Consider the following 144,179-nt stretch of genomic DNA (forward strand, 5'->3'; position numbering starts at 1 on the left):
GTACAGGAGCGTAAAGGGAGGTAAAGTTTAGTACAGAGGAGAAGATTCGAGTGGAGTGATGTAACCTAGTGTGGAGTAAATTATAATAGTGTGTGTTGGTGTGTCACAGAGCAGAGTTGTGTGGGGTGGAGTGGCATAGGGTAGGTAGTAAACTCTTATAAATGTAGTGGGGTCTTGTACAGTAAAGAGAAGGGCTGTGTCATAGAGTATAGACAAGTGTTGTATATCGGACTAGAGTGTTGCACAATGGAGTATACGTTCATAGAGTGGAGTATAGCGTTGGACAAATGTCTGTATGGGGAAAGAGTAGAAGGTCGTAGAGTGCCATGAAGTTCATATTACTCTGCCACAGCATAATGTTCACTGCGCTATTTCTCCAGAAGTAAGTCTTCAGTTGGTTCACATGGAACACCCTTTGAGGTTACAGTGTGTTACCCGTGTCCAGCAAACAGTTCACATCAGACACTTTCCGCTTCCCCTTGTATGGTCCATACCACTTATCCTCCAAAGCTTTCAGATATATGAGCTTTCACACCAACACCCCCAGGCCCTTCTAATACCCAATCAGCATTGCTTTCTTGAAATATCACTCCTTTTATTAGCTCCTGACTAGCCTGAAGGTTTTTCATCGCCTGATCCATGTATTGCCCCATCAAACATCCGAGGCCAATCACAGAGTTGACCACATAATTTTGTGCGAACTTGAAAGTTCCTTCCACCCTTTGCTGTTCAACTTGAGTGGGCCCCAGACTGGGTGCTCACACAGAAGTCAAAGTGACTGAAATCCATGCCCGTGTAGGGAATCTCCTCGTTAGTGAATAAGAGACATGGCAAGAGAAGATCCCTCTTCCTCCTGAAGTTTTCTGATAAAGCTCTCATTATACTTTTAAGGGTTTTGTTAAGCTTCTCGACTAATCCCTTGGTTTGTGGATGGTTTGCAGTAGAGAAAGGTGACACACCAGCTTGCTATCACATCCCTGTATGTTCAAAAGGATTTGGAATGGGTTCCCCCGGTGAAAATCACAGTCTTTGGAAATACAGTCCAGAAAAGATGCCCAGGGGAGCCCTAACTCTCCGCTATGCAATTGTGTGTTCTTGACACCTGGTGCCATGATCCAAAGGCAACCAAAATGTACCGATGCTGAGGGGAGGTGTATGGAACCTCTACCCTGGGCTGCTGGGTAGTTCATCAAAGGGAAGAGAGCTAAACGGGAAAGACCTGTGCCATCAGCTCTACTTGAGTGGGGTGCAGGGGGGAGTCATCTAGACAGTGACTTTGAGGTTTGCTTTAAGCTTCCTAGAGTGATCATAGATCTTTACTCTTTCTGGTCCCTACACCCCGGGAAAGAACACACATGTGAGTAATCCACAAGATCAAAATCAGCTTCCTGTCTGGTCATTGTACTGCCAGCCACGCGCATTGCTCGCATTCTGGTTGTCTCTTTGTACCATATGTTATCTTAACAGCATCTGTCTAGCATTTTCTAGCTTTACTATTGCACCAAAATGCTTTCTTATTAATGTCATTCTTTTTTGAAAGGCTCTTGGATTTCTATCCATGGGCTGTGTTTGGATGCGTTTTATTGGAAGAGATTTCTAAAGTGTCAGGTTTCAAATTGGTTATGCCACTGATGGCCGAACGAACCACATATTCCTAAACATAATGGGGTATTTTGATGAGCCAGTGTGCGTCGCTCTTGCACCACGCAATGAGGTGCAAAAGCGACGCAAATCTTAAATGCAACTCATGAAGCCATGCAAGGCCACTTTGCGTGGCCCGAGTGGCTCCATAAATCTGGAGAAAAGCAAGCAACACAAATCGCTGCGTTGCTAACTCTGCCCGGGGTGGCGTTCCATGGGCGTTGGTTGGAACCTTTTTTTGACACATTCTCAGATTTACACAAACTAGTAAAACTGGGAAAGTGCCAAAAAATATGCCTTCCCAAGAGAGGGGTAATGTGGAGAAATATCTTTATTTCTCCTCGGTGCTTCCTCTTTCAGAATGCAGCACACATTGAAAGAGGAATGTGCCTCTCAGGATTGTTTTCTTGTAGGAAGGTGCCCTTTTCTGCATAAAAGAAATCCTGCATGCAACTGCATTGGTGCTAGGCTGCGAAAAGGGAAAAGAACAATTGATGGACAGAATGCAGAACAATGTCATGCATTCACCCCAGTACAGAGATCTGGGCCTAAATCCATAGTTTTTTTGCTCACCATGCCATTCCAGTTTGGACCCAGCCATATGCAAATCAGCCCTGACCCTGTGCCCAATGAGAACAGCCCAGCCTAAACTGCCATGCCAGGTCCTCCCTGGAATGGAAACTGGCATCCTAGGACCGGTTTCGGGCTCAACCCTCATCAGCCAAGATAGCTTGACTCCAGTGGCATGGAGAGCACAGGACCCATGTCTAGGCATACCTGTCCCATTCAGGTGACAAATGGAAAAAGAACAATTGATGGACAGAATACAGAACAATGTCATGTATTCACCCTAGTACACAGTTTTGAGCAGAATAAACTGTAACCCGTGTGCCAATTATTTACACCAATGACAACACAGATTCTCAAAATAATTCAGTGACTTCTTCTCAGAATCTCAGCAGAGTTTTTCACTAGTGTGTCAAGTAAAAAAGACCAACCTCATTACAGACTACTTACTTACCCATATCTTGGACCGGTTCACGAGGGCTTTTAGCTTCATTATAGCCAATTAAACATTGAGAGTTAAGCTTTCACAGGACTATGTTATGTTATGTTATGTTATGTTAGCTGCATTGGTATAGCGCACAGCTGCCCCAGCAAAGGGGCGTCCCGGCGCTAGAAGGAAGCAAACAAACACAGCAGAACACAGCGGCCAGTGCGAGACCAAGAGAAGCTAAAGACTACAGAAATTAAAACGTCTTGATGGCCCGCCTAAACTCCAGCAGGTCGTTAAGGGCACGGATATGGGAAGGGAGGGAATTCCAAAGTGCTGCCGCCAACACCCGGAAAGAACGGCCCCCCGCCCTACAAAGTCTGAAACGTGGGACAACAACCAAGTTTTGGCCTGAGGAGCGCAGAGAGCGCTTGGGCTCACAGGGTACCAACAGATTGCCAACAATCTGCGGGGAGGAATGATGGAGAATCTTAAATGCCAGGCACAAGGCCTTGAAATTGATCCTTTGCCTCACAGGTAGCCAATGAAGGGATCGAATGGTGTTGGCTGCCGAGCTGTACCTAGGGAGGCCCACCTCCGCTCTTGCGGCGGCATTTTGAACACGCTGGAGGCGTACAATTTCAGCCTGATTCGCCCCTAATAAGAGCGAGCTCGCATAGTCTAGCCGAGAAAGCACCAAAGCTTGGAGGACCAACTGTCTAGTAGAAGAGTCAAAAAATCTCAGAATCGGCCTGAGACCGCGTAAGATGCCAAAGCAGGTTGCGCCCACCCTTTTAGTGTGGCACCCAAGACTGAGGGCAGGATGGAATTATTCCCCAGAGGAACTCACAGAATTTTTTAACAATATACATATGACAGCAGCTCAAGCAGGTCCTACTTAGTACGCCAGTGGAGTGGCTACATAGATTGCCTTTGCTAGAATTTTAGCACTGTATGTTCTTACCGGGGGCTCTGAAGAGCAGCCTTCCATATTAAGAATAAAGCTTGAAACTCTCAGTTAGTCAGGGACGTAGGTAAACCAATATTCTAGATATGATCGTTCCATGAACATTTCAACAAAAAGCAAACCCTTAAATAACCGTCGCTTCATCACTGTTCACTCTTCCAAGGTGCTCACAGCTTTCAGAGAAACTCTTTGTACTCGGCGCCTTCAGTCTACATCCATCACAGACACCGTTGCTCTAGATGTAACACAAGTGTTCACTCAGCAGATGAGGTAGCCCTAAATAAGAACCGTTTGAATATGAAATGTACATTTAAATCCCTCTTGTAGAAGAATATATACAAGTACTGAACATTTTGTGGCATTTATATTGTTTATTAACAAGGGGAGTGCCAGGACACAAATATTTTTAGTTTTCCTCAATAAATGAGGTATTGATTTGATAAAAAGGACTGAATTAGTAGGAGTGAAGCCCAGATGTCTGTATTATAAGAAGCACTTCTCCCTTCATCAACACAGGAGAGCTAGTGCCATCTCAAGAAAAAAACCATCGCCAGCCCTGGGAACACTGAAAGCAGAGCCATTCTGGGAGCAGTCACACTTTCGAACAATCTAATTTCTTTACAATCAGCAGTAAAATAACATAAATCCAAATCATTTTTTTTGTTTTATTACGTATCCAAAACATACATTTCTTTTTATCATGTAAAATCGAGTAATTATTGTGTACGTTTTATAGCGTCATGATTGGTTCTAGGAATATAACAGCTTGGTGCAATCAATCTCTTTTTTTTCATTACTTTTGTGGATCAATCATTTCATAATTTGGCTCCATCTGCCATCTACAATTGTTGTTCAATAATGGAAAATTGTGATTTTGTTCACTTTGTGCTCGGTCTGGCTATCACACGGTGTGAGGCTCTGTGACATATGTTAATGATCCCTCACTCTTTTAAAGAGATGCATTGTGGTCGGCCTGGCTATCACACCGCTGCAGCTCTGCGACCTTCATTATTGATCCTGTACTCTTCTGAAGTGTGCTCGGCCTGGCTATCACACAGCTGCAGCTCCGTGACCTTCATTATTGATCCTGCACTCTTCTGAAGTGTGCTCGGCCTGGCTATCACACAGCTGCAGCTCCGTGACCTTCATTATTGATCCTGCATTCCTCTGAAGTGTTCTCGGCTGGCCTATCACACTGCTGCAGCTCCGCGACCTTCATTATTGATCCTGCACTCTTCTGAAGTGAAGTATTTGTCCTGGCTATCTCACAGTTGCAAGCCCGATACCTTCTTTATTGATCCTGCAGTCTTTGAAGTGTGCTTGGCCTGGCTATCACACAGCTGCAGCTCTGTGACCTTCATTATTGATCCTGCACTCTTCTGAAGTGTGCTCGGCCTGGCTATCACACAGCTGAAGCTCTGTGACCTTTGTTACTGATCCTGCACTCTTCTGAAGTGTTCTCAGCCTGGCTGTCACACAGCTGCAGCTCTGAGACCTTCATTATTGATCCTGCTTTCTTCTGAAGTCAAGTTATGTGATCAGCCAGGCTATCACATAGCTGCAGCTCTGCGATCTTCATTACTGATCCTGCATTTTTCTGAAGTGTGGTCGGCCTGGCTGTCACACAGCTGCAGCTCCGTGATCTTCATTATTGATCCTGCACTCTTCGAAAGTGAAGTACTCAGCCTGGCTATCACACAGCTGCAGCTCGGTGACCTTCATTATTGATCCTGCACTCTTCTGAAGTGTGCTCGGCCTGGCTATCACACAGCTGCAGCTCTGTGAGTTTCATTATTGATCCTGCACTCTTCTGAAGTGTGCTCAGCCTGGCTATCACACAGCTGAAGCTCTGCGACCTTCATTATTGATCCTGCTCTCTTCTGAAGTGTGCCCGGCCTGGCTATCACACAGCTGCAGCCCTGTGACCTTCATTATTGATCCTGCACTCTTCTGAAGTGTGCTCGGCCTAGCTATCACACAGCTGAAGCTCTGTGATCTTCAGTGTTGATCCTGCACTCTTCTGAAGTGTGCTCGGCCTGGCTATCCCACAGCTGCAGCTCTGTGACCTTCATTATTGATCCTGCACTCTTCTGAAGTGTGCTCGGCCTGGAAATCACACAGCTGCAGCTTTGTGACCTTCATTATTGATCCCGCACTCTTCTGAAGTGAAGTACTCAGCCTGGCTGTCACAGCTGCAGCTTATATAAAACGAGGGATCCTTTTTGCTTGTAAACACAAAGTCAGAAAGTAATTTCAGTGAATAATGAATTTCATTCATGTTTCTTCTCTTCTAAACACAGATTTATTTTTTCAGGCCAAGGGTCTAGAACTGTAAAGCAGAGTTCTGAATTCTATTTTTTAAGCGCTGGAATAATTTGCTGTTCAAGATTCAATTTTTACTTGAACGTCAAGCTTTCAGAAACCTGTGAATAACCAAGGGCCTCATTTAGATCTCGGCGGACAGGTTACTCCATCACAACGTTGATGAATATCCTGTCTGCTGAAATATTAATCCCACTGTTTATAATGGAATTCATATTTCGGCGGATGTTATATCTGTCACCATTGTGATGGAGTAACCGGTCCGCCGAGTTCTAAACCAGGCCTTAAATGTTTCAACTTCTCTGTCTCCTCGGATTTCATTGAATGATGATGGAAATGATCATCATTTGTTCTACATCAGATCTTCAGAGGTAAATGTCAGCACTGAAAGGGTTAACTCAGAGAGCTGCAGCTCACATTCTCCTGCTACAGAGGTAAATGTCATGCACTGCGAGGGTTAACCCAGAGAGCTGCAGCTCACATTCTCCTGCTTCAGAGGTAAATGTCATGCACTGAAAGGGTTAACTCAGAGAGCTGCAGCTCACATTCTCCTGCTACAGAGGTAAATGTCATGCACTGAAAGGGTTAACTCAGAGAGCTGCAGCTCACATTCTCCTGCTACAGAGGTAAATGTCATGCACTGAAAGGGTTAACTCAGAGAGCTGCAGCTCACATTCTCCTGCTACAGAGGTAAATGTCATGCACAGCAAGGGTTAACCCAGAGAGCTGCAGCTCACATTCTCCTGCTTCAGAGGTAAATGTCATGCACTGCAAGGGTTAACCCAGAGAGCTGCTGCTCACATTCTCCTGCTTCAGAGGTAAATGTCATGCACTGCTGCACTGCAAGGGTTAACCCAGAGAGCTGCAGCTCACATTCTCCTGCTACAGAGGTAAATGTCATGAACTGAAAGGGTTAACTCAGAGAGCTGCAGCTCACATTCTCCTGCTATAGAGGTAAATGTCATGCACTGCAAGGGTTAACCCAGAGAGCTGCAGCTCACATTCTCCTGCTACAGAGGTAAATGTCATGAACTGAAAGGGTTAACTCAGAGAGCTGCAGCTCACATTCTCCTGCTACAGAGGTAAATGTCATGCACTGCAAGGGTTAACCCAGAGAGCTGCTGCTCACATTCTCCTGCTTCAGAGGTAAATGTCATGAAATGCGAGGGTTAACCCAGAGAGCTGCAGCTCACATTCTCCTGCTTCAGAGGTAAATGTCACGCACTGCGAGGGTCAACCCAGAGAGCTGCAGCTCACATTATCCTGCTTCAGAGCTAAATGTCATGAACTGCGAGGGTTAACCCAGAGAGCTGCAGCTCACATTCTCCTGCTTCAGTGGTAAATGTCATGCACTGCAAGGGTTAACCCAGAGAGCTGCTGCTCACATTCTCCTGCTTCAGAGGTAAATGTCATGAAATGCGAGGGTTAACCCAGAGAGCTGCAGCTCACATTCTCCTGCTTCAGAGGTAAATGTCAGCACTGAAAGGGTTAACTCATAGAGCTGCAGCTCACATTCTCCTGCTTCAGAGGTAAATGTCATTCACTGCAAGGGTTAACCCAGAGAGCTGCAGCTCACATTCACCTGCTTTCACTTCTGCTCTTCTAAACTGTTCTCTGGCCGCTGTCAGAGAACCATTAATGATGCACTAAATGAGCAAAACCACAGCCAGCTCTGAAGAATATTTATTGTGTGCTTGTTAAATTGTTTTGAGTGTGTTGGGTTTAAATGTTTTATTACTAATCACTAAAATTAGCTGAAAATACCCTTGTTAGTCCAAGCATTGTTCATGGAGTTGATTTTACAGGTAGCATGGCCAGGTGTGCTTGGATTTCATTTGTTATAAGTCTCTCACAGAATAAAAACCAACAATGTTTCTTTACTTTTAGTCCACTTTGTGCTAGTCTCCCAAAGGGTTTACTGATATTTCAAGTTTTTCCTAGATTTAGGGAAATAAACAAAAGCAGAGAATAGACAATTTTATATTTTTTAAAATATATATGTTTTTCTTCTTTACTACTAGTTCAGTCTTCTATCCTCTGCTTTTTAGCAGCTGGTATTTGAATATCTTGCATTATTGTAATTTTATAATTTTGTATAATTTCTTCATCTCGCAATAACTGTACTTTTGTCCTTCAGTGTATGCCCACAGATAGGTCAGTAGTATTGTTGATGTTCTTAAATTATTACCAAATTCACTCAGCTCTATGTTTATTTCTATGTGTGTTCTTATAAACAACTAAAGAGAATCCCTAAACATCTAAAAAGTTACTGATGAGATGAGAATACCACCAATAGTTCATGCATTCCCTATATCACCAAATACCATATACCACATATTATAAAGTTGTGTCAACAGGTAAGTGATAGTATGCCCTGTGAGGAAAAAGAGAACCCTCAGGCATCCACACAAGGCAGGTAGCCAGTTGCTGTCATTGGGTTCTGGTTGTTAGTAAATGTGATAATTTACAAAACACTTTAAAGGTGAGGTTAAAATGAGTATCAACCACTCCTAACAAGACCTTTATTAGAAGGGTGGTTCTGACTCAATTAAAAACAGTGTGAAAAGTAAGCGGACAAATAGGGTTGTGTGATCTGAACCCCAATATCCTAAAAAGAGGTCGACATATTTCGGCTATTTGGTCAGGTTCTGACCTAGCATTCCTCAGGACCTATCAAAAAAATGTATATTTTCACCTGGATGGAGGCGCACTCCAAGGGACCTACTCACCCCAGGTGGATACAATCAAACAGTGATTTGGAAGAGTTTACCAGTCAGTAGTCGCCGCACTGGAAGGTGCAATTGTATCCCTGCTATTTGCAAGTTTAGAATTTATTATATGACTACTTCCAGTGTAAAGAAAAGTAGAATCTCTCTCTTCAGGACTTCTTATTGTCCCAAGGCGTACTTCCTGGATATGCGGCGGAGTTTACGGACTGCGGCGGAGTTCGGATTAGGTGGGACAGCGGAGAGCCGACAGCATGTCGATGCTGGCGTGAAGATTTTCCACAGCCGCATATCCAGGAAGTACGCCATGGGGCAATAAGAAGTCCTGAAGAGAGAGATTCTCCTTTTCTTTACACTGGAAGTAGTCATATAATAAATTCTAAACTTGCAAATAGCAGGGATACAATTGCACCTTCCAGTGCGGTGACTACTGACTGGTAAACTCTTCCAAATCACTGTTTGATTGTATCCACCTGGGGTGAGTAGGTCCCTTAGAGTGCGCCTCCATCCAGGTGCGAATATACATTTTTTTGATAGGTCCTGAGGAATGCTAGGTCGGAACCTGACCAAATAGCTGAAACATGTCGACCTCTTTTGAGGATATTGGGGTTCAGATCACACAACCCTATTTGTCCGCTTATTTTTCACACTGTTTTTAATTGAGTCAGAACCATCCTTCTAATAAAGGTCTTGTTAGGAGTGGTTGATACTCATTTTAACCTCACCTTTAAAGTGTTTTGTAAATTATCACATTTACTAACAACCAGAACCCAATGACGACAACTGGCTACCTGCCTTGTGTGGGTGCCTGAGGGTTCTCTTTTTCCTCACGGGGCATACTATCACTTACCTGTTGACACATCTTTATAATATGTGGTATATGGTATTTGGTGATATAGGGAATGCATGAACTATTGGTGGTATTCTCATCTCATCAGTAACTTTTTAGATGTTTAGGGATTCTCTTTAGTTGTTTATAAGAATTATTTGATATAGGGGTGTAAGAGATATCTCGATTTACCCTTCCTCTCCTGTTGTTTAAATATATTTCTATGTGTGTTCAGTGATGGTGGTGTGTTCGCTGATGTCTTTGTAGGTTTTAAGATTGACTGAAGCTTTTCACATAGTCATTACACTGGAATGACTTTTCCCCTGTGTGTGTTTCCTGATGTCTATGTAGGTTTAAAAAGTAACCAAATCTCTTCCCACATTTACTTCACTGGAATGATTTTTCCCCCTGTTTGTGTTAGCTGATGCAGTTTTAGGCTTGATAAATATATATAGCTCTTCCCACATTCATTGCAATTGAATGGTTTTTACCCTGTGTGTTTTCTCTCATGGTGTTTTAGGCTTGATAATCGACAAAAGCTCTTCACACATTCACTGCAATGATATGGTCTTTCACCGTGTGTATTCTCTGATGGAGTTTTAGATGTGATAAATATATAAAGCTTTTCCCACAATCGCTGCACTTGAATGGTTTTTCCCCTGTGTGTTTTCGTTGATGACACATTAATGATGAAGAGTAACTAAAACTACTTCCACATTCAGTGCACTTGAAGGGTTTTTCTCCAGTGTGTCTTCGCTGATGAGTTCTCAATGATGAAGATTGACTAAAACTACTTCCACATTCACTGCAATGGTATGGTTTTTCTCCAGTGTGTGTTCGCCGATGAATCCTTAATGTTGAGGATTCACTAAAACTACTTCCACATTCACTGCAATGGTATGGTTTTTCCCCAGTGTGTGTTTTCTGATGCCGTTCGAGGCGCGTTAATCGACAAAAGCTCTTCATACATTCCCTGCACTTGTATGGTTTTTCCCCTGTGTGATTTCTCTGATGGTATTTCAAGTCTGTTAATCGACTAAAGCTCTTCACACATTCACTGCAATGGTATGGTTTCTCACCAGTGTGTGTTCGCTGATGATTCCTTAATGTTGACAAATTCCTAAAACTACTTCCACATTCACTGCAATTATATGGTTTTTCCCCTGTGTGTGTACGCTGATGCTTTTCTGGGCCCGATAATTTACTAAAGCTTTTCAGACATTCACTGCAATCATATGGTTTTTCGCCCATGTGTGTTGTCTCATGGAGTTTTAGGGCTGATACATTTATAAAGCCCTTCCCACAATCGCTGCACTTGAATGGTTTTTCCCCTGTGTGTGTTTGTTGATGATACATTAATCCTGAAGAGGAACTAAAACTTTTTCCACATTCACTGCAGTGGTATGGTTTTTCTCCAGTGTGTTGTCGTTGATGTACCTTTAATTTTGATGAGACACTAAAACTACTGCCACATTCACTGCAATGATATGGTTTTTCCCCTGTGTGTGTTTTTTGATGCATTTTTAGGTGTGATAATTGACTAAAGCTCTTCAGACATTCACTGCAATGGAATGGTTTTTCTCCAGTGTGTGTTCTCTGATGGATTTTTAGTTCTGATAAACATATAAAGCTCTTCCCACATTCACTGCACTTGAATGGCTTTTCCCCTGTGTGTGTTCCCTTATGCCGTTTTAGGTGTGCAGATTGACGAAAGCTCTTCACACATTCATTGCATTTGAATGGCTTTTCCCCAGTGTGTGTTCTCTGATGCAGTTTAAGGCTTGGTAAATTTATAAAGCTCTTCCCACATTCACTGCACTTGAATGGCTTTTCCCCCGTGTGTGTTCGCTGATGCAGTTTAAGGCTTGATAAATTTATAAAGCTCTTCCCACATTCACTGCACTTGAATGGCATTTCCACGGTGTGTGTTCGCTGATGATTCCTGAGTTTAGATGATTCCGTAAAACTACTTCCACATTCACTGCAAGTGTATGTTTTTTCTTTCATAGTTAGTGTCTCTGAGTCGGGTATGTATTTTCCTACATCTCTTGACTGTGCTTTCTGAAGGGCCAACATGACCGATAAAGCACTTGTGTTATTCTCACACAACCTGTATGTGTGTGATATTTTGCTTATTTTCTTTCCAACTAAACACTAAAGTGCAAAGGTCACCAAATACTTGCCACATTCATTTCTTTTATTTTCCAGTTGTCTGGCTTCACTCCATTGTGATTTTTGCTGGTTGCTGTGGAAAGGCCTGAAAGAGTTCACAAAACACCTCTAGCACTGAAAGGTGGTCTGATATCACTTTAGGAAGCTGAGCACTGCTGTAACCAATTTATGATCAAAGCTGGTATTGGACATATTTACACAAGGAGTGTTTTTTTCTTCTTGAGACACAGAGGTGCACAGCTGAGACCCGTAGAACCACAAATTGCCCATGACGGTACTTTGAAGATCTGTCAGTTTATGTTCAGGTTCGGCTGTCTCTGATGGCAGTTATGTTTTCCTGAATACTGGAATGCAATGTTTCTGACTTTGCTCTTGCAGATTTACAGTATTAGCTTCATTATTCTCAAATATTTTGTACAATCAAGGATTGTTTTCTGTTGGATAAAAAGAGATTTAAATTACTTAAATGGAAAATACTGGAATGTGCCTATACAATTTTTAATTGATTGTAAAAGGATCTCATTTATTATTATTGTTGAAACTTATGAAGACATATTTAACCATACAGAGATATTTTCATAAAAGTTCCTTTGAATATGCCACATCTTATTTATTTCAGCAAAGGTGTTCATAGAGCAACTTAGCAAAAAAAAGGGTGCTCGCATAGCACTCATATCCTAGTTACAGGTTTAGGTAGATGCATATGGTCAAGGTTTTTTATAAAATAAGAACAACTCTTGGAGTAAGAGATGGATCTGGAAGACTCAAGACAGCAAAGTGGACATCAAAATGCTTTGTTATACATCAAATCTTATTGTCCACGGAGGTGCCTGGTTTCATTCACTGCTAACTATTTTTTCAAGAGTATTACCTTCGCTGTTGTCTCAAAGCCTGATTAAGTGGGCCTTTTGTGCGCTGATTGTGTTTGGGACCCTTGGGGCTCTATCTGGGCATTGTAGGCCCTGCATCATATATCGACCCTCTCCCCATATAAAGCGGCGCCTCTAAGACTCTAGAAATCTAGATATTGACCTAAGATTTAGCATGTCCCTCTTATGGACATGAAAGAAAGACTATCATGTTCTATAGCTTCAAAGTATTTCCACGCTGGCGGCCATCTTACAATGATGCTTTTTACTAATTCTGCGTAGATTTCCAAACTGGTTCGGTCTATCGAATTTCCAAGTGTATCTAGGCCACTGTTCATCCGATCTCTCCTATCCCTCTAATTCGGATTCTATCTTCTTAATTGCATAATCTAGTTTGACCTAATGTATTTCAACTTCCCTTTTTTTGTAATCGCACCTGGTCCTTCCCTTCAGGATTTGCTGATATCCACCTAGTAATCACATGCATATAACGCTGGGAAGCCCAGAACAGAAAAAGTACCTTCTTCTCTCTGGACATCTTCTGTCATGATGCTGTTGTTTAATGGGCTGCCTTTGTAGAATGGAGTCATGGAACTTTCCTCCAGTTACCCCATGATTTGCCCCATCCATTCCTTACTTCATATGACCATACCCCTTTCCCCTCTCTTCCCCTCAGCTTCCCCCCACGTGAGCATTCTGTAACCCGGTCCCTCCCCTCTTTCCACTCTGGAAATTTGGAGCCCTTAGCCATGGATTCCCTTTCTCATAGATCTCTAGACTCCAACTAGCTCCAGACGGTTGTAATTCTTACACTATCATATACCCTCCTAAACTATGTAAACGCGTTTTCACAAACTTCAAACACAGGCTTCTCAAATTTCAACTAGAAACCCTTATTTCCAGCCCCTATGTTTGCACGACTAAAGGAGCTAGCATAAGTTACGAGGGCCAGATGCATCAACAAACCGTTTAGCGATTTCCTAATTGCGAATCCTTGCGATTCGCAATTCGAAAATCGCAAATCAGATTGCATGAAAGTGCAACACTTTCTGAGATACCTAGGGGATTGCAAATGACCTACCTCATGAATATTAATGAGGTAGGTCGCAATTTGCGACCTCCTATGAATCGCAAAAATCACAGGAATGGTGGCCTGCTGGGGTCAACAAACCACCATGTCCGTGATTGCTTTTAAATAAAGCAATCTTTTTTTGAAAAGCAGCCCCGTTTCATTAAAGGGAAACGGGATGCTTTACAAAAGAGAAAATGAAAACGTGTCCTTTCATTTTCTAAGAGCAGGCAGTGGTCCATGGGATCACTGCCTGTTCTTAGAAAATGCATTTACAGACATTCACAAAGGGGAAGGGGTCCCTTGGGGACCCCTTCCTATTTGCAAATTGATTACCACCTACTTGAAGTAGGTGGTAGAATGCAAATGTTTTGTGAATGTTTTCCGACCGCATTTCGGTCGCAAAACATTCATGCATACGCATGCTGTTTGGTATTAAGAAGGGATGTCCTAAACATGCCCTTCCGCCTTTCTCTACCCCAATTCCAACACAGTTGCGGGTTGCTACTCCTGTATTTTTGTTCAAAACTTCCTAATAGGGAATCATAAACCCGTTTTGCGAGTCGGTAACAGGTTACCCAAAATAGGGTTTGCTGCATCAGAAGAGCATTTTTTTGCGTTCGCAAACGGCTGATTCTGTGAATCGGCCGTTTGCGAAGGTAAAACATGCTTGATGCATCTGGCCCATTATCTTTTACACTACAAGATCAGCACAATGAAGGAAAGCCCTTTGCTCTCTGCTCCGGATCACTGCATCCACTAAAGCCCCCCACGGTCTCAGTCTCTCTGTAACTCCCTCTATTAGTTGCAAAGCAGAGGCAAACATTGCTCTTCATAGTAATGGGATTATCCTAATTCAAGTATCTGAACGCAGCCTAGAATTACTTGATGACATTTTCCTCACTCATCAAACTCTCCCAGACCCAAGCTCTTTCTAGCCCTTTAGGCATCCCACGGGTACCTTGTTCTGTATCCCCCCTCTCCCCAATACTTGTATTGCTCCATTCCTTTCCCCTCCTCCACATCCATCTTCATCAGATTACCCAACAGCATTCATTTACCATTACCCTTTCCATATGATTCAATGACAGTTGTCGTCATAATAGTCTGAGCTGTCTTCACACCCCTTAAGCAGAGACCACTGAAATACATGACTCGATACTAACACCTTCATCTTATCTCTGCCCCTTACCCTGAACATTCCCTTGCAGTCACCACTGATGCGTTTGTGACACCTCCTTTGGACCCGCTAACTTGACCAATAAGAGCTGATCTCTGACCTTCTCTGTCAACAAAAGAGCCCTACCTAGTCCTGAAACATCACTATACTGACCCTGTGGGTAAGGATCCAATATAATTGTTGGTACCCTCGGTGTGTCGCTCACCTCAGTTCCCCAGGTCAAGATGCTACATTTACAAAAAGCAACATGTAAGCACAGGTCACCCCACACAGGGTACAGAAAAAGTGTGAGAGAGCAGAGAGAGTGCCTCACAGACGTATCACCCAGGGGGGTTCCTGGCTAGCAATTGCCGGTATACCCTCTTCTCATCATTGGTCACTCTCTCTGTGTGAAGAACAGAACAAACACAACAAATTATAACTGTGCATATGTGAGAATAGACAGAAATAGACAGACAGTGTACACATACAAATACTACTGTAAACCAAGGTGTGTGAAAATACACCTAAGACCCCAACAAAAGAAAAGGAGAGGTAAAACCGGTGAAGTTTTGCTGGCTGTCTGTTTTATTCCGGTGCTGCAAAACTTCCCATTAAAAATGGTTAATTATGTACCACCATTATCTGCTTAGAAAGGACCGACATGTTTCATTGCTCCTGTGTCAGCAATTTCATCAGGGTGAAAAATGGGGTCTCTATTCTCAGTCTTCACTTCAATAATCAAGGACCTTGTGCTTGCCAAGTCTTCACATACCGGCAAGTATCCAGGACTCCGTGTCACATGATCACGTGTCCGTCACTGGCTCTACCAATTTCGAGCCACTGCAGCCGCTTTCCTCTGGCGCTTCCGACGATCCTCTGTCCTTCTCTGCCTGCCTGCGCCAAGGGGACTCCATCCCCTAACGTGCCCTGCGGCAGATTCGTTTAGCGCCAGGAGGCGCTCAAATTCATCACAGGGCTCCAGCAGTGCAGGGCACAGGCCGTCGTGCCCAGGCGATGCCCAGGCCAAGGGCGGGCCCATCTGCACCCTTCAGAACCAGGAAGAGGCAGGGCCACATCCCATGGTTCTGTCGCGAGTGGTCGACGTGGACTGCCTGATTGACTGGCTGCCATGCTATTGAACTCTGCATTTTAAATGTACTGTTGTATTTACGGGGGACTCACTGTGGAAATGTTGTTCCTCACACTAGTACTGTTCCTATACCATTGCTTTTTGGACAGACTGGATCAATTGTATCTAGTGGATTCACAAGGGAATTGGGAGAGGAGGGGTTTGTCCATTTTGGTTGGATACAGTGATTTGTTGTCAGTAACTGGGTAGGGTGGGAGTTCAGAAGAAGCATCTGTCCCATCTATTACCCCCCCTTAAGGGCATATAGAATCATGGGGAAAAGTAAAGGGCAAGATAAAGCTCATGGAGCTCTCCGTTCAAAAAAGAGGGGCACTTGTGGTATCTGCCATGAATCAATAGATAGGATTGAGACCTTGTTTTCGGAATGCTATGAGATAGCAACCTCAGAATCTACTATGCCCACTGCCCACGTGGAAAACTATCCCAGCATTGACCGCAATCCTAGTTTAGTATCAAATTTCCCACCCATGCACCAGGAAGTAAAAAAAAAGTGTACCTGTAAATTCCACCTATGTTAAAAAATTTCAATACTGGTAAGAAGCCTAGAAGCTGCCCCTCAGTTTAACGCCAAACACAAATATAGTGACACAATCTAGCGATACCCAGGACACCAGTGAGGAGATATATGTACCTTAAAAAGAGTGCAAAAATAGATTCAAAGCCCTCATGGAAAGGGCTAATAGGGAAGTGGTAGGTGGGGCGGCTGACCAAGGCAGTGGGAACTCCGAGCTAGCTGGTGTGGTTCAGGCTCTAAAAACCACCACTGAGTCTTTGCGAGAAGAGGTGGCTGTCCTAAGGAAGGAGATCACAGATCTAGCAGGAAAGAGCAAGAGCGATAACCCAAATATGAGGGAAGTTGATATTGGTTATCCACCTATTCTCTATAAGAACCCTTCACTCCTAGACTCTGGGCCCTTTGAGGGGGAAAGAGGAAGGCCTTTCCCTCTTAGTTCAAACAAGATTCATCATGTCCCATGGCCTAGGCCCATCTTGAATCAATTCGTCCACGAGAAAAATTACTTGGCTAGTAATGCATATGTATATAGGTTGAGGTCCGTACCTGCCCTCCACAGGGTAAGGAGGAGGATAGGGGGTTTCAAAGAAAGTAACCCCACCATCAGATAAATGTTCTCGTATGTTTGGTTCTGGGGGTCAGTAGGAATGGGCAAAATAGTAAATGGAATCTATATGGGACCTCAGCAAGACAAAAATCACGAAATATATCTAAGAAAAGTCCCTAGATTGCTAAAGGCTGGTCGGAAGATCGCGAATTACTGCAAAAATAAGGTCATTCATTGCTTTAGGGAAATTAGGCACTCCTCAATTATAAGAGAAGATATAATAAATGTTAAATGAGTAGCAGCCCCAGGCTCAGCAAAGGATGTAGTTATCTCATTTTCCTCTTTGGCCATTGTCGATGGTCTTATGTCAATCGACTCAAGTACTATACCCACAGCTATCACATCTATTATGATGAGATACAGCCTTCCGGCAGAAATAGATCCAATGATTACCGGGTCTGTACTGAGATTGTTATACCCAGATGAATTTATGTGTCAGGAATTGCTCCTTCCCCTTCGTCTTTTGCAGCATAAGACGGAAATCGGAGCTTGAACGGACTACAAGAACCAGAAGGCTAAGTGCAGAGCAAGCGTGATAGCATCTGCCCATGGAAGAAGCCCGTGATGGAGAATGAGCGTCGGATATATTGAATCCTGCCTGCGCACGTCTTGTTTGGAGTTTCCAAGTCACGGACAGCAGAGGTTGCTGTGTTCATAGACTGTGTATTGTCCCAGTGGAAAGGTAAGATAGAGTGGCTGCTCTCTTACGCTTTGATCAGATTCCTCGCGGTTGAGTGTCAGGCTTGGCGCTCCCGTGGAGGCTCGCAGAGACGCACGCCAGGAGGTGTTTTCCTGCGCCTATGTAATTCTCCTTGAACTATTGGCATCTCAAGGTTGAGCGGAGGCTCCCTTGGGGTTTCCTTGCGTAGAGACGTGGTAGAGTGCCAGGCTTGGCATTCCCGCGGTTTCCGCAAGCTAACGCTCACTGAGGAAGGTGTTCCGTGTTTCCGAGCGCACCCACTGCTATCGTTACTCCCCCAAGATAGAGTGGCTGCTCTCTTGGAACAACGTGCCACTCCCGCAGTTGAGTGCCAGGCTTGGTATTCCCGCGGTGGATGTGAGGTGTAAGGAACTACATCACGTATTGAATAATGAGTTCCCTTGGCTACTGGATAAACAGGGAAGGCACACGAGCATCATTGTCGGCCGTTACTTTGCACAGTGCCCTCCGTTGGCGAGCACCAGGACTGGTATTCATGCAGAGGACGGTTGGTTCTGATTTAAGTTACTCATTTGTGCAGACTGAGACAGAGGGGATGAGAGACTACACAACCAGTGGTATCGTACCTATGATTAACTATAGATCCCTAATTTCGAGACTATCTGCTTTCATTTTGCCATAGGCGATCATAATCAGTGTGTACCTTTCTTCACCATTAAAACACCCCTTTTACCTACGATTGGTGTTATTCTGTATCTGTTCCTCACAGTGTCGCTAAATCGCTCCTGAGGAATACCGGGTGATTACATAATATCCGACATACGTACTTTATCTTCCTCCTGATCGGCTTGGCGACACAAAGCCAACATGGATGAAGTCTTGGCTGCGCTGGCGGCCATTCAGAGCGAATTGGCTACCTCACGTCAAGAAACAGCTGACTTGTGGACCAGAATAGAAACTTTGCAAAGGAACCCTTTCAGTGCTGGTACTCCTTCACAGGTCTCTCCATCTGCTGTGGTGGTGGAAATACCCGTATCCATTCCTCTTGCCACACCAGAGAGATACAGCGGGGATCCCAGCATGGTACAAGTGTTCTTATCGCAAGTGGCCTTACATCTCTCCTGTAAACTGAAGTCGTTTCCCACTAACCAAGCAAGGGTGGCATACCTTATCTCATACCTGGTAGGAAACGCCGCCCAATGGGCTGTTCCGCTGGTGAGTCGTGACGACCCCCTCCTATATGACTGGGCCGGCTTTCAGGAAGAATTTACGAAGGTGTTCGACCGAAGGGCTAATTCATATACAGCTGACAGAGAACTGCTGGAACTTCGCCAGGGCAGTGGCGATCTTTTGCAGTATTTGAACAACTTCAGGCGGTTGGTGGCAGAGACCAAGTGGCCCTCATCTAAACAAACTGCGCTCTTTCACCAGGTTTTGAACAATGAATTGAAAGACGTTATTGCGCAAATCGACCCACAGCCCAAGACCTATGAGGATCTCATTAGTCTGGTACTACGCCTGGATCATCGATTGGGCGAGCGGAGAGGCGATCACAAGAGAAAGGGGAAGTCATCGCCCCCATTAGGGTTGCAAGGACCTACCGACGCTCAATCGTCTCCCCGGGCTGAACCGATGGATATTGGGGCTATCAGGGCTAGTCTTATTTCTGCTGAAAAAGAATCGCGCCGCAAACAAGGTCTCTGCCTGTATTGTGGAAAGAAAGGACATTTTGTGAGGGAATGCCCAGCGAAACCGAAGTTCAGTAGATATCGGACTAACAGATCGGTGACAGCTGTGGTGGATGCTCCGGCGGAAAACTAACGGACTCCCTGAATAGCGAAGGGGCATCCTGGAGTCACATTAGCATCCCTTCTTTGTCCCGCATGGTTCGCAGGCGTCTCCAGCATCTATTCATTGACATTCAGGTGGGGGTACAAGCGGACTGCGTTCCTGTGGTGGCCATGGTCGATTCTGGGGCCACCGGTCAGTTCATGGATGAAGCAGAGGCGCAACTTCTGGGTATTGACCTTCTTGCCAAGGAGTTCCCTGAGGACGTATACGCTGTGGATGGGCGTAAGCTGGTCTCAGGTCCGATCTGTCAAGGCACTGGAGGTGTTCATGTACGGTTTGGAGACTGGCATGAGGAGGTGATCGACTTTAGCATCATAAGAGCTCCTCAGTACGGAATAATTTTGGGGTTGCCATGGCTCAGGAAACACAACCCATCCATCAACTAGGACAACGGTGAGATACGCATGGACTCTCCGTATTGTCTCCTACGCTGCAGTATGGCTCCTGAACACCCTGTCCAGGATACTACCTCAACACAGATGGTAGCCACGGCAGCGGAAAAGGCTGTGGTCCTTCCCGTTGAACTATCTGGGTTATACGGACGTGTTCGATGATATTCAAGCGGAGGTGCTCCCCCCGCATCGGGTGTGCGACTGCCAGATCGACTTGGTTCCTGGGGCAAGTGTGCCCAGCAGGAGGTTCTACACCTTGATCGAACCCGAAAACCTCCATCTACGCTCCTACCTGGATAAACTGCTTAGTCTTGGATTCATCAGGCCGTCTAAATCCCCAGCAGCCTCGCCCTTTTTCTTCATCCCTAAAGCGCATGGGGAATTGAGGGCCTGTGTAGACTTTAGGGCGCTGACCACCAACACGGTCAAGAACAGATACCCCTTGCCTCTCATAAACGTCCTGTTGGAACAGGTAAAAAAGGCCAAGATCTATACCAAGCTCGACCTCAAGGGGGCCTACCATCTCGTGCGCATGAGGAGCGGCGACGAATGGAAAACTGCATTCAAAACCAGATTCGGACTCTTCGAATACCTTGTGATGCCGTTTGGGCTCTGCAATGCCCCTGCGGCCTTTCAATACTTCCTAAACGATGTGTTACGCGATATCCTGGATATATATGTCGTCGTTTACATCAACGACATTCTCATCTATTCTGACACAGTGGAGGATCACGTAAAACACGTATCTACAGTATTAAGAATACTTCGGGAGAAAATGCTGTTCTGCAAATGTGATTTCCATGTCACATCTGTGGAATTCCTGGGAGTAATGTTGAGTCCTTCTGGACAGGAGATGGCACAACGCAAAGTCAAGGCGGTGGAAGACTGGCCTACCCCTCAGTGTGTTAAGGATGTGCAGTGTTTCATCGGGTTCGCCAACTTTTATAGGAGGTTCATCGATGGCTTCTCTGGGCTTGTGGCTCCTATCACGGACTTACTGAGGAAATCCCAGACGTTCAGGTGGACCCTCGAAGCACAGGAAGCTTTTGTGGCCCTGAGAGGGCGTTTGTTACGGCTACCGTTCTAGCCCATCCTGACCCAGAGCTGCCTTATACGGTGGAGGCGGATGCATCGGAAGTTGCTTTGGGGGTCATTCTTTCGCAACGACACGCTCCCTCTGGTATACTCCACCCGGTGGCCTTCATGTCCCGAAAGCTGAACGACGCTGAAAGAAATTACCACATCGCAGAAAAGGAGCTGTTGGCTATAAAGGATGCCTTCACTGAGTGGAGGCATTTATTGATGGTAGCCAGACACGTGGTAACTGTATTTACGGACCATCGGAACCTACAGTTCATGACGGCGGCGAGACACCTTTCCCCCCGTCAGATGAGATGGATGCTGTTCATCCCCGGTTCTAATTTCCACATTACATACAGACCTGGTAAGGACAACAGGAAAGCCAACGCTCTTTCCAGGCAATCAACCATCGCTGCGCCGCTTCCTGCCCCCGTCCATACCATACTCAGTCCGGAGGTGGTGTTGGGAGCTATACAGTCTGTGGCTTTTCTTAAAGGGGTTCGCTCTTCCACTTGGAGAACATGGCTTAAGTGCCATAAGGAGTGGCAGGTCAGAGATGGCATACCTATGAACGGTTGCCGCCTGGTGTTACCGACGCCACAGCTTCGTAAGCAATCATTCTGCTGGTGTCACGATTCCCCTTGCGCAGGGCATCTTGGAATCGAAAAGACAACTTATAGCCTGGGCAGACAGTTCGGGTGGCCTTCCATGAGAGCGGACGTAAAGAATTGGGTCGCTGCCTGCGAGATCTGCGCAACCATGAAAACGGACCATGGGCGCCCGCAAGGGCTGTTGCAGCCTCTGTCAGAAGTTGGACTGATATATGATGTTCACTAGTTCTAGTGATCACCTTGTATCAGTCCAAACAACCCTTATGGTGATTTGTTGTAAATCAACCTTATAGACCAGCTATCCTAGAGGTAGCATGGACAGAGCAATCTTAGGCTAAACTCATTTGGCATGTGAAGCCGGCTGTATTACCATATGTAACCCCTTGAACACCAAGTGAAAGGACACCACACAGGACATATATTCATGTTGGACAGGCCCCAGAAGGGGGCTCGCTCCCTCCCCGCATGACAGAGCCAGGACACCGACTCTCCAGAAGCCACCCCCTGAAGTAACCCGTAACCCGTCCCACACGGGACGCCTGCCCCCGAACATCTCCGTAACACCGGCCTGGGCCTACACCAGCACCATCGCCCGGGCCCAGCCGCCATCTTGGACACTGCACCACGAGGCCGCGTGGCCTCAGCTCGACCCTAACCCTGGGCCTGGCCAGGCCCCGACAGCCCGGCACCACCATCTACCCGGGAGGTGAACGGACCACTTGGCAGGTCAATGGGAGAAAGGAGTTCCGATGGCTCTCCCCCTCCAGGTGCCGATCGCCCCCGGCCTCCCCGGGCGCTGGCTCCACCCCCCTGCTGGGTGTCTGGACTCCCTCATCCCGGACCTTCCGACCTCCAAGTGCGAGGGTCCAGACATCAAAGGGCGCCAGCCCTAAAACTGGGGCAGCTCCAGAGCAGGAAGGCAGTTGTATCCTGGAGTCGAGAGACACCGTGAAGAACTCATCCTTGACGGACTGCTGGCGCTGCCGCAGCCCTGCCTTGTGAACTGTCGTCCTGCCTGCTGGCGCTGCCCCAGCCCTCTGCAACCTTCATCCTCGTCGGGACCTGCTGGCGCTGCCGCGGCCCGTTGCAACCACCATCTTCGTCGGGACCTGCTGGCGCGCGGCCCGTTGCCGCCTACGATCTCCTCGGGACCTGCTGGCGCTGCCACGGCCCGTCCTCCTAGAACGCCGAGCTCGAGGATTGTGAGCTAACCATCGTTTCATCGCAACTACCAGATTGGTAACAAGACTGTCCCGCTACCCCCTTTTCCCATCCAAGAGACTAGAATCAAGGGGACCCCTGAGTCCTGACCTCCTTGTACCATTCTACCGTACTTCAAGATTGCTTATAAAGAACGTTAAACCTTATCTTTGTGTGGTGTCCATCTGTGGGGGGGAAGTTACTTGTCTGTACGATCGCTGGAGACGGCTCTCCCCGGAGACCTCTCCCCTTGTCCTCGGCCGACCCTCCAGGTCCCGTCTAACATTGGTGGCCAGCGGCGCGATCTGAATCAACGCGTACGTACAGAGAGTAACTCACCCCACGACTAAACCACAATGACAACCAAAGAGAGCGGATCCACAGAAAAATTCCAGATGGAAAAATCGGAAGAGTACAGCCATCGTGAGTTAAAACATTTTTGCATCGAACTAGGCATTGCTACCACCGGTCTGAGCACGAAAGACGATTTCAAGCACGCCATCGAATCTTGGGCGGAAACCGGGGCCGTCAGACCCCCGGACCAAAATGTCGCAGCATCGGAAATCAACACCACTTCCCCCGAAGAACGGAGAGCGGGTCTCTCACAGGAAGAGATCCAAGAAAGAGAAAAAACCAGACTACACGAATTAGAGTTGGCACGGCTCAAGTTGGACGGTGAGCTAAAACTAGCGGAACAAAAACTGAACTTAGAACACTTACGGCTCCGAGAAGAGCGGGAAGAAAAGCAAAGACAAAGAGAACTCGAAGAAAAGAGACTGGCATACGAACACGAGCGCAAGCTAGCTGAAATAGAACTACGAAAACAAAACAAAGAACTAGGGGTGCCCGAGCAACCGCGCACCCCGGGCGCTACGGAACAAAAAGTCCACATCCCCAAGGACGTCGTCCGAGAATACTATCGGAACGACGACATACAACAGTGGTTCAAGGCCTATGAGATCGCCATGACCTTCCACCGGATCGATCGAAGTGACTGGGGAGCCGGTCTGTGGGTTAGGTTCGTCAATGAAGGCGGCGATGCCCTGCTACAGCTCCCGGACCATCAGATGACGTCCTATGATCACATGAAGGCCGCCCTCCTCACTCGATATGGACTCACGCCCGAAATGTACCGCCAGAGGTTCCGCGACTGCACCCGGATCCCGGGTACAACTTGGGTGGAATATGTGAACTATTTTAGCAGAGCCTTCGAAGGATGGATCAAAGGTAGCCGAGTCACCACCTACGAGCAACTCTTCAACCTCATTGTATGGGAGCACCTCTCCAACAACTGCTTCGTCGACCTCAGGCAGCACCTCCTCGACAGTAAATTGACTGACCCTCGGCAGCTCGCTGCTGAGGCTGACCATTGGGAGAGCACCCGAGTGGCCCGGAGTGGGCCAAACGAGCAGAACCGAAACAACCAAGGTCCTCATCGTCCCCGAGGAGGAGGAGGAGGCCAGGGCCGGGGCAGAGATGCCGCCCCGGCAGCTCCCGTCAACAACACCCCACCCTCGGTTGGGCGGGGGAACCCTCCGATGCGCCCAGGGTTCCGAGCCAATGTCACGTGCCATCGGTGCCAGCGGGTCGGACACAATGCCAACGACCCGAACTGCCCCAAGAACCAGTCTCCCGGGCCTCGCCAGGTCGCGGCCGCCGCCCTAGGAGAGGAACAAACTTCCGAAGAGCATGAAGAATATGAACAAGAACAGCCTGAGTGGGAACCTGCCGCCATGGTCCTGGCTTGCCTAGGGGGAAGAGACATGGTCCCGCGGGTCCCCCTACCCGCAAACACCCGAAAATACAGCCAGTGGGTGAACATCAACGGACGCAAGGCCGAAGCCCTGCGTGACACCGGAGCCAGTGTGATGGCCGTCCGCTGTCACCTGGTGACCCCAGAACAAATCCTGCCAAACGTCCTTTGCCCTGTCCGATCAGCGGACAATTCTGAGAGCCTATGTCGGATGGCCTGTGTCCCCTTTGAATGGGGAGGAGTGTCCGGCATGTTGAAGGTGACTGTCCGCGATGATGCCCCCGTGGACTGCCTCCTGGGAAACGATTTCAAGAGTTCCCTGTGGGCAGCCGTTGAGAGAAGAGAACACCTGGGGATGCTGGGCCTCCCAGACTGGGCGTGCGTAATAACCCGGTCCATGGCCGCCCGTGCCATCCCCAGACCCGAAGAGCCCGAATGGCCAGCACCTCCTCCCCCAATCACTCCAGAGGAAGACGCCGGCCACCCTGACCCCCCAGAACAAGCCCCGGAAGAGCCCGCTCAGCCTCAGGACCTTCCAGACCTGGCTCAGTGGCGTCAAAAGGGGGGGCCCACCCAAGAACAATTTCGGCAGGAGCAAAAGACCTGTCCCTCCCTCGAGGGACTTCGACAGCAAGCCCTCGCCCAGAGCACGGGAGACACCACAGGGGCGCACTGGATCTACTGGGACAACGACTTACTGTACAGCGAGCAAAGAATTACAGAATTGGGGGCCAGTCGGGTGCTGGTGGTACCCCTCCGTTTCAGAAACTTCCTTTTAAACTTGGCCCACGATGTCCCCCTGGCTGGGCACTTGGGGCAAGATAAAACCTACAACCGCCTGGTGACACACTTTTACTGGCCCAAGATGCGAAATGACGTTTCCAACCACTGCCGGGCCTGCCCCACCTGCCAAGCCAGCGGCAAGAGCGGCCGAAAACTCAAGGCACCCCTGCAACCATTCCCTGTTGTCACCACCCCGTTCGAACGAGTGGGAATAGACATTGTGGGGCCCCTGGACCCCCGAACAGCACAAGGGCACCGATTCATCCTGGTCCTGGTGGACCACGCCACCCGTTATCCCGAGGCCATCCCCCTTCGAACAGTGACAGCACCAGTGGTAGGCCGAGCCTTGATGGGGATCTTCTCGCAAGTGGGCTTCCCCCGGGAGGTCATCAGTGACCGGGGCACAAGCTTTATTTCGAAGTATATGAAATCCCTCTGGCAGCAGTGCGGGGTCACCTACCGCTTCACAACACCCTATCACCCGCAAGGAAACGGACTGGTCGAGCGGTTCAACCGCACCCTCAAGGGAATGATTATGGGGCTGGAGGAGCCCCTACGCCGCCAGTGGGACGTGCTACTACCGTGCCTCCTCTTCGCCTACCGAGAAGTCCCCCAGAAGTCCCTCGGTTTCAGCCCTTTCGAGCTCCTGTACGGGCACCCTGTCCGAGGGCCCCTCAGCCTAGTGAAAGAAGAATGGGAGATGGCCCCCCTGAAAACCCCTCCGGATGTCTACAAGTACCTCCTGACCCTCCGCAACCAGACCAGGCGATTCAGGGAGATCGCTAAAGCCAACCTAGAGGCCAGTCAGGAGGACATGAAGAAATGGTACGACCAACATGCCTCCTCCATTGAGTTCGAACCTGGTCAGCAGGTGTGGGTGATGTCCCCCACCGAACCTTGTGCCTTGCAAGACAAATGGACAGGACCCTTCAAGGTGGTCGAACGCAAAGGCCCTGTTACCTATCTCATCGACATGGAGTCCCCCCGAAACCCCCTCCGGGTCCTCCACGCCAACAGACTCAAACCACACTTTGTGCGCTCAGAGCTCAGCCCCCTGATGGCTACAGACAGTGGGGCAGAAGAAGACTCCGAGCCACTCCCTGACCTGCTGAGGACCCGTGAGAGAGATGGTTCAGTGGATGGGGTCCGACTCTCCGAGGCCCTGACCCCGGAGCAGCGCCACGGCTGTCGAACCCTCCTGTTGCAATTTGCGGACCTGTTCTCCCTCACCCCCGGGGTCACCCCCTGGTGCCTTCACGACGTGGATACTGGGGACAGTCCCCCTATTAGACCGAGCCTTCTTGGGGCTCACCGGATACTATCGGAGGTTCGTGAAGGACTATGGCAGCATTGTGGGGCCCCTCACGGAACTCACATCCAAAAAGCATCCCAAAACGGTCAACTGGACTCCAGACTGTCAAGCGGCCTTCGAGAAACTGAAGGCCGCCATGTGCACCGCCCCGGTGCTCCAGGCCCCCGACTACAGCCGCGAGTTCATAGTCCAGACCGATGCCTGGGACCATGGCATTGGGGCCGTCCTCTCGCAACTTAACTCCGAGGGGGTCGATCAGCCAGTGGCCTTCATCAGCCGGCGCCTACTGGCCCGAGAACAACGCTGGAGTACCATCGAGCGGGAGGCCTTCGCAGTGGTGTGGGCCCTCAGGAAACTCCGGCCCTACCTCTTTGGTACCCACTTCCGGGTACAAACAGACCATCGCCCCCTGCAATGGTTAATGCAGATGCGGGGGGAGAATCCCAAACTGCTGCGATCGTCCATCTCCCTGCAAGGGATGGACTTCACTGTGGAGCATCGCCCTGGTCAAGATCACGCCAATGCGGAGGGCCTGTCCCGCATTTTCCGCCTCGACGGAGAGAGTCCCCAAGAGGATGGGTGACTCTCCCCGCCTTCAGCTGGGGGGGACGCATGTTGGACAGGCCCCAGAAGGGGGCACGCTCCCTCCCCGCATGACAGAGCCAGGACACCGACTCTCCAGAAGCCACCCCCTGAATTAACCCGTAACCCGTCCCACACGGGATGCCTGCCCCCGAACATCTCCGTAACACCGGCCTGGGCCTACACCAGCACCATCGCCCGGGCCCAGCCGCCATCTTGGACACTGCACCACGAGGCCGCGTGACCTCAGCTCGACCCTAACCCTGGGCCTGGCCAGGCCCCGACAGCCCGGCACCACCATCCACCCGGGAGGTGAAGGGACCTCTTGGCAGGTCAATGGGAGAAAGGAGTTCCGATGGCTCTCCCCCTCCAGGTGCCGATCGCCCCCGGCCTCCCCGGGCGCTGGCTCCACCCCCCTGCTGGGTGTCTGGACTCCCTCATCCCGGACCTTCCGACCTCCAAGTGCGAGGGTCCGGACATCAAAGGGCGCCAGCCCTATAACTGGGGCAGCTCCAGAGCAGGAAGGCAGTTGTATCCTGGAGTCGAGAGACACCGTGAAGAACTCATCCTTGACGGACTGCTGGCGCTGCCGCAGCCCTGCCTTGTGAACTGTCGTCCTGCCTGCTGGCGCTGCCGCAGCCCTCTGCAACCTTCATCCTCGTCGGGACCTGCTGGCGCTGCCGCGGCCCGTTGCAACCACCATCTTCGTCGGGACCTGCTGGCGCTGCCGCGGCCCGTTGCCGCCTACGATCTCCTCGGGACCTGCTGGCGCTGCCGCGGCCCGTCCTCCTAGAACGCTGAGCTCGAGGATTGTGAGCTAACCATCATTTCATCGCAACTACCAGATTGGTAACAAGACTGTCCCGCTACCCCCTTTTCCCATCCAAGAGACTAGAATCGAGGGGACCCCTGAGTCCTGACCTCCTTGTACCATTCTACCGTACTTCAAGATTGCTTATAAAGAACGTTAAACCTTATCTTTGTGTGGTGTCCATCTGTGGGGTGGAAGTTACTTGTCTGTACGATCGCTGGAGACGGCTCTCCCCGGAGACCTCTCCCCTTGTCCTCGGCCGACCCTCCAGGTCCCGTCTAACAATTCAAAATATATATGTATTTATTACTACAAATAGTCCCCTGAACTCTTTATGAGCACAGAAGCAAACATGTTAAAACAATTCAATTGATAAGCATACAAAGTTAAACAAAATATGGATAGGCCCTGGTGGCCCCTAAAACCATATACTAAAGAAGTGGTATAAGTACCACGAGTCGAAAGGAAATAAGGCCTAGGGCCTTGGGAATTGCTGGGGCTACGAGGATCGAACTACAGTTAGGAACTAGGAGGCCCACGAGATCTGGTTTGCAGTGCGCAAAGTTAGAAGCAGATCACATTGAAGTCAATGGACGCGGAAAAGTTTTAAAGTTAAAGGCAGGAAGTCTTCTGGTCAGTCTAGAACTTAACCCTTTGGAATCTGGACACTAGGAGAGCTAAACTACTCGGGAGCACCGGAGTGCCAGCGTTACCTCACCCACAGGAAGCGGGTGCAGTGGTGCCAATGTGTGTCGGGATTCAGCAGGAGTTCAGATGGAGCCTTGGAGTGTTGAAGCTGCAGGTGACCTGATGTGAAGAGTTCCGGTGGATCCAAGGGAGGATATGAAGAGTTGAAGACCTGAAAGCAGAGGGGACAATGTTCAAAGTCACTAGCCAGTGACCGGCATGGAACCAGGAAGGAACCAGGCGTTGTCGGGTGCAAACAGGTGATGTCGTGAAGCTTGTCTCTTCAGCCACGTGGACCAGGCGATGATGACGACGTCCAGGAGTCACTCATGAGCTGTCCTACAAAGGCTCTAGCTGTTGGCGGCGTCGGGGTCTTGATCGGAGCAAACAGGCCTTGGCTAATGCAAGCCACGCAGGAAACAAAGAAGGGTTCTCACTCTAACCAGCAAGGTAAGAGGGGGTGCTGCTTTTAGGAGCAGCAAGGGCCAGTCTGGAGAAAACAGACCAGTGGTAGAAAGTTGTCGCTTGGCCGCCAAAATGGCCACTAGCCAGCGGGCCAGCCAACGGGCCAGCAACCGGGAAGGCGCGTCGAGTGGAACAAAGCAAAAGGGCCCCACGCAGATCTCGTCAGAGCTGGAGGGCTGGTCCTTGGTGCAAATGTAGCTCGGTGGTGGGGCTTCTCAAGACCCCAAGCACAGCAGTGAGGGTGCCTCAGGTGCTGCGCAGTCAGCTTCTCTTGGACTTTCCAAGAGGTCCGGTCCCACGTCGCAGGTCGCCTCCACTCGTCTCAGCTTTGCAGAGACTGTGGATCGGGCTGTTAGATGTCTGGGAGTCTTGTTCTTGTCAGGCACTGTGCTCGGGCTCCGGCAGGAGGCGGCGGCAAAGCAGTCGTTGATCGCTGGATGGTGCCTGTATTCACAGGGTGGTCACTCCTTGGCCACAAAGGAGATTCTTCAGTCTTCTGAGCAGCAGAACGTCGAAGGTCCAGGGTGTCTTCTTATGTAGTCGAATTTCAGGGTAATCTGCAGTCTTGGGACTCAGCTCCTACTTTTAAACCAATTCTAGGGGCTGGACTACTTACTAGGTCCCTCCTATGGGTGGGACCAGGAAGGGGGGTGGTTACACCCCCTTTCCTTTGTCCAGTTTCACGCCAGAGCAGGGGCTGGAGTGCCCCGGCACCGGTTTGAACTGCCCTATGCACGTGGACACCTTGTGTGCCCCGGGCATGTCTGTTTCTATTCAGTCCTACCTAACCAGATACACAAAATCATGTCTGGGGTGGTGCTAGCACCTCCCAAGGCAGGAAACCCTTTGTCCAAGCCTCCCTCGCTGGAAGGACTCCAAGCAGCAGGAGGTCAGACTTGTGTATGTGGTGGCAGCATCCATTTTGTGATGCTGAGGCTCTATTTAACTTTAACCGGGGTTCAGTTTCTGTACATGTCGTGTCCCTCTAGAAGGGTGGAATGCTACCCCCGTCGCCAGAATTGGCGTGGGGGTAGTATTCCAATTCGTATGACACCTTACTCGACATGTTTTGATAATGTCAAACCAGAGTTAGCATTTAACCGCGAGGTTCATAATGCACTTAAGAGTATATGGTATGACGCTATCAGGAAACAGCTAAAGGACATGGTTCCGAAAGCTGCAGACGGGCTCAGCTAATGCTAGAGCACCATCTCACACATAACCAAGCACTCTGCCTCCAGGATTGATAAGGCCTGCCATAGTAGTGACTTATAGGTTACTGTGTGTCCTTGTATATGTTAGATATAGAGATACTATACCTAAAGCAAAGGGTGATTACACCACCTTGCCCCAGCTGAGTGATCAGCCAGTTGTGTCAAATTGTAAGGCCAGGCCAGGGGTGGCATAATACATGCTGTAGCCCCTGGTAGGCCTTGGATGCACCTATGCCCTTGGTACCTAGGGTACACTGTACAGGGGCTCACAAGGTGATCCATGTTCCAATTGGTAATGCACCTAAAGTGCTTTGGCATAAATTTAGAGAGAGAACAGCAGGCTGTGGGTCTGATTGGCAGGCCCACAGCCACATTAAGTAAAAAACCAGTGAAGCAAAAAGCAAAAGTTGGGGTGACTATAGGATAGCAGACTCTACTCTCCTACACAACCCCCCCAAACGCAGGGACAATAGACTAACCTTGACCAGTTGTGTCTTCTTGTTCTAAGTGGAAGTACCTGGAGAGACCATCTGCATTACCATGGTCAGTCCCTGGGCGGTGCTCCACTGTAAAGTCCATCCCCTGTAGGGAAATGGACCACCTGAGCAGTTTGAGGTTTTCACCCTTCATCTGATTTAGCCACAAGAGGGGCTTACGGTCGGTCTGAATCTTGAAGTGAGTTCCAAATAAGTATGGTCTCAACCGCTTCAGGGCCCACACCACAGCAAAGGCCTCCCTCTCAATGGCTGACCAACGTTTCTCTCTAGGGGTCAGCGTTCTGCTAATAAAAGCAATGGGCTGGTCTTGACCATCTACATTAAATTGTGAAAGCACAGCTCCCACCCCCAACTCAGATGCATCTGTTTGGACAATGAACATTATGGAGTAGTCAGGACTCTTTAAGATAGGTGCAGAGCACATGGCCTGCTTCAGGTCATCAAATGCCTTTTGACAGTTTCCTGTCCACTGAACCTTTTTGGGCATCTTCTTGGATGTCAAGTCATTAAGAGGAGACCAAATGGACCGATAGTTCTTAACAAACTTCCTGTAGTACCCAGTCAGGCCCAAGAAAGCTCTGACCTGAGTCTGGGTGGTTGGAGGAGCCCAGTCCTTGATGGTCTGGATCTTACTCTCCAGTGGTTGAACCCGACCTCCACCTACAAGGTGGGCCAGGTATACAACTTTACTCTGCCCTATCTGGCACTTAGTAGCCTTGATAGTGAGGCCTGCCTTTTGCAGAGACTCTAGTACTTTCTTCAGGTGGATCAGGTGATCCTCCCAGGTGGAGCTAAAGACAGCAATATCGTCTAGATATGCTGCACAAAAGTCATCCAACCCAGTAAGGACTTGGTTCACCAACCTTTGGAAAGTGGCATGTGCATTCTTCAGACCAAAGGGCATCCCCACAAATTGGTAATGACCTCCTGGGGTTGAGAATGCTGTTTTGGCCTTAGACTCCTCAGCTAATCTGTTTTGCCAATAGCCAGCTGTCAGATCAAACGTGCTCAAAAACATGGCAGAAGCCAGTCTATCAATGAGCTCATCTGCCCTTGGAATAGGGTGTGCATCTGTCCTGGTGACAGCATGGAGTCCTCTGTAACCCACACAGAACCTCATCTCTCTCTTGCCATCTTTGGTGTGAGGTTTGGGGACCAGAACCACTGGGCTAGCCCAGGGGCTCTCTGAAGGCTCAATGACACCTAACTCCACCATTTTCTGCACCTCAGCGTTTATACAGTCCCTGACATGGTCAGGTTGCCTGTAAATCTTGCTTTTCACAGGACGACTGTCACCAGTGTCCTCCATATGGGTACACCAGTTAGTCTGACTGGGTGTCAATAAGAACATATGTCGGAATGACTGTAAGGCTTGTCTGCAGTCATTTTGCTGATGGTCAGTGAGGCTGCCACCTAAGGCCACACCATCAACTGAGAAATATAACAAGGACCCCCTGGTTCGGATACAATTCCTGGGTCAGGGAAATTAATTTAATGCAAAGGTAACAACCCAGGCAAAATCACAAAACAAGAGCTGGCTTGACAGATACATATAAAGAGAGAACCACAATGAAATACAATGATGTATAAAAATGTAATTATATTGATATAAAAGATTCATATAAACATTTTTTTTGGATACAATAACAAGCATTTGCAATGGAATAGGTCTCGCAGTAGGAAAGTTTGAGCTATTGGTCTTGTAAATGACAATTTGTTTTATTTATGTGTTGGTTTTGAAAATAGCTAAATTAATAGCTTTGTCATTTACAATGCCAATAGTTATAACTTTCGCAAATGTGACACCTATAGCATTTGTAATGCAACATGTTTTGTATTTACGTGACTTAGATGTATTGATATTACAAATTACAATGGCTTTTAATTTTTTTAAATAATTAATACTTAAATAAAAGTGATTTTAATTTATAATGGCAATAGCTTAAACTTTAAGCCCGAAACCAGTCCTGGGATGCTTGTTTCAAGTCCAGGGAGGACCTGGCCTGGCAGTTCAGGCTGGACTGTTCCCATTGGGCACAGGGTCAAGACTGATTTGCATATGGCTGGGTCCAAACTGGAATGGCATGGTAAGCAAAAAAACAATTGATTTAGGCCCAGATCTCTGTGCTGGGGTGAATGTATGACATTGTTCTGCATTCTGTCCATCATTTGTTCTTTTTGCATCTGTCGCCGTACAGTCAAAGTGCTAGCTGACCCGCAGGATGTGCAGTGAGCCTGTGGGGGCAGGAAATGCTGAGGAGCTTTGTCAGTCATGTTGTGAAATAAAAGAGGGGGCGTAACCAGCGGCGGAAGGGCTCGCTGCAGCATCCGCATATGGTGAGCCCTGAACGACAAGAGCAGTGAGTGACGCAGTTAAGTGAAGAATAAGAGTTGCGATGAAAGGAAGTAGATCGGAGCATCGGTCTACTTCCTGCTCTACCCCGTGAAGAGAAACCCGGCCCCGGAGGTAAATACAGGGTCCAGGGGAAACGACTGCCACTGTAAGCGGAGTCAGCCTAACATGGGGACAGCAATTGGCACCAAAGGTCAGGCACCGGAGTCTTTGTGGGTAGCTCCATTCTCCATGTGGCACATGAGGTGTGAGAGTGCCTGCCGTGGAGTGGTGAAAGCAACTAAAGAAATAGTGAGCGGTTGTTGACCCCACAGACCACTCATTACGGGCAGGGAGGTGGCAGCACTACATTACCTGAGATGCTGCTGAAGCCCGTATAATCAACCCTACCCACAGTGAAAACAAAGCCTACCTGGAAGGAGATGAGGTGCTGCTGGGCGGTGGGAGGATCTCCCGTAGCTTGGATAAGGTTTGCAGCCTTCGGAAATTATGCCCCACCCACGGGAGGTGAGAGCACGGGCCATCAGGATTCCAGGGCAGACCTGAATGAGCGCGATGCTTGGTCTGTAACGCAGATGTGGCAGGCGAAGAGGAAGTATAGATGGGCTGGTGCTGCAAAGCGTAGTAGCAGCGGGTCAGACTCTTGGCCCAAAAGAGAAATGACCCGCAAGAGAGGGAAGCTGCTGGGCCTCAGGACAAGCGCTGTGCTAGTGGCCGTGTTTCAGAACAGCACTAAAGAAAAACTAGACGATCCCTATAAAAAACGAGTTTGCAGTTTTAACAAATAAAACGAAGGTAATTTTACCTCGTATGCTCAGAACACAAGACACTTATCACTAGAACAGACTCAGAGACAGTGCGAAACCAAGCTTGCTCCCCGAATAGATACTAATCACTCAGACATGCTCAGCCTGGCGTGCACAATCCTGGGCGGAAGTCAGGCAGGCCGGGGGCGGGACGTCAAGACACACCGGAAGCCCAGGCGGGAGCCTACCCAGCACTGGGACGTGTGAGCAGGAGGAGAAGTGTGGCTGGCGCTAGCGGGGCTCCCGTGAGGTGAGAGAGCCCCGCACCGAAGGAAGAGACCGCCGCCGCCTGCAACAAGCCCTCGCCTGGAGAGCTGGAGACGAGTACCGGTGAGTGGGGGCCTTTGCTGAGCTGCGGGGGGCATGTGTGTGTGCGCGTGGGGCGGCGGGGAGCTCTGTATGTGTGTGAGAGTGCGTGTGTGTATGTGTCTTGGAGTCTATGTGTATGCGTGTGTGTATGCGTGTGTGTATGCGTGTGTGTGTTTAAAAGAGCCCGATGACTGTGGGGGAGGAGGGTGTGTGTGTGTGTGTGTGAGCGAGCGAGTGTCTGTCTGTGTGTGTATGCGCACGCATGTGTGCATGTGTGGGAATGTGCACGGCGTGGGAATTGCTGAGAATGTGGACGGAGCCGACGTGCGCGTTCACGCAGCCATATCCAGCAGCAGAAGCGCGTGGCACCCTCTTGTCCCTAATTCCCCTGTAACGGGCAGCTATAGGTCTCCTAGCTGGACGCATCCTTCGGATGCTAATCCAGCGAGACCTAAAGAACATATATTGGTTAAAAAGACATTTGTTTCAACTGATAGCACTTAGAGAATGATACAATATATGATGATCTCTGTGAGACCTGTCTGCTTCTGAGGGTCCTCTCACAACTATGATTTATTTTGTCCCCTTTGGCCTCTGAGTGTTATTATTCTTTTTTTTTATGTCCACCCAGATTTTTGGTTGTCAGCATTGATTGTGGGGCTAGGTGTTCCTTGAGTAGGACGTTGTGCCTTACCCTTGAGGCCTAGTCATCCACATGAAAATTTAGTGAGATCCCAGAAACCTAAAATGGAGTCCACCAACTGACATAACGGTCATCACAACCAAGCTGACTCATTGAGTTGCCTGAGGAAGGTTGTGGAACCAATTGGCAAGTTCCAACGGACTAGGGTCAGCCTATAAAAGGCCAGTACTCAGGTGGGCATTTTGTGTAGAGCTTTGCACCAGTAGGGGCGCAGTTGTCCTGTGACCGACTGTGTCCTACTTGGATGTGACCCCCTTGGATCTGACCAAACCCCACTGAGACTGAGTATCAACTTCGCACCTGGACTTTCACCTCAAAAGGCACCGGAAATCCCCTTGGTGTACTTTGATCTTAGCGGGGGTTCATACACCCCTGGGTCGCTCCTGTCAACATTCAACTTAATTACCCCTTTTGAAACGGCATTAACGTGAAGAAGGAAGAGGAGCTGAAATTACAACCACTGTGTCTGACTTCACAACAGGCGAGGCACACTTACCGTGCAAAAGGAAGAGTAGCCTGTGGCAGCGGTCGAGGAAGAGATCATCCGTCCCACTCGGAATCACCTGAAGCGGCATTGGTGTATCTGAGAGCCGGCACTTCCGCGGTTCTGTAGTGGTGGAAGACAGACCAACGCCAGCGAAGGCGGGGCCGAGGAAGAGCTTCTGAAGGAGAGCCGAGCGTCATCGGTGAAGGCGGTCCTACGCAGAGGAAGGTACAGCGCTCGCACTGGTGAGGAGATCGGGGAGGAGTTGTGACACGCTCTGTCAACACCGCCGGTGGACGTCCCGCCCTTGACCCGGTCGCTGTGGAGAAGTGTCGCATGCCGACCCCCTGACCCCTGAGGTGAGGCGGTTCCCGAGACTGTTTCGCCCAAGCCGACGAACTCCGGCAGTGTCAAAAGTAAGCTGGGGCATTGCTGGGGAGAAGGGTGGAATCGGTTCTTGGAGGAGCGGTGCTTGAAAGGGTGACGGGCGATTCTCGTATGAACTAGAAACCGGCCAGAGTATTTCCCTGAACTTGACTTTCACAATACGAGTAAGCCAGTAAAGGACCAAGTCTTATAAACACGAGGAGAGTGAGAGGATAGAGTGGAACTCGTGGGGGGCTGTGGGTTATAAAACAAGGAGTTGTGGGGAGATAGGCACAATCTCTATCATAGGGGAGAGTGTAGATACCGTCCTACAATCTGAGGTGACAGTGTAAGCAGAACCTACTAAGCTGCCTGTATGTCAGCAGGGGTGATGTTACTGGGGCCAAAGTGAAATGTGATGTTAATTTGCCTATTCTTTCCTAGTGAATCAGCCGTGCCAACCCTTGTGAAGTATTGTGTACAGTGAATGTTTAAAGTGATCTGAACCTGAAGCAGCGGGGGTGAAGTATACTCTGGTTCCTTCTTAGGAATCGTCTAACTCAATAATCTTTCTGTAAGCAACTGAATTTTATTGATTTCTCTAAGAAGAAAAAGGAGGGTCATGTAAACTGATACTGAAACGTGTAATGTAATGAAATGTAAGAAGTGATAAGAACTGCATTCATCTGAAAGGTGATGTACTAATGTAATAAGAGAGCTATCAAACCAAAGAGAACAGAGTCTATTTTTATAAAGTACGAACCTTATTTTCCTAACAAGGTGTAGTGTCATTTTTGGAATGGATGGGCGCTGAGTTCCTGAGGGGTTTTACGCAAGCTTACACATTTAGCCTTTGGAATTAGTCTTCCCCTCTGTGCCATACTACCCACGTGTTGGCTAGGAAATCCCTAGGTCTAACAATCTTAGATTACAAGAATAGAGCTGTAGTATGTCAACGCGTTTCGACACTTGTACTGTGCCTTCATCAGGACAGAGCTTTCAGCTGAATTCTAGAAAAATTAATAAACAGTTTTAAGATTCTAGACTTTAATACAGTATGTCATATAGCATTCATTGTGGCGCATTATACATTCTTTTCGTACAAGTTAGCCAGACTTGTGGTTGCAAAAACTGATATGTTGCTAAAGGGAGACAGATTCTTGACATTGGTCCAAGATTTTACGCATTAACATTCTATACAGAAGTATTTACATACATTTATGGCTGTATCTGCAGTATTTTTAAAAGATCCTGCATATAGCAAAAATATACATACATAAACAAGCAGAATATGGGCTTTGGTTAGAGTAGAAAAAAGATGGTAAAGACAAGATGTGTAGCTATTTTGTAAGGTACCTGGTGTAACTATTTGGGTTCCTAATTCATCAATTTACTTATATTTCACAACTGGGCATATTTATGAGTGTGTAATACCCATATGCTTGATTTAGTTATATCATTACGCCGTCTTAGTAGCTGGTACACCAAATTTCATTTCTTATCTGGTTCATAGACGTCGCTTACCTTAAGTTGAAAATTTGGATTAATTCTTTATTATTCCATGGTTGATTGATAAAAAATAACCTTGTTGCGCTAAAATGATAATAGAGGCAATTATTGGGCATTTAATGACAGGCAATTATTTAAGGTTACATGTTAAATTTCCTTCAGTCGCAGCTATTACTTGATGTATTCGGAAAGTTTGCAACACATTTGTTATAGTCTTTTTTGCCCTATTGTCGTTTTGCTCCATTAATGTTTTTGCCCTAGATTGAATTTTGACCTGGATTAGTATATTCCTAAAGTCTTTCTGTTTTGGACATGGTTTCTATGTTAGGCATACTTTACACATTTCTGTTCAAATTTACCTGCAATGTTTGGGTTGTGCTCCGTTGGGTCGCGCTAGTTGGGAGGCATAGAATGACTTGTTTACGTAGAAGGTTCACGATGAGTCCTGTTATTAATAAGAGTAAATGACGTTCAGTTTTCCTAGAGTTACGGGCGATGTTATAGCTTCATGCCTATGCGATTATTACTTAAATATGTTCATGTGCCTAGCTGTCTTAGCGTGTCAATTCAGATATTTGGGGTGGGGCTCCTTAGTCCTACGGGCTGATAGCGGTATATGAATCTATCAAGGAGCAAACAAAATTATCGCGAGTACAAGCTTTAGTGCTTGATAGCATTAGTATCTCAATTTGCATAGTCTCGCGGTATAGTACCTCTATAGTAAGATTACACTGCCCGCATCCCACTAAAGAGCCTGATGTACCTATTAAGCGATTTTCAAAGTTAAAAACAGGTTTCCGGCGTTCTACACAGGAGACAAATGGGTAAGTTTAAATAAATATGTTGTCACAAAATAACGTCCCTTAGAGTATTCATCATAAGTTGTGGTATTCTTTTACAAGAACGGCTACCTGATCATGCCGCAGACTTGGTTCCTTGCTGTTAGAAGTCGCTATTTGATGGCGATTCATCCCTGTTTTTTTAAATTGGCAGATAATCATAAATATATTGTAAATTAGCGTCCTTAGGAGCCATGAATCGTTACATACGCCCGAAAAGGATTAGCATTTACCTGATAGTATTGCCGTGTCTAGGCGGGTATAAAGCCTGCCCGATGCCGCGTTTTATAAGAACGGGCTTAGTTTGCTGATGGTGCTGTAGGGTAAAGGCGAAGTTATATCTAGGGGTAGGAAAAGAAAATATCAGAAGCGCGTAGGTAGTTCATGGTTTAAAGCACTTTCGCGGTTTTTAATCTTAATGCGGCTATCGCTTTTTCTTCTCTTTCGCGCTTACCGTCTCAAACTCCTGAGAGCTGGCGTTTCCTGGCGGGTAGCTTGTTTGAATCAGAAAAGAGTTTGTAAGCTCGTATCTGATTCGTTTTTATATCCGCTCACCTCAGTGCAATACCAATGAGGTGACACCCTCTTTTAAAGGGGAATGCCTATGTGGATGTTACATTGCATTCGTGGACATATATTTATATTCCTTGTTAGTATATATGAGAAAGCGATGCGACAGGTGTATATCAGCACAAGGGTGATTTGGGTTAGCAAGGTGTAAGATGAAAGGTGAAATCTGTGTACTGGGTTGAATGTAAGACATTGTTCTGCATTCTGCCCATCAACTGTGTTTTTTGCAATTTTCACCCTGAGTGGGCTGGGTATGCTCAGACATGAGTCCCAGGCTCTCCACATCACTGGAGTGTTGTGTGGGTTCGGGCCACCTTATAAATGTCTGTCATTTAGTATGGCCGTTCTGAGAAGGACGCCATCTTATTCTTTAGCTTGCCATTCTGCGCACGGCACTGTGATAAATATGTTTACGCAAGGCTTGCTGAGTGTCTGGTAGTATGAACGAGTTTTTGTGGAAAAGGTCTGGATGCACACATGATATCTCTGGGCTGCACAGACAGTGCGGAATGCCAAGGTCAGCATGGCGTGGGCCTGTTTTCGTCGAGCAAGTGAAACTCTAATTAGACACAATAATGTCTGTCCAGGTGCAGAGCAAGGGTGAAACTCGAGAAACTGAAATGTTTATATTAACACACAGAGTGTCTTGCTTGCACTTGAACGAGAATCGAAGAGCGAAGCACTACTGATCTGATTTATTCATATCGAGAAGTGAGTTAACTATGGGGCTCTCCCGGATGCTCACGAGACCTTCATTCATAATCGTAATGTTAGTATAAGGGGAGGTAGTGAAAACTAGGCATTGCAATTTTAACGTGTTTTCGCATAAACCATCGTAATATGGTTCCTCTATTCTTACTGTATGGAATTGTAACCCTGCTATTTGCAATACTTCTAGTAATGTGTCTGCTAATCTTGTTTAAGATCGTATACATGAGAACACGCTAGAATTAAATATTTTTAAACTACCGTGTGTCTTTATTTAATTTCGTGACAAGTCATTGTGAGTGTGACCAAAGGGTGTGTGCACGTCCCACGAGAAGCTATGAGCCACATGTTCAGGATTACCGAACCATAAGTACTTTTAAATCTAGTGTAAAAGTCCTATGGGGTACTGATGCTAGCCGGTAGGGTTATACTGGGTACAAAGGTGAGTATTTGGTTCACCATTATTCACTGATGACCCAGTGCTCTGTGCACCATTCTGTATATGAGCAGAAATCCATGCAACATGGCGCTACCAACTTTGGAGGTGGCCTTTAAGTGGCACACCTGAGTAGTACTTGCCTTGACTTGTCACACCTTCACTTGTGTTTCCGGAAGACATTTAGTGAAGTCTTAATCCTACCTGTTCTCGGATAGGTCCTCTTCGAGCTCGAAACTTTAAATGGTTTACCTTTGAAATACAACCCAGTTGTGCGTTATTGATTGTCGTTGTTGCTTTATTTTTCTACTGTACTGCTGTAAATATGGCGGCAGTTGTGATTCCGCAGCATAGCCGTACGGCGCTGCGGGATCATCTGCGTGATTTTCTTGTGAGCCTAGAGGGGCAGACAGTAATTTTTGTCGTTTCGGCTAACGCATATTATCCGTTTGAGTTGTTGTACTCCTGGGTCACGTTTCCGGCAGTCAATGCGAATTCGGGTTGTTATCACTCGTATATGCCGGCTGCTGTGCCTAATGTCTACACGCCATATGCAACTGTAGAGATACCTTTAGATGTTTGGCAACACACCGTTTGGTTTAACGGCGCCCTTCCCCATGACGTCACTACAGTGAGGTTAGGCCCGTTATCCCTGCCCGGGGCAACGTGGCCTGTTCTTGCTGCGCACACTTTGCATCCGAATGCGCATAATCTCACGGCAGTGCAACTTAGGCCCCTGGTAACAGCCGCACAAGTGGTGATCAGGAGTCTAGTTCATTATGTTACACGCAATCTACCGGCCGGAGGGCCTGGAGGCGTGCCGCATCCAGCTGGCGGTGGTGGGCTGAAACTCAGTCCCGTCACGGTTAATGCGATTATGGGCAAGCAACCCCAAGATCGGGATGAATTCCCTTTCTGGCTTGCCAACAAATTTGACCAGCTGGAAGCGGTGTTTCCTAATACAAATCCTGGTGAAAAACATAGGATTTTGACGCTGAGTTTGCAGAAAGATTTAGTTCCCAATGTGACTGAATGTACAACATGGGGGGGTTGTCTTTGCCGCAGTTTATATGCGTTGCTACGGCACTCTGTCTATGACTGTTATGCCTGATGTTATCAAGCGGGTTCAGGATGAACACAGTCCGGAGGCGGCAGTGGAATTGGGGATGCGTCTGATAGGGTCTTTTTTTCCATGGTGCGCGATCTTATCTTTGCTAATGTTAAGGGAGACGCAGTAAGTTTCCAGGTGACCAATGCCCTGAGGGACGTCCCTGAGCCCGACAAACCCCGTGAGTTCGTTAGGATTATTGTGGCTGCGTATAAGACTGTGGGCGGCAATAGTTTGGGTCTAAAAGCTTACGCTAAAAAGAAGGAGCAAACTCAGCAACAGTCTTCTGATAAAGTTGACGCCCCTAAAGTTCCGAAACAGAATTGGAATAAGAATAAAAAGCAAAATAAACAGCCACAGCAACAGGAGTTGCTTGCTGTTTCCCCTGCGCCTGCCCCGGCTGAACGCCCTTATGACTTACGCGATCGAGCGACTATTAAGACACCTGACAGATTTCAGGTTTCTGATCAACGTTCTCCTCGTTCTTTACAGGACACCTCAGCGGGTTCCGCTGGAGGTGGAGGAGGCGGCAGCAGTGGTCGTGGGCAACAGCAGACCAGAGGGCAACCTCGTAAGGGGGACCCTCAAGGGAAACAGGAGGACACACCGCGTCCGAGACCCCAATTTCAGAAGAAAAAAGTGGCAGCGGTGGGGGTGAGATATGCCGCAGATAGTGAGGACACAGCTGAGGAATCAGACGTGGGCGCTGACGCTGCTGGACAGCACGGCGGAAATTACCATAATGCACGAAGCGCTCAGACCGCTACTGAAGGCGAAAGCGACTGACACTTTTGTGGTAGTCTAGACTGCTGACGCTAAGGCTGCTCCCCCAGATAGGGTTTTTAGAGTTAAATTGTTAGTCGAAGGTGACATAGAACGTGAAATTAATGCGGTGTTCTGGGTTAATATGTCTGATTCTTATGACATTTTGCTAGCGGAGGCTGATTGGCCGCCTCCGTTTGTGTTGGATGCTCCGAGGGGGGAGAAGGTGATTCTCCCCGCTTTCGCGCATACAGTGCCGAAGGAGAAGGCCCTGCAATTGGCTGGTGAATGGGTTAAGGCACTGGCGCCGGCGCTGTATCGCACTCATTGTGGTTGGGATAAACTTTCCCCGAATCATGAGATTCCTTTGCATACAGTTCCGCAACTGCAACCCCAGTACCCCATGCGTCGCGAGGCAAAACCCGCAGTCGCAAACATCATTGATCAATTGGAATATCAAGGTGTTATTGAACCTTCTGAATCCTTGATGAATAACCCTCTTTTTACTGTGACCAAACCTGACGGGTCTTACCATCTCGTATTGGATTACCGCCACCTTAACTCTCATTGTCGGACGTGTGCGGTGCAGAATACTCACAGTTCTGCGTTAATGGATAGTCTAGTTAGAAAAAGATTTAAAACGACTCTTGACATTTCAAATGGATTTTTTGCCCATAACATTCACCCACTTAGTAGTGAATGTACCGCGCTTACAAGCGGCAGTAAACACTGGCAATTTAAAAGATTATGTATGGGTTATAAGAATAGCCCTGGTGTTTTTACCGCAGACATAGTATCATTACTTGAAATGATTGACTCAGATGCTTGCTCGTACGTGGATGACATTTATCTCACTGACGACGAATTATGGCCGCATCTGTGTCGTGTGGACCACATCATCTGTCATTTGGCTGATGTGGGCTACAAGTTTAATTTTCGTAAATCACACATTGCTGAATTCACCGTGTTGTTTTTGGGCTACGAGCTCAATAACGTGGGTCGGGGTTTGGCTCCACATTTCTTAGAGAAATGTGCACAATTGCAGGCCCCGACGATTACAAGCTTTGTTGGGATTTTTGAATTTCGGGAGATCTTACATTCCGAATTATGCACAAAGAATAAAACCTCTTTATGATCTAATTCAACCTCTATTTAACACATCGTGTTGGTTGCCTGAGCATTCGTCCATCTTGCATACCCTGCAAGCGGACTTATTTGAAGCGAAATTCTTGTCTACACGTGAAGTCCAAAAGAACTTGGTCGTGAGAATCGTGCCTGGTTTTGTTGGGTTCACGTACCTAATGTTTAACGAGGGTGACACAGTCCCGATCGCTTACAAGTGACACCTGTACACGTCGGCTGAACTGCGTTTTTCCACTGTGGAGAGAGTTTTGACTGCAGTGCAAATGGCGATTCTGAAAGAACGCGCACTGTCACAGGGAAAAAGCATGTTAGTGGTGACACCGTATCCTGCTTTGGAGGCAGTGACCCGTGCCAGTGTACCTAATGCCAAAGCTTTGCACCCGCGATGGATACAATGGGCACATCCCTGACTTCACAGTATGTGACTTTTGTCTTTGACCCCTCTGCGAACACAGGAGTTCTTGCAGTATGAATTTGTTTATCCTGCTCCCCTGTGTATGCGCCCGTTGGAGGAGTTCCGCTGTATCATATACACCGATGGGAGTCCTCAAGCTGCGACAGGTTCAACTCATGCGTACGTTTCCGCCTGTGCGATTGTAGTCGGAACAATGGAGAACGGAGAGTTCAAATCTGATGTCGTTCAATCTATGACATTGGGTGACTGCACAGCACAGCTAGCAGAGCTTCGTGCTCTGATACTAGCGCTGGAGTACGCTGACCCTGGTGTGCCTACGCTTGTCGTAAGTGATTCTTTCTACTGTGTGCAATCTTACAATGACAATCTTCACTTTTGGAAGCAGAATGATTTCCGTGATTCCAAGGGACGCACAATAAAACATAAGATGATCTGGGTTCGAGTGGCGGAGCTTAAAGATAAGCTGCCACTTGTTTATGTACTTCACACTCTTGGCCATCAGCGCGTAGGTATACACGCTGTCGGTAATAGCCTTGCTGATGACGCAGCAAAGGCTGAGGTCGAAACTTTGGCAGTTGCAGCGGTAACAGGTTCCAGAACTAAGATTGATGATAATATCCTGGCAGCTATTGCTGCTATTGAGAAGGGAAGTAAAGGCCCAAAGGGGTTTCCTTCGAAGTACTCTTATCACCTAAACTCTGAAAAACAAGCTTATGTTAAAATTCCTGGTGTTGGAGAAAGATTAATTCCCAACATGGACCGCAGAGAAGCTTTAATCACTGCGGCGCACGCTGGAATGGCGTCAGCCCATGCGGGGGTTTCGGCTACAGTTTCCCTGTTACAACAACGTTTCTGGTGGCGTGGCCTGTACAAACAGACCCGTGCGTTTGTTTCCCAATGTGGGATATGTAAACAGATCAAGTGTTCAACGACAGCATGTCCGCCCCAGACTCAGCTACACATCTCGAATAGACCTTTCGGTTGTGTTTATTTGGATCACTGCTGTCCTTTTACGTCCGATACTGCTTTAAAATACATTTTGGTTGCAGTGGACTCATGCACGCGTTTTGTGTGGCTTTGGGCTCAAAGGAGCATCGATGCCAGAACGGTCATAAGAGACTTGCGTATCTTTGTGGGTATTTTTGCAGTTGCTACCTTTCATTCAGATCAGGGTCCAGCGTTTGCCTCTAAGGCCGACAAGGACGCAATGGTTGTGTGGGAAGTGGGGTTGGGATAATGAGAGTCTCCACGAATTGGAGTCTATGTATAACCGTTTTTATTCGGTTTGACAGTACCGGTGCAGTCTCAGGGGGTTAAACAACACAATGTCCAGTAGGGCATACAACACGAGCTTGCACTCTCTCCGTTGGTGAACTTCGTTTCCCGTCTTGACTTTACCAGGGATGGTCGCTGGTCCGGAGGTAAGCTCTGGAAAAAGGAAAAGAGACAGCCACGTTAGGGGCTGGGGTCGCTATGTATAACGAGTGAGAGGAGGGTAGGGTAGTGAGGGATCACCAGGATGCTACCACCATCTTTAGCAGTCTGTAAGTGTAGGCGGATGGCAGACGGCAGGGTACGGCGATAGTGACCACCCTCAGGCTACCCCGTCCCACCCCGTGATTTAAACAATCCCTGGAAACGCCCTCGTACCTTGTGGAGCCACACTTCTCCCCTGGAAGTGTGGCAGGGCGGCTCGTGTTAATGTTGGCCTCCTGGCTTGTCGAGTCTCTGCTCCCGGGGTCCCAGAAGCGGTTCCGCGGCACTTTCTCCTTCTTCGTCCTTGGCGTTCTCCTCGTGCGTCGGCTGGCGTCCAAGAGGTTCCGCGCCGACAATCCAAGACGGGGCTTCCTTAAACGCCCCCAGCTCGTCCGATTGGATAGTTGCAGATGACGTCCGTTCACCTGATTGGTCGACTGCTGGAGATGCCGGAGAACACACCCCCAGCGTCACAGAAGGTAGATGCAGTGACGGATGCAGTGAAGGCAGAGCCGGAGAAACCTAGGAAACGTCCAAAGGATCCTCCGGACGGGGTGGAAAGGAAGAAACGTTAGCAGGTACACCCCGTCCGTCCGAGTCAGGGAGCTCATCCAAGTCAGGGAGCTCGACTTCGTGACACTTCCCACCCCCAGGATTGACCCGATCGGGGGAAATCGGACAACGGGACAGAAAGTCAACATTCCCTTGCAAAGAACCCTTTCGGTGACGGACCTCAATCTGGAAAGGCTGCAGGGCCAAGAACCAACGCAGGATGCGATCATTGTTCCCTCTGTCACGTTGGAGCCAGGTCAAGGGAGCATGATCCGTATACAACACAAAAGGCCTCCCTTCGAGATAGTATCTCAACTTTTCCACTCCCCAACGGACAGCCAGGCATTCCTTTTCAATCGTAGAATACTCCTGCTACCTAGGAAACAGCTTGCGGCTGATAAAGAGTACAGGTCTTTCAGCCCCTTCGTCATCCTCCTGGGAAAGAACCGCTCCAATACCAACCCCAGATGCGTCCGCTGGAGAATGAACGGTTTGAGGAAATCAGGGGAAATGAGAACAGAGGAAGAAGTCAGAGCGTCCTTCAAAGCCTGGAAGGCCGAAGTGTGCACAACAGAGGGAGTGGGAAGTGAAGCAGACTTAACGTTTTTTCCGAGGAGGTCAGTGAGAGGACCGGCCAGACTAGCAAACTGGGCAATGAACCGGCGGTAATAACCCACCAACCCCAAGAAGGCCCGGAGTTCTTTTTTTGTAGAGGGGTAGGGTAACGCTTTGATGGCTTCTAGTTTTTCGGTCTGGGGTTTAATCTGACCATCCCCTAGAAGGTACCCGAGATACTTGACCTGTTGAAAAGCAAATCGGGATTTTTTTGCATTAATGTGTAGATTGGCATCCTTTAGACTAGACAGTATATTTCCAAGGTGCATCAAATGGTCATCCCATGTCTTGCTAAACACTACAATGTCGTCTAGATAATCCGACGCATAGTGCAAGTGAGGTGCCAGTAGTGTATCCATGACCCTCTGAAATGTTGCTGGCGCCCCATGCAACCCAAAGGGAAGTACCATACAGTGGTAATGACCAGAAGGGGTGGAGAAGGCCGCCTTTTCCATGTCTTTAGGTGCAAGGGGTATCTGCCAATATCCCTTGGTGGGGTCTATGGTGGTGATGTACCGAGCCTCACCAAGGCGTTCCAGTAGTTCATCGACCCTAGGTAAGGGGTATGCGTCTTGTTTAGACACCCGATTAACGGCCCTGAAGTCTATACAAAAGCGGATACTACCATCAGGCTTCGGTACCAACACCACCGGTGAACACCAGTTACTGTGGGAAGGAACTATGATCCCGGATTTTAACATACTGTCTACCTCGGCCTGGAATGCCAAACGTCTTGCCTCTGGGATTCGGTAGGGCTTTTGCTTTACAACGGTATTGGGGAGAGTAGGAATACTGTGTTCTGCCAAGTGTGTACGGCGCGGTTGATCCGAGAAGACTTCTGTATGAGACAAAAGTAGGTCTTTAACTTCTTTTTGTTGTGTAGCAGACAGATCAGGATTGATAGGAGCAGCACTGACTGTATGGTTTGTATCGGATACAGGAGACACTACATTGACTGTCTGGGGGGGTTTCCCTAACCATTTTTTAAGTATGTTGACATGATACATTTGGGTTTTGCCTCTTCCTAATTGTACCAAGTAGGTAGTGCGTCCTATTTTCCTCAAAATTTGAAGGGTCCCTGCCACTCCTTCCTCATTTTATGTGTAGAGGAGGGTAATAAAATCAGAACCCAATCGCCTACATCCAATACCCTCCACTTCGAACCACGATCATAAAGGGTTTTCTGTTTGGTTTGGGCTACGGCTAAATGCTCGTGGGCCAGCGTTCTGAGTTTGTGTAACCTGGTCTGTAGCTGCAGAGTATAATCCAATAGGGCCTCAGCTTCCTGTGCTCCCTCAGTCTCCCAACTATCTTTAGTTATTTCAAGAAGTGTTCAAGGGGGTCTCCTAAACAACAATTCAAATGGAGAGGTCCCTATACTAGACTGTTTCTGACTACGGAGTACAAAGAGGGCCAGAGGTAGTAACTGGTCCCAGTTCTTCTCATCACCAGACAACAATTTCTTTAACGTTAGCTTAAGGGAGCCGTTGTATCGCTCAACCAAGCTGTCTGTTTGGGGGTGATACACAGATGTCTTAATGTGTTTGATGTTTAATTGTACGCACACTTGTTGCATCAAACGGGAAACAAACGGGGTGCCCTGATCGGTAACATTCTCCCTTGGAAAACCCATACGAGAGAAAACCTCCACTAACCTCTGGGCTATCGCTGCTGAAGCAGCTGCCTTAAGAGGAAAATCCTCAGGATATCTCCTGGCATAATCAACCAACACAAGGGCGTACTGGTGTCCTTGTGAGGATTTCGGCAAAGGGCCGATTAAGTCCATGCCTATACGATCAAATGGGACCCCTATAATAGGCATGGGTACCAAAGGGACAGGAGGAGGAGTGTAGGGCTTCCGTTTCTGGCATATTCTACACTCCTGACAATATTTTTGGACTTGGGCGTAAATTCCTGGCCAAAAGAAATGTCGCAGTATGGACTGTCCCGTTTTTCCACCCCAGAGTGACCAGCTAACAGATGAGCATGTTCAAAAAACAACATCTGATCACGAAAATCATTCGGGACTAGCAGTTGGGGCTCAGCGTCAGCTTTGGCGAGTCTATAAAGTAGGCCATTCTTCTCAATAAAAGTGGGATAACTTCTGGTGGACGGATCTTATCCGTTTCGTGCAACCTGCCATGCATTGGTGAGACTTGCATCGTTCAATTGGGCAGTCCTGAAATGAGTGTCCCTGGCCCAGGGTTCTGCTGCTAACAAGGTGTCACGGGGAAGGGACAAGTGGTGGAGAGTTTCTAACAACAGAGTGTTAAAGGAAGGGTTATCTGTCCCTATGATTATGGGTTCTGGTAGACCAGCCATAACCCCTACGACAACTTCCATGCTTTTCCCTTAGGGTGTATACAACGTGACTTTGGCTACAGGATACTCCTTAACGTCCCCATGGACACAACGAATGCTGACCTGTTTCCCCGAAATGAGAGAGCTTTGGTCTACCAGCTCTTCTCTTATAACTGAGTGTTTACAGCCAGAATCCAACAATGCTCTTATACTGGTACCGTTCAGAGAAACCCGTACATAGAAAGTGGTTCCCGTTTCTTGAGCATACAGGATGGACCTGGGGGCATAGCTCACGTCCATGGGTTCGTCTTCTCTTTCTTTCTTTTTCCTACAGAATCGAGCAATATGACCCCACTCTCCGCAGTCATAACATTGGGGTCCTGAGTTTGGCAGTTCAGGTCGTTGTAACCGTACCCTGGGTGGTTCCGGTATTGGTTTTTGGAACTTTTTTTCAGGTTTGAGAGGTGGCAATATTTTAGTGGGTTTCTCAGGTTCCCTCATGTAGGGCTTACCCTGAGCCCGGGCGTAACAAGTCGCCATTTCTATGGCATGCTCCAACGTTAAACCCGCATGTTGTTTAAGCCACCTCTGAGTACTATAGGGAAGGGCCTCGATGAACTGTTCAAGATACACTTTGTTCATAATGGCATCGATGTTACCTTCATGGGGCTTTAGCCATAAGTCAGCAGACTCCTTTAACTTGAAAAACAAAGTCTTGGGTAAATCCCCGGGAGACCCTTTTTCTTGACGAAACCGTAGTCGATGTGTTTCCTCGTCTACCCCCAACCTATCGAGGATGTACTGTTTCACGACCGCATAAGCAGTGGTTCCATCCCGGTTCACTGTCTGATACGCGGCCTGGGCCTCACCAACCAACAAAGGCGCCAAATAGAAGGGCCACCTATCCCCAGGCCAAGAACTGGCTCTTGCAGCTCTCTCAAAGTTCAAAAAGAAAGCAAGGGGGTCTTCCCCTGGACTAAATTTCTGTAGAGGAACAACTGTGCCTGGGGGTGGGGCTGTAGCCCTTCCTTGACCTAACACGGTCATTAGTTGTGTTTGTCCCTCTGCCAATTTTAGTATGTTATCTGACTGGCTCTGGATGGCTTGGGAAAACGCAGTCCGGTCTGCTTCCATTTGGGTTAATATATTTTCCATTCTGTATCGGATGGCGTGGTTCCCTGAAGAGTCCGAGTCACGGCACCACTTGTGGGAAGTGGGGTTGGGATAATGAGAGTCGCCACGAATTGGAGTCTATGTATAACCGTTTTTATTCGGTTTGACAGTACTGGTGTAGTCTCAGGGGGTTAAACAACACAATGTCCAGTAGGGCATACAACACGAGCTTGGACTCTCTCCGTTGGTGAACTTCTGGGGTCTTCGTTTCCCGTCTTGACTTTACCAGGGATGGTCGCTGGTCCGGAGGTAAGCTCGGAAAAAAGAAAAGAGACCGCCACGTTAGGGACTGGGGTCGCTATGTATAACGAGTGAGAGGAGGGTAGGATAGTGAGGGATCACCAGGATGCTACCACCATCTATAGCAGTCTGTAAGTGTAGGCGGACGGCGGACGGCAGGGTACGGCGATAGTGACCACCCTCAGGCTACCCCGTCCCACCCCGTGATTTAAACAATCCCTGGAAACGCCCTCGTACTTTGTGGAGCCACACTTCTTCCCTGGAAGTGTGGCAGGGCGGCTCGTGGTAACGTTGGCCTCCTGGCTTGTCGAGTCCCAGAAGCGGTTCCGCGGCACTTCCTCCTTCTTCATCCTTGGCGTTCTCCTCATGCGTCGGCTGGCGTCCAAGAGGTTCCGCGCCGACAATCCAAGACGGGGCTTCCTTAAACGCCCCCAGCTCGTCCGATTGGATAGTTGCAGATGACGTCTGTTCACCTGATTGGTCGACTGCTGGAGATGCCGGAGAACACACCCCCAGCGTCACAGAAGGTAGATGCAGTGACGGATGCAGTGAAGGCAGAGCCGGAGAAACCCAGGAAACGTCCAAAGGATACTGTGGACGGGGTGGATAGGAAGAAACGTTAGCAGGTACACCCCGTCCGTCCGAGTCAGGGAGCTCATCCAAGTCAGGGAGCTCGACTTCGTGACAGGTTGCTATGGGGGTGCAGGCCAAATTTTCTTCTCCGTACAAACCTGAGGGAAATAGTGTCGTTGAAAGAATGAACCGTGATTTAAAGCAGTCTTTGACAGCGAAGGTTATTGGTGCCGGTAGAGACTGGCTTTCACAATTAGGTGATGTACAGCGTGCATTAAATAATCTCCCTCGAAGGTCTCTGGGTGGGAGAACCCCATATGAAATGCTCTTTGGCATCAAGATGTATGTTCCGGATCTAGACTGGCTGGCAGCCAAACCGTACCCGGCGCCATTTGACGCAGATGAACATTGTTATATATTAAAGAGCCATCAAAAAACCATGAGGAGAGCGGCCTCAGTCCCATGTTTTGGTCTGAAGCCCGTCTGTGTGGGGTCTAGCAGGTGAAAACTCTCCCAAAAATTTACTAGGTGATGGTTTACATGAGTCTCTAAGATTTTGCTCACCCAGGGTAGTAGGGAGATGGGACGATAATTGGCCAGGTCAGTAGGGTCTAGAGTAGGTTTTTTTAGTAGAGCTCTGACCATGGCCTGTTTCCAGACGGCCGGGACCATGCCAGAGATGATTGAAGCATTTAGTACCTCCCTAATTATAGGTAGGGTAACCTGGGAGGCGGCCAGAATTATATCTGGGGGGGCTGGGTCATCCGGAGACCCGGATTTGACTCTCTTTGCTAAGGATTCAAGAGTTGTGAGGTCCAGTAGGGGGAAGTGAGTCAAAGTGGATTGGGGATGGTAAGGTACTGTGGATTTATCGGGATGGGTCGGAAAGGTACTGTTTTTGATAAGGGAGGGAAAGGCTGAGTAGATGGTATTTACTTTTTGGTAAAAGAATTCAGCAACGTTGTTGCAGTGGGTGGTGGACTTATCGACCTGCACGGCGGGGGGAGGCTTCGTTAACTGTTTTATAATGTGAAAAATCTCCTTTGGTTTCGATTTGGCCATCACTATACTATTGGAGAAATATGTGGCCTGGGCTGTTTTTACTTGCATTTTGTATTCGCTGAGGGATTCGCGGTAGTGAGATTTATTGTGCGCCGCGTAGTCCAAGCGCCAATGTCTTTCCAGTCTTCTACGTAGACGTTTCTTGTCCCTAAGAGAGTCCGTATACCAAGGGGCGGTTTTTTGTGAACGTTTCAGTGTGATCTTCCTTATAGGGAGTGTGGTATCTAGGGTTTGCGTGATCCAGTTGACGTAGGCCTGGTTGGCTAGGCCAGGATCCTCGTGATCACAGGGTAGGGTACTAGCAAGTTCGGTAGCCCAGTTATCCACTGCAAGGCGGGACCAAGCTCGCATGACCTTGATAGTGGGTACAGTCAATGGAGGTTTGACCGTGGTCCAGCTAAATGGAACCAGGAAGTGGTCAGTCCATGGCAAAGGAATAGATGGGCCAGCTTGGAGATCAGAGCAGTTGCTGAAAATAGGGTCCAGCAGGTGACCCTTTACGTGGGTGGAGGTGGTAACACGCTGAGTAAGTTGCAGAGCTGCTAGACCATCTGCTAAGGTTACGGCTATGTGATCCAGTGAAGAGTCAAAATGCAAATTGAGATCTCCAAGCAGAGTGAGGTTGGACGTGGTGTTGATTCGTTCGGCCATATTTAATGGTAGATTACCGTGGAACTGCTTTGAGGGGCCTGGGGGGCGGTAGACAAGAGTGCATGAGAAGCAACTGTTGGATGAGAGTTCGATACTAAAAGCAAGACTCTCACAGTCCGGGATGTTTTCCGGGATAACTCTACAGTGATATTGTTCCTTGTAGATAATTGCCAGACCTCCTCCTCTCCCTTTGGGTCGGTCAAGCCGACTGATTTGGAAGCCTAACGGGAGAGTGTCTACAACCGCAGGGTCGGGCTCAGAAGTCAGCCAAGTTTACGTCAAAAACAGAATATCTAGATTGTGTTTCTCTATTAACAGTGCCATTTCGGCGCTGTGTTTCGGCAGGGAGCTGCAGTTCAGAAGGAACATGCGGTAGTCATGAGTAAGTTTCCGGCTAGGTTTAATGTTAAGGGGGATATGGTATGTAGGACATACAAGTGGCAGGGCGTCGGCGTGATAGATATGCCGAGAACAGATATTGGCAACGGGCCTAAGGCTGTAGAGAAATTCAGCACTATAATATCTGTGCTCTGACGCTTGCAATGTAGGGGGGGTGGCCCTGGCCCCGGATTCAGCGCAGACGAGCTTGCCTTATGCGCGCCTTCGGCACGCAATCGTCGCGCCCGCTGCGCTTCCTAAACATGCACATCTTTATTGATAGGGAGTGCAGTGGCGGGCGTGGCCTCGTAGTGGGCGTGTCCTACTCCGTGTGAGGAGAATGGCGTTTATCAAAAGCGGCGATTTTCGCCCTTCCCAACGCTTGTTTCAGCGTGAGAACAAGTGCCTGCACACAGCAGTCTTGTGGCAGGTAAGGGGTGAGTGAATGTTAAAATTAGCAATATACAAATTTAAAAAAAACAAGTCAGCAGTTACTCAAACAACACTCCCGGCTGTGCCTCAGGAGGAGATAGCTTCATCAGCGCCCTCGCGATTCAGCGCGCTTTAAGTAATGTTTGTACAGCGGGGGGCGTGGCCTCGTAGTGGGCGTGTCCTACTCCGTGTGAGGAGAATGGCGTTTATCAAAAGCGGCGATTTTCGCCCTTCCCAACGCTCGTTTCAGCGTGAGAACAAGTGCCTGCACACAGCAGTCGTGTCACAGGTAAGGGGTGAGTGAATGTTAAAATTAGCAATATACAAATTTAAAAAAACAAGTCAGCAGTTACTCAAACAACACTCCCGGCTGTGCCTCAGGAGGAAATAGCTTCATCAGCACCCTCGCGATTCAGCGCGCTTTAAGTAATGTTTGTACAGGGGGGGCGTGGCCTCGTAGTGGGCGTGTCCTACTCCATGTGAGGAGAATGGCGTTTATCAAAAGCAGAGATTTTCGCCCTTCCCAACGCTCGTTTCAGCGTGAGAACAAGTGCCTGCACACAGCAGTCGTGTCACAGGTAAGGGGTGAGTGAATATTAAAATTAGCAATATACAAATTTTAAAAAAACAAGTCAGCAGTTACTCAAACAACACTCCCGGCTGTGCCTCAGGAGGAGATAGCTTCGTCAGCGCTCTCGCGATTCAGCGCGCTTTAAGTAATGTTTGTACAGGGGGGGGCGTGGCCTCGTAGTGGGCGTGTCCTACTCCGTGTGAAGAGAATGGCGTTTATCAAAAGCGGCGATTTTCGCCCTTCCCAACGGTCGTTTTAGCGTGAGAACAAGTGCCTGCACACAGCAGTCGTGTGACAGGTAAGGGGTGAGTGAATATTAAAATTAGCAATATACAAATTTTAAAAAACAAGTCAGCAGTTACTCAAACAACATTCCCGGCTGTGCCTCAGGAGGAGATAGCTTCATCAGCGCCCTCGCGATTCAGCGCGCTTTAAGTAATGTTTGTACAGGGGGGGGCGTGGCCTCGTAGTGGGCGTGTCCTACTCCGTGTGAAGAGAATGGCGTTTATCAAAAGCGGCGATTTTCGCCCTTCCCAGCGCTCGTTTCAGCGTGAGAACAAGTGCCTGCACACAGCAGTCGTGTGACAGGTAAGGGGTGAGTGAATATTAAAATTAGCAATATACAAATTTAAAAAAACAAGTCAGCAGTTACTCAAACAACACTCCCGGCTGTGCCCCAGGAGGAAATAGCTTCATAGCATGACACCTGCAGTTTCATGTCCAGCAATGGTACGGAGATCTGTTCACATACATGAGCCAGAGATACAGCCTAAAATTGCAATTGAATTAAGCCCAGTAACGGATCCTTTAACAGCTATTGTACCGTTTAATGATACAGAATACACATACCCGGATGACCTGTCTATGCCCGATTTGACCACCCGTTTGGCTACAGAATCCAGATTTTCATTTGACTCTGCTTCGAGTAAAGTAACTGCCCCATCCAAGTTTTCTATTTTTGTTGCCTGATTTAAAAAACATTTTCTAATTCCTCCTTGGACATACATTTGGCTGGTGTTTTTTGGAATTTTTTTGTTTCTATCCATTGGGTTTGTGGTATTTTTCTTCCGCTTCATTGAAGGTGAATATGTGAAAGAACGTGACTCTATTCCTATGATAGATGGAACTCTGGCTCCCCACTCATCCTCACACATCATGAAAAGAGAACTGACTTTGGTTAACATTACAGCTTGGCCAGTCCTGGATGGAATCGTATGGGATCCTGTGAAGTTTCAGATTCATGGGCCCACTGAAGTTATTAATGTACCTAATGTACTACGTGTTTCTATGGGGGATGTCATTAAGCAGAATATTAGATCTGATGATTGGGATGTTAAAGCCGTAGAGGCTTTGTTTTCTGATTTAAAGTATTATGCTGCATTTGACGCTGAGGACTTATACTTAGAATCCGCAAATTATGGTGACCTATATTGTTATCAACACTTTGGCAACCACTTTTTACACAAAGCTAGCACCTTCAGACATAGTGTGAATTTTACGCAATGGGACCATTGCCCGGCCCCGATCGAGGGTAGCTCGAAGACCCTATTAGAGAAATTATTTTATTTCACTGACTTTAATGTTTCAAATATTGATGCTTTTTATTTTAAATTACCTGAACAGTCTGTTTCCAAGGTTAGACTGACACACACGAAATTGATTTATTCACAGTCCTTCATTGACAGCTTGGCAGCGGGGGGCTATGAAACGTGGAAAGACACTATTGATCTTAAATCTGTTTGGGGTACACGGCATTGGCAGGTACAGGGCGCTGAAGCTTTGCATCGTGCATGTCTTATCCCGGGCCATATGTTATTCCTGATCGATTCAATCTTTCAGACGACATGCTTTGGACTGGCTAGTCCGAAAAATTTAAATATACCATCAATACCTGATTTATGTGACATACCGGGTTGGAATAATTATACTTCCTTTTCCCTACAAGAACTGAAATTACAGGTGCGGAATTCTTCTTTTAATATTTCTGCACTTTTTCCCGATGCAATGGCTTTTATGGCAAAAGAGTGTTGATGTCTGCCAGCACAGATTTTTAATTTTGAGTCCCGACTACACGGAAGTTAGGCCGGATCCCAGATTTGTGGCGCATCACTCTGTGACATCTTACTCTGTAGGTAAATTATGCCAAGGCTGGCTCCGCCACTCATCCTTAGCCGCTGTTAAGTTACACTTGTCCAAGAATAATGGAAATTTAGACATGGGAGGTTGGATGCTTCCATCTGGCCACAGATTACAGCCTTGAGACCGGATTCAAATAGAATGGGAAGAATAAAAGCTCTTCTGTCTCAGAAAGAAGTTGCCCTCACATCTGCCCATGAGACCTTCATACTACATGTAGCAAATACGAGAACAGAAGTTAATGCCCTTTTGAACACTGACATGCCCTTACATTTCGGGGCTTTGATTCACACTATCTTAAATGCCTCGGCCACTACAGGTTTAGCTAATTTTTTTTCAAGTATCTGTTCTGGCCTTGTCACGTCATTTGAGAGTATATTTGGTGCGATCCCCGCGTTCTTTCACTCAATGTTCTCTAGTGTCTTCGGAGGTTTACCTCTATCACTCGCAATTGGCGGTGGTCCTGGTGTTGGTCTGTCTACTACAGAATGGATGCTTTAATTGCCCAAGAAGAGCACCTTCCTTGGCTGCTCCAGCTGCGTGAGCAGATGTTGCACTTCTTTGGTTCCCTGCCTTTAGCAACATTAAGTGTGGCTTACACTTTGTCATTTCGCTGTTGTTTCTTCACCTGTGTGCAGCCAGTGTTCCACTGCCACGGTTGTGACTTCAAATGGGCCCTGGACCTGTGTCTCTGCAATACGGTTTCTCCTGTGCTGGATTTTAATCTGCTGATGAGTCCGTTGCCATCTCATGAGGTTGATTGTTCTGGTGTCGGGATGATGGCCTGCGCGAGCGCACATGGAACCCTGGGCGACTGGAATTTTTGGATGGCGGCCGATGAATTTCTGGCCCAAAGCTCGATTGAATTGAGTCCGAGTAGTTCCCTGATGTTACTAGGGACACCGGTGATGGAGAAACACGTGTGCTCTTTCCCATTGATGAATTGGATGGCTGAGTCATTCACGGATGAGAACAATGACTTCTTATTGGAGGCCATTGCAACGTTTGGTGCGTACACTCTTTTTGAAGAGTGACAATTTTTTGAATTTAAAATTTATTTTTCCTTTTTGCTTCCGGAAGACACCCAAATTATGACTTCTGTTCTCTGAACTTCGTCTATCTGATTCCACATAGTCTCGTCCTTTATATTGAGGATGTCTGAATTTTTTTTTCTAAAAAACTCACTGTTCTGCAGAGATTTGTAGGATGTTCATGAAATCCTGGACTTTTATCAGTCTCATTCTAACTTGAACCCCGTGTTCTATAACGTTTGAATTGTGTACTAAGAGTTCTCACTTTCTTCAGGGGGTGTTGTGTGGGTTCGGGCCACCTTATAAATGTCTGTCATTTAGCATGGCCGTTCTGAGCAGGACGCCATCTTATTTTTCTTGCTTGCCATTCTGCGCACGGCAATGTGATAATATGTTTTCGCAAGGTTTGCTGAGTGTCTGGCTGTATGAACGAGCTTTTGTTGAAAGGTTCTGTAATGGCTGGATTTTCTGAGTAGGTGGGATCAGCCCCCAGGGGCCCCTCCAACCCAGCCAGAACGTACTCACCTTCCCTCCTCAGGACTCCTCTATCCAGGCACCTGGTACCTACCTGAGGATGGGGAACTCGCAATATACAAGCTCATATTATTAAAAACACCACTAAATCTATAGGGATACTAAGAATACTCACTGATTACTAGGGATATCCATACCCTACACCACACTTATTCACATCAGTTGGTCTCGCGGCCACCCTGACCCAGACCGTTCTACCCTAGGGCAGATATGACACACAATCCGGTGCGTCTACACACGGGCCTGCAGAACCCAATGCTCCCTTTTCCAAACTGTTCGCAATCCTGCGAAACTACACGTTAGTTCGACCTCCTAACGCTCTCACTTATTCAAGCCACAATCCAGTGGGTATCCACACTGATCTCATATTCAGTGCTCTCACTAACGCCGCATATCAACGACGACCACATTCCTATGAACACCTATACATATATATATATATATTGGGAAGTCTCTTCACTAAGGGTCTGCTACTACAATAATATTAATATCTCAGTTGTCTACTCGGGATGAAACTACAATAATAACTTTGAATATAGTTCCAGATTATATAGTGTACTCCCTGCTCTTGGCATCAAAGGTCCACTCACTCCCTATTTATGTGATCACCACTTACCTGATTGGGATTACTCATCCATTCACGTACCTAGTAACTACCTAGGAGATACATTTACCTTCAGTGAACAAGAATACAAGGGGACACGTGCCAGTTTTCTACAAACTGGGGGTTGTTTTATTATAACAATATAAACATTTACACAGATCTGACAAAGACTATAGGTAGAACACACCGCTTGAAAGAGAAGGATTAAACATAACAGGAACACTCCGCTGAAAGGGAAAAGATTAGACATAAAGTGTAAGTGTAACTAATGTGATGAAAACAATATCACCTGATTAGTGTGAAGTCTTGTTCTAGCTGTCATCTGGGTTCCTCTCTCGTCTGTGCCTTGGCTCATCTCAGACTCTCTCTCTCTCCTGCACTCTTGGGTACACCTCTGCGCTGATCGCTCTGTCTCTGGACTCCTCTCCCCCACACGGACTGTCTCCACCTTCTATCTTCAATCTTAATGGTTCCTGCCGCTCTGATCACCGTTCATTCCACTAGCTAATTCACTCTGTCTCTGCGCCAATGTCCAATTAACTCCATCTGCTCCCATAGGTTAGTCCACGATCTCTCCTCTGTCTCTTCTAAAAGGCATTACTTCAGACTCCAGCTATTCACACCTTCTCCTGATAAACAACTGCTTCTGACTGCTTCCTTCAGTTCCAGCTCACTATTCAACTCAGCTCTTCTCCAGCTTGAACCCTCTCTCTCTCTCTGCCAACTCCACTCCACTGCTGGACTCTCTGCTTGACTGACTGACTCCGCCTCTGCACTTCACAAATATAGAATGCTGTTTCCTCATGGAAAGTTCCAGCCATCAGCCTGCCGCCCACCAGGTCTCTGCATCACCTCGCATCAAGGACACACACCCAGCCAGCCGGCCTTTTGTTGTGTCTTCTACACAGAGAATAATACAGCCTACCGATAAGGGCTGGCCCAGACCGGTTCTCTCCAAGTGAAAAACAGCCTTAACTATAAACTTTGCCTTTGCCCTGAAAAGCCTCTCAGCTTCATCAAGATGGAGTCCCTCTAGCTCTAGGCCTGTAGGCCTGAAAGGGGTGAAATGCTCCTTAGCTCTGTCAGAATACCTACATAAACCATACCAATGTGTCTAATATGTCAAAGCCAATAGGCAATAGACAGGTTAAAGTCAAGAATAAAGGCATATTAAGCAGCTATCCTCTTCTAGGTCTGGAAAAAGGGCTTAAAAGGGCCAACACAGGCTATGAATACCTATACTAGATGCGAGCAAGATTAATGATCTATATCACTACTAAATAAAGCCAAAAACTCTGCCATTACAGGTTCCTAATGCACACATGATATCTCTAGGCTGCACAGTCAGTGCGGAATGTCAAGGCCAGCATGGCGTGGGCCTGTTTTCGTCGAGCAAGTGAAACTCTAATTAGACACAATAATGTCTCTCCAGCTGCAGAGCAAGGGTGAAACGTGAGAAACTGATACGTTTATATTAGCACACAGAGTGTCTTGCTTGCACTTGAACGAGAATCGAAGAGCGGATCACTACTGCTTTGATTTAACTCTGGGGTTCTCCCGGAAGCTCACGAGACCTTCATTCATAATAGTTATGTTGGTCTAAGGGGAGGTAGTGAAAACTAGGCAATATATTTTAACCTGTTTTCGCAGAAATATCATAATATGGTTCCTCTTTTCTTATTGTATGGAATTGTAACCCTGCTTCTTACAATACTTCTAGTAATGTGTCTGCTAATCTTGTCTAAGATCATATACATGAGAACACGCTAGAATTAAATATTTTAAAACTACTGTGTGTCTTTATTTCATTTCGTGACAAGTCATTGTGAGTGTAACAAAAGGGTGTGTACACGTCCCACTGATCCCACGAGAGCTATGAGCCACATGTTCAGGATTACCGAACCATAGGTACTTTTAGTTCTAGTGTAAAAATCCTATGGGGTACTGATGCTAGTCGGTAGGGTTTTACTGGGTACAGAGGTGAGTATTTGGTTCACCATTATTCACTAATGACCTAGTGCTCTGTGTACCGTTCTGTATATGAGCAGAAATCCATGCAACAGCTCAGGATAGTAGCAAAGTTCTCTCGTTCTTGAGAGTGGGCCGCGACGAGGTCAGCATGGCTCCGGTGGTTCAGTTCCTTCTCTTTGAGAGTGAGCCGCGACAGCGTCAGCAGGGCTCCGGTGGTTCAGTTCCTTCTCTTCGAGAGTGAGCCGCGACAGCGTCAGCAGGGCTCGGTGGGTCAGAGTTCAGTTCTCCTCAAGGTCAGCCGCGATCTGATCAGCAGGGCTTTCTTGTCCAGGATACAACTGCCCGCTAGGTTCGAGGCGGGCTTTCTTATAGCTCAGTGGCCCTTTGATGTCCGGACCCTCGTAGGCAGGGGTCTCGTGGTCCGAGGGCGGGCCGGCAGAGTGTCTTGTTGGCAGACTCTTTGATGCTTTGGACCATGCGTCCAGGGATTCCCAGACGCCCATCAAGGTCTGGAGCCAGCTCGCTAGGAGGCCAAAGGTGTGATCAAAACCAGCCTCCAGGGGTCGGTCAGAGGTGTGAGCGTAACCAGTCTCTCTGGAGGAGGCCGGAGGTGCCATTGAAGTCTTTAGTTTCGGGTACTTGGTGGGTCCTCCATCCCCCGGCCGGGTCATGGCGCATCAGCCGCTCACCCTTCTGAGGCCAGGGGCGGCCAAGGGCTGCCGAAAGGGAAGATGGTGGCCGGGCGGCCTGTGTGGCAAACATGGAGTCTGGTGGGCCCGTGCGCGGGTGCAGGCACGGATCCTGGGCATCGGATCAGATCCGGTGTGAAGGGTGGTGTACAGTTCGGGGCGGCCCGGGGACAGGCCGACCAGTAGTTCTTGGGTCGCTGGGGGTCGGGGAGTACCACGCCATGAGGCCGGGTCCAACAAGGTCATCTATCTTTCTTTCCATTACCTCACAGGCCTTCTTTATCTCCAACTGATTTGAATCTGATATATTCAAAGCTGTTTTTGATTTCCGCTGATAATACTGCTAAGGGTCCTCCAACAGATGGGTACTCCTTCTGTAGGTGGTGAGGGCCCTGTGCGAGGTCTTCAGAGATAGGGACTAGGCTACATGGATTTTTAGTGGAAAGCTGATTGCCTGTGTCAGTATCAGAGTCGGTATTTATCTGAGATTTTGCTACCTCGTCTTCATGGCCCACTTTACCGGGATAATCTAGGTGGTTTTCAGGAGTTACTAGGTTGGGACAGAACTGATTTAGACATTTTTGGCCCGTCAGAGCTGTTGAAAATTCCACACCAGTTCAAGATTTCCTTGAGTGACTTTGTTTCATCTAGTACCTTTTCTGATGATTGGGACTTCCAGACTGTTAATAATATGATGTCAGATGTAGAAATGTCCGCAAAATTCACAAATCATGAATATTTAGAAGGTTCATCTGTTAGAAATGTGTCCTGTACGGGCGACATGGAGAAAGATCTGGAAAGCCTGCAATCCTGGCTTCTTGCCAGACTAAATGAGCTCGCTCCTTTACAGCCACCCAGGTCCGCTGCCCTGCGGGTCTCGGCCCCCTGGTTTACGGAGGAATTAGCCCACGCCCGTAGGCAATGCAAAGTTGCTGAGATGGGGCTTGGAGAGCCCAGTACGAGCCTGAGGCTAAACAACGTTATAGAATCATGATGAAGTCATACCATGATCTAGTCCTTCAGAGCAAGAAATGTTATTTCGCCAAAAGGATTGACGACGCAGCTAACTCCTGTAAGGAGATTTTTTCAACTGTGCGTGAATTCACTAGCCCCCGGTCCATCTCTACTCAGGGTGCTCCAGTGGAGACCTGGGCTAATACTATTGCCAACTTCTTTACCACCAAAATTAGGCTAATCCAGGTTTCCTTCCCATTGAGAGTTCCAGATGATGTGTCTGCGGTGCCGACTGAGACATCCTCTCTGTCTCCCCCAGGCCCAGCTTTGCTAGACTTTCCTCCCCTTTCGGCTGCTACATCTTTAGCCTTGATGAGGAACCTCAAATCGGGTTCACCGTTAGATCCGTGCCCAGCAAAATTTCTAGCAAAAATGGCAGACGTCATCAACCCAATAGCCAATCCCATCCTTAATCTATCCCTGAGTCAGGGCTTTCTGCCCCAGGCCTGGAAGCAAGCCATGGTCATCCCCATGATCAAGAAGCCCAATCTTGACCCAGAGGCACCTTCTAATTATAGGCCAATCTCGCTCCTTCCAGCACTGACTAAGATCCTGGAGAAACACGTGCACAGCGTGCTTTCTAACTTCCTGGAGTCTAATGAGCTACTTCATGAATCCCAATCGGGCTTTCGTTCCAACCTAAGCACCGAGACAGCGCTCCTGGAAGTCTCGGAGATCGTTAAAGAGGTGCTGGACACGGGAGGCAGGGTGATGTTAGTCATGCTAGACCTGTCGGCGGTGTTTGACACCGTCCCCCATGAGGATCTCCTCACTAGGCTTCATGACATCGGGCTAGGGGGGACGGTGCTCAACTGGTTTCGCTCTTTTCTGGCCAACCGCGGCCAGACGGTCTGGGTCCCACCCGGATCCGCCGAGATGCCGCCATTGGGAGTCGGAGTGCCTCAGGGCTCTGTATTGAGCCCCACTCTATTTAACATCCTTATGACCCCTCTGGCGACATTGGCGGAGTCCTACGGGGCCCGGATCGTCTCTTATGCTGACGACACCCAGCTCCTTTTCACCTGTCGTAAGAGCGAAGAGTTCGATGGAGAAAGGATCCGCGAGTGCCTTGGGGCTGTTTTTAGCTGGTTTTCACACAACAGCCTTAAGTGCAACTCGGACAAATCCGAAATACTATTCTTCGGATGCCCATCGGAACCAGACTGGCAGGGATGGTGGCCTGCTGACATGTTCCCTCCCACTCAGTCCTCTAAGTGGGCTAAGAACCTGGGAGTTAAAATTGACAACGAGCTCTCGCTCAAATCCCAGGTTTCTACTCTCATGGGAACATGTTTTGGGATTCTCAGAATGCTGCGCAAGTTCTTTCCCCTTCTCTCGGAGCAACATCGGAGGATCACTGTTCAGGCACTCATAGGGTCCAGATTGGACTATGCAAATGTCCTATATCTGGGCCTGCCTGAATACCTCCTCCAGCGTCTGCAGGTCACCCAGAACGCTGCTGCGCGTGCAATTTTCGGCCTGCACCGCCGCACTAGTGCCTCCAATCTTCTTGTATCCCTTCACTGGCTTCCGGTGTGAAAGAGGATACTGTTCAAGGCCATGACTCTTGCCCATAAGGCCTTGCATGGTAATGGTGCCAAATATCTTCAGAGGAGGCTGAACTTCTATCGACCTGCACGATCCCTCAGGTCAGAAGCTCTGGCTTTGGCTCGGGTGCCACGCATCAAAAGGGCTCGGCTAGGCGGCCGGTCCTTTAGTTTCCTTGCTCCTCAGCTATGGAATTCTCTACCGGTGTCCTTGCGAAACACCGCAAACCTGCTTGTCTTCAGGAAAGACTTAAAAACCTGGCTGTTTGCTGGATAATTTGTCCCCTCTTCTAGGCCCCTGCTCTTTCACTGTTATGTTTTCCAGCTCTCTTCTTTGGTCTGGAGCTCAAAGCGCCGGGACACTCCTTTGGAGTAGCCGTTGCGCTATAAAAGTCCCATTTTAACATAACATTTTAACATAACATAACATCTCTGGCTGACCAAGGCTTGCGCCAAGGACAGTCAGGAACCACCACTCTAAGTCAGGGCAAGGGAGTTACACACCAAAGATAACCCTTGCTCACCCTCTAGGTAACGTGGCGCGAGCAGCAAGGCTAAACTTGGAGGCAATGTAAGTTAAGTGTTTGCGTTCGCACCCAGCAACAACACCCAAGGCCCACCACAAAAGAAACTCCACACAAGGTTATGTATAAAAATAGCCTTTGTATTACCAAAACACATCAGATGAAAAACACACACTTTACAATGTGCCAACAGGCATGGGCAGAATTTACAAGGGGGGATTATTTACAGGACAGGGCCACCTGGACCACTGTCAGGGGTATGCACTTTCAGAACTAGAATACTGTTTAGAAATAGCACGTTTTGGATTATAGAATTATAATCACTGTAGCACAAAACACATGATGCATAACCTACACATTCAGAGGTGCAAGAACAGCGAAACACATGATGAATAAATTACCCATTCAGAGGTGTAAGGAAAGAAAACACATGATGCAGAACCTACATTCAGCGGTGTAAAGAACAATGCACATGACGCATTATCAACACATTCAGAGGTGCAGCGCAGGAGAACACATGATGCAGAACCTACATTCCTCGGTGTAAGGAAGGAAAACACATGATGCCTAAAAACATTCAGAGGTGTAAGAAAAAGCACACAATTGCGCAAAACTCACATTAGCCACCACCTGTGGCAGTCCCTAGGCCAACTGGCCTCTCTAGGGCTCAGGACGCCCTGTGCCCCAGTGTCAGGGGGGGGCCTAAACGTGACAGCTGCCCACGAAGTGCTGGGCAGCTGTGTGAAGATGCTGGGGCCAACGTTGGAGCCTTCCAGGCTCTGAATACTCTAATTGCCCCCTAGAGCCTCTCTGGACCCTAAACAACCAACTGTGCCCTGAGCCTCTCGTGGGCTCTATTACAATGGGGCCCGCCGTTGGAGTCCACCGGCAATGTGCCCCGACGCCTTCCCCTTCTTAAAAAAACACTGCGTCACTCACCGGGCTCGGGCGGCTGGGGCTCTCCTCTGTGGCGGCCTCCTCCTCTTCACGGCAGCCGGCGGGGCTCTCCCTCGTCCTCGGGAGACCCTGGTCAGGACGCGGCCGACTGCTGAAAATGGAGGCCTCGCTCACGAAGGGGCCGCCTGCGAGAGTCCTCATTGCCGGGCAACCCTCCAGCCAAGCTAGCTCTCGGTAGGCTGGCCAAGGCAGCGCGGCCCTGCAGACAAGCCCCCAGGCTCTGGGTCGCGCTGCTGAGGCCGAGGGGAACTTCTTTTTGATGTACTTCGGGGGAATTCACCAATAAAAGCGAGGTGGGCATTCGCTTGGGCAAAAACAGCGGCAATGTCCCTGGCAGGGTGAGCACCTGCCAGGAAGTTCCAAGATCGGCCAAAAAACGGCGTGGGCAGCCGCGAAAGGACAATTACAGCGCTCCCAGCGCTTAGCCGGTAAATAAAGCGCTTCTAAGCGCTAGGGTCGCAAATAAAGTGCTTCCAGCGCTTCAGGGGTAAAAGAAAGCACTCTCAAGCGCTAGGGGCCACAATGAAGCGCTTCCAAGCGCTAGAGGCAAAGTCCAGACCCCAAAGTCCCCAGAAAGAGATAGATGCAGCAAAGCAGGGGGGCAAGGCTGGGCCCAGAGCCAGCTCACTGGGCCTCCAGGCAGGGAGGCAGTCCAAGTGGCAGTCCTCTGGCCCAGCAACAGCAGCAGCCCCCTCAGGCAGGATCCTGGAAGAGAACAGAACCTGTGGGGACACAGCCCCATTTTTATACAGGTAATCCTTTGTTCTTTGGGCAGGGTGGGGGCAGAACCAGTCGCAGCTGGTCTGTGAGCACTGCTGATGTGCTCAACCACCCTCTCTATTCACTGACAGGGCTTGGGTCATCAGTCGCACCACAGGGGGCGGAGCCAGCATTGTGTGAGGAAAGCCCTGCCCCATTCAGGAACCAGGTGCACTCCTCCCCAACCATCAGCATGCTAATCTCACACTCACCACCGGGGCAGACCCATCCAGAATCCTGGAGCCAGGCTCACCTGCCTGCTCCAGCCAATCACAAGCCAGACACATTTTACACTAATATGCCAACTCCTAGAAGTGGCACTTCTACACATGACACAATCATGCAACATACATCATCATGCAGCATTTAAGCACACAAGTCTGCACATATCAAACTTGAGCCTGCACACCTCACGCATCAGGAACTACCAGGGACACACGCATTCCCCATGCATTCCTATGGGAGGGCAGGCCAACCTTACTCCACGCACTCAGAGTGCGCACGCACTTTCCACTGGGCCACCAATTTACCAGTACCAAGCAAAAAGTTTAGAGGTGAACCTGTTAGAAGGGCCAAGTCCAACATCATCGGATTATGAGCAAATGTATTGTTATAATCACTATGGTCATCATTTCTTGCATAAATCTGCAAATCCTAGAATGTATTAACTTATAACCAATAGGAACATTGTCCTACCCCCACCAAAGGATAGCTCAAAAACATGTTATTTATTTATTTATTTTATTTATTTTTTAAACTTATAGAGCGCAAACAAATACCACGAGTGGTGTCTCGGCGCTGGGCTAACAGAGAGGCAGACAAAAGGCGACTCCTTTACATTTATTGACTGAATAGCCAGGTCTTCACTTGCTTTCTAAAGATCATCAGTGACGGGCTGCATTTTATTTGATGGGGCAAGGTATTCCAGAGCCTCGAGGCAGCTACCAAGAAGTGTCTGTCTCCCCATGTAACTGTTCTGACCCGTTGAATACAAAGGGATGCAGATGAGGCAGATCTTAAAGCTCTCTTAGGGACATAAACCAGCATGGCACATTTCCATACTTTTCAGGTTTTAATGTTTCAAATCCAGAATTACTTTACTTTAAAAATGTTAATAAGACAGGAATGAAAAGTATGTTGAAAAATACCAAGCAAATTTATTCTGCGGCCTTTTATGCTCAACTGTCTTCACTAGGTTTTGACTTTTGGAAAGACAACATTGAGGCAAAAACTGTCTGGGGCACAAAAGACTGACAAGTGCAGGGATTGGAAGCCTTATTTAGAGCCTGCATCATCCCAGAGCAAATAATGTTTTTGAATGACACTGTCCAACAGACGTCTTGTCTTAGCCAAAATAAAAAACTTGAACAAACCGTCCATACCTACACCTACGCCTGATAGTAACAACACTACAGTGGGGACGTACATACTATTTTTACTTCACAACAGAACAGATACTAATTGGAAAAAATGGTTAATCTGGCCCACAGACACAAGCACCTGTCAAGATAGATTCCTGAAAAAGACACAAGGGTTCACATTCACTAGGCCAGAACCAAGATATGTTCAGAGACAGCATCCAGGAATAGTAACCTCATACAGTGTAGGGAAACTGTGCCTTGAGTGGCTACACAAATCTACACTAAAGGAAGTAAAACAACACTTCTCTTTACTTAAAGATGGTGCTGATCAGAGGGACTCCTTACAAGGACCTACTAAACCGTGTCATAAACATTTTATATATGCCGGTATCTATGCATTGTATAATGAAGCATGGAAGATTACACAAGCAGAGACTGCAGAACAAATACGAGAAATTGATAATATTAATTTAGAGAAATCCCTCTCTGTAGTTGACAATGGGTTAACGACTCTGCCGTCCAGGATATATTCTTTGGACAGCATAGTATCCTCTGCCATAGACATAATAGAACAGGACTTGGTCATGTTGCAACATGGTCAGTCGCAACTACGTTCTATAATGCTATTAGGCTGGACGTTACAAAACCTAAGTTCAGGCTATGTGCCTTGGTGCCTAATCAACACCACGTCACTGTTTTCAGAATTTAATGTCACTGATAGATCAAACTGGCACAGAGGGGAGCAGACTATGTGGTGCTGCACACTGAAAAACTGGAAAGATAGCCATTAACTTTCGCTGAAAGACTAGCCACAGAATGAATAATACACGGAACAATCACTCTGCCTGTTACAATTTTCCATTTTCAGTATTGCTTAAAATGTATACCAGAAGGTACATATGAAAGGTTGGGTAAAGAATACATCAAGACATCCTGGGAGTTATCATATACACACAGATTTTGGAGTGGGGCGAAATAAGTGTTTCTTAGTGGTAAAAATTGTGAAAACGCACTAAGCGGTTCTCTCCTTTGCCAGGGTATTAATTTACATGGGGCCTGTGATGGTTCCTCTAACAACTTATCCTGCCACCTGCAAGGTTCACCAGCTGCAGTGATTGATCCAATTTTTGGACAACTTTCTAATGGAAGTTACCTCATGTTGAATGATCACAGCTGCTGTGGCATGTTGCCAGGTTTACCCTATCTCGTAACTGTGTCAGCCAGGGTCACTTGCTGTAAGCAAGTATTGTTTCCAAAAACCAAGACAGACCGGGAATCGCAACTTTGGCCTTCACTGAACATCTCTTCTATACAAATTAATACTTTAAGCAGAATGAAAGCCATTCTTTTGCAAAAAAACTGTGTCATTGACCTCGGCCAAAGAAACGTATGATCTACAAGTCGCAAGGACTTCTGCAGAGATACATGACCTTTTAACAACAAATTGCCCTATACATTTCTCAGAAATGTTAAGTCATATCTTAAACATGTCTGATACGAGCTGTATTGTACATGTATTTAAGACAGTTTTTTCTGGACTGTTAGCACCTTTTGAAGCAGTCCTAGGCATATTTCCAAACTTCGAGCACTCTGTGTTTGACGGACTGCCTCTCGTTCTGGGACTCGCAGCAGGGATACTATTGTTGCTCCTAATGCTCCGATATGGCAAGCCAAATCTCCAGTGATACCCAGTTCACCATGGAGAACACTCTACTGGTGATGAAGTATTGTGAGCGCATAGTCCAAATTTTGGGATTAACTCGTTTAAGAGAATTGAATACTACATGGTTTATGTCATTTAGACCAATCTGGCAAGATTGCATCTTACTTGTTCTATGATACTGCTATGCGGAGAAGAATGCGTGTTACAAATCTGTCTCACACTCCCATTAGTCCTGCCAACGGATGTTGATACTTTGCTTGGACCAGTAACAGCTCATGCGCTGTGTTGTCCCCAACGGCTACCAATCCTGATGACAGCATTCATTGAGATCTCACAGACACACCATGCTACTGCTGAGGTACGAGAGGAAAGCGGCACACAGGTTCCTTCAAATTGAACATTGCTAATGCTACAAACGCTGACGGCGATGCTTCACATCTATGTGCGATTGATCTTCTTAACGAGGTAATCCAACTTTCCCCTACCATGGTAGACAAATTCTTTACAGACTTAGAAGGCTTGATGTTTTCCCCAAACAATTACACTGACTTTTGATGTGGCACACAATGCCTGAGAGACTCTGAATTCGACCTTCATTTTTTAATTTTTTCAAAACAAAGTTTCTAACTTCAGTACTCTTTTTTCTATGATTAATTTTTGTTTTCCAAATTTGTACTTTTTAATTTTTTGGTAACAAGTAATCTGTTTAAAGTAGAACTATTCATAGAGAACCAGAATTCTTTGAAAAATCTTCCATGTAACACAATATTTGACCTTGTCCACATTCAATAAGGTTATATATTCTGCCATGAATTGGTCTCGACTTTTTCTTCTTATTTTTAAGAGCCATTTCATAAATGTATTTTCGTGATTCATTCGGATAGCATTTTCAAGTATCAAATGATCTGCTTTGAATGAAACATTGCTTCAAATGTGTACAGCACAAATGCTTCTTTTTGTGTACAACCAATTCCAATGCATTTTTTATGTATTTTGGGTGGGTTTTTAACATATGTTTAGGTACGTTTTTATGTGTTTAGAACTTAGTAATGTCGTACTTGGGAAAGTGGAGTGGGTGTTGTGTGGTGTTTTAAGCCCTGAGTGAATTTTCCTGATTCATGCCCTTATATAGGTACAATTCACATTGCCCTTATATAGGCATAGAAATCAAAGCCCATGCTACCCAAATACATGCATGGCTACTCTCACCCGAACCAAACGTTATAACGATTTCTTGGAAAACCGGCTTAAGCAGTTAGGGAACTTCCCCTTGCTTGAATATTGATTTCTCCAAGAACTCAGTTACTTACAATGAACAACTATTCCCCAGAGGTTAATTATGACGTTCATATGCCCGACTTTATGTCAAACTATGGCATTCCTAAACACCTTCAAGGTATAAATATACCTTCACTTGCTGTGGCAAACTACGATGGTTCGGAGCAGTTCGACTATCTACTTGTCTGACGCAGCTCGCTACAGCAAGTGCCGAAGGACGCCGACTCTCCAGCTGACGCACTGATTAGGAAGCTGCCCTGCCCCTGCCGAGAATACAGCTCCAGTGTTCCGGCTCCCCTTGCGGGGTGTTGGGAAATCTAGTCCCGAGACTGAGATACCAGACCTCCTTCATTCTAACCAAGGTATAGAACCTAGAGAAACCTTTGGTAGATTTTTGGCAAAGAAAACTAAAACCTATGCTACACAATACCTACTTCTTCCAGCGTACTAGACTTAGGTTAGGTACATTGGGGTAGGCGTATTTTAGAAGCACCAGGGAGTATTTTAGCCTGTGTATTTATGTATGTATTTTTATATGGCTTAGAAGCCATATAATGCTCTTACAGTATTATTTCATATTACTGTTTACGCTGTACGCATTATACTTTGAAGTCTGCGTAAAAATTGTAGCAGTTCACTTCTCTTGCATGAGAAAGAAGGTTGTTCAATAAACTTTTTATTGAAAACGCCTGTCTCTCTATTTCTCTGCAACTCTGTAGAAACTAAGCATGCACGATTGACTGAGTGAAATACTTATCTATTGTTTCCGCGACTCTGAGAGATATATTCTTATTCTTGGGAAACAAAGTTGTCATGTGTATGCGGTTATCAGAAACTAATCCCTTCTTGTGTATACGAGAAAGTTTCTAGTGACCTCTGAGTTAGCTGGCACACACACAATTAAGTTTAGTATATTTGATAGAGACCTATTTGACCTCAGTCCTACGTCAAATCTATAGGATATAATATTCCAATGCGCAGAGCCTATTGGAAATGTAGGAACTACACTACAGAACAGCATGGATTCGTCTCAGTTAACCCTTTTAGTATTGAAGCTAACCGAAGAAATGCAGGAAGTAAGGTAGGAAAACCAGGCCCTTAGACAAGAGCTGGATAGAACACAAACAGAATTTACTAATTGGAGAGACCCACAACCAGGAGAAAATGAACCTATCATTGCTCCCGGTAAATTTGGTCCCTCGTCTTTTTTTTCCCCTAGTACATAAGGCCCTTACACTGATCAGAACCTGCAAGTCACCGTGGTAACTCGAACCCCAGTTCCCTTGGCAAACCCGGAATGATTTACTGGTGGTAGTAGTCATTTTCCACCGACACTTCCAAGATCGCTTTCATCATCTCTTATTTAGGAGGCGTAGCGGCCACCTGGGCTAGCCTTTGGATGACACAAATGATACTTTATTGCACAATATAGCTGCCTTTAAAACAGCTATGTCCAGGTTATTTGCGAAACATGTTTTTATTCAAACATCTGATAACTGTCGGGTGTCCCCACAAGTACCTTATTCTTGTGGTGAGTCCTCGCAGAGACGACACAAACTAATGTCCCCACAGACACCCTGTCCCGATGTGATTATAGAGCAAACCAGAATAAGGGTGTGAGTGAAGATGATAGCCAAAAAGGGGCCTGGGACTGGAGGGCGATGAGTAGGGTAGTGGAGCGTTCCTCTGGTGGGTGGATCCGGGATAACAGCTGGACAGGGAGACAAGGGAACACAAGTCAGAGGTATTCTCTGACGTGACAATCACACCCGTCATACACACATATGGAACCCAGCTTACCGCCTCCTTATCTTGGCCTTGCTGCCATCATGGAAATAATATAAAGGATAATACACTGTAAATGTCCCAAAGCGCAACGGCGCTGCTATGCCGAAAGTCTGGTGCATCTGGGTGAACCAAAGGAAAGTAAAGCGCTCCTAGGCAAACCAAGGAAATGTAATGCGCTTCTGCGCTGCCACTGTAAACGTCTCAAAAGCGCAACTGTGCTGCTGTGCCAAAAGTCAAGTGCTCCTGTGCATCAAAAGGAAAACCAAAGCGCTCCTGCGCGGTCAAGGAAAGGTCGTTAACAGTTGTTAACGTGTGGTAGTTCATGAGGTTTCACCGAACCTCTTTATGTCTGGAACGGTGCTCCGATACTGAAGCACGCTGAGAAAGTACACAAAGCGCTTTCTCTGAGGGAATCGCCGATGATAAGCGTCCATCCCCGGAAGCGCTGGTGACGTGTACGGACTTCCGGTCGTTGACTGAACCGCTAACTCATTGCGGCCGGAAGTGTATTTTCTGGAACCCCTGCAAACATCCCTTTCATTCACTCGGACAATACGTGGGGAGACGTCCGCATCATTCACATGGACAACAGGTGAGCGGGGACCATAGGGAAGACTAGGAACGATGACACGGACAATACGCGGGGAGACGTCCGCATCATTCACTCGGACAACAAGTGAGCGGGGACCATAGGGAAGACTAGGAACCATGCCAATAACGAGCTTTTAAATCTACGCCAGGAGTCCAAGGATCTTTTAACATATGTAACCAATTTCAACAGATTGTTATCAGAAACACACTGGCCGGAGGAGAAAAGAATATCTTTATTCCATCGGGCCTTAGAGATAAATTAAAAGATTCTTTGGCACACATTGTTAATTTGCCTAAGGACTACGCAGATTTTTAGATCTAGTGGTTACGTTAGATCACAGATTGGGAGAGCGAAAGAGTGAAAGACCCAGAACTGATTTAAGAACTTGGCATTTTAGAGTTGGGAAAAAAGAGACAGAAGAAAAGAACACACATGTGGAACCAATGCAAATTAGTGGTCTGAAAAGACCACTTTCTGCAGAAGAAAAAGAACACAGGCGAAAGGGCAATTTGTGTCTTCATTGTGGCAAGGCAGGTCACTTTGCTCAGGATTATCCAGTTTAAATCTAACAAAAAGAAAGCTATTGCAATAACAGACAAACCATTGAGCGAGTCGGAAAACTGGATTTCTCAGAGAAAAAAGAGATTGTTTCTTTGAGAACAACTTCAGTACAGATCTCATAGTATGCCACTAATATTGTTAATCGTACTCCGAAGCACTTTACAATTAGGGTAACCTTTATTATAAAAATTCAAGAAAGACACAGCTTGGCTTTTCTGATTGATTCTGGGGCTACCAGCAATTTTTAAACATTTGGAATTAGCCAGTAAATTAGGAATAGCTTGAGCTGCAAAATCTGAACCAGGACCAGTCAGAGCTTTAGACGGCTCAGCTTTAGCCTCTGGATTAATTAAGTTTCATATCAAACCTTTGACCATAGTTGGAGAAAATGGGCACACTGAAGAAACTGTTTTTGAACTAATTGATACACCCACTTTTGGTGTCATACTGGGAGTTCCTTGGTTAGAACTACATAATCCGAAAATAGATTGGATTAAAAGAACTGTCACTTTAGACTCCTCCTATTGCAGAAATCTTTGTTATTCGGAAAACTCAAGATCCCATAATTCCATTATTTTGTTCTGCCTTACAGCAAGATTCTCCACAGTTACCCAGTGAATATCAAGACTATGCTTATGTATTTGATCCTGTCCGAGCAACTAAATTACCACCACACAGAGTGTACGACTGCAGGATAGACTTGAACCCTGGTACAGTCTTACCCTGTAATAGGATATACGCCTTAACTGAGCCTGAAAACCAATATTTGAGAACATACTTAAACAAACTGTTAGAGATTGGTTTTATAAGACACTCTACGTCACCAGTCAATTCTCCACTTTTCTTTGGAGCTAAAAAATCTGGCGATCTGAGGGCGTGCATAGATTACCGCGCAGTTAACAAGGCAACGATTAAAAATCGTTATCCATTACCTCTTAGCTCAGTCTTGCTAGATCGGTCGAGGGCGCTCGACCTCGGACCTGGGAAACTGGGTTCGAGTCTCGGAAATGTCGCTAAAACATCCTGTGATTCTGGGCAAATCACTTAATCTCCCCGTGCCTAACAAAAATGAATGTGTGTCCTCATGTAACGTAACTTTATTTATTTATTCATTTATTTATTTAATTTCTTGTATAGCGCAAGAATCGACCCCGTACGGGGTATCTCCGCGCTTTGCTCGCAAGATGTAGAGGGAGGGGATATTGCAGATGAGCTGTAGAGTAGTAGGCTGATAGTTCAGTTATTCTTCTAGGAACAGGTTGGTTTTTAATTTTTTTCTGAAGGCGGAGTGGTTGGAGATTTGCCTGTTGCTGAAGGGTAAGTTGTTCCATAGGGTCGGCCCCACCAAGGAGAAGGCTCGGCCACCCGGTCTGGTTTTTTTTACAAGAGGGGTTTTTATCAGCAGTTGGTTGCTTGATCGTAGGGATATGTCTGGTTTGTAGAGGTGTAGTTTTTGGGTTGGATAGTTGGGGGCATTCCCGAATAGGCATTTGTGGACAGTGCAACAGATTTTAAATTTGACGCGTTGTCGTATCGGTAGCCAGTGAAGTTCTCTCAGCAGAGGCTTGGAGGGGGTTCTTGGAGGGGCATTCAGAATCAGTCTTGCCGCTGTGTTCTGGACTACCTGTAGGCGGTTTATGGCATCCTCGTTGGCTTGTATCAGGAGACCGTTGCAGTAGTCTAGTCTACTTATCACCATGGTCTGCACAAGGGTCTTCCTATAATTGTCTGGTAGATAAGGGAAGACTCGTCTTAACAGACCAATGGTTTGGAAGCATGCCCCAGCGATTGCATTCACATGTTCCTTTAGGGTCAAATTTTGATCTAACTTCACCCCCAGATTCTTTACTGTCAATTTTGGGGAGGGTACTGGTCCTAGGTCCAGGGGCCACCAGTCAGGGGACCATAGTATAGATGCTTTTCCAAAGAGCATTACTTCCGTCTTCCCAACGTTGCATTGGAGACGGTTGGAAGCCATCCAATTAGAGATAGCCCTCATGCCTTCAGCAAAATTTTCCCTAACATTAGAGTTGAGGGAGTGGAAAGGGTACAGTAGTTGGGTGTCGTCAGCGTAGGGCACCGGAGTGAATCCGTATTTTCTCACAATCTCAGCAAGGGGGGCCACGTACACATTGAACAATGTGGGGCTTAGGCATGAGCCCTGTGGCACCCCCTTCGTGAGCACCCTTGAGGAGGAACGATAGGGTCCCAAGCTGACGGATTGTGAGCGCCCGGACAGAAAACTCTCCAACCAAGAAAGGGCCTGTCCTCCAATGCCCACTCCCTTTAGACGGCTCACGAGAATCTTGTGGGACACAGTATCAAAGACGGCCAACAGGTCTAACAGCACCAGAATCATTGAGCCTCCTCTATCCTGTGACATCTTGATGTTATCGGTCACGGAGAGGAGTACAGATTCGTTGCTGTAATTGGGCCTGAACCCACATTGTGAGTGGTCCAGGCCCCCTGTCGCCTCTATGAAACTGGACAAGTGGATGTAAACATATTTCTCGGCCAGTTTACTCAGAAGGGGCAGGTACATATATAAAGGGTCGGAGTCTAATATAAACAAATAGGAAAAATCTAAAAATGGCACTTATTTTCTCAGTGAAATACTTTCATACTATCAAGGGCATCAATGTTGCTCAACAGACGAAAAAAAAAAAAAATCAATACATTCGGTGCATATTTATTTAGCACATCTTATGTTTATAAACCGCATAAATTTCAACCCAAAAGGTAGATGATATTGCAATTAATGCATTGGCAATATAAGCTTAGAATCAACACATTTCTATGTTATTAAATCAACTCAAAAACATGTTAATGCGCTCAAGGTGCATAGAGAAAAAGGGTTAATTAGAAGGGATGGGTAAGTGGGGGTGAAGGTGGGGACCGGGTAAAGGTGGTGTGACTGAGTAAAAATCACAGTGAAAAATGAAAAGCCTTTACAGCCTATATATAGATCTAAAGGTTCCAAAAACAATCTCAAACATAGGTTCCGTAGTTATCCATTATTTAGTCCTATGTTTGGAAACGTGAAGAGTAATGCTAGTCGACGTTTCGACCCCTGAAAGGTGCGGGTGATTCAGAACCTCAGGATGGGGTCTTCATCAGGACGTTGGATTATAACAGGAGCGCCTATAAATAATGTAAAAGCCATGAATGTATCTTATACTCCTATATATTAATTAATGCACTCGAAATTTGGTAAAACGTTACCTACTTCGCATGAGGCCCGTTTGGGCCTACAGCCTGGGGACCTTCCAAGGTTCCTTAGTGATACGTGAGGTCTGTAATTAAGTAAAGGCGGTATCAGTATAGTGGGCTGATCCACCGGGGATGAAGCAGAGTAAAACTACATCCACAATGAAAAAGGGGGGGAAGAACTTACTGGTAGCTTTTCTCAAAGTCATTCAAACATGTGGGGTTCTGTCGTCCACTGGACCGGCCGGTCCGTGGTGGAACGCCGTGTGTCTCTGAAAATGAAGTAGGGTATCACACTAAGTAGTGGTAGTTGATCTGTATTAACGCGCCAAAATGTCACAGGGGATTGTTTCATAGAGAGCGCGGTTATTAAAGACAGGGGCCATCTGTCTCTCAAGGGGCAAAAGTGCTTTGCATGAATCAGCGTTAGCGTACCCAAAGTTACAGGGAAGGGGTGTCTGAGTCAGCGTTAGCGCACCCAAAGTTACAGGGAAAGGATGTCTGAAACGCGCGGTTTTAAGCGTATAGAGCGACGGAGTCCCATTAAGGAAAGGTAACCCAGGCGGGAGAAAATCTCCATCAGTTTAGTGATGTTTCTTACGCGCGCTTCACTGAGGTTGAAGCTTAGAGTGTGGCTCACCTGATCGTAGCGCTAGTCTATCTCTTTCCTCTCCTCTGGCTGTCAGCAGTAAAGGGAGCCGCCGCGAGGTGCCGGCGCTAAATGCTGCTAGGGGGCTCGCCCTGCTCTGGCCAATCAGCTGCAAGTTGCCCAGGGAGTTAGGAAAAAGAGTTGTTGTTCCATATTAAGGGGCTGTTTTGGACAAGGGATCGTGGTTACGTTGTATACCTATGACCCAGGGAAGGCGAGTGCAACACAAACTCATACGTAACCCATTGTATGCCTGAATAGATTAAAAGCATAGTTTGCAAGCAAGATATCCACATGAAACACTAAGGGTGACACGACTCGATGTCATCATTAAGGTGCGGGAGTGGTATACAATAATGTACAAGCTTAATTATGCAGTCGATCCCTTGTCCAAAACAGCCCCTTAATATGGAACAACAACTCTTTTTCCTAACTCCCTGGGCAACTTGCAGCTGATTGGCCAGAGCAGGGCGAGCCCCCTAGCAGCATTTAGCGCCGGCACCTCGCGGCGGCTCCCTTTACTGCTGACAGCCAGAGGAGAGGAAAGAGATAGACTAGCGCTACGATCAGGTGAGCCACACTCTAGGCTTCAACCTCAGTGAAGCGCGCGTAAGAAACATCACTAAACTGATGGAGATTTTCTCCCGCCTGGGTTACCTTTCCTTAATGGGACTCCGTCGCTCTATACGCTTAAAACCGCGCGTTTCAGACATCCTTTCCCTGTAACTTTGGGTGCGCTAACGCTGACTCAGACACCCCTTCCCTGTAACTTTGGGTACGCTAACGCTGATTCATGCAAAGCACTTTTGCCCCTTGAGAGACAGATGGCCCCTGTCTTTAATAACCGCGCTCTCTATGAAACAATCCCCTGTCACATTTTGGCGCGTTAATACAGATCAACTACCACTACTTAGTGTGATACCCTACTTCATTTTCAGAGACACACGGCGTTCCACCACGGACCGGCCGGTCCAGTGGACGACAGAACCCCACATGTTTGAATGACTTTGAGAAAAGCTACCAGTAAGTTCTTCCCCCCCTTTTTCATTGTGGATGTAGTTTTACTCTGCTTCATCCCCGGTGGATCAGCCCACTATACTGATACCGCCTTTACTTAATTACAGACCTCACGTATCACTAAGGAACCTTGGAAGGTCCCCAGGCTGTAGGCCCAAACGGGCCTCATGCGAAGTAGGTAACGTTTTACCAAATTTCGAGTGCATTAATTAATATATAGGAGTATAAGATACATTCATGGCTTTTACATTATTTATAGGCGCTCCTGTTATAATCCAACGTCCTGATGAAGACCCCATCCTGAGGTTCTGAATCACCCGCACCTTTCAGGGGTCGAAACGTCGACTAGCATTACTCTTCACGTTTCCAAACATAGGACTAAATAATGGATAACTACGGAACCTATGTTTGAGATTGTTTTTGGAACCTTTAGATCTATATATAGGCTGTAAAGGCTTTTCATTTTTCACTGTGATTTTTACTCAGTCACACCACCTTTACCCGGTCCCCACCTTCACCCCCACTTACCCATCCCTTCTAATTAACCCTTTTTCTCTATGCACCTTGAGCGCATTAACATGTTTTTGAGTTGATTTAATAACATAGAAATGTGTTGATTCTAAGCTTATATTGCCAATGCATTAATTGCAATATCATCTACCTTTTGGGTTGAAATTTATGCGGTTTATAAACATAAGATGTGCTAAATAAATATGCACCGAATGTATTGATTTTTTTTTTTTTTTTTTCGTCTGTTGAGCAACATTGATGCCCTTGATAGTATGAAAGTATTTCACTGAGAAAATAAGTGCCATTTTGAGATTTTTCCTATTTGTTTATATTAGACTCCGACCCTTTATATATGTACCTGCTTTAATTGACCTAGGTCAAGGAGTTCTCAGGGTCTACCCCGTTGTAACTCACTACTCAGAAGGGGCAGCAGAGAGGTAGGGCGGAGATTGGAGAGCTCTGTCCAAGGGGAGGTGGAGTTTTTCCGTATAGAATTCACTACTGCCTCTTTCCATTGCTGAGGGAGTTTACCTTCTTTGTAAGAGAGGTTCAAAACTTTTTGGATAACGGGGCAGAGAGCTGTGCTCAGAATGTTCATCACTCTAGGGGGGAGAAGGTCTAGGGGAGACCCTGTTTTTATATTGTTTAATAATGATCTTATGTCATCCTCGGTGGTTTCAGGGATGTCAGTGAAGGTCTCAATGTTAGCCTGTGTGCAAGAGGCATTAGAAGTTTCTATGGTATTGGAGTGTTTGGCCAGAATTTTATTATAGATGGTATCGATTTTATCTTCAAAGAATTGCGAGATATTATTACACAACTCCTGAGAAAAAGTGTCAGGGCTTTCGCATGCTGAGGGGTTGGTAAAGTTTCTCAGGATTTTATATAGTTCTCTAGTTGAGTTGTCAGCTTCATCTATTTGAGATTGAAGGCTGGTTTTCCTCGCCTTTTTTATGTTTTTATAGTAGGAGGAAACAGCTTGTTGGTAAAGCTCCTTACTTTCACTCCATAGTTTTTCTAGCTTTCTGCACTTTTGTTTTTCTAGTTTTAGCGTTTCAGTGTACCAAGTTTCCTTTTTATTAGTCGATGGTTGTTTGACTAATGCTATGTAAAGTGCTCTGATAACCTATTCGGTTCAAGTTCGCGCTATATAAAACTCTAAAAAATAAAATAAAAAAAAGAATCAAGTATTTATACTAAATTGGGTTTACGTAGTGCGTATCACCATGATCGTATTAAGAGGGAGACGAATGGAAGACCACCTTTCGCACGAAATATGGTCTATTCAAATATACAGTAATGCCATTAGGTCTCTGTAACGCCCCGGCAGCATTTCAGTATTTCATCAATGAAGTCCTACATGATTTACTTGATATCTGTGTCATTGTATATATTGATGACATACTGGCCTTCTCCAAGACTGAGGAAGAGCATACTACACATGTTCACTCAGTTCTACAAAGATTAAGAGACAATTCTTTGTATGTAGAACTTGAAAAGTGTGTATTTAACACAAATAAGGTCAAATTTTTAGGTTATTGGCTTTCTACCGAAGGAATAATCATGGACCCAAAAAAGGTTGTGAAGTAATTTTAAATTGGCCCACTCCCTCTTCTGTAAAAGACACGCAGCGAGTACTAGGTTTTGCCAATTCTGATAGTAACTTCATATCTAAATTTTCTGAGATAGTGACACCTAAAGTGGCTGAATACCCATTTGTCCTGATGAAGACAAAAGACTTAGTCGAAACGCGTTGACACACAGCCCTATTCTCCATAACCAGAGAACTAAATTTAAGGAAAAAACTTTTTTATATATCGTTATGTCTTCCTAATATATATTGAAGAAAAGCCACATAAAGTATTAAGAATTTTTATTGTGTAATCTGTGTATATCGAATTATATGTATCTATTCATTTTTTATATTGAAATAAAAAATTATCTTTTTTGATATCATTCCAGTCCATTGCACTAATTTTATCATTTATGCTTATATAAATATGTTTTTCTAAATAGCCAGCTTTTGTACTAAAAGTCTGCCTGGGTATATACCCTTACATAAAAATGGTGTTTTGTCCATTCCCGACCTTTATTTCACCTAGTTGGTAGGGCTTGCCTATAGACTTTGACAGCTTTATGTCCCCTTATATGCTGCTTTTCGCTCTTTTTCGGGCCTAAAGACCTATGCTCGAGCGATGCCATGTTCTTTTCTGACACCATCCTGCTAAGCCTCTTTAGGTGAAAGGCAATGTTTTAGTTTCAATGTGTTGTTCGCTAGTAGTGAACCAGCAAGCACCGGTTCTTGTCGGAGAAATGTACTCTCTTCGCGCTGGAGCCATAACAAACGCTTGGCCACCTGCTGTTGTGTGCCAGGTACGGAAAGGTACAGGAATCTCATGAGAACGGTAAGCGGGATCGTCTAGAAGCTTTGAGAGAGAGATACATTCTATATTAGTGAAAGTGGCTCCAAGTGAGGGTGAGATGATTGTCTGGTGGTTTTGGCGGTCTGGTGAAGCATCACAGTGCAGACGTGCAGTCGTGTTTGTGAAACAGAGAGTCCTGACCCAACCGATGAGGGAAAGAGAGACGGACCTGTCTTCAGATTGCAGATGTCTAATAATATGGTGAGGTGTTCCATGTATGACTAATTTTATCTAATTATTCCTTTATTTTCAGGTTCTATATGTGTGTATGTATATTAATAAGTCATTTCTTTCTATGTCCTTTCATCATTGTGTAATAAAAGACCCCAATTTGCATTAATTCCATTTGTTTGTTGTCACTAAGAGGGAGTGTGGGTTCTTCTTAACCAGGTGCTGTCGTATAGAAGGATGGGTGATTCCCTTCTTACAGGTAACTGATGATGGGAAGGTGCGCTGCTCATGATTAGGGATGACTACATGGGAGAATATATAATTTGTCCTTATTCTCTGTGGAGGAAGGGTGGGCCCCTTTTTTACCAAGTGCTTACAGAGGGATGTGCTAGTTCCCCTCTAATGAGAAATTGTAGATACAGAAGGGAAATCGGCTTCTAAGCAGGAATACCTAAATTGCTGGTAGACCAACCCAACATAGCGTAAGAGGTATGTACTGATTTTCACCGGAAGGTGTTGCTGATTCGCACCAGGGTGCGTTGCTCGCATAAGTGCGCGTTGAACGTCGGAAGACGTTGCTGACTTGATTTGATATTTGATTCGTCGGAAGACGTTGCTGATTTGATATTGATTCGTCGGAAGACGTTGCTGATTTGATATTGATTTGTCGGAAGACGTTGCTGATTTGATATTGATTCACATCAGGGTGCGTTGCTCGCGTAAGTGCGCGTTGATTGTCGGAAGACGTTGCTGACCTGATTTGATATTTGATTCTGATTCGTTGGAGGACGTTGCTATACATACCCTCTGAGCTATGATCTATAGTATCTTTAGTTATTTATGTTATTCCTTTCTCAGATAGGTAGTCTGAATGGTGTTTTATTGTTAGGCATTCTGGGAAGGGACTGTGATGAGTAATTACTTTATAGCTAACTAGCTGAAATACCAGAAAAGTAGGAAAATATCAGTCCACACGAAAAGACAACCCTCCTCCACCTGTTGTAGTTGGAGACAATATTGCATATGAAGAAAATCGCATTATAGATGCAAAACGTATACATGGTCGATTACAGTATTTAATTAACTGGAAGGGTTATGATGCGTCAGAAAGATCCTGGAAACAGAAACACATGTACATACTACAAGATTGGTCAGATCTTTCCATGCCTTGCATCCGGAAAAACCCTGTCACATACGAAGACATTTGGGGTGCAGGAGGCATTTCTTGCATGTGTAAACGTTCTTGGTATGTACACGCGAATTACTTGGGAAAGATCTAAGTCCCAAATCACCTTCACATGCACACGTGAGAAAACCTGAGACCCAAAGCAATTTAAACCCCACCCACTTGGTTCCCGATGCTTCGCTTCGTGCCTAAACACTCACCTGACACCGGACCTTGGTGGCAGATCATCCGAAGCTCTTTAGCGCTCCGCCCTGCTTCCTTCCCTGTCTTCAGCTGTGTTCTTGCTCCCCGAAGCACATTTCAGACATTCCTTCCTGTTTCTGAATTTCCGGCTCCATATCCTCTCCCGGCACTGTTTCCGATTTCCTGCAAAAGAGAAAAGAAAAGAGAATCAACAAAGGGATGCCAAGCAACACCTCGCTCTGAATGGTAAAGCGTTAGCATGCTTGAACACATACCAGTAAGAATTTAAACTTTATGAAAAGTGTGGCAGACCTCTTGACCTTCTATAAATCAAGAGAACGTTTTGAAACTCTTCCTGAAACAATCCAAGGACTTTAACACCTTGGCTGCTAGAGGTTTTCCCCTCCTGTGCTGGAAATCCCTGGTGCCCATTGTTCATGACGAGCTCAGCTCGTCATAAGCACACGACCAGTGTACTGCATGACGAGCTGAGCTCGTCATGAGCAGCGAAGGGGTTAAGAACATTGAGTAAGTGAAGAATGTTAAAGTAAAACGAGGAAACAGAGAGCTCGATTGTTGTTATTATTTATATATATTTAATGTGAAATTACGGAGCAAATATTGTAAAGGAAATCAGTAACTCTTAAGATAATTTGAGCAATCACAGATTATTAGTGCACCTGTAGTGTTTTTTTGTTTATTCTTTCTTTTAGTTTCAAGAATCCTTTTGAGAAAAGGTCAAGGGTAATTCAGGTATACCTAATTAAGAGTTCCAAAGCAGATGTTTGACCTAAAGAAGTGATTTAGGGTGTTCAGATTAATCGGGTACATTTATCAGATTATACACGAGCTGAAAGCTGAAGCCCAGTAACACTTTGCCTTTCTCGAGAGACATTCTACACGACTGAATTGTCAAGTCGGTCTACAAGAATCCAGTGTGTCTTCTCTTTTCTCTCGTCCCTATTCCCCCCTCCCCCGGGGTTCGATCAGGGCGGCAAGTGAATCCTATCCTTGCCTCTCTGGTGGAGTTCAGAGGGAGTTGGGTAATAGCAGCATCAAGGAAGGAACAAACCGGAGTACAGGCGGGTGAATTCGTGACACCATGGGCCCCAGTGACCACCACCTCCAAGGGGCTTTGTACTCTTTGGGAGGGGGGGGGGCGCGTAGCCCCCATTCTAGAGCCCTTGATGGCCTGGGGAATATCACCCCCTAGGGCCAGCTGCAATGTCTCCTGCCATGCCATAGCAAACTCTGCTTTGCTTCTTGGAAGCGAGAGCAGGAAACCTGCTCTCGCTTCCAAGAAGCAAAGCAGAATTGCTTTTGGGCAAGGGGAGCTGCATGTTAGCAGCTTCCCTTGCCCAAAAGCAATTATGGCTCCCGCAGGAGGCGAGGAGCCGGCAGGGACCGTGGGGGCATTGGAGTTCCCCCCCAAATTGAGGGTCAGCCCCCGGGGATGGGGTCCCTGGGGCCACAAATGGCACGGGAGGGGGGCCACAAAGCCCCCTCCCCTTTAGTTTATTGCTTTTTTTATGGAAGGGCAGCCCTGGGGGATGTGGTCCCCGGGGGCTAGAGGTGGCCCAGGGGAGTGAGGCCACGCTGCCCCTCTACCGGCAACATTTTTTACCACAAGGCCAGGTCCTGGGGGATTGGGTCCGGGGGGTCAGAAATGACCCAGGGGCATGGGGACCCCCTCCAGGCAAAAAAATAAATAAAACAAAACAAGGCCCCGGGGGATGGGTTCGCCGGGGCCAATAGTGGCTTAGGGATTGTGGATTTCCTCTCCAAGGTACATAAACTCTTTAATAATTTTATTTGGCAGGATAAGAAACCGAGAATTTCCCTGAAAAAACTTTAACTGCCAAAAGACAAAGGGGGTGTAGGTCTACCTAACTTTAGATGCTACCAAACGGCATTCTTGTGCAAACAAGGAGCAAATTGGTTCCTTAACCAACAAGAATACACTCCTGTGTGGGTTCATGTTGAAAAATCCATCATTCACAACCTGCCACTCTCCGCTATAATGACTATGGACTCTTCAGCCTTTACTCAATCAAAATATATATTTCTCAACACTAGGCGCGCTCTACTTAGCCTTGAGAGACACTGTAAAGCTAAAATAAAATTCTCCAAATCAAACCTAGCATCGTTCTGGTTTAACCCGGCTATAAAGGACGAGTGCGGAACCCTCTTTTGGGAGGACTGGGCTAACAAGGGTCTGAATTTGATGCGGGACATTTACGACGGAACTTCCCCGCTACCTTTTGCCACCTTACAATCGCAATTTGATCTCCAACCGCTCAACTTTTACAGGTTTCTACGCCTTAAAGCACTTGTCTCTGCCAGAGCCATTGTCCCGCAGCAACCCACTCTATGCACCAAGCTAGCTCATCTTATGTCACAAGGCCACATGGAATCAAATATATATAAACTCATATCACCGTCACCACAGAAAATACATAGAAAGTGTGAGAGGGATTAGGAAAACAAAACAAACTCCTCTAACCTGGTTTTTGATTGGGACAAGATTCATCTCACCCCTTTCTACAATAAAATATCCCCGATATTATCCCAGACTAAACTTATGTTGATAAATAGATCCTACTGGACACCTGAGAAACTCTTCAAGCTCAAACTTCTGGATAGTCCCCTTTGCTGGCACTGTAAAGCACACGTGGGTAACATGGCACATATGTTCTTTTATTGTGCATTGCTCCAAACATTCTGGGATAAGAAATATGCCTACATCCATCGCACCTTCCACTTCCGTCCACCTAGGGACTTCTCATATATTCTCCGAAGAGCGATTGATCTGAACATTACTAGGGAACATGACAGATCCCTCCTAGACCTTATGCTAACGCTGGCTAGAAAAATTATCCTGAGCAAGTGGAAGAACGCTTCTGACGTCTCCTTTGTGCACTGGCAAGAATGGCTAGCTTCATTGAGGGGTGCGGATAACGACGTTTTACATTCCTCCCCCTGGCAAAAGCCTCACGCCAAACTCTGGAGTTTGCTTGACTCCTTGGAACTCTGTCATGACCCACCTTAGATGCACTGACAAAGGGCTTGCTATGTCTCTATATGACCGCTGCTGCTACATTGGGCATTACTCCCGACAGGTATGACGGATGTCCGGACACGCAATTTCTACAAACCTTGTTGCTGTCATTCCTTTCTCCTTGTCTAACCTCTCTCCCTCTTCTTCCCTCTTTGTTTTCTTTGTCTTCTTAGTTCCTTCCGTTCCAAGAGACAGAGAGGTATGTTTGGATATCTGAAACAATGCTTTCTCTGCTTGACAATTATATGACTCGATGGTGTATTTCCCACGGATGTGTTATGTTACTTGCATCTTCTTATTTCCTGCTGACCACATTGAATGTCTTTATCCAGGCATTGTTCATTGTATCTATCTTGCGAGCTAATTATTGCATGACGTCCTTCCTTTTCTTTGTACTGTTATGTTTTTGTACTTTAATAAAAAAGATTTGAAATTAAAAAAAAATGTTAAGAGAAGGCAGGCCACACAGCCCCCTCCTAAAAAATGAAAAAGAAAACCGAAGCTGGATCTCGCTGTAGGCCCGCCCCCTCCCTGTACCACTTGAAAACACGCCTTCTGGCGCGTTTTGGGTTGGGGGATGAAGTCCCCTCGCATCTCATGGGTCCTTAGGGGCCAACTAGCTCACTAGGTACCTCCAGCAAGCACTACACAGTGGGATTGCTGAGAGGTGGTCCAAGGCCACTCCCTTTTTTAAACCACTTTGCAAACGCGCCTTGTGGCGCATTGCTGAAGGGGCAATGAGGTCCTGTTGTGCCCTGAGGCCCTCAGGACTAAAGTGAACTTCATCCCCTGAGCAGCAGTGCGCCAGGAGTCGCGTTTGCAGAATGGTGTAAAAAGGTGGCGTGGCCTTTGAACACTCTCAGCAGTCCAGCTGTATGGGGCTTACTGGAGGTAACAGGGAGGCTAGTTGGCCCTGAGGGACAGGGCACTGTCGCAATTAAAACTCACATGTGATCAATGGCAGTCGTCTGCATTTTCTGAGACTCTGGCTTTACTGCCTCACTGATGAGTGATCCTATCCACTTTCGGGTACTCACTGACACCCAATGTGCTCCTCAGCCCTTACCTCTGAGAAGTGTGGCTCAATGATTGGAGCGGCAGACCCTGATGCAGATGTCTAGCCCGGGAGCAGGGTTCAATTCCCCGCCTCGGCGGGTCTTGGGCTCAAAATTCCACGGACCTGAAAATTCTTGCCTCGGTGCCTATTCCAATTATGGAGTCCCACTCTGCAACTCTGGGCAATAGCTTTCTTAATCTCCACAACGGCTCCACAACGCTAAGGATGTCTGTCCTCCACCTTGGGGGTGCCCAGGAGTGGCCGCCTCACAGGGAAAGCCAGGATGGGTTCCACAACAGTATTCGTACAAGCGCCTTGAGACTCTTGCGGGTGAGTAGCACGCTATACAAGTATCATTTCCATCTTTATTTCAATCAATTTTAGAACATAAAAGATATGCAAAACACATACAGTTAAAACAGCAAGACGGTCAAGCCGAGATTACGCAACATTTAAAAGAATATTAGAGTTACATAAAATCAGAACATTTCATTTATGCGAGCTCTTGCTCAAATTTTAAAAGTCGATTACGGATATGCCACATCGCAGTTAAGAATTTAGCCACCCCGAATACAATAATAGGTGTCAGGTCCATTTTTAAAATCCTGTAAGCTGGGAGGTATCTAGTGAAGCCCAATTTTTTGAGGAGAGGGACAAGCCAGTATTTCCTAGGTCTTCGATAGGCCTTGCAGAAGAATATAATGTGCAGATCATCTTCCCGATGGTGCGAACAAGACGGGCAATGCTCACTCAATGAAGTCTGGGCCCAATGTTTTGTAAATGCCCTTGTAGGAAGTGTCTACAAAAACAACTGGAGAGTAATAGAACAAACCACACTTACAGAAAGTGAAGGAGAACCAAAGAAAGGTTAAGTAAGAACCCTCACTCACCACTTAGTGGTGACATGCTTCATCACTGCGTTCCCACTGGAAAGACCTAGCGTCTTTCCAGTGTGCTACGACGCTTGTTTTGCAGCGGAGCTGGTTGTTGTGAGTGTTGAGGGTGCCAACAGGAAGAAACCAAAAAGTGCTAAGTGAGTGCAAATTTTTAATTTTTTAAAAAATTTTTGGAAGACCTTTATTGAAAGAAAATCGCACATACAGTCCAGCAAGGAGCCCGAGGGCTCATAGATACAGTACATTGCAACAGAGAAAGGCGCAAAGCATATGGTACAGAGAGACTGAGGTCTAATTTTTAAAGGTTTTTTCTGAAGGATAGACAGAAGCAGGATATCGCAGAACAACGAGTTAGTTCCGGCCTCGTAGGAACAGGATAGACAAGTACAAAATGTAATAAAATGCCAGAATCGCTGCTTACCACACATGTAGAAACGTCTAAACCCAGAAAAGAAAGAAAAAGAAAAAGAATAGAAGGCCCATAAAACCAAAAAGAATAAAACAAAAAAAAACCCCCGTCCACCCCCCGCCCTGCACCCCTGCAGCTGGCTACGGCCTAACCCCCCCCCCCTAGCAGTGTGCCTGCCGCCCAGTAAAAGGAGTCCCGAAATATAGAGAGTAAGAAAAGAATCCTAATCTATAACTCTCAGTAAATAAAGAAAGGCGGGGAGGAGCCCACCACCCGTCCCCCAGCTACACCATCCCACAAGTTCAATAACAACACAATGTAAAAAACCCGGCGATATTAATCAGTACAATCAGAGTAAATTGGAGGTACAGAATCGACACACAGCGCAGCCAAAGGCAGCAACACACCACCCACATGCCCAGGCCAGCAACAGGAAACCACCAAACCGTAAGAGTGAATGTTCACCCCTGGCCCGTTCTCTCTCTGCTACCACTGCGAACCATGGAAACCCAGATAGCCCAAGGAGACGTGCAAGATAGTCCAAACGGGAAACATTGACTTGAGCACTCAACCATGTCGTGTATACACGGGACCAATGTTATCATGCTGGACCAAAAGTACACCACACTTGTGGCACAGAGCGAGACCGATCCAGGGAAAAAAGTCTCAATGTCCGGCCCCTTCTGGAGCGATCTTCGGGTAGAGGGAGACACGGTGCAGAGAGAGAACTCCCGTCGTGATTGCAGTCTGTGGCGTTCACTTCGGCCCGGGCAGTAACCATCAGCAGCACGAGTTACCCCGGGACCTGGGGTCACTGAGCCATCACCGCTACGCAAAGCCGCCATCTTGTCGCAGTCAAACGTGGAACAAAGTACATCGCTACAGTCCGGCGAGGCAGCCATTTTCAAGCAACCAGGAGCACTTAGTATTGCGTCCACCTTGCCGATAAGGGTTCGTGCAGAGTGCAACACATTGTGATGAAGGGAGTCAATAGCCGCCAATAGGTCTCCATAGCCCCGAACAGTTCCACGCTCCCTTCCGATCGAGTCCCCTTGCACCACACGTCCACGAGCACTCCATGACACAGGCTCCCCAAGGCTGCCCTCCATTATGCGCTTCGCGATCACCAATGGAAACACCTCGAGTAACGCAGGGCTGCTGACAATGGGCCTCAGGTTTGCACCTCAAGGAAGGGCGTCAAACAGGTCCGAAGAGTGGCCGTAGGCATTGTCCCTTAGACAAGCCGCCCCGCTCGATATTGAAGGGGTAGAAAATTCGGGAGCCTCCCGCCGCTGGTGGGGCTGTGTTCAAGCATTCCTCCGCAATCGCAGTGTGGGTTTCTGCACTCGTGCAATCCCCCCGGATAACTCGCCAGGCACATCCAACTCAGTACCTGCAGTCCAGTGGGGCGCGCGTTCCTGATTCGGCCGCGTCTAATGGGAGTGGTCCGACCGGTTCCAAACAGCTGCTGACGCCCGGTGTTGTTCACCCGGCAGCCGGCCCCAGCGTCCACTCGAGGCCCCGGTCTCGGGTCCGCTGCGGGCCGCAAACTTCAGTCGGACATTACACACGCTTGCAAGGGATCGCAAGCCTCAGGATTTCTCCACGGGCCGCCTGAGCATATCGGCTTCCGCAATGTGCCTTCTAAAAACAGGATCGGCGGCAGGATAGACACGAAGAAGGAGATGGTCTCCGGAGCCGAGGGACTACATGTCCGATCCGGTCGCCATCTTGGCTCCTCCCCCAAGTGAGTGCAAATTAATTTAAAAGTGCGTAGTTGTAACAGTAAACAATTTTATTCAAGGTCCAACCAGCACTAGTTAAAAACAGTTTTAAGTGGAAACTTAGGGTGGGTCTCAATAATTAAAGACACCTAGTCCACTGAGTGAAAAAAATGGTCGACATGTTTCTGCTATGGGTGAGCCCAAGTCGCTCAGCTTTCGTCAGGACCAAAGGACAGTGATCCTCCGGTGGTATGCACACACTAAGGTGCACCCAAGCGTGAGGAATGTTGTGTGAAAAATGTTTAAAATATTAGGAAAATTGTTCCAAAAATATTAACGGCTTAGAGCCGATTGTGACCCGGGCAGCCAGTTTCTGGGGTCTGTACTTTCAGAGGATGACAGTCTCTCCTCATGGGCAAAACGCGGTGGAGGGAAAGCTTCACGTCGCCTATGTTTACGCTGACGACTACCCACTCGGGACCTAAGTTCGTCAACACCGCGGCCCGGGGAAATGTCGTCTAGCACACGCTCAAATAAGTACACTTCCTTAAACTTGAGAAACAAGTCTGTCAAGGACCCCTCCCGTGGTTTTCCCAATGTAACAGTGAGCCTCATCTCGCGAAAATCTCTCACTATGAGTTTGCGTGAGGTCCTAGTGCTAGTGTTAGCTGGATCTAGCCATAACTCTGGTCTGCCTATTTTCTCACATGTTTGTTTGATGTAATTCAACCATGGAATTTGTCTTGATTTAGGTAGACAGAGGATCTCTTGGAGCTCACTTCTGTAGCTCACAAGTTCTGGTGTGCTCCAGATGCGGCGCCAGAAGATGATTGGTCTTAATCCCAATTCCTCCACAATGGGTCTCAGACCTAAGTCGAGTCTCAGCGGGAGGAGAGGGGTACTTGCAGGTAGGGCCGCCATCTGCCTAATGAAATTATTTTCAGTTGTTTGTAGTTTTTGGCTAGAAGAGTAACCTCACAATTCGCCTCCATATAAAACTGCCCCTCTGGCCTGCATTTTGTAAATTTCAAGGGCAGCACTAAAGGGTTTGTAGGTCGATCTGCTTATCATCCTAGAAATACCTCCGGATAATTGGACCAATTTCATGTGGGCCTTTGCCCGATGCTTGTCCCACGTCATGTCCTGGTTGATAGCTACGCCCAGGTATTCGAAGGTAAAAACCCTCTCTAGTCTTGTTGAGCCAATAGTAGGGTTGGGGCGTGTTAGTGGGGGGGGTTGAGAATCATGAATTTGGTTTTTAACGCATTGATCTCAAGCCCTCGCTCCGCACAGAACGCTGAGAACCCGTCCAGGACTCTTTGTATACCCATTGGTGATTTGGACAGCAGCAGGGTGTCGTCCGCAAACATAATTGCGGGCACTCTGCTGCCGTTCAACTTAGGGGCATCAATGTCTTTGATCCTGGTCAGGTGGTCAATTACCCAGTTGACAAAGAGGCAGAACAGGGTCGGTGCAAGCACACAGCCCTGTCTCAATTTACATTTTAATTTACATTTACCTCTACGCTCAAAGGTATCAATTTATAATAGGATCTTCCAGTTAAGCCATAGGCTAGTTAGTAAATTCTCTCTCTCTCAATCTATGCAGCCTCCATTTGTAACTGCTTTGACTGCCTACTCTTTGGAGTGTAGCACGTTGGCAATCAAAGTCTTGTATAGATCATGATTACTGGACTATTTATACTTCACAGATGTGCCTGCGATTACTCTGTGGCATACTTTTTCCCTAAAACAGCAGTCTACAGATAGTATTTCTTTGTGAGAACTAGTTGGCACTGAAAGTCGATGCACCATTCTATTGTGAGTTAACTTCAAAACTGTTTATCCTGAATTTTTTTAATGGATCAATATTGCTGATTTTTCTTTATTTCCACCACCTCCAAGTGGTGTAATTGTTTTGATTTTCATTAGTAAATCCCCGTACAAAAGACATTGCTACTTGCGCCTTGTTATAGAATTTATGAAAAGTACGTCAATTTATGAGAAAAAAACCTTTAACATCACAAATTCCTTCAATGCAGCCTTTCTTCTCAGTACACTTTACTTTCTCTCCTAACATGTCTCTCACGAATGTGGTCCCTCCTCTATCCTTTTCAGCCTCTCATTCCCTCACTCAAGTGGACCTTCATGGTCTTAATTTATCTCTTACTTTCTCTTTCTAGCTTCTCACTTTCTTTTTCCCGTATTATCTCACTTTTTTCTTTTAACTCTCTTCCTCTTTTTCAACAGCCTTATTTTTCTTTCAATCTTGTTTTTTTCTTGCTTTTACTTTTTATGTCTCACTCTCTGTTGTATTTTCGCTCTCTTGATCTTTTTCTCTTCTGCTAGCTATGCTGTTCTTTTTCTCCCTCTGTTCTTCTCTCATCCTCATCTTTGTCTCCTTTTATCTCTCTCTTTATTTTTGCATTATTTGCTCTTCTCAACCATTGTCTGCATCACCCTCTTTCTGTCCTCTTTTTCACTCTGTTCTGATACCTTTGGGTTTCCTCTTGCTCTCCATTCTCATCTTTCTCACTCTCCACCCTACTTACAGAGTGTGCACCTTTAAGCACTCTGAATAAGGGGGACATCATATCTGACAATCTCTGGCTGATATCCATCATCTCACAAATTCTAAATGCTAACCTTTGACTTTTTCACTCTATTCTATAATTCCCTTGATTTTGCAGTCACTTTCATGTTAATTTGTTTCTCTTTTGCTCTGGTTCTTACCCTATTTCATTCTCTCATGCTATTTCTCACTTAGTTTTCAGATTCTCTTAGTCTATCTTTCTATCTCTTTTGCTATTTTGGTCACACATAAGACTACCAGATTTTGAAAACAACAAAAAAACTGTATATTTTAAAAAATCTAAAAGAAGGACGACAATATTACATCAACTGAGGGGTATGGGATGACAGTCCTTATCAACATCGAAATGCCAAGGAAATAAATACAATGTCATTCTAAACACCGTTTCATACCTGCTAATTAAATTGCTTTCTGATAACAGAAACTAGCCAGTCCTCCAATGGAATACATAAAAATGTGCCTCTTTCAGTTAGCCCCCTATGAAAACAGGGACACAAGACAAATTTCTTGAAATTTGAAAAACCGGGGTTGTCCTGGTAAATCCGGGGCACCTGGTCACCCTAATCACACACGCACTTCATAACCTTTGTTTCTCCTTTGCTGTTTCTCATTCTGTTTTTCTACAACATTCACTCTTTTTTATATCCCCATTTTCTCTCTTTCTTTGTTTTCTTATATATATTCTCTGCAAGTCAGGTTTCAGAGAGGTCCTTCCGGATCGCAGAGTTGAAAGGGTCTTATCTAACGTATAGTTCATATGAGGGCAGATGGAGTCACATGAGGGCACATAAATGTAAACAGCCAGTGCAACCAACTCTCAAAGCACCGAAGGTTAGGGGTCAAAGTGCAAAATGCTCCTAGGACAGAGAACATAGGCACATCTATTATTAGTGCAGCAGGCACAGTGGCACCAGGGCTGAAGAAGAGATAAGAGGCGGGGGCGTGGCCAAGCCAGAGACCAAGATGGTCGCTCGGCTTTGAAGCACTGCCAGCAGTCGTTGCAACAACGTGATGTCCCGCTATCCAGCGAGGCTACCGGGCAGGGAGAAGACGCCATAATGCAGCGGAAGGGATCCTTATTAAAAGTCTCCCTGCGGTGCTACGAGAAAACCACCGGAACGGCAGAAATCGGCGACTCCAGGCGGACGGACGAATTTCAAGATGGCGGCATCGATGATATGAGGAGACTCCGTGTGCGGCAGCGGAGGGACTGAGCCAGCAGCTGGGGTGCTGCGAGTCACCGGGCCACGGGCCGGATCGTTGAGCGGCCACAATCTAGGCAAAGTGGCGCTCGGTACTGGCGGGAGGTCCATTTGACCTCCGGCGGTCTGAGCGCGGCACTCTTATGTCTGCGCTGATTGCAGGGGCACACAGGGACGGTGCCTGTGATCGCTCCCCCGTCGACACCTGGTACAGCATTTCCAAAGCGCCCTTGGGGATCTCCTCCCCGCATATGCATTCGCTCGGCCGCAGCCTCGCTGTTCTCCCTCTCTTCTCCCGCAGGGCTCCATTGTTGTAACGCTTCCTGGCGTGTCTGCGCTGCTCCCGGAGCGAAAAACTGAATCCAAACCTCAGCAGTGTCTCCACCCCAGCCACCAATTTATGCTGCAGCAAACTTGAAACATTAACTGCCCACTGGACATTGCCTTGTCTTCAAACAACCTGCTTCGTGGAAGTACTGTGCCTCGACCACTGCTGCGCCACAAGCTCCATTATGGGAGACAATAGTGAAATACCCAAAACCTCCTCTGTTCCCAGGAAAATACAAACACGGGTTGGATGCCCATTCCTTGCTGATCAGTTCTGCTTGCCTAATCTCTTTCGCCAGCTACTTGCACCTGCTTTGCAGCCATAACCAGAAGACTCTGGCATTGGGCTTAATTAATACTTGCCGGTTGGAACTGCGGTATGGGCCGCAAAAGACCCCAAACAGTGCCTTCTTCCCTTCGAAAAGGTCACCGAAGTAGCCCAAGAAGCCCCTGACAACATGGCGGAAGGTGGCCAGAAAGACACAACACCAGAGGGTGATACCAACCAATTAGGTTCCCTGCTCCAAGAGATGAGAGTGGGGTTCAGAGCCCTAGATGTGCGCTTTGATGCCCTAGATAAGCACATGGCGGAACTGGGATCGAAGATCCAAGTTCACAACAGAAAACTCGACGTGGTGGAATCGCATACATCAGATCTAGGAGATGGAACAGCGCAATCCTTGAAAAGGCTCGGCTGAATGGAACGTTACCTCAAAGACGTTGCGATCAAGAAAGAGGAATTAGAGGTGCGCAGTCGCCAAAATAACGTGCACATTTTGGGTGTTCCGGAATCGACAGCCACTGGTCGCATGGACACCTTGGTAGAAACAATCCTGATAGACTTGTTTTGTAGAGAAGTCTTCACTATGGGCGTTGTGATAGGACGCGCTCATAGATCACTATGTCCAAGGCCCAATCCTGGATGCCCGCCCAGACCCCTCACTGCCCTTGTCATGAACTTTAGGGATCGAGACACGGCCCTGCGCCTGGCACGAGAACGGGGTGAAACGGTATGGCAGGGCTCCAAGCTGTCCCTATACCCAGACTTTACAATCATGGTACAGGAGGCCAGGCAGAAATACACTGGAGTTAAGGCAACACTCAGAAATCTAGGACTGCTCTTTCCAGCTCGGTTACGTGTTGAGATCAATGGGAGAGCCCGTGTCTTTGACAATCCTACGGAGGTGCAGGAGTTCTGTCACACTTACAAACTTAACACCAAACGCCCAGCTGAGGACAAAAGACTTCCTCCTCCGCAGAGTGGTTCAGACGCCAGCATGGAACTATTCTCGGGATCTGGGCACGGCTAAACTGTTAATATGGCCTTCCTTTACATGGAGACTTTATTAAGTTGGGATTTCATTCAATCACTTTATAGTATCATTTTTTATTGCCACGTAGCTGTAGGGCCGCTGCCACCACCACTAATGGTGTTCACCTTATAATTGTTGTGTGAATTTAGTAAGTACTATTTATGGTTGTTTTTTAGCGATGCAGAGGAACCGTTGGTACTGCACTGTTTTTGGATAGTAATGTTTTTGCCTCTCTGGTAAGGTGGGGAGGCTGGGTGGGGGGTGAGGCTGGGACATTGTTTAGCTACACTGAGATGTTCTTAGGTACACACTTGGATGTAACTGGTAAGTACCCACGGTTGATTTCATTAAGCACTCATTTTTACCACCACCATGGCTCAGGTAGGGCGTAATTCTGTACCCTCAGAGGTGGTTTTAGTGACATGGAACGTCCGCGGCCTGAACAACACTCACAAGAAAAGGCAGATAACACAGTATTTACTACGTCACAGGGTAGATGTAGCTTTCCTACAGGAAACTCATCTGCCTCCTAGTGATCAGGCCCACTTTGCCGCAAATTGGGGAACACATCGATATTTTGCCAACTTCAGCAACTTCGCAAGGGGAACTGCCATTCTTATACATAAATGACTCCCCTTCCATTTGCATTCTGTAATACGTGACAGTGAAGGCAGGTATATCATTGTCCTGGGCACGTTAATGGGTCACAGGGTGGCATTGGTCTGTGTGTATGGCCCCCAATAGCGACTCCCTGGACTTTATTATACCCTACTCTCTAAACTGGCGCAGCTAGGCCCAGTTCCCCTTTTACTGGGGGGTGATTTTAATATAGTCCAGGACCAGTCACTTGAGACCACTTCGAGAGCACTAGATCCCAAACCGTGAGCACGAAAGGCATTGAGCTTGCTTTGCGATCAATTCTCCTTAATTGACATAGGTTGTACGCAAAACCCGCATAGCACTGACTATACTCACTACACTGGCAGTCATACCACATGGACGAGGCTCGACTATTGGCTGGCATCAACAGAACTTATCAGCTGGTGTCATGTGATCCGGACGCTTCCTCGCACATATTCGGATCACTCCCCGGTATTATTAATATTGAAGGTCCCGCGTTTCCCCATCCGCGCATTAGATGATGAAGTTTTTGGACAGGAATAACGAGAAGCGATAGAGGACTACTTCGTCATTAACACTGGTTCAGTAGACAGTGTAGCAATGTTATGGGAGGGTTTTAAAGCATACATGACGGGTGTGTGTATATCCAAAAATGCCGGTGTAGTGTGGGATTTGTGCAGTAAGTTAGCCCGCCTGGAAAAGGACCTAGGGCTGTTAGACTCTGAACAACGCCATGCGACAGGTCCCAAAATAGACAAGTGAAGTTTGTCACTGCTCACAGAATTCAAAGATACCGGTGAGAGGGAGATCCTTTTTATGGGGAAATACTACAATGCCAGGAAATACGGCGAAGGCGAGCGGCCGGGACGAGTCCTAGGACAGATGATTAGATGTCCATATTGTAAGGCATACATCCCCGAGTTGAGAACTTCGTCGGGACAGCAGATCACTGACCCACTGGATATCCAGGGGAAATTTATGTCCTATTTTAAAACATTTATACACCACTAGATAGGGCGCAGCAGAAGAGTTATTTGGCCGAGGTCGCTTTGGTTTATCTCGAGAAGTTTATGCAGGACTTTCTCTGTGAGCCTATCTCTGAGGGGAGCATTGATGAGGCATCTCTGCGCTGAAGTGTTCCTCGGTCCCGGGGCTTGACGGTTTCACAGCGGATTTTTATAAGGCCTATGAAGATTTATTGATTCCCCATCTCCTTAAAGTATGTGCAAAAGCCCTGGAGAGGCAGATAATACCTCCCACCCTGTGTGAGGCAGTCATCATTCTTCTTCCCAAACCTGGCAAGGACCCCCTGCTATGTGGTTCCTATCGACCGTTATCACTCTTAAACTTAGAATACAAGATAATGGCAAAGGCTCTGGCATGTCGCCTGTCTCTCTTAATTGAATCTATCATTTCCCCGGCCCAGTCTGGTTTCATAACCAATCGCTCGACAGCCTTCAATCTACGCACATTATTTAACACTCTGCATAGAATTAACCCGAAAATCCCTGATGCTGCAATCCTATTTGATACAGAAAAGGCATTTGACTCCCCTGAATGGCCTTTTATTTTATCCATCATGGATCGCATGGGGATGCCGTTTGGTTTCATTGTCACGACTGCCCTGCTATACAGTCAACTGCTGGCCCGACTCCAACTAAATGGTACATTGACGGCTCCCTTCTCACTTTCACGTGGCACGAGACACGGCTGGCCGTTGTCGCCTCTGTTGTTCATTTTAGCAACGGACCCACCAATACGGCACTTCCAAGAAAAACACCTTCATAGGTGTTTACAGTTCACCACAGCCCCTTTGTTAGTATCATTGTATGCAGATGACACGATTTTATATGTACGCAACCCCCAGACTAATTTGGATCCCCTTATCCGGGAAATTCTGCGCTTTGGCAGACATTCCGGAATGGGAATCAATTGGAACAAATCTGTAATTTTTCCACTCACTGCCAGCACAGACAAGTGGGACTTGGAATTCCCCCTGAAATGGAATACTGACTTGGTTAAATACCTGGCCATACATATACACTTAGAAACAGAGCAGATCATCCGCCGTAATTACGGACAGCTATTTCCAAATTAGAGACTCAAACAGAGAAATGGCTAAAGCTCCCACTATCCATGGCTGGACGAGTTTCCCTCATTAAGATGGTTGTGCTTCCTAAATTTTTAAATCTATTTCAAAACATCCCGATCCCTCTCATGAATAAATTATTTTCGACCCTTCGATCAAACTTAATAAGATTAGTATGGGGTGGCGGATACGTCAGGGTAAACTGGCGGGTTTTGACACTCCCCTGCGATAGAGGTGGGTTTGGGGTCCCTGATTTACAACTGCACTATTTAGCTGCACAGTGCAGTTTTGCACAGACATGGTACCGCCCTGATGCCAGAATTCCATACCTCCGACCAAAGTCTGACTTAGTCCTCCTGGACATTTTAGCAGCGATATTACCGAAGGGTTTCCCCAAAGATATCCAACGAGCATCGACCACTAGTTGGGCATGTGAGAAATTGCATTGCATAACACACACACCATTGCTTTATTCTTCTGATCTCTTACTCCCGAACCCTAAATGGATACCTATAACTAGCAAAAAGCTCATACAGAAGACATGCGCTAAATTTGACATTGCTAAGATAGGCGATCTATTTCCAGATGGACATATTCTTGATCCTGATGATGAGTCCTTGTTCCCTGGTGCCACATTCATGGACAGATAAGTCCTTCTATGAATCTGTTCTGCCCTACAAGCTATTTTACCGGACTACCCTCTGGAACCTCCTTCCTTCCCCCCACTCACGACAGTGATTAGCAGCGAGAGAGGGGTACATCTAATATCCCAGCTCTATAAGGCATGTGCTGCAATCGTAGACAGAGTACGCACTGCCTGGGAGACCGACTTGGGTAATCCGATCACAGACGAACAGTGAGCTGCCTGCTGTGCAGTTACGAAAAATGTCTCCCTTAATAGCCGACACAAACTAATACACTTTAGGTTTCTTTGTAGGATATAAATTACGCCCTCCAGACTCCACAGGATAGACCCTGCCAGACCGCACCATTGTGCAAGATGCAACGCTCCAAATGCAGACTTCGCCCACCTCGCCTGGACCTGTCCACGCAAACACTCATACTGGGTGGGAATACATAAGATAGTGAGTGGCTTGGTTAAGGTACCGATGACCCCCTTGCCCGAGATTGCCCGGTTGGGATATGTAAAGCATTTCCCACCAGCAATTTGCAGGTTTGTTGTCATCAGCTTACTTCTGGCCAAAAGGAAGGTATCCATTCATTGGGGTGGCAGAACAGCACCCTCAGTGAGGGATGGCTGAAGAGCATGGCGTCCTGTTCCACACACAGCGACCTATACGCAATAACGGTCCCCCCCACCTCCAGGCCCAGAGATATCTGGGGAACTTTCAGAACATACCTAGAGGCGCAGCGGCAAGACCCCCCCTACCTGGAAAGAACAGGGCATAGTCCCAACAGGGGTGGGTTAGACTGTCCCGAGATGCATGTCAATAATCAACTACACCGGATGCTAAACTCCTTTTTTGACGTTCGTACAGTTGATGTATTCCCATGCCATGATTGTAAACACTGTTTATGTGAATCAGAGTCAAGAACGATTGTAACAGAAAATATGTTAGCAGCCGAGGGACTTGCTTTATGTAACATGTGATCACTCTGCGGCATTGATTGAGCCCTTAACAGTGTGTATTATGTCTACCTGTACTTGTAAAGGATTTTACTTGTCCTAGTGTACTTTTTTACTCATACATAAATGCAAAATAAAGTTTTTAAAAAAATAAGGGGTAAGAGCTCACTGAAGCCTACCCTACGCCCACACAGGAGCAGCAATCATTAGTGAAGCAGGTGCAAGGAATCTCACCAAGGTGCAATTTCTGTAATCAGATATAGGATAGATATATAGCCAATCACCGTTGCATGCAAGACCGTCTGTCTATCAGATCGGATAGATGGCTTTGCATACCCAACGAGACTACATGCTAGGACTTATCAAAGGCAATAATCCTATCATGATTTTATCTGACTGGATGCGATGGTGATTACCTGCTTATTGACATTGCATCTCTTAATACGAATAAGCGACTTGGCGTTCTTCAATAAAACTATTTCAATATGGATGGAAGGAATTAAATCAATCATGATTGATACGGTGATTGCCTATATATCTATACTACATCTGATTACAGAAATAGCAGCTTGGTGAGCTCCTATAAAAGACTATTCCAACCCTGATGAAGTCCATGTTGGACGAAACGCGTTGGCTGGGCTGATGCATTTGAGTACAAATAAAGAATACATTGAAAAAAAGAAATCACAAGACTCTGCGCTGTATTTTATGATTTGGTGGATCTTATAATATTTTGTTTAGTTTGCAAAGGAAATGAGGTTTAATTACATGCTTGAGTATAATTGATGAAAGAATCTAGTTATAACTGTATGCTCCTTTTCAGAATTTGACAATCCTAGTCAGGATAAGGCACACGCAAACCCCAAATCAAACTGTGGTCAACCCCCTGGTAGCTTGGTACGGAGCAGTTAGGCTTAATTTAGAGGCAATGTGTGAATATTTGTGCAACACTTCAAAAAGTAAAACAGCGTAAACAGCACACAAAATCAACACCAGGTTAGAACAATAGAGCTCAGTTTCATCAACAAATCGAAACCCAAAAGACAAACATCCAATCAGTATAACCAGAGATATGAATTTTAAAGTATAAACTTCTATATAGCACCTAAAAACATAAAGCGCCAACCGAGGCAATCTGGTCATGCTGGACCAGGTTAAAGTCAAAAGTTCACGCTGATCACGATGGAGCGCGAATTAGATAGAGCCCTAGATTAGTTCAGCTGAAGGTTTACCTTCTCAAGTTTTGAGCCAAGACCCCCGTTCGCATTGGAGAGGGTCGCAGGGAGTAAGGAGAGAGTTGATGGCGGTGGTGGACATGGCACAAAGGGCAGGCCAGGTGTCGCAGAAGGTCGGGCTGGAGGATTACGTTGTTGGTCTTCCAGATCGATTGATGCTTTCCGTGCAAGGAGATAGGCGGCAGGGGCTCGTGCTGAAGTTCTGTGCAAGCAGTGGGTTCGGGTTCAAATGGGTTTATTTGCACTCATGAAGAGTTCAAAAGCTTGATTTAGGAGCCCACTGAACCACAGCAAGAGTCTAGGGCCTGAGAAGCACCATTTGGGAGCAAGGAATGCGCTGGAGACTGGTCCAGGCACTACCACAAAATGAACGGGATGTCAGGAACAGCACCAGCCCTCACTGCACAAGCTTCTGTTGATTGTAAATACAAGAGCATGGCTTTAACCCGTTTACTGCAGCGGCAATTCCTCTGCGGTGTGGGCCTTCGAATGCGCGGGCGGGGCTGTGTCGGCCAACGGACGTGCGCAGCACTACTGAGGTAGTGTTTGCGACGTCCGTTGGCCGACGCACGCACGCAAAGGGTTAAAAAAAAATATTTGCTGCAAACCCCAGATCAGCCAAATTAAAAGATGCTCATGTGGACACACTTGTGTCAAAAACATATTTTATAGATGCGGGCAGCAAGTGGGTAAAGTTTGTGGTTGCAGTGGCCGAGGAGAAAGGTAAAAATGTGCAACTTGAGATTCGGCGACTATGGCGGCATTCAGAATCATGCCTGAAGCCTCCAAAAGCAGCCCGCCGTAGCTTGAGGAATTGCCAGTTCTGAGTTGCAAGGTGCAATAGTCTTTAGTCTACAGACCTGAGGACGTGTGACTGGGAGCCCCAAGGCCATGACGAGCCTCCAACAGCCTGGTCGCAGGACATTGGATTCATTTAGGCATTTTTTTATAGCGCATACTTTACCCAGCGGTGTCAGAGCGCTTCACAATAGAGCGAAGTATATAGGATTAGATATTATGGTAACATATTTACAGAGTATAAATCCGCCAAAAATTACACGATTCAAACTAAAGTTGGAGCGATTAGGGTTCCCAAAAAACACATTCCACAGTTGAAGCGTAAGGACAAACTAGCCTCCAGTGAGGAACACAAAACAGTCAATGCCTCCAGGCTGTGTAGGTGTATTGTTCTGACCACTCCCACAGGCCCTACCCCCAACTCACAGACCCCGCCCCATTGCCACAGGCCCCGCCCCCACAGACACCACACCCTTGTAGGTCTCATGCGTTAATGCTCTTCCACCACTTCCACTGCTGCCTCGAGGCCTTGTCTCCCCTTACCTCTCTTGTGGGTTCGAGAGGGGAGTGGCCCGGCAGAAGGGGGGACAGTGTTGGTCTGGTCGGAGGGGACACACCCGTGACAACAAACCGCGCGCGGGACAAGAGCCGCTCTGATGATCTGTAGCTGCGCATGCGCAGGATGTATGCTCGTTATGGCCGCGCATACGCTGAGAATAGCGAAGCACATAAAACTGTAAGAGTGTGTCATTGAGCGGCACGCAGGGAAGCGCGGCCTACAGAGTCCAACCGAGAGGGGACGCAACTGGGACCGTCCACACTGTCTTCCATTCAGAAAAGCAGAAAACACCAGGACTGAACTAAGAACGCGGGTTAAAGAGGTCTTGAAGGGTTAACAGCTGCGCATGCGCTGGGGACAGACACTTCCTCCCGCCACGGAGCGCGGGTTAAAGAGGGCCTTATATTAACAGCCTCGCATGCGCTGAAGACAGACACTGCTTCCCGCATCGGAGCGCGGGTTAAAGACGGACTTGCATTAACAGCTGTGCATGCGCTGAGGACAGACACTGCTCCGGGGCCTTGGATTACCATGAGCGCCTCATTGCCATGACAGGGACACTGCTGCAGCAGCTCCAAGCAGCAGGGAGAGGGAGCACAGAGGGGTGAGACTCTGAGACACACATGTAAACAATGAATCAATAAAATCTGTATTCGATCTCTTAAATACAGATCATAAAAGCACAATTTAGATCAGTGATCAACAACCAGCCGCAGTTCATAACAAGTTAAAATCCTAGAGCAAGAGAATTATTTAAAAAGAACATCAAATAGTTTTACAGGACATTGTATCTCATAAAGTGCATCATGCGCCTCATAGACCGAATCCAGTTAGTTTACATCAAATTAATCATTTCTGCATATAATTGTTAGTTAAAACCAACCTCGCGCCTTTCTCCTTTTCATACAGGCCACAAACAGGTGGCTACCGAAAAACAGACAACGGGATCAGGCAGAGATTAAAAGAAGTAACAAGCCACCTGGCATGGTTTAAAATTGGGGCGCCTTAAAATCTGAAGGATAAAGTCTTCTCATCCTGTTTTATAAAACCCACAAAACAAGACTAGGTGCAGGTCACATTGGGGGGAATGGTTGACGCAGGGGCACAGCATTAATCTGAGTGTTTGAATCTTCTCTCCGTATAACCTAACATCAAGGGGAGGAGAGTCAGACAAAATCTCAATAGTTCCTATCCAGCACGTAGTGGTTCATGCTAGATAGGAATATCCTCCCTCTGACCTGGGGGAAATCAGATGATATGCAAGGACCGTCTTTTTTCTGTAATTCCTTTCCCTGCGAAGATAATGAGCCCTCCGCATAAAAATCCAAATTAATTTCTGTTTTGAAATCTTCCTGCATGCCGTTTAATCCTTAAATAATTCTCACAACCAAATTGCCATTAATTCTGATTCCACATAACTCAGCCATCTGATCTTATTGTAATGGTCCAATTTTAAACAATCTTTAAATATGTTTTGTATTAAATTGGTGCTAGTCTAATGGTATGTAACATGTAAGGTAACCCCAATTCTATATGTAAGATATCATTTGAATAAGTGGATGGTAGGGACACTAGGGACTTAAAAATGATCTTCAAGTTTTTGGAGACAGCCGGTAGGCGCCATACCCCAGACTCCTGCCACTTATGTGGCTATTGCCTTCATTTTGGCCTGAGAAATGTTTTTAATTGGGTCAAGGGGGCTAGCGTCTAACTTTTGGAGAAGGCCTTAATAGCTTTCAGACTTCTTTCCATTCCTAGTGCTCTTGCCGATACCAGGTTCTCCCAAGTTTGATTTTGATCAATTAAGACTCCCAGGTATGGGAAGGACTCTACCACTTCTGTTTTCTGGCAATCCATATGGAAGTGTGGGGATTTATCAGCTTTGCCAGACCCTGCTATAATGACAAAAGATTTTGTATCATTTACTTTTAGGTCCAGCGAAGCCATGAATGATGCATATGTTGTTATGAGCCATTGGAGAGCTACCCCCGTTCTTGCAATTAACACTGCATCCTCGGCGTAAGCTAACATTGGTAGTGGGTTGGTGTCAAACACGGGCACGTCCGGGAATGAGCCCGAGAGGGCTGCCTCAACCCTGTTTGTATAGCTGGAAAAAAAAAAGAAATGGGGCGAGGACACATCCCAGCTTAACTCTACTAGCAAACTTAAAGGGGCGGGTTCATTTCCCATTTTTGCCATACGGGACACATGCAGTGGCATTTACATATAGTTGGCGGATAAAGTTAATTATAAGTGGATCAATCCCCATCTCCTTCAATAAATACCAAAGTTTCTGATGGCTCACGCAGTCAAATGCAGCTGATAAGTCTATAAAAGGCATGTAGATTTTCCCGTCTTTCGATCTGGTATATTTGTCTGTACATAGTGACAGGTTTAGACATTGGTCTGTAGTGGCTTTTTCCCACTGGAAGGCAAACTGAACCTGCATTAAGATGTTTCGTGGGTCCACTCTTCCAGCCTGAATAAAAAGAACCAACCCATAAGTTTGGCAGTTGTGTCCAATAAGGAGATAGGCCTATAGTTCTTTGGGCTTCCCCAGTCCCCTTTTTTGAATATCAGAATAATTACACTATGCTTCCAGGAAGGTGGAGGCCCATCTATAACTATGCTGTTAAAAACATTTGTTAGCAGCAGAGCCCACAAATCTTGGTTTTCCTGAAAAAGATCTATTGGCACCCCATCAGGTCCTGGGGTTTTCCCAGCAACCACAGGCCGCCAACCCTCTTCTGACTTCTGAGAGTGAAAAAGAAACCTGCAATTTTGTATCTGTGTCACTAGAGGGCACCACAGGAGCAGTGTTTGAGGTGAATATAAATTCATAGTGTGCCACCCATGCTTCTTCACCTACATATGAGTCCAGTGTTGGATCCTTTGTATTTTTGAAATAGGGAGTGTTCATTACTTTCTAAAAATCTCTGCTATTGCATGTCCTAGCCGCCTGATCGAGGCCTTCCCATGCCTCCTCCCTCATATCCCTCTCTCTTTTCCTTCGAACTGACTTATAGTCACTGCATAGCGATCTCTCTCAAGATTGGTATGTTTGCCAAACCCAGTGGAGAGGCCGCTGGACATCACCATGTGGTTCACAGCCTTTGAGAGGGCTTTTGATATCAGACAACTAAAGAACCTCTCTGGGGGCACTTCTCTGGGAACTGTTCTCTGGTAATTGCAGAGACAGACTTCTGGCCCTTTCTGGGCCAGATGCAGGGTCCTATGACCTCATGAAGAAAACTCTGATTGAGGGCTTTGGACTCACTACTGAGGAGTATAGAATTAGGTTCAGGGGGGCTCACAAAACCCAGACCCAATCCTGGATAGATTTTGTAGACTACTCAGTAAAGACAGCGGATGGTTGGTTAACTGGACACAATGTGCATGATTTTATTGGAATTTATCATTTGTTTATGAAGGAACACATTTTGAGTAATTGCACGAATGAAAAAATGCATCAGCATTTGGTAGACCTAGGTCTAATTTCTCCCCAAGAATTGTGTGGTGGGAATTCCTAAGAACTGGAAGAGAGTGATCACTGGGTTTCCCAACTGGGAGGCAAGATGGCGGTCGTGTGAGACTGCAGTGCGCACAGACCAGTATTGAGGGCTAAGAAAATATGCGGATTCTGCAGCTTAAATGATTAAAATGAAATTGAGAAGTAATTCCAAACCCGCCGCTGAAGTTATACACTAATGCAATAACCCCTGAACAGAACAATGGAGATTCTGGATAACGTGATCATAGACGACACAAAAGTGCCGATCAGGAGTAATGTTGCAACGTTGGGAACTCCCTAATTGGTCTCGTATTGATCCGATACCTGTGCAGCGGCAGCCACAAGTCTCAGAGAACCGCTGGTCAGACGTAGCTTGTCGGAGCTCCGGAGCGGAGCAGTGCCGTGGCTGTCAGTGGAAGCGTCATGGCACCAAAGAATGTGGCGGCGGCGGCTGCTAAAGCAAGTGCGGCAAGACTGGCAGTCCGGGACAGTGCGGAGCCTGTGAGGCAAGCAGGCGGTGTTCCGGAGCCTGCCCCAGGAGCTACCGAGAACATTCCAGCTAAGACACCGAAGCAGGGTGTAACTTCTACGTGGAAGTGAAGTCTGACTGCCCCCTCTGTTTTTGACCTCCTCCGCAAGACGCCGGCAAAACTCCTTCCGGGTCGAGGCAGGAGGAGTCAGCCGGGAACTCAACAGACACCAGCAGTCGCAAAGGGAGCGAAGGCGGTGGATGAGCAGGGTAACCAGCAAAGCAGCCACGCGGACGTCCCTGGGATAACTGTGATAACGGGGACAACTGACGTTAACACAGTAAGCCCTACACATAATGATACAGCAGCTGGGGTTGAAGCAAGCATGAATGTGATAGGGGGTGTGGAGGTACAAGGGGGAGGAACTCCTGCGGACTTGGCTGAACAAATTACTACTCCCCTCCACATAGCCATCGATGACATTGTCCCTATAGATACTCAGGTGCACACAGATGATCGCAAAATGCCTGACAGCACAATTCAAATACAAGTGCCCCAGACGGAGCCAATGAGTTCTATGGCAGCTAAAATTAACAATAAATGTATCGATTTCGACCCGGACAAAGATAAAGATCCGAGCGTTTTTTTCTCATTCTCGGACGAACTTGGGTGGTCTGATGACACAGGATCTCCTCTGAGTGATTTAGGTGACAACAAAATGAGTGCAAAAGAGAATAGAGCAGGCCAAAAAACTGTCCTAAAATGCAGAAAGAGCCATCAGGATACAGCCGAGATAGCTTGGGACTACACACCATCAAATCACCTCACAGCATCATTAGCACCGCCAGGCTTTGTAAATATAACACAACATTCGGACTCCCCCACATAAAAAAGCTCAACCTCACCTACAATTGAAACTGTACTTCAAGCTATAGCGGCGCACAGAGAGGAGACATCTAATGATGGATGCAAGGCCCAAGCTGCTTTCCGTAAGGCTCAAGGGGTGGTGCGCAAACTCTCAAGAAAAGTTGGGACATTTAGTGATTAAGTCATAGATTTAGAGTCTAGAATTGTCTCTAATGAGTCTGAGACGGCTGCAAATCACGAACAGATTGGCGCTCATGAGGCTGAACTATCAGATGTGAGGTGGAAGGTGGAGGACATGGAAAATCGATTACGTCGGAATAATGTACGCGTGCTAGGTATCCCTGAGGAAATTGAAGGGGGAGATGCCCGCTCCTTCGTAATACAACTTTTTCGTGACTCGCTCCCTGAATTGTCTAGCTAAAACTGGGACTTAGAAGTTCAACGAGCCCACCATGTCCTTTTTACTCTAAGACACCCGGTCAAACCTGGGTGGGTATCCAAGGGCTATTTTAGTCTATTTCAGCAACTTCCTCTTAAGACAGGCAATTGCTGAGAAGGCCAGGCCAGAAGCCAAAAGATCCTGGGGGTCAATAACATACTTCGTACGCCCGGACTTCTGCCACGCAACTGTGGAGGGGAGGTGGCGGCTTCGCCAACTCATTAAACCCTTCCAAGAAAAGAAGGCGCAGGCATATTTGAACAACCCCGCCCGGCTGAAAGTTATAAATGGGGGACAAATGAAATTTTTCACCTCCGAGATCAAGCAAAAGAATATCTAGATGGTCTCAAATGAGATATGATGTACATTTTTCGTGTGCTTTTTTTTCTCTTCTCTTTCTTGAGTTTTAGGGATATCTCGTAACTTGGTTGATAATTATAATCATAGCTCTTCAGCCAGATGAGTTTTCCTAGTAGATGTGTAGGGGGGGGGGGGCACGGTGAGACAGACTGAGTGGAATAGGGGAGGGGGAAGGAAATAAAAAAAGAAAAAAAAGAAAAAGGAGTGGTCAAAAATATATGGGTTATAAGGTTTCAAATTTGCATAATCCGTAGGATGAAAACTTTATCTAATTTAAGCACTGGTTAGGAGACGCACTTTCATCAAACAGACTCTAATGGAGTCTGCACGCCACACTTTCAGGGATGGGGAGGGGGGATTTGAGAGGAGAGGGTTGGGGGCGGGGCAAGGGGGGAAAAACTGTAAAAAAAGCAACCAAAATTGTACAAATAAAATTTATAGGTTAAGAATACATTTTTCGCATGGTAAAACCAGAATCTATAACAAGTCTACTAGATGTAAGCCACAAAAAATAAAATATTATGGATAAGCTGAAAATATGTTCCTGGAATGTGGGGGGCTCAATGATAGGGAAATAAGGGCTCAGCTGTGTGGGATATTTAGTCAAAATCCATTTGATGTACAATGTCTAAAAGAGACCCATATCCCATGGGAAGAAAGAGATTCATTGAAGGTCCCTGGATTTAACGTGTTGGTATTTACAACACACACATCTAGAACCCAAGGTGTTGCCATATTAGCTAGACCCTTTTTGGGACAGGCAATACGAAAGGCAGCTGATCCCCTGGGAAGGTGGGTTATCGTTGAGCTCAAAATTGGTATTACAATTTGTTCAATATATGCCTCTAACCAGGACGATCCCTCTACATTTAGGCAACTTGAATTGGAATTAGCCTCTTAGCCCAGAACATTGATATTTTGTGGGGATTTTAATAATTCTCTGAGGAAAAATGGGGCAAGACAAAACCAAGACAAATATAAATACGCTGGACGTAAACCAAAAGGGTTAAGAGCCATTTCCCAGCTTAACCTCTTGGCTGCGGCGCCAATTCCGCCCCGGTGCCGGGCCCTAATGAAAACGGACGTGGTCATGACGGAACGGTTCCATCATCAGCACAGCGCCACCGAGGCTCATGACGGAACCGTTCCGTCATGAGCGTGGAAGGGGTTAAAGAGAGTTTAGATTTAATAGACATATGGGACATAAAACAACACTCTGACACTGGATATACTTATTTCTCACATCCTCACAACAAATATGTCCGGATCGACTACATATGTGTAACCAGAGATTGCTCAGACAAGGCACTAATTAGTAAATTCCCAAAGATCATCTCAGATCACAATCTTTTAGCCCTTACACTCGATATCACCAATCTTAACAGGCCTCGGTCAGTATGGACTTTTGATAGAAAATTGCTTGTAAATAAAGACTATATCGAATACATTAAGATATGGACTTAGGGTTTCTTTGACTGTAACTGATATAGTGCATCCAGGAGCACAGTCTGGGATTGCTTCAAGGCCGCACTTAGGGGGGAGACAATTAGTTTTGTAGCTAAACGCAGGAAAGATGCAGATAAGGCTAATAAGCTACAGATGTAAGAGTTAGCTAAAATAGAGGAAAAGCACACCACTCTAATAATGTGAGGCGACGATGGCGGATCGACTCTAAGAAAAATGCTTATTCTTAAAACTGAGCTAAATAGTAGGCTCACCCAGAAGGCGGCTGAGACCTTCCAGTCAAATCGTAATAAGATCTACTAAGATGGGGAGAAAGTTGGGAAGCAGCTTGCTTTACGTACCTGCCAGAAGCAGTCTCTTAATACAATCACCATCATTGAGGTAGAGGGTCAGGAATATACATCGCCGGGAGACATATTAGAAACGTTTAGAAAATGCTACAAAAACCATATCAAAATGAGGATACGCTCGATTATGAAGTAATCAAAGAGGCCCTGACTAGATGGCAAACCGAGTCTGGATCAAATAAGGTCATAGACGATATTACTAGGGAAGACCTGGAAAAGAATATTACGCATATTGAAGTACAACTCGCCCTATCAGAACTGGCCTCGGGTAAAGCCGCGGGCTCTGACAAACTCCCCGTGGCAACATGGCTTTATCCCCGGCAAGTCTACCACGGATCATACTCGTAGGGCCATAACGCTATTTAATATCATGAATGCGACGGGGGCCAGATGTCGATGATCCTCCTTGATGCCGAGAAGGCTTTCGACTGAGTTTTTTGGGAATTCCTATGGGCAGTGCTTGAAAAAAATAACTTTGGGCCATGTCTTATGAAGTCAATTAAGGCAATGTACCATTATCCAAAGGCCAGGGTACTAGTGATGGGCCAGGAATCTAGGCTATTTGATATATTAAGAGGAACAAGGCAGGGATGTCCCTGTTCCCCGATTTTATTTGCCATTTATATAAATCCCTTAATCCTGAAGCTAATCGCAAGTGATGTAATTAAACCAATCACGGTTGGCCCCTATTATACTAAGATACTGGCGCACGCCGATGACGTGGCGGTAGTAACACCTAACCCCACCGAGGCAATACCGGAAATAGAGCTAATCACTCAAGCTTTTGGTCAGATCTCTGGGTACTCTCTCAACCGTGATAAAACAGCGGTTATTTATACTGAAAATATACGGTTCGAAGACCCTAAGAAGGTAGATAACGCAGTGTATCTAGGAATATGTATATCCCCCAAGATAGTGAAGATCATTGAATTAAACTATGAGTCCCTCCTCAAAACGATTAAGAAAGACCTAAAGAGGGTTGACAGTTTGCACCTCTCAATAATTGGGAGAGGTAACTTTCTCAAAATGAACATTCTTCCTAGGGTGTTGTATTTGTTTTGTGCTATCCCATTAATAGTGGAAGGCAAAGTCATCAAAACATTTGAATCCCAAATGAGTAAGTTTATTTGGAACTATGGGAAAGTAAGGAGAGCTCTGAACTATCTGTCCCTTCCCTCACACAGAGGGGGCTTAGCAATCCCTAATATAACGCTCTACCTGTGGGCTACTTTACTCCAGCAAATGCCACCGCTATTTAATATAAAAACACCAGAGTCAACCATAGAAGTGAATCCCATACCGTCAATCTATGAACTAGCGTTAGGTAATAAGGCAAAAGGCCCCTTGCTAAAACAGGTAGAACCATCATACTTTAAGAAGGTCAAGTTTAAGATTATAAATAGTGCCTGGAGAATCTGGAAGAAAACTGCAGGACTTGAGCCAGGGCCTTGTGAGGACCAGGACCTGAGCCAGGGCCTTGTGAGGACCAGGACGTGAGCCAGGGCCTTGTGAGGACCAGGACGTGAGCCTGGGCCTGGTATGGACCAGCCTGTGAACTGGAGCCTAGTGAGGACCAGGACGTGAGCCGGAGTCTAGTGAGGACCAGGATGTAAGCCTGGGCCTGGTATGGACCAGCACGTGAGCAGGGGCTTGGCAGACCAGGACAAGAGTCAGGGCCTTGTGAGGACCAGGACGTGAGCTGGGGCCTTGTGAGGACCAGGACGTGAGCCAGGGCCTTGTGAAGACCAGGACATGAGCCAGAGCCTTGTGAGGACCAGGACGTGAGCTGGGGCTTTGTGAGGACCAGGACGTGAGCTGGGGCTTTGTGAGGACCAGGGCGTGAGCCAGGGCCTTGTGAGGACCATGACCTGAGCCAGCGCATTGTGAGGAGAGGGACGTGAGCCAGGGTCTTGTGAGGACCAGGACATGAGCCAGGGTCTTGTGAAGACCAGGACGTGAGCCAGGGCCTTGTGAGGACCAGGACGTGAGCCAGGGCCTTGTGAGGACCAGGACGTGAGCCTGTGAACCGGAGCCTAGTGAGGACCAGTACGTGAGCCGGAGTCTAGTGAGGACCAGGATGTGAGCCTGGGCCTGGTATGGACCAGCACGTGAGCAGGGGCTTGGCAGACCAGGACAAGAGCCAGGGCCTTGTGAGGACCAGGATGTGAGCTGGGGCCTTGTGAGGACCAGGACGTGAGCCAGGGCCTTGTGAGGACCATGACATGAGCCAGGGCATTGTGAGGACCAGGACGTGAGACGGGGCCTTGTGAAGGCCAGGACATGAGCCAGGGCCTTGTGAGGACCAGGACGTGAGCTGGGGCTTTGTGAGGACCAGGGCGTGAGCCAGGGCCTTGTGAGGACCATGACCTGAGGCAGCGCATTGTGAGGAGAGGGACGTGAGCCAGGGCCTTGTAAGGACCAGGACGTGAGCCATTGCCTTGTGAGGACCAGGATGTGAGCCATTGCCTTGTGAAGACCAGGACTAGAGCCAGGGCCTTGTGAGGATCAGGATGCAAGCCAGGGCCTTGAGAGGACCAAGACGTGAGCCAGGCCCTTGTGAGTACCATTACATGAGCCAGGGCATTGGGAGGACCAGGACGTGAGCTGGGGCCTTGTGAGGAGCAGGAAATGAGCTGGGGCCTTGTGAGGACCAGGATGGGAGCTGGGGCCTTGTGAGGACCAGGACGTGAGCTGGGGCGTTGTGAGGACCAGGCCGTGAGCCAGGGCCTTGTGAGGACCAGGATGTGAGCTAGGGCCTGGTGAGGATCAGGCTGTGAGCCGGGGCCTTGAGTGGACCAGGTCGTGACCCAGGGCCTTGTGTGGACCAGCACATGAGCCGGGGCCTGGTGGTGGAACAGGATGTGAGCTGGAGCCTGGTGGACCAGGACGTGAGCCGGGCTTTGTGAGGACCAGGACGTAAGCATGGGCCTGGTAGACCAGGACGTGAGCCACGGTCTGGTGGACCACGACATGACCCAGGGCCTTATGGGGACCAGGGCCCGAGCCAGGACATTGTGAAGACCAGGACGTGAGCTGGAGCCTGGTATACCAGGACGTGAGCTGGGGCCTGGTGGACCGGGATGTGAGCCAGGGCCTTGTGAGGACCAGGACATGAGCCGAGGCCTGGTGGACCAGGACGTGAGCCGAGGCCTTGTGAGGACCAGGACGTGAGCGTGGGCCTGGTGGACCTTGTGAGGACCAGGATGTGAGCGTGGGCCTGGTAGACCAGGATGTGAGCCGGGGTCTGGAGGACCAGGACGTGACCCGGGGCCTTGTGAGGACCAGGACGCGAGCCAGGGCCTTGTGAGGACCAGGACGTGAGCAGGGGCCTTGTGAAAACCGGGACGTGAGCCGGGGCCTTGTGAGGACCGGGACGTGAGCCGGGGCCTTGTGAGGATCAGGACGTGAGCCGCAGGCCTTATGAGAATCAGGACATGAGCCAGGGCCTTGTGAGGACCGGGATGTGAGCCAGGGCCTTGTGAGGACCAGGACGGGAGCCGAGGTCTGGTGGACCAGGACGTGAGCCGGGGCTTGGTGAGGACCTGGACGTGAGCCGGGGCCTGGTGGACCTTGTGAGGACCAGGATGTGAGCGTGGGCCTTGTAGACCAGGACGTGAGCCGGGGTCTGGTGGACCAGGACGTGACCCGGGGCCTTGAGAGGACCAAGACATGAGCCGGGGCCTTGTGAGGACCAGGACGTGAGCCAAGGCATTGAGAGGACCAGGACGTGAGCCGGGGCCTTGTGAGGACCAGGACATGAGCCAGGGCCTTGTGAGGACCACGACGTGAGCCGGGGCCTTGTGAGGACCAGGATACTGAGCCAGCTCTCGCTCCATTAGAGAGGCCGGACTAAACACCTGGTTTGTCCTCTCTTGCAGGACATGGGAAGGGTCAGTCCAGAGATCCAAGGACACTAGAGACTGGGGCGCTGGACTTGCACCCCCTGTTTTTCATTGTATTTCTCCCTGAAACAGATAAAACTGTGTGAAATCTCCTTGAGAGAGATTCTTATTATCACAAATCTCACAGGACTCACAATCTGCAGAAACAGGTTGAGAATGAATGTCCTTGCACATGAACTGTTCTACTCTTCTCTGCCACGATGCCCCGGGAGGTACCAAATATTTTAATAGAGTGGTCCCCCGAATATTCATGCCTGTACTTTCATGTGATACGTAAGTGCATTCTGGGGGTTGTAGTCTTGGTTACTTCACTAAAGACAGTGGTTTAAAAAATAAACTCCATGCTTGGAGGAGATGTGTGCCTTTGTCAGGAGCCATCTGCGGCTCTGTGGTAACTCCAGATACTTTTCGAAAACTCGAATTATGAGCTCTTAAAATAAAATGATATGTCTGGAAAGGAGCATCTCTGGGCGGTGAGAGCAGCGGCTGAGGCGGTCCACATTCTTCATACCAAGAGAACAGGAGTGGCCTCACCTCCTACCCCTACAGGGCAGGTTTCATCCCAGCAGATGACATGCCTCCACGTCTCTGCATCCTCCTGGACAAGCCTCAACCACTCTGAACCCCTCCCGGATACGTCTCACGTCCTCTGCACCCCCAGCTCAGGACAGGTACCACCTCCTCTGCACTCCTGGACAGGCCTCACCTGCACTTAACCCCATGGACAGGACATGCTTCACCTCCTCTGCACCCCGGACAGACCTCGCCTCCTCTGCTCCCCCTGGACAGGCATCTCCCCTGCACCCCTAAGGACGAGCCTCACCTCCTCTGCACCCCTGGACAGGCTTCACCTCCCCTGCACCCCTGAACAGATCTCTCCTCCTCTGCACCCCTGGACAGGCCTGTCCTCCTCTGCATCACTAGACGGGCCTCACCTCCTCTGCACCCCTGGACAGGTCTCTCCTACTCTGCACCTCTGGACAGGCCTCTCCTCCTCTGCACCCCTGGACAGGTCTCTCCTCCTCTGCACCCCCACGGAACAGGCCTCAACTCTTCTGCACCAGCTTCGCAGGCCTCATCACCTCTGCACACATGGACAAGCCTCACCTCCTCTCCTCCCCCTGGGGAGGCATCACCTCCTCTGCACCTCTTGATAGGCGTCACCTTCTTTGCAACCGCCCCTGAAAAGGACATGCCTCGCCTCCTTTGCACCCTTTGGACAAGCCTCACCTCCTCTGTACCCCCTGGAAGGCCTCACCTCCTCTGCACCCCTGGACAGGCCTCACCTCCTCTGCACCCCTGGACAGGCCTCTACTCCTCTGCACCCCTGGACAGGCCTCACCTCCTCTGCTCCCCTGGACAGGCCTCACCTCCTCTATACCCCAGGACAGGTCTCTCTTCCTCTGCACCCCTAGACAGGCCTCTCCTCCTCTGCACCCCTGGACAGGCCTCTCATGCACTGCACCCCTGGACAGGCCTCTCCTCCTCTGCACCCCTGGACAGGCATCTCCTCCTCTGCACCCCCTGGACAGGCCTCGCCTCTTCTGCACCCCCTGGACAGGCCTCGCCTCCTCTGCACCCCCTGGACAGGCCTCGCCTCCTCTGCACCTCTGGCCAGGCCTTACCTCCTCGGCACCCCTGGACAGGCCTCTCCTCCTCTGCACTCCTGGACAGGCATCACCTCCTCTGCACCCCTGGACAGGCCTCTCCTCCTCTGCACTCCTGGACAGGCCTCGCCTCCTCTGCACCTCCTGGACAGGTCTCTCTTCCTCTGTACCCCTGGACAGGCCTCACCTCCTCTATACCCCAGGACATGTCTCTCCTCCTCTGCACCCCTAGACAGGCCTCTCCTCCTCTGCACCCCTGGACAGGCCTCTCCTCCTCTGCACCCGCCTCGCCTCCTCTGCACCCCTGGACAGGCCTCTCCTCCTCTGCACTCCTGGACAGGCCTCACCTCCTCTGCACCCCTGGACAGGTCTCTCCTCCTCTGCACCCCTGGACAGACCTCACTCCTCTGCACCCCTGGGCAGGCCTCACCTCCTATTCACCCCTGGACAGGCCTCTCCTCCTCTGCACTCCTGGACAAGCCTCTCCTCCTCTGCACTCCTGGACAGGCCTCGCCTCCTCTGCACCCCTGGACAGGCCTCACCTCCTCTGCACCCCTGGACAGGCCTCAGCTCCTCTGCTCCCCACTCAAGCTCAGCAGCAGGAAAAAAGCTGAGCTCTCTTGACCTGACCATGAATGCCAGGTGGGGTGGGGGTCTGATCCATGGATTCATTGCAGCCAAGTGAGTTGGCAGCTCTCCTACCTGAGCAGAAAACTGTCCAGGCTCTCTCCTCCTCCTGGGGTCTGAGGGGGAGGGGCAGATCTGGGGTCTGAGGGGGGGGTCTGTAGATGGCGGTATCTGCCCACCAGACAGGGCTCCTTCCTCCTCTGCAACAGGCTGGACACACCTGGGGAGGCCGGAAGTGATGTCACAGCCGCTGATGCTGTCTCTGCCACTGCTGACCCGGAAGAGGAAACCCTCCTCCCTTTCATACAGTGTGCAGATCAGTGGGTTTCATCAGCAGGGGAGGAGCGCCCTCTGGTGGCCGCTGACGGAACCGCCACCTCCAGGCTCCAGGAGTGAATACATTTCATGCAAACAAGCAATTATACCTGTAAAGACCTGGGATTTTAGATGTCACAGATGTGAATGTTTTTATGGGTCAGACAGTTCAAGTACAAGGCCTCACACTTTGCTGCTGTAAAAAAGTATTTATAGCTTCTCTTCAGATTGCATCTTCCACACACTGACGTAAAGGACTAAAAGTATTTACAGAAAGGCGACAACTGAAAGAGACAGTCTGTATTTCAAAGAATATATCTGTATTTCAAAGAATATATCAGAATATCAGTCAGTTTTCCAATTAAACTGGGCAACTTATTTATTCTTTTAAATAATTTATTTGCAGTTTTTCAAATCCCCAACGTACTAGATAGCAAAGTAAACAGAGGTAAATACCATGGAGTTTTAAACACCAGATCAGTGACAATGAGGCATAGATCATGTGTCAAAGCGACAATTGAAGGAACAGCCTATTTCTAATTGTCTGTGGCTTATTCCTTATATTTAATTCGGTTTTATATCCTCGAACAAGACTGAATTGTAGGTTCTTATTAGGTCTTGAGTTTCTGGTTTAAGAGCACAACTGTCTCCTAAAATATTAAGATAGCGGTCTCTTCCAGGATTTGTTTTTTTGGTTACAGTAACCAACATCCTCTCTCAACAAAGTTTCATTGACAAAAAATAAAGCAATTTATCTTTGAAACAATTAATTCCTAAGATAGGGCAACCAAGTATGAACCAGAAGTTTCTCACACAGTTTGCATTGTATCATAAAAATGAGTGGGTGTTACTGGCCTGAAGAACAGGGCAGGGACATTTCACGACTCTAAAATATTCTACTCCTTCACATAGGCCCCTATATCATAGTACGCTCGTCATCAATACACCGCTGATTAGTGAGTGTGTCAACTCTTTGTAGCATTGTCATGCAAGCAACCTTGAGTGCCTCGACAGCGACATTAGTTTGGATGTGCATATATCAGAGCGTTCAAGCATCACTCATCACGAGTGACACTAACACATTTGGAGATCGGTCTGAAGTCTCACTCAAAGCTGGCCCATTCTTCCAAACTATGGGGATTAACTAGAACTTCACACATGACTATTCGGCACAGAGCAGACCCTCTGTCACACATTTTGGTGCAAAACCTTTCTCATATTTCACTATGATTACTGCACACAGTTCAGTAGATTGTTAAATCGAATGTCTATTTTAGTGAGACTTGGTTGTTAATGTTATCACTTGATATGTGTGCTGATCATGTCTATAAATTCAGTAATGTCTCTTCCTTTGGAATTGTCAAAGTCAAATGTTAAGTGACAACACTCCCTGTGTCTTTTTTAAATACCTCAATTCTCTATTGAATTTTTATATACGATGAGCTTAATACAGGGATAGAAGTTTATCGATTCAGCAGAGTCCAAGATACTGTGTAAACTAGAACTTGTGAGAAGACATTGAAAACAGGAAAAACAATAAATGAAATAACCCCTCTAGATTGAGGTGATGTGGCTCAGAAAATCCAGCAGATGATCAGGGAAGGAGGATGAGGGAGAACACGAGGGGAAGGGACATGGGAACAGGAAAAAAAATGTCAAGGTGCCAAGCCCCATGGTCGCCCCCAAAAAGCCAACTCCCACTATGAAGGCCATAGCCAGCTAACTCTTACAGTGGTGGGTTAAATCCTGGAATACTGACATTTTGTGAAGCAGGGTCAGACGGGCCATCAATTGCGGTGCCACCCCTAGGTTGGTCATTAAGGTATCCCAAACGGAGCCCCAGTAGCACAAAACACTGTACAGTCCGCAGGAAATGTAAAATGTCACAGGAGAGTGCGCCACACCTTCAGCACCTCCAGCACTTGGAATCGTCTGCCGTATGTGCTTTATAGATCCGCTCAGGCGTCCAGTGTGGGAACTTGAAATAACTGAATTTCAACCTGACCTCTAGGAGGAAACTTCCATGGTCTTTCCAAAGGTCGTGCCAGTCCTGCCCAGAGAGTGAGAGGCCCAGCCTCTGCTCCCACAAACAGCATCAATTGTGGGCAATGGTGCTCGAAAAAAGGCTGTCCACAGCTGTAACATACAATCCCACCATAGTGTCCATAAAATCCTTTCCACATCAGGATATAATGCAACATTGGGGCAGGCTCAAGATCATAAGGGGGAGCACCCAGCATGTGTTGCAGGCCTCATCACCTCTGCACCCATGGACAGGCCTCACCTCCTTTCCTCTGTAAATTTTGATAATATTTGATTGCGCTCATTAATGATCTAACACAGATCAAGCCCTATTTGGCCAAAATGCGTTGAAGTGCATTAGGAAATGAACTGGGTACGGAATTTGTGGCGTGTATATGGTTTCTTAAATAGAAAGTCATTAGTTCCTACACTACAGGGATAAAACTTTGAAGGCTTGAGATTCTGTTTTTTTTTTAAACCTTTATTATACGATTCAGTAAAAGTACAGCAACAGGCCTACAACCCTGAGGGCCGGCTGCCTTACCGAGACAAGATCCACATCATTATCAAATAATACAGCTATTCAGACGACATCCCTGAGGTCCGGCAGCGAATCAGGATAAAAATCATACAGATCTCATAGTTTGTAGCAGGATGAGACAAAGGTTTTTATATTTTATATTTAACCCCCCCCCCCCCGCAACATAGAAAAGAAAAAGCAAGGTAATCATCCAAAGATGGGAGTGAGGGAGAAAAAGAGCACTACATTGAACCACCATCAGTACAGGGTCAGGGGGAAAGTGAAACATCAGTAGGCAAGATCTCAGGTGGCACACATATGTTCCCTCGATAGCGGTTCCAGGAACCTCATACCTTGTGCCATTTCTTGGGACGACCCCTGGCTAGATATACAGTTTTTTCCCTAAAAATGCTCCAGTCCATATTCTCCATCCAGACCTCAAGTGTGGGAATCCTCGGAGATCCCCACAGCTGCGCAATGTTACGCTTCTCAATCATAGTCCCTAAGGTCACCCATTGAGTCTGGGACACATCATGATCTGTGGGTTCCCAAACGTTCAATAAGCAACGCCTGGCCTCCGGTGCCAGAGCTATGTCCGTCGCCTCCTGCATTACCTCATGACTGCCTTCCAATAATCCACCACTTCCCAACATTGGAGATAGTGGTTTGATGTAGCAATCTTAAAATCATGTTTTGGAACATTGCCGGGTCGAATGTGAAATCTGTGGGTGAAGAATAGAGTTATGGGGGTTGTTTAGTGGTATTTGTTAGCTAAGGGATTGGATTCCAGGTATTTTCAAAGTATCTAAGTTGGGTGTTACTTAAGCCAGAACTTATTTAGATATAATTACCTGTATAAAGGAGGGAACGAGATATTGACTGTGCTCTAGCGTCCCCGGTTCTTGTTGGTAAATGGTCATAAGCTGTCCAAACATTCTTGGTTGAGAGTGAGTGACAATTCCGTTGTGAGAGGTGAGCTTTGGCCCCACTGTGTGAGGAAAGGCTGATAGTCCTCCTTGCAACCAAATATTTGGATTCAGTTCTTCATTCTTGGAGGAACGCTGACTTGTTCCAAAGGTGAGACGGGAAACTTCCCTGAGGAGATGTTTGGGGAGAAGAACTTTAACTCCAAGCTTAAGTGATGCCTTGGATAAGAGGAAGGTCCACAGAAAGAGGCCTGAGAAGATTTTGCCAATTTTAGATTGCTCTACCTGTTTGACAATTGGTTGCCGTTCAAGTGAAATTTATGTTTGCACCTTGTACGAACAGATTGGTAATGCCCTGTCCTGCTTTTGACCCTTAAGGGATTCTGTCTGACAAACCCACAGTGGATTAATGTTTCACACTTTTCCTTCTAGGTGAATAAATATGTTCAAGAGAGGAAATGTCTCTTATTGTCTATTTATTAATTTAGTGGCCACATTTCTCTCTGTCAGTAGAACGACTTAATCTAATAAAATGAAAAGATTGAATTGTGAGTTTATCCACAAGCTAGGATTAGATTATTGTGTCATGATCCTTGAGTAGGAGGAAAAGGCGCAGTGGCAAGCCGTGAGGTACAGTTCACACTATGTTGTTGGAGGCAGCTACTCAATCAGAGGGATTTGATAGTTGGGAAACTTGCGCATAAATATACAGATCCCTGGTGATGAATACCCCTGACACTTGTGCATGCCTTAGAGACACCTGGGAAGCAAATGTTGGGTAGTTGCAGGATGATGAATGAACGTTTGCTATGATGGCCTCTCATGAGGCTGCAATTCAGATACTTATAAAGGTTATAGTTGACCCCTCGTGATTATGGAAAATCGATCAAGACCGTAATACTTGCATTGTGGCCACACACCAGAGATTTACTTTAATCACATGATTTTCCTAGGTCCAGTCTTAAAGCCTTTCTAGGAGGGAATATTTGGAGCACTGATGAGAGTCCTTAGGAGACCACAGAGGTGCTGTTCTAAGATAGCCCTGCCAAACGTCTTGAAGGATGAGCATTTCACAAGGGCAGTACAGCTTTTGATAAGAATAGGCCTCTTTTTGGGGAAGAGGGACATAGCACAACAGTGGAGCGATGCGACTGCACCCAGTGTAACGCAACGGACACATCCAATTGAATGCTACAACAGCCAATCCGTGAGGCCAGGGGATGCTCTTACAAGCACGGCAAAATCTGGGGCCTCTGCAAGGTGATAAATGATGGAGCTGTTATACGACACCTCTTGATTTGACACCAGGAATACATTAGGGGTCAGAATCAGTTTGCCCACTGTTTCTAGATCTTATTGCAAGGAATCATATTATTGCTGACGTAATGTTGTTACGGTACAAATGCTTTATGTGTGGAAATGGCTGACTGTATTTTATATATTTCATGTTTATCTGCAATAATGATAAAACCTCAAAAAAAGTAAGTGTTAGTGGAGTGGCCAGGCGGTTACAGATCTCTGCTGGGAACCCACATAGGCCCAGCGACTTACCAGATGTCGGGTGTTTATTGGATTCTGGGACCTCCTTCTCTGAGATTTGACCTTCTGGGTGTTCCTTTTCTTTGGTCAACAAAGAGTTCTCTTTTTTTTGTCTTTTTTTAAACATATTTTTTTGAATTTTCAGGAATAAGCAGAGTATACATTACAACTCATGGGTATCTTTGGGGCCGCATGAATGCTTACATTCTGATTGGTACATTCAGTTATCATTAAAATGAACTAACCGTGAGTCAGTACACCACTTTCTTCATAATCAATTGTGTGAATAATAAATTGGCAAAGCCGGTAATCTTCCCTGTTGGAGGGTGCCAAACTCCGTGTTCAAGGCAGGTCCTATGTGATTAACAAACAAGTGGTTATGTTGGGTATCGACAATAATCTCTTTAGGGTAGGCTGAAAAACAGCTCAGAAACACACAACAAGCAAAGCTCTCTGATAGGTAAAGTTTTTATAGACGAGCATTTCTCACGGACAGCTCGCTTGGCGTTCATATCCAGATCGCTTTGTTACATCGCGGAGTTTTATCGCGGATGATACTGCATCGAGGGTTGACCAACGGGCTACCTTCTGGAATAAATCACCTCTTGACCGATCCCCCTCCCCCCCCTGTCTTGATAAAGACCCGCCGCGACCACCAACTGGGGCGCAACCAGGGTCAAAACGTCGACGCTCCTACATTTGGCCAAGATAACTCCAGGAACTTGGACACTAACCACTTGTTTTCCTTGGAATATTTACTTGTATAATACTGGCCACAAAACGATAGAAAATACCTCGTTCTTCCTTCCCCCGGTCCCTTTCTTTGTGATTTTATTGTAAATAAATGTTTTGTATATAAATGTCATTATATGCATTGCACTTGTCACTTTAATCACCACAGTCACTACTCACGAATTTAATAAGTACTCGTCAGTAATGTAGTGGAATGAAGTAATTCCAATATATTGTCTTTTTCTTGTTTTTAATATATATAAAAACTTTACCTATCAGAGAGCTTTGCTTGTTGTGTGTTTCTGAGCTGTTTTTCAGCCTACCCTAAAGAGATTATTGTCGATACCCAACAGAACCACTTGTTTGTTAATCACATATACCCAGGTTCTGAGGGACACAGGGTTACCCCTTTTTGTTAAAACAAGGCAGGTCCTAGTCACACTTTTTGTAGGACCGGACCCGGGGAGGGACTCCTGTAGTCAGTCACACAAGTCGTCACGGCGATCCTGTGGGGGAGCTTGCCGGAATGTCTGGCCCTGGATCAGTCAAGCTGTCCGCCCCAAGCTCGGGCACCCTGAATGTTGCCTATGCCTCTCTGCGCTTCCCACAGGAGGACTCTCCCCTTTCAGCCCACCCACTTTACCAGCTCCCTCCTCCACACCAATAGTCATGGGCCCTTGCTGCCTTCCAATTGCAAGCTATCTTGCAAAGTCCTGAAATCTCCTTAACTTTGTTATGGTAGGGCGAAGAATCCGATCCAGTAGGCAATGTCCCGGATGCGTGGGATCTCCTTTCCAATGCACTCCTCAGTCATCTGTAGGACTCCCTTGCAGAAAGTATGAATTGATGGACATGACCAGAACATATGAAGAATGTGGGCCCTTTATTCCCTTCATCGGGGACAGACTGCGTCTGGTACTAGGAAGTACCTGCCAATGCGTTCAGGTGTCAAGTATGATCTGTGTAACACATCTGGCTCGCAGCGTATGTCGGGGCAGCTGTAGGTCCATCCGTAGGGCTCTATAAAGGCATGAAACTGTTCTTATGGTGCCAGCTGAGAGTGCTGTATATTGGTAGCTCTGGGAGGATGTGGGTTTGGTTGACCCCCCACCCCAGTGTTTCATCGTAGCCGATGTGAGTGCCCTGTGAAGAAAGAAATGCCCCGGGGGCAAGTTGAACTCTTCCCTAAAGTCCTCAAACTGAATCAGCTCTGGATTCCTGTACAGGTCCCCCAGCTTCATCGCCCCTGCTTCCACCCATACAGCCAGCTCCTCCCAATCCTCCGTGCTGAAGTGCATGCAGGAAATCCAGAGGTAGCGCTGCAGACTATGGGATCTTAGTGTATATTCATTGCAAACCCCTGCTCCAGAACTTTGCTAGTGTACGGAACTCAGCGGAGTTATCTAGGTTTGACCACCGTACTCGAAGGAAAACCAGAGGGAGCTCCCAGAGTGGTGGCACAAAGGGGCCGGGGGTCATCTCTGATTATGTCTATGTACAATTCCCTGGACCAGCCACTGTAGTTGGGCCGATATGTAATATAGCTAGAAATCAGAGACTGCAGGGCCTCGTTTCACTGTCTGGCGCTGCTTGGTAGCCAATGCCACTCTCCGGTGCCCTAATCCTCAAATAAACTCTGCTCAGGGTTTTCAGTTCTCTGAACTGCGCCCCTGGTATCGACAGGGAAAGCGTAGTAAAAATAAGTGGAGGAACCGGGGGAGAGCCACTGTCTTCAAAAGGGCTATCCTTCCCATCACTGAGAGCGGAAGTGCCCCTCAAAAGTTCATGAAGGACCTCGGGGATCCAATCACGCATCTCACTGTAAGCGTTTCGATACTTTGTCTTTAATTAACTCTTTCACAGTCATTGACAGTAGCAAAATAAGTGTTTTATTCACGCGTCAAAAGGATAAATCGTTCAGAATACTTGGTAGCAAATAACAAAGTGTGTCGGGCGTGGTCTTTGGCGTTCAGGGAAGCAGTTCTCGGTCTCTCTCTTTCTTGGTTACTCTTCCTCGCAAGTCACTCGTATCGGCGTTTCCCAAAAGGCAAACAAAAGAACACTACCGTCATGAACTGTATAAATTCTTAAAGCTCTATGCATGCACCCGTCACTAATACCTTGGGGTCACCGAGGTTAGTGGTATTTCCTAAGTAGGAGGAAGGGTCGGGGTGACGAGGAATGGGGAAGGGAAGAAAAGAGTGTTCGCATGCAGCATGCACAACTTTATTTATGCCACAAGCCCAACAGTCCTGTGCCCTCCAACCTTCTCCTCCACCGTTCTCCCCACGTCACTTGCCTGGGGCTACGATCCCCGGTGACCGTAGCAATGGGTATCGCGGTGTCCTGTTGCTCGGAGGGACAGCAGGATACGAGCGCGGTGTGTGTTGGGAAAACCTCCTGGTGGTCAGCTCCGCCACTCCGTTGACTCGTCGTCTCTGTGTTTCCAGCGTCTGGACTCTTCACTCCGTCTCCACGTGCTCCGTCCTGCGTAGTTTCGCCTCCTCTCCTGCCGCTGTCCGTCGCAGCTACGCCTCCTCCGGATCTCCAATCACCAGACGGCCCACAGCTGAGCCAACAGCTCTCTTTTAACTCCTGTCCGGGCTTCTGTTCTTCCCTTGCTAGGTACACTACACCGCTTGATGTCTCTGGTTGAGGTGGACCACTGGGCACCATCGTGAAGTCCCCGGTAGCCTGGGTGATAGGATGCTCTCTTTCACACCCACATTATCCTCATGTAGATTAGCTCTGTTATGGTAGATCTTGACCCCCAGGTAAGTTAAGCACCGGGGTTCCGGCTGCTCAATTGTAAGGTGTTCTCTCCGCGCCAGGGGGGAAGAGCTTGAATTTCTGCCAGTTGACCCCCAGCCCAGATAGCTGTCCAAATTCCTCCAACAGGTCTCTTGCCCCCATCAAATTCCCTTCTGTGTCATGTAAAAAGAGCAGCAAATCATCTGCATATAGTGCTTGGCTGTGGCAGTTTCTCCCTATTGTGGGACCCCTAAGCGCCCTGCCAGTTCTCGCACATGGTGCCAGAGGTTCCATGTCAATGGCAAAGAGCAGTGAAGACAGGGGCACCCCTGTCTCGTCTCTGTCTCCACTAAGTATCTCGCCGATATAGTTCGGCAGGTACGTACTCTGGCTTTTGGTATGGTACACTGCAAATGCGTCCAGACCACAAGTTGGTCTCACAGTCCCATAGGCAGCATCGCCTCGTAGTGATAGTGCCATTCAAGGGTATTGAAAGACTTTTCAATATCAACCGCAAATACTTGTTGGTAAATGGTCATAAGCTGTCCAAACATTCTTGGTTGAGAGTGAGTGACAATTCCGTTGTGAGAGGTGAGCTTTGGCCCCACTGTGTGAGGAAAGGCTGATAGTCCTCCTTGCAACCAAATATTTGGATTCAGTTCTTCATTCTTGGAGGAACGCTGACTTGTTCCAAAGGTGAGACGGGAAACTTCCCTGAGGAGATGTTTGGGGAGAAGAACTTTAACTCCAAGCTTAAGTGATGCCTTGGATAAGAGGAAGGTCCACAGAAAGAGGCCTGAGAAGATTTTGCCAATTTTAGATTGCTCTACCTGTTTGACAATTGGTTGCCGTTCAAGTGAAATTTATGTTTGCACCTTGTACGAACAGATTGGTAATGCCCTGTCCTGCTTTTGACCCTTAAGGGATTCTGTCTGACAAACCCACAGTGGATTAATGTTTCACACTTTTCCTTCTAGGTGAATAAATATGTTCAAGAGAGGAAATGTCTCTTATTGTCTATTTATTAATTTAGTGGCCACATTTCTCTCTGTCAGTAGAACGACTTAATCTAATAAAATGAAAAGATTGAATTGTGAGTTTATCCACAAGCTAGGATTAGATTATTGTGTCATGATCCTTGAGTAGGAGGAAAAGGCGCAGTGGCAAGCCGTGAGGTACAGTTCACACTATGTTGTTGGAGGCAGCTACTCAATCAGAGGGATTTGATAGTTGGGAAACTTGCGCATAAATATACAGATCCCTGGTGATGAATACCCCTGACACTTGTGCATGCCTTAGAGACACCTGGGAAGCAAATGTTGGGTAGTTGCAGGATGATGAATGAACGTTTGCTATGATGGCCTCTCATGAGGCTGCAATTCAGATACTTATAAAGGTTATAGTTGACCCCTCGTGATTATGGAAAATCGATCAAGACCGTAATACTTGCATTGTGGCCACACACCAGAGATTTACTTTAATCACATGATTTTCCTAGGTCCAGTCTTAAAGCCTTTCTAGGAGGGAATATTTGGAGCACTGATGAGAGTCCTTAGGAGACCACAGAGGTGCTGTTCTAAGATAGCCCTGCCAAACGTCTTGAAGGATGAGCATTTCACAAGGGCAGTACAGCTTTTGATAAGAATAGGCCTCTTTTTGGGGAAGAGGGACATAGCACAACAGTGGAGCGATGCGACTGCACCCAGTGTAACGCAACGGACACATCCAATTGAATGCTACAACAGCCAATCCGTGAGGCCAGGGGATGCTCTTACAAGCACGGCAAAATCTGGGGCCTCTGCAAGGTGATAAATGATGGAGCTGTTATACGACACCTCTTGATTTGACACCAGGAATACATTAGGGGTCAGAATCAGTTTGCCCACTGTTTCTAGATCTTATTGCAAGGAATCATATTATTGCTGACGTAATGTTGTTACGGTACAAATGCTTTATGTGTGGAAATGGCTGACTGTATTTTATATATTTCATGTTTATCTGCAATAATGATAAAACCTCAAAAAAAGTAAGTGTTAGTGGAGTGGCCAGGCGGTTACAGATCTCTGCTGGGAACCCACATAGGCCCAGCGACTTACCAGATGTCGGGTGTTTATTGGATTCTGGGACCTCCTTCTCTGAGATTTGACCTTCTGGGTGTTCCTTTTCTTTGGTCAACAAAGAGTTCTCTTTTTTTTGTCTTTTTTTAAACATATTTTTTTGAATTTTCAGGAATAAGCAGAGTATACATTACAACTCATGGGTATCTTTGGGGCCGCATGAATGCTTACATTCTGATTGGTACATTCAGTTATCATTAAAATGAACTAACCGTGAGTCAGTACACCACTTTCTTCATAATCAATTGTGTGAATAATAAATTGGCAAAGCCGGTAATCTTCCCTGTTGGAGGGTGCCAAACTCCGTGTTCAAGGCAGGTCCTATGTGATTAACAAACAAGTGGTTATGTTGGGTATCGACAATAATCTCTTTAGGGTAGGCTGAAAAACAGCTCAGAAACACACAACAAGCAAAGCTCTCTGATAGGTAAAGTTTTTATAGACGAGCATTTCTCACGGACAGCTCGCTTGGCGTTCATATCCAGATCGCTTTGTTACATCGCGGAGTTTTATCGCGGATGATACTGCATCGAGGGTTGACCAACGGGCTACCTTCTGGAATAAATCACCTCTTGACCGATCCCCCTCCCCCCCCTGTCTTGATAAAGACCCGCCGCGACCACCAACTGGGGCGCAACCAGGGTCAAAACGTCGACGCTCCTACATTTGGCCAAGATAACTCCAGGAACTTGGACACTAACCACTTGTTTTCCTTGGAATATTTACTTGTATAATACTGGCCACAAAACGATAGAAAATACCTCGTTCTTCCTTCCCCCGGTCCCTTTCTTTGTGATTTTATTGTAAATAAATGTTTTGTATATAAATGTCATTATATGCATTGCACTTGTCACTTTAATCACCACAGTCACTACTCACGAATTTAATAAGTACTCGTCAGTAATGTAGTGGAATGAAGTAATTCCAATATATTGTCTTTTTCTTGTTTTTAATATATATAAAAACTTTACCTATCAGAGAGCTTTGCTTGTTGTGTGTTTCTGAGCTGTTTTTCAGCCTACCCTAAAGAGATTATTGTCGATACCCAACAGAACCACTTGTTTGTTAATCACATATACCCAGGTTCTGAGGGACACAGGGTTACCCCTTTTTGTTAAAACAAGGCAGGTCCTAGTCACACTTTTTGTAGGACCGGACCCGGGGAGGGACTCCTGTAGTCAGTCACACAAGTCGTCACGGCGATCCTGTGGGGGAGCTTGCCGGAATGTCTGGCCCTGGATCAGTCAAGCTGTCCGCCCCAAGCTCGGGCACCCTGAATGTTGCCTATGCCTCTCTGCGCTTCCCACAGGAGGACTCTCCCCTTTCAGCCCACCCACTTTACCAGCTCCCTCCTCCACACCAATAGTCATGGGCCCTTGCTGCCTTCCAATTGCAAGCTATCTTGCAAAGTCCTGAAATCTCCTTAACTTTGTTATGGTAGGGCGAAGAATCCGATCCAGTAGGCAATGTCCCGGATGCGTGGGATCTCCTTTCCAATGCACTCCTCAGTCATCTGTAGGACTCCCTTGCAGAAAGTATGAATTGATGGACATGACCAGAACATATGAAGAATGTGGGCCCTTTATTCCCTTCATCGGGGACAGACTGCGTCTGGTACTAGGAAGTACCTGCCAATGCGTTCAGGTGTCAAGTATGATCTGTGTAACACATCTGGCTCGCAGCGTATGTCGGGGCAGCTGTAGGTCCATCCGTAGGGCTCTATAAAGGCATGAAACTGTTCTTATGGTGCCAGCTGAGAGTGCTGTATATTGGTAGCTCTGGGAGGATGTGGGTTTGGTTGACCCCCCACCCCAGTGTTTCATCGTAGCCGATGTGAGTGCCCTGTGAAGAAAGAAATGCCCCGGGGGCAAGTTGAACTCTTCCCTAAAGTCCTCAAACTGAATCAGCTCTGGATTCCTGTACAGGTCCCCCAGCTTCATCGCCCCTGCTTCCACCCATACAGCCAGCTCCTCCCAATCCTCCGTGCTGAAGTGCATGCAGGAAATCCAGAGGTAGCGCTGCAGACTATGGGATCTTAGTGTATATTCATTGCAAACCCCTGCTCCAGAACTTTGCTAGTGTACGGAACTCAGCGGAGTTATCTAGGTTTGACCACCGTACTCGAAGGAAAACCAGAGGGAGCTCCCAGAGTGGTGGCACAAAGGGGCCGGGGGTCATCTCTGATTATGTCTATGTACAATTCCCTGGACCAGCCACTGTAGTTGGGCCGATATGTAATATAGCTAGAAATCAGAGACTGCAGGGCCTCGTTTCACTGTCTGGCGCTGCTTGGTAGCCAATGCCACTCTCCGGTGCCCTAATCCTCAAATAAACTCTGCTCAGGGTTTTCAGTTCTCTGAACTGCGCCCCTGGTATCGACAGGGAAAGCGTAGTAAAAATAAGTGGAGGAACCGGGGGAGAGCCACTGTCTTCAAAAGGGCTATCCTTCCCATCACTGAGAGCGGAAGTGCCCCTCAAAAGTTCATGAAGGACCTCGGGGATCCAATCACGCATCTCACTGTAAGCGTTTCGATACTTTGTCTTTAATTAACTCTTTCACAGTCATTGACAGTAGCAAAATAAGTGTTTTATTCACGCGTCAAAAGGATAAATCGTTCAGAATACTTGGTAGCAAATAACAAAGTGTGTCGGGCGTGGTCTTTGGCGTTCAGGGAAGCAGTTCTCGGTCTCTCTCTTTCTTGGTTACTCTTCCTCGCAAGTCACTCGTATCGGCGTTTCCCAAAAGGCAAACAAAAGAACACTACCGTCATGAACTGTATAAATTCTTAAAGCTCTATGCATGCACCCGTCACTAATACCTTGGGGGTCACCGAGGTTAGTGGTATTTCCTAAGTAGGAGGAAGGGTCGGGGTGACGAGGAATGGGGAAGGGAAGAAAAGAGTGTTCGCATGCAGCATGCACAACTTTATTTATGCCACAAGCCCAACAGTCCTGTGCCCTCCAACCTTCTCCTCCACCGTTCTCCCCACGTCACTTGCCTGGGGCTACGATCCCCGGTGACCGTAGCAATGGGTATCGCGGTGTCCTGTTGCTCGGAGGGACAGCAGGATACGAGCGCGGTGTGTGTTGGGAAAACCTCCTGGTGGTCAGCTCCGCCACTCCGTTGACTCGTCGTCTCTGTGTTTCCAGCGTCTGGACTCTTCACTCCGTCTCCACGTGCTCCGTCCTGCGTAGTTTCGCCTCCTCTCCTGCCGCTGTCCGTCGCAGCTACGCCTCCTCCGGATCTCCAATCACCAGACGGCCCACAGCTGAGCCAACAGCTCTCTTTTAACTCCTGTCCGGGCTTCTGTTCTTCCCTTGCTAGGTACACTACACCGCTTGATGTCTCTGGTTGAGGTGGACCACTGGGCACCATCGTGAAGTCCCCGGTAGCCTGGGTGATAGGATGCTCTCTTTCACACCCACATTATCCTCATGTAGATTAGCTCTGTTATGGTAGATCTTGACCCCCAGGTAAGTTAAGCACCGGGGTTCCGGCTGCTCAATTGTAAGGTGTTCTCTCCGCGCCAGGGGGGAAGAGCTTGAATTTCTGCCAGTTGACCCCCAGCCCAGATAGCTGTCCAAATTCCTCCAACAGGTCTCTTGCCCCCATCAAATTCCCTTCTGTGTCATGTAAAAAGAGCAGCAAATCATCTGCATATAGTGCTTGGCTGTGGCAGTTTCTCCCTATTGTGGGACCCCTAAGCGCCCTGCCAGTTCTCGCACATGGTGCCAGAGGTTCCATGTCAATGGCAAAGAGCAGTGAAGACAGGGGCACCCCTGTCTCGTCTCTGTCTCCACTAAGTATCTCGCCGATATAGTTCGGCAGGTACGTACTCTGGCTTTTGGTATGGTACACTGCAAATGCGTCCAGACCACAAGTTGGTCACACAGTCCCATAGGCAGCATCGCCTCGTAGTGATAGTGCCATTCAAGGGTATTGAAAGACTTTTCAATATCAACCGCAAATACTGTTGCGTTCTCCTGGTCATAGTGACCAGCCTCCATAATAGCCAGGACGTGTCAAATATTGGTAGGTGTAGTCTGCCCATGGATAAACCCCATTTGAGCTGGGTGTTTTGGCCGACAAACATGACATTGATATAGAAGATAAGTATCTATGTAGAGAAGGGGGCGCTAGGTGGTGCACACGCAAGATGGCCGCACTGTCGTGAGGCTCCTGCAGCCCTGCGCACATATCCTTCTTTTATCCTGCTCAGAGGTCCTGCTGCCTATTGTTAATTATACCCAGATGGTGATATAGTCAAGAAGGAGACCCGCTGAAAACATCAGCCGCATTGGTCCACTCCTGCGCCTGTGGTAACGTTGTAAAGATCCGTCCAGCGTGAGGGACGGAGCGGAGTGGAGCCCTGACTCGGCCTGCGGTGCTACGCAGATCCGCTGCTGTCCACGAGGTGCGCAGGCCTCAAGACGCGGACTGGGCAGAAACACCGGAGACGTAGCCCCGAGCCTGGCGCCTGATGACAGTGACCTGCGTGGGGCGAGCTTGGCGTGCTTGGGGTTTCAAAATTGCTGTAGCTGCCGGAGTGACGTCTGAGGAGGAGGTGAGAGGCGCTGCATGCCTTGCTCTGAGAACATACTGTACATTCTGACGGTTGGGCGCTCGCCACCATACCCTTCCCGTGCATTGTTGCATCGGACGGAGACCTCTCGGAGCGGCTGCGCTGCCTACCTGCCGGAGGGAGCTGTGCACCGTCGCTGATTTAACAGCGGTCCCACTTTGATCGCTCCAGTGTGCATTTGGGTGTCGAGGACCCCCTGTGAGACCTGCGCTGCTTCCGCTGCGCTGCACCATTGAGCGCCGGGCCTGTACCCGACCTCCCTGCTGCTGTAATGGTGAATTCACTTAAGAGCGACCCAGAGGTGGAGTGACCCGGGATCTGCCTCTCTGTTTCCAGGTGGACCGTAGTGAAGGTGCTGGACATAGGGGGCATGGGGCTGTAACTGGGCAGAGACCCACCCTTTTTTCTTTGAACTTTGGAGGCGCGAGACGCACTTTCAATAGGTGCCAAATTGAGGCTGACCACTTAATTTTATCCTGGCTGTGCAGTACTTTGCAACTAGTGAGGAGGTTCGGTTCGGGTGGATTGGTGCAGAGGCAGAAATAAATGCACTGAAGTATTAGGTGGCGCTTGGGCCCATCCCCCCTACTGCTGGCCAAGCGGGTGGAGGTCACCCCGAGAGGCTATCCTGCTGTCTTGAGGAGCTGAGACCCCGAGATATTGGTGCGCTGTAGCCCACTGCACCCTCTATTTTTCCTTTATCCTCCCCTTTTCTTATCTTTGACACTGCCAGACTGCCCTGACTCCCCAAGGGAGAGTGAGAATACACAGAGGTGAGTGATCTACCTGATCTGAATTGCTCAATGCTGGGAAACTGGGGAAAGAGTGTATGATTAATGGACCGAGTGCACTTGTGAAAGACGCTTTGATACATCCATTACATTACTACTTTTATTGCTGCATGGTCCATCTCCTACAACTGTGAGGCTCGGGTGACGACATACAGAATAGGTGAGGGTGCTGGAAACGCAGGGCACCATGGGCAAACCGGATTCCCGACAACCAAAAACGAATTTTGACGCAGCAAAGCAAGGCACTCGGAGCCTGCAGGAGAACCCAGGCTTGGATGGTAGAGATGAGACCCAAGGTAGTACAGCTGCGCAGAACCCCGATGTACAGATGTTAGAAATGGGATCCCTGGCTGGCCAGGGCTTGCGCCAAAGTCAGTCAGAGACCACCACTCCTAAGTCAGGGCAAGGGAGTTACACGTCAAGATAACCCCTGCTCACCCTCTAGGTAACATGGTGCGAGCAGCAAGGCTAAACTTGGAGGCGATATGAGTTAAGTATTTGCGCACGCACCCCAGCAACAACACCCAAGGCCCACCACAAAGGAAACTCCACACAAGGATATATAAAAATAGCCTTTGTATTACACTAAAACACATTAGAAAACACACACACTTTACAATGTGCCAACAGGCACGGGCAGAATTTACAGGGGATATGTACAAGACAGGGCCACATGGACCGCTGTCAGGAATCAGCACTTTTAGAAGTAACACTTTTAGAAATAGCACTTAGTATGTAAAATCACTGCAGTACACAACCAGTAACTACTGATAACCAGGACCTCACTAGCACCACCTGTACTAGGAGAAAACAACCAACTAAATATCACCATACATTTAGGGGTATAGACCTGGGAACAAAACACATGACGCCTAAACACATTCAGAGGTGCAGATAACACATGATGCACAAAATACATTCAGCGGTGTAAGAGCAAGGCACATGATGCATAAAAACATTCAGAGGTGTAGCACAAGAGAACACATGATGAATAAACTACCCATTCAGAGGTGTAAGAACAAGCAACTACGCAACACAGTCACGTAAGCCACAACTTGTGGCAGTCCCAATGTCAGGGTCCTAAACGGAGCAACTGCCCACAAAGTGCTGGGCAGCTGGATACACTGTTGGGCCACTGCTGGAGCCTCGCAGGCTCTGGCCAGAACAATGTGGGCAACAAGGGAGAGCCTCTCAGGGCTCTAGAATGACTCTATGCAGCCTCCCTTGTACAGGCGGTTCGGCAGGGGTTTGCCACCATCGTGGACAATGTCAATAGGATGTTATCGCGAATGGAGGCCATTGAGCACAAATTGGAGGGGCACAAAGACCGCATAAAAGAGACAGAGAGGCGCATTTCGGACACTGAGGATGCAACGACTCAGGTCACCGCAAAGGTCGCCTGCATGGATAGGCTACTGAAGCTTGTCGCAACGAAGATTGAGGACTTAGAAGCGCATTGTCGGCGCAATAATATTCGAATTCTAGGCATCCTGGAGTCCACCAACACAGGGAGGATGGAGGAGTACGTGGAAAAACTGTTACTATCCTCTGTCGGAGCGGAAGCTTTCTCTAACCAGCTCATAATAGAGTACGCACATCACACCCTGGGACAACGCCCGCCCCCTGGCAGTACACTGAGACCCATCAAAGCGAGACTTTTAAATTATAGGGATCCTGATGTTGCACTCCGTGTAGCGCGACATAAACAGCATTTGAACTATTATGGAAATAAATTCTCCATTTACCCGGACTTCACACCTGCCGTCCAAGAGGCGAGGCGCAAGTTCATGGACATTAAGAATAAATTGAGGTTGGCCTAAATTGATTATGCGCTGCTGTACCCCGCACGCCTCAGGGTCACGCACCAGGGTAAACAGCGTATTTTTACCAAACCTCAGCAGGCGGAGGAATTATTTAAACACCTGAAGCAAACGAGTCGCACTACTGGAACTTTGGCGTTGTCGCAGCAATCCTCTTTAATGGGAGCCAAGGACGACTCACAGTAAATGGTATTCTGCTCAATGTTTGAAAGCCAATATGAGAAGATTAGGATGGCTGAACAATTGGCCTTTTGGTATCCATCATGTACTTTGTTCAGCTGACTGGTTACTCTGAGCCCTTTCCTGTACGCTCCGGGCACCCCCAGCTCCCCAAAGTCCATCCATTCCATCAACGGTGGACTCTCCGAGCGGGGTGTACCTATGCTGTCACCTAGGGATAACCCCAATGGGCATTCCCCTATTGTTGTTCACTGCATGGCTAGTGCAGAATGAAGTTGATTTTTTCTCCTTTTTTTGTTTTGATTAAGGGAAGGGGTGGGTGAATTCTTCTGGCAAGTTGGGGCTGTTTCAGTGGGTGGGGGGGATTGAGGGATTGAGGGGGGAATGTTGGAGGTTTCACATGATCGTCTTAAAACAGGATGGTTTTATTCATAGCTTAGCAAGGATGGCATGCAACTTAATTGTTGGTCACTTGGCACAAGGTGTAGCAATGCAGTACGTACACATCTATGAGCTGGCCTATACCCTTTGGTTGTGGGTCTCATTATTATCAGGCACACAGGCCCATGGCTGATACCAGTCCCGAGAAGCTGAATATTGTCACGAGGAACATCAGGGGGTTGGGAGATCCACGCAAAAGCAACACATATTAGCCTATTTGGAGCACATAGCCATGCTACAGGAGATGCACTTTAATCCACAGAGTGAAAATACTTTTGCTAGTAAGTGGGCTGAACACTGAATATTTTCCTTTTATTCATCTTATGCAAGTGGCACAGCCATACCCATAAAGAAACCATTTCTACTGGCTGGGGCCACCTGGGACACAGGGGAGGTATTGTCTGGCATGGGGTAGACTGGGTTCTGACTCAGTCACCCTGCCCTGTTGATATGGGCCAAAAGTGGACGACCCAGATTTCTATACCGCGTTATGGGCTAAACTCTTTGACATAGGCTCCAACCACATAATTTGGGGAGGAGACTTTACTGTTGCGCGCAACCCAGAAATTGTCAGGTCTCATCCTGACCCCCATAATTACACTAAGGCGTGTGCTGTCCTGGATGACACGCTAACTGAGTACCATTTGATTGATGCCTGGAGGCATATGCATCCCCACAAGCTAGAAGGAGCACACTACACTGCGTTGGCTGCATCGTGGACATGTCTGGACTATTTGTTCCTGTCCAGGGGGCTGGGTCCAGCCATTTCCCAAGCGCAGCACCATGCCCCTGTCAAACTTACTTTATCCTTGGCAGATTATGGCCCTCCGTGCAGCAGTTGGAGATTGCACGCTCCTATCCTACTAGATTCAGTTTTTCAGGAGTTGCTGAGGGAGGAAGTGCATGACTTTTTTGTGCAAAATGAAGATTCAGTTGAGAGTGTGGAGACCATTTGGGAGGCATTCAAAGTTATGCTTAGGGGCTACTGTATATCAAAGGGGGCTGGAGTACTCAAAGACATCATGAACACACTGTGCAAGCTGGAAAAATAAAACTCAAGGCGCAGGAGACGACACTAGCTGCACAACCAGATAGCACCACACAATTGAAATTCAGAGAGACACTCACAGAGTACATGGACTCGACACGCAGAGAATCACGTTTCAGGGATAGATATCGGGTGGCTCAACGGTATGGGGAGGGGGAGAGGCTGGGCAAGTCCCTGGCAGACACGATTAGGAAACCACGCTATTCCAACTATGTGTTAAACTTGAGGGGCCGGGTGAGGTGGTATACAGAGACACTGCGAACATTCTTAATGCCGTTAATGCACACTATGCTAAATTGTACACCACGCACAGGGTAGATGAGTTGGATTTGGATAGTTATTTGGCGGATGTGGTATTGGGCTGGCTGAGCGATGTGCAGCAAAAGTTTCTATGTGCCCCGTTTGAGCTTGATGAGGTGAGGGAAGCAATCATGCTCATGCAGTCCGGGAAAGCCACCAGTACAGATGGCATTCTCATAGAGTTTTACAAAACTTACATTGATCAGATGGCCCCCATACTGCATGAAGTCTACGAAGACGCTTTGGACACTGGCTACCTTCCTCCTTCCATGAGGGAGGCCCTCATCATCTCGCTTTTGAAGCCAGGGTAAACACTCCATCAGTGCAACTCCTACAGGCCACTGTCTCTCCTTAATTGTGATGTTAAAATACTAGCCAAACTCATCGCCACCGGGCCCGGCTTGCTGATGGAGAATTTGATGCTGCCCGATAAGTCTGGCTTTGTACCCGGAAGAGCTACTTCCCACAACTTACAAACACTTTTCACTGTGTTAAATAACATCTCCTCTGATCTGCCTTTTGCAGCTGTCTTTTTACATGCAACAAAGGCTTTTGATTCAATCGAATGGGATTGTATCTTTGGGGTGATGTCGCGAAAGGGATTTCCGCCCCTCTTTCTCTCTTGGATCCAGCTACTATACTGCTCGCCAGTCGCTAAGGTGGTTATTAATGGTTGCGTGTCCCAGGCGTTCCCGGTCACGAGGGGCACCCGGCAGGGCTGCCCTCTGTCGCCCTTACTTTTTGTACTCGCAGTTGAACTGTTAGCGGCAAAGCTGCGGCAGCACCATAAGGATAGGGCACTGCGGTGTAATATGAGGCAGATATTAATATCCTTATATGCAGATGACATCACGCTGTATATTCGAGATCCGCAGCACAATCTAAATCAGGGAGTTCATAGTGTTTGGGAACATTTCTGTGATTCAAATCAATTGGGGTAAGTCCTGTATTTTTCCCCTGACGGCTGCAACGGTTCGCTTCCCATTAGATTAACCGTTGGAGTGCTGTGAAGAAGAGCTGAGGTATCTGGGCATTCGTGTTACGAGAGATAAGGACGAACTGATGCACCTTAATTATGGCACAGCCCTGACACACATAACGGATAATGTCTCCCGCTGGATCACACTCCCACTCTCCATGGCGGGACGGGCATCCCTAATTAAAATCGTGATACTACCTCAACTGCTTTATCTGTTTTTGAATATACCGTCCCACACGGGGACTTATTTTTTTAAAGCGCTCAAATTTGAGTTGATGCGCTTGGTATGGGGGGCAAACACCCGACTGCAGTGAAATGTTCTCATTAGACCCTACTCGCAAGGGGGATTTGGGGTACCCAACTTTTAATAATATTATATCAGCGCGAAGGCCCACTATGCATACTTCTGGGTGTACCAACCACGATATATGCCACAAGTGGCGGCAGAGCACTGGCTCGCACAACCCGTTCCAATTAAGGGTGCGCTGTAAGACACACCTTCTGTCAGGGAAAAGATGCCGACTACTGTCGCAGAGTGGGTACGCATAGGTTGGTTGTTGGACACCCCCCTGCTATATTCTGCGCTGCTGCCTCTCTTGTATCATCCAGTGGGTGTCTTTCATAATTTTATGGAGCGTACGCACATTAAAACTTGGGGGGACATGTATCATGAAGGTCAGTTTTGAAAGATTGACCACTTGCAGCAAACACCACTTGATGTCTTTCTATACATACGTCTCAGGCAGGGCGTTTGATCCCTTTCCCCGGACTTCCCAGCTGAGCACCCGTCCTTGCGCCGCTGCAGCTGGCTCTTAAAAATACGACAGCCAAGAGCCCAGTATCATTAGAGGGACGAGCCGTCTGCCTTGGCAAGAGCGCGCTGGGACTCGGAGTTGGGATTTGCAATAACGGACGATGAGTGGGAGTACTGCTCTTCACAGACAGAGCAGGTATCTGCCAGCAGCAGGCTACGTATAATTCACTACAAATTTTTACACAGATTGTATTACACCCCAGCCCGAAAGCATAGGTATAAAATGAGAGATACTGATAGGTGCAACAGATGTAGGGCTCCTGAGGCCGACTTATTGCATCTAGCCTGGGAGTGCCGGGGGGTACATACATACTGTTGCTTGTTTTTGAGGCTCGGACTCTGATGGTAAATGTCCAGATTGAGCCCGCACCATTGATGGCCCTGTTGGGATATGTTAAACCATTGCAGGCGGTGCATCGTAAATACGTGGCCCGTGCGTTATTGAGGGTCAGGTGGCATGCCGCTGGGGCAGGGGAAGGGCACCCATGTTAATAGTATGGATTGACGACTTGGTGTATTGTAAGGAACAGCTTACTACATAAGCGGAACTATTACCAAGCGCATGCAGGCCCAGGGACATTTGGGCCCCACTGAAATGTTATTTATTAGAGCACCCACAGGCGAGCCCCACGACAGAGTAATAGGCGTTCACGTACTGAAGAGTGCTGCACACACGCATTACTAATATGCATGGGTCTCTTTGAAGGTGCGAAGGTGCTATTGAGCTAAATTGAACACATCACAGTTTAAGCCATCCGGATTGTCCAGATATGCTTGAAATGGGGCACAATTGGACTCAGCAGTGCAGTACTTTGTTATTGATGTAACATGTTGAAGACATTTAGTATTAATGCCGTATCTGTGGTCCTGTGGGATGCCGTAATCACCTATGTGCTATACCCTGTGTGAGTCGATAAATGGAACTTTGTACCTTGCTAATTGCTGATGCACGGACCGATGCTCTTCGATGTTATGAAATGATCATACAATACTGTGTCAGTTATTATTAGTTTTTATGACGTACATGTGTAACTTGTTTGTAAACCAATAAAAAGAAGTTTTAAAAAAAAATCATTACAAAAGACATTTATTATTTTTGGGCCTACCCCTTGCAAATTGGGATATTGCCAAACATTGGAAGGCTGATACCCCTCCTCGTGTATCAACATAGAAGGGAGGCATGGATTATGCTATAGAGTTAGAACGACCTATAGTCATAGCCCGTGGATGCCCACTGAAGCACACCAAAAAATGGAAACAGTGGGCCATATATAAAAACATTCCCTTGGAGAAACACAACACAGAGGATCGCCAATTAATGAATGAAGTCATAGCATTCCAATAAAGATGGAGGGTTTATAGCAATACCAAACACCTGTATCAGAGACGCGAGTAACCAAGAACAGAATGCACGAGACTAGGCGCAGAGTTAGGACCTGTGTGATGCACTTGTTTTTGTTTTATGTGTGTAAAAATACGATACGATACATACTACTAGATGCTTTCTCCCCTCAGGCTTGGCAAATTAATCTAGTTCTGCGCACTGCCCTCGGAAACGGGAGGCAAAGCGCACTTCTTCACAACTCCACAACCGGGGCCTGTCCACAAGATGGCGGCCGCCCGCCCCTAATCACCAAAACATTGAAGAACTCGCAGGCGCCCTCTAATACACCTATCCTCCCCCAAGAATTCCAAGGAAAAAAACAATCTCAGTGGCGCGAGCCTCATACACGGGATGGTTGAAAGGAACAGTGGTCTCAGGGAGGCATCACAGGTCCTCGCGTAGCCTGGGCTACTGTTAATAGGTGTTGTATTAATCTACAGAAACACTTTCAAAGGGATGCCGAGCCGGCCTCATTAAGCAATATATGCAAGGACACAAGGTACAGAATGGCATCACATTTATTAGCAGCATAAATGGAGTCCAACCTGAACTCCTCCATTGAAATTGAACTAGACTGGAGTTCTGTAGGTGGTTGTCAATGCGATGTAAAGCTTTTATTGTCAGCAAGCACTTTTTACTTCACGCACTTGCACTTTTTCATGTGAGCACCAGAACTATTATTGTTGCATTTTTTAATGATACTTCATTTATGCTGCTAATAAATGTGATGTCATTCTGTACCTTGTGTCCTTGTAGTCCAGCTCGGACTCCCATTGGAAGTGTTTCTGTAGATTAATACAACACCTATTAACAGTAGCCCAGGCTACACGAGGACCTGTGAGGCCTCCCTGAGACCACTGTTCCTTTCAACCATTTATACCACCCCTGGTCTTACTACGGGGGTACCCTTGCTTTTGTCTCATAAACGGGAGGCACAGCACACGCAAGCACACCATAACAACACGTTGCCTGCCCCTAAGATGGCGTCGTCAAACACCTAATCAAATCACATTCATAATCAATGATGGCTAATATCCACAAATAATGCAGACATTCCAGATCCTCTCCTCAGCACAGCCTCAAACCCAACCGAAGGACTATCCCACAGATCCTTAAAGCAGTAAATCAATTAGATGCACCAGCCACAGAAACAGGTGACACTTCTCACCACCTCACCCTATCCTGATGTCTGTCCCCTAAACGACGGTGTCCACCCATAAATCTTATCCAAACAAAATAAACAACTGTATGTCCCAAGACGAAGGTCTACGGGCGCTAAGAACAGCCAGTCTCAATAGTCAACTCCACATACCGCGCCTAAACCGCCAATAAGGGGATACTAGACAAGTCACACAGACCCATTTCCCTAGCCAACAGACCAATAGACTGAACACAGCCCTGGGTAACCTTACACCCTCCCAACCAGGATAAAATGTCACCTCTCACTGCAGCCCTCCTCCACCCTCCTACACCTAACAGATTGAAACCCCATGGCCTAAACTCCTTCTCCATCACTTTACCTCCAATCTCAGACCAAAAGCAAAAAGAAACCTCAAACACAGATTGATCAGACAGCACCCAGAAACTCTATTGACGGACACATACCACTTCTCCTCCAAAGGCCAGTTAAAAACGCACCTCATTTACCAAACCTTAAGACCTTATAATTGGAACACCATCCTCAAAACACATCTGAACATTTCTAAAACAACGAACTTCTCTTACAGCTGCAAACTAACAATCACACTCCCAAACCGCACTAAACAGAACGGCAACACCTCAGTGACCATGTATGCCAACGGCACAGTCATGATCCAAGCCAAGAATGACAACCTGGAAGCCTTCAACTCCCTCTTCCCCTCGCTCCGCAACGCCCCAGTGCATATACACGGCTCCCACCCGACCGACTCCCTATCCCCTGATGGACCGCCCCTCTATGGGATCGCACAAGGCAATCACAAGACCTTTACCAAGATAGTCAACCTCCCCACTCCGGACAACATCCTCCCCTCCGTCTACCCCTCTACAATAGCCTCCAACTTATTCCCCCCCTGCCAATTTGAATCAGAGCCCAGTCACAGAAGAGGCTCTCCAACCCCTTACCAAACAACATCCAACCCCTCCATCCCTAAACCACCACTCCCAACTAACAACCAGCGAATCCAGCCCACAGGTATTGACTCCTAAATCTCTCCCTCCACCGACACACAAGATATAGCAGCTTGAACTACGCTGAGATCCTCTACACTACAGATCCAGGACTACCCTTAGGGATAACTTATGTAACTCCAACACCAAAAGCCAACTCCAAGAACCCAGCCTACACCCATACACGACAACCACAGTTACCAACACTAATTACACAACGCCTACCAAGGCTCAACAGCTTTGCTCGACCACAACCCCCATATGGAACCAAACACAGACACCCAATAGAACAAGAACTGCAATGTCCTCCCGGGACGCACCCACCCCCTCCACCAGACAGATGACCCCGGGACTCACCCTGCTGGAAAGCCAGATAGAAACGATAAAACTGGGCCTCTCAGAAATCCTACTGGGCCTCACCACAACCCGAAAGCCCATCCAACACTCACATCTGACTCGCTCATTCACCAACTCTAAGCACTCAAGGCCCCACAAGACCCAACAGCTTAGCTGGTCTACAACCCCCTCCCGAACCAGAAACAGAGATCCAAAAGAACCAAAGCCACAATATCCACAAGTAAAGCGATGGATCTTGCCGCCTAGTATGACACATCCACTTCTGTCACCTCTAGCTCCAAGATCCAGGTTATCACCAGTTTTAGAAGAGACCCCCCCATCAGATCTTCAAGACCCCCAGCCTTCCTCACTAATGTCCACAGGGCCCAGCTAATGAAGAATTGCAATAATGACGGATCCAACACAAACTGCATGCTCATTAACTGCAGGTCGGCCACCAAATATGCAACAGAACTGGCAGAGATGTGTGGTATCTTCCTACACAGGGGGAACTGCCAACCATTCTACTATTTCACGCCTCCCCCGTCACCGCTGTGGAACGTGCTGCCGCTGTGACATCAGCTGGAATGTCACGGCAGGCAACGTTCTAAGGTGAGCGTCGGAGGCAGAGGGACAACGGCAGGCGACGATTAGCCTGTCAGCTGTGGCTGGGGTTTTTCTTCTCAGACATTCACGAGCTGCTAATAAATCGCTTGTTGGTAACCATCACCTGCGTCAGCCTCTTTCATTCAATTTCACAACCATCCTTACCCAAGACATAGACATCACGTTCATCACCGAAACCTGGCTAAATGAGTTCTCTCCCCCAAGTATGGACATGCTTGTGCCCCGGGCTTCGCAATCATACGCAAAGACAGAAAAAGCAGCGAGGAGGGGGTATAGCAATCATACATAAGAACAACATCGCTGTGATGGAAACTGACGCCCACAAATACGACTCTTATGAATGTCTTACTGCCTCCATTAAGATGAGTGTCAACAGATCCCTACTCTGCCACCTCTTATACCACCCGCCAGGAAGCACCTCCTCTTTCGGTGAACACCTCTCTGACCTGATAACTCAATGCTCACTCCGTGTCTCCAACAACATTATTCTAGGCGATTTCAATCTTCACTGGAATGAGGAAAATAACGCATTAATGAAAACCTCAAAAGACCTCCTAAGCAACAACAACCTCACCCAGCACTGCACAGAGAAAACTGACAACAGTTGCTCAATCCTCAATGCCATTATCACTCAAGCAGACATAGCCTCCATGTTGACTGGTCTGACCACCATATCATTCTGTTCCACGTGAACCAAAGGATCCACTCCAAGCCCCGAATGCAGGACCCACCCACTGGGCGAGAAATCTAATTAAGATTCCCCTTGCAGACCTGGAAGCAAGGGTAAGCTCCCTCCTCTCCAACCACACTGGTGAGGTCTCAACAACAGAATTCAGCTTCCACCACAACACTACTATGACTTCCATTATGGACCAAATAGACCCCCTGAAACTGAAAAGAGTCAGGAACATACCATCTAGATCATGGTTCAACACAGACATAAACTCCCAAAGAATAGAACTAAAAGCGGCAGAAAGACTGGCAACAAAATCCGTCCTCAATCCTACGAGCTAGACTCACATTAGTACAAAGGAAATACAAAAATCACATAAAGAATGGAAAAGTTTCCTTCTTCTGTAATGCCGATGGCAACGCTAAAAACAGACCTAGAGAACTCTTCCATCTCATCAGACAACAAACTTCCAAACCCCCTTCGACTCAAGTTGTGGCCTCCAAAGACCTGTGTGACAACTTTGCCAATTTCTTCAATGACAAAATCACTAAGATAGAATTCTCCTGGGACGTGCAAAGCAGTCCCCCAGACAGCAAAGCGCCCCCAGGGACAGAAGATGATACCACACTCAAGCACTCCCTAACTTATGGAAATCTTTCAATCCCATCTCCGAAGCAGAGGTCATCAAAAAGATTTCCACCACCAAACCCTCAGCACACTCCCTGGATCCCATACCTGACCAATCGGCAAAAGCTCAAACTCTCCCTAGCCCCGCACTGGACCAAGATCATAAGCAGCTCCTTGAGTACTGGAGTCATGCCGGACTGTCTCAAAAGCCGCCAAGTCACACCTCTACTGACGGGCGCTGACACTGAATAACTTCAGACCCATCTCCAACCTCCCTCTCCTAGAGAAAATCATGGAAAGATGTGTTCTCCTCCAACTTACTCGACACTTAGAAAGCACCAATCGGGCTTTAGAGAAGGAGGCAGTACAGAGAAAGCGATTCTAAACGTAATAAATGATATGCACAAATATCTTGATACTGGCCAATGCTGCCTACTCATTGTCCTGGACCTATCAGCAGCCTTCGACAAGCTGGACCACAAACTACTCGGTAAGGAACTTTAAGAAAGGCCTGAAGCAGAAGAGATTATATATATATATATTACAGTGGTTCTCCTCTTTTCTACTGAACCGCACACAAAGTATAATAATCAAAAACTTCTTGTCTGACCTATTCCCCGTTAGCAGGGGTGTCCCTCAAGGTTCAATACTCTCCCCGCAACTTTTCAACATCTATATGGAACCCCTTACCACAATACTCAAAAAATCCAACATTCCCTTCCACCTTTAAGCAGACAATACCCAGATCTTCTGGAAACCTCCTCCACTGAAAACATTCAGAGACTGAACGGCACTCTAAGAGAAGTCCAACACTGGCTATCACGCAACCACCTAAAACTCAATCAAGACAAGACAGAAATCCTACTAATCTCCAACGATGAGAAGAACCCTCAAATGACAGAATGGCTAAAAGGGATTGATGTGCTCAACTACAAACTCACCTTAGCCAACTCTGCAAAACCGCTGGGAATCACCCTGGAACCTAAATTAGACATGAGCAAAAACATCAAGAACACTGCAAAGAACGCCTTCTTCAACCTTAAACTACTCAACAAAATAAAACACTTCATCCCTCTGAACGACCTCAAGCAAGCTACTCGAGCACTTGAGCTGTCCAGACTAGACTATGGGATTGCAACCCTCACAGGATCAGCCAAATCTCACCTAGCTCCCGTAAGATCAACTCAGAACGCAGCAGCCAGAACAGTCACAGGAGTAAAGAAATACGAACACATCTCCCCTGCACTCATAGAGCTAAAATGGCTCCCCATCGAAATGTGGACCAATTTCAGAACTGCCTGCCTCACACACAAAGTGCTGCACACAGGGAAACCCGCCTACCTGGAGGCCAAACACCAGAAAGCCGCTTAGACAAGAAGCCTGAGAAGAACCAACACCCTACTCCTTATCCCTCCAAGAACTCGCAAACAAAAAAACGCATCTCGATCCTTTGCAGGAAAGGTACCCAAAATCTGAAACTCCATCCCAGTCCATATCAGGACTAACCCCTCCTACTTGCAATTCAGAAGGCAGCTCAAATACCTTCTCATCAACCGATCTCTCTCAAATGGATAGATACAACCTAACCACTGAAGCCTGCCCACAGCAGCACACAGACACTTTGACATTAAGA

General features: G+C 47.4%; 1 protein-coding gene across 1 annotated transcript; it reads right to left on the reverse strand.

The window, feature by feature from the left end:
• Positions 1 to 9,911: 9,911 nt before the first annotated feature.
• On the reverse strand, positions 9,912 to 115,082 carry LOC147661136 (uncharacterized). Its single transcript, XM_086951298.1, has 3 exons — positions 114,949 to 115,082; positions 81,829 to 81,994; positions 9,912 to 12,085 (listed from the first exon to the last, which is right to left on the reverse strand). Exon 3 carries the CDS (start codon positions 11,553 to 11,555, stop codon positions 10,023 to 10,025), a length of 1,533 nt encoding a protein of 510 aa, XP_086807424.1. The 5' UTR covers positions 11,556 to 12,085; positions 81,829 to 81,994; positions 114,949 to 115,082; the 3' UTR covers positions 9,912 to 10,022.
• Between the last annotated feature and the right edge of the window lie 29,097 nt (positions 115,083 to 144,179).

Source organism: Lissotriton vulgaris, unplaced genomic scaffold (assembly GCF_964263255.1).
Source record: "Lissotriton vulgaris unplaced genomic scaffold, aLisVul1.2 SCAFFOLD_620, whole genome shotgun sequence".
Lineage (NCBI taxonomy): Eukaryota > Metazoa > Chordata > Amphibia > Caudata > Salamandridae > Lissotriton > Lissotriton vulgaris.

What these genes read in the sequence shown, in the direction of transcription:
- LOC147661136 (XM_086951298.1), bottom strand. Translation starts at nt 11,555, where the DNA reads ATGTTGGCCCTTCAGAAAGCACAGTCAAGAGATGTAGGAAAATACATA.